Genomic DNA, 134873 nt, shown 5'->3' with positions numbered 1-134873 from the left:
ACTCTACCTCCTAACCTTCAGCTAGAATACTAACTCTGCCTCCTAACCTTCAGCTAGTATACTAACTCTACCTCCTAACCTTCAGCTAGTATACTAACTCTACCTCCTAACCTTCAGCTAGTATACTAACTCTACCTCCTAACCTTCAGCTAGTATACTAACTCTACCTAACCCTAACCTTCAGCTACAATACTAACTCTACCTCCTAACCTTCAGCTAGTATACTAGCTCTACTGCTCTACCTCTACCTCACATTCAGCTGGTATACTAACCTCCTAACCTTCAGCTAGAATACCTAACCTTCAGCTAGTATACTAACTCTACCTCCTAACCTTCAGCTAGTATACTAACTCTACCTCCTAACCTTCAGATAGTATACTAACTCTACCTCCTAACCTTCAGCTAGTATACTAACTCTACCTCCTAACCTTCAGCTAGTATACTAACTCTACCTCCTAACCTTCAGCTAGTATACTAACTCTACCTCCTAACCTTCAGCTAGTATACTAACTCTACCTCCTAACCTTCAGCTAGAATACTAACTCTACTAACCTTCAGCTAGTATACTAACCTCCTAACCTTCAGCTAGTATACTACTAACTCTACCTTCAGCCTAACTCTACCTCCTCAAGAATACTAACTCTACCTCCTAACCTTCAGCTAGTATACTAACTCTACCTCCTAACCTTCAGCTAGTATACTAACTCTACCTCCTAACCTTCAGCTAGTATACTAACTCTACCTCCTAACCTTCAGCTAGTATACTAACTCTACCTCTACTAACCTTCAGCTAGTATACTAACTCTACCTTCTAGTACAATACTAACTCTACCTCCTAACCTTCAGCTAGTATACTAACTCTACTGCTCCTAACCTTCAGCTAGTATACTAACTCTACCTCCTAACCTTCAGCTACAATACTAACTCTACCTCCTAACCTTCAGCTAGTTTACTAGCTCTACTGCTCTACTTCCTAACCTTCAGCTAGTATACTAACTCTACCTCCTAACCTTCCGCTACAATACTAACTCTACCTCCTAACTTCAGCTAGTATACTAACTCTACTGCTCTACTTCCTAACCTTCAGATAGTATACTAACTCTACCTCCTATTCTTCAGCTAGTAATACTAACTCTACCTCCTAACCTTCAGCTAGTATACTAGCTCTACTGCTCTACTTCCTAACCTTCAGCTAGTATACTAACTCTACCTCCTAACCTTCCGCTACAATACTAACTCTACCTCCTAACATTCAGCTAGAATACTAGCTCTACTGCTCTACTTCCTAACCTTCAGCTAGTATACTAACTCTACTTCCTAACCTTCAGCTAGAATACTAACTCTACCTCCTAACCTTCAGCTAGTATACTAACTCTACCTCCTAACCTTCAGCTAGTATACTAACTCTACCTACTAACCTTCAGCTAGTATACTAACTCTACCTCCTAACCTTCAGCTAGTATACTAACTCTACCTCCTAACCTTCAGCTGGTATACTAACTCTACCTCCTAACCTTCAGCTAACTCTACCTCCTAAATACTAACTCTACCTCCTAACCTTCAGCTAGTATACTAGCTCTACTGCTCTACCTCCTAACCTTCAACTAGTATACTAACTCTACCTCCTAACATTCAGCTAGAATACTAGCTCTACTGCTCTACTTCCTAACCTTCAGCTAGTATACTAACTCTACCTCCTAACCTTCAGCTAGTATACTAACTCTACCTCCTAACCTTCAGCTGAATACTAACTAACTCTGCCTCCTAACCTTCAGCTAGAATACTAACTCTACCTCCTAACCTTCAGCTAGAATACTAACTATACCTCCTAACCTTCAGCTAGAATACTCTAACTAGTATACTAACTCTACCTCCTAACCTTCAGCTAGAATACTAACTCTACCTCCTAACCTTCAGCTAGAATACTAACTCTACCTCCTAACCTTCAGCTAGAATACTAACTCTACCTCCTAACCTTCAGCTAGAATACTAACTCTGCCTCCTAACCTTCAGCTAGTATACTAACTCTACCTCCTAACCTTCAGCTAGTACCTTAGCTAACTCTACCTCCTAACCTTCAGCTAGTATACTAACTCTACCTCCTAACCTTCAGCTAGAATACTAACTCTACCTCCTAACCTTCAGCTAGAATACTAACTCTACTGCTCTACCTCCTAACCTTCAGCTAGTATACTAACTCTACCTCCTAACCTTCAGCTAGTATACTAACTCTACCTCCTAACCTTCAGCTAGTATACTAACTCTACCTCCTAACCTTCAGCTAGTATACTAACTCTACCTCCTAACCTTCAGCTAGTATACTAGCTCTACCTCCTAACCTACAGTTAGTATACTAACTCTACCTCCTAACCTTCAGCTAGTATACTAACTCTACCTCCTAACCTTCAGCTAGTATACTAACTCTACCTCCTAACCTTCAGCTAGTATACTAGCTCTACTGCTCTACTTCCTAACCTTCAGCTAGAATACTAACTCTGCCCTTACTACTGCTCTACTCCGTTAATTTATTCATGAGAAATGACGGTTCTCTCCAATAGTATATGATCCTCACGACACGGCAGGCCAACACACAATATGAGTGCAGAATGAATTAAGCTAGGAAACCACAGCCCCATAGTTGTATTGATCTTTCACACAGGCCTGTGGTCTTTTTAGGGAATTGATGAGAATCATTTCAAGAGAGAAGTTTGATGATTATGATCGGGAGGTATTAGTATTGATCGTCTCTCTCCGGAACCTTCCATTGTGTGCTAAATAAAGGATCATTTCATGTAATAGTAGGAACGGTACAGTGGCCCTCTCTCTCTCTCTCTGTCTCTCTGAGACAGAGAGAGACTGTCGTTCTCTATCTCTCTCTCCCTATCTCTCATTCTCTATTACAATGTCGTTCTCTATTTCTCTCCATCTCTCACATTCTCTCTCGTTCTCTATCTCTCTCTAACACTGTCGTTCTCTCTATCTCTCTCTCTCCCTCCCTCGTGTTCTCTCTAACACTGTCTCTCTCTCTCTCTCTCCCTCCCTCGTGTTCTCTCTAACACTATCGTTCTCTCTCTCTCTCTCTCTCTCTCTCTCCCTCCCTCGTGTTCTCTCTAACACTGTCGTTCTCTCTCTCTCTCTCCCTCCCTCGTGTTCTCTCTAACACTGTCGTTCTCTCTCTCTCTCTCCCTCCCTCGTGTTCTCTCTAACACTATCGTTCTCTCTCTCTCTCTCTCTCTCTCTCTCTCTCATTCTCTCTAACAATCTGTCGTTCTCTCTCTCTTCCACCTCTCGTTCTCTCTCTTTCTCTCTCGCAGACTTTAATTCACTTTTACTCATTACAGAGTTCATGCTGCTAAGGCATTTCCTCAGAGAGCTATGTTGTTGACGACAGTGTGTGTGTATGCGTCCGTGTGTGCGTCTGCGTGTGTGCGTCTGTATGTCTGTGTGTGTCTGTTTGTGTGTGTGTGTATGCGTCCGTGTGTGCGTCTGTATGTCTGTGTGTGTCTGTTTGTGTGTGTGTGTATGCGTCCGTGTGTGCGTCTGTATGTCTGTGTGCGTCTGCGTGTCTGTGTGTGTCTGTTTGTGTGTGTGTGTATGCGTCCGTGTGTGCGTCTGTATGTCTGTGTGTGTCTGTTTGTGTGTCTGTGTATGCGTCCGTGTGTGCGTCTGTATGTCTGTGTGTGTCTGTTTGTGTGTCTGTGTATGCGTCCGTGTGTGCGTCTGTATGTCTGTGTGTGTCTGTTTGTGTGTGTGTGTATGCGTCCGTGTGTGCGTCTGTATGTCTGTGTGTGTCTGTTTGTGTGTCTGTGTATGCGTCCGTGTGTGCGTCTGTATGTCTGTGTGTGTCTGTTTGTGTGTCTGTGTATACGTCCGTGTGTGCGTCTGTATGTCTGTGTGTGTCTGTTTGTGTGTGTGTGTGTATGCGTCTGTGTGTGCGTCTGCGTGTGTGCGTCTGTATGTCTGTGTGTGTCTGTTTGTGTGTGTGTGTATGCGTCCGTGTGTGCGTCTGTATGTCTGTGTGTGTCTGTTTGTGTGTCTGTGTATGCGTCCGTGTGTGCGTCTGTATGTCTGTGTGTGTCTGTTTGTGTGTCTGTGTATGCGTCCGTGTGTGCGTCTGTATGTCTGTGTGTGTCTGTTTGTGTGTGTGTGTATGCGTCTGTGTGTGCATTTGTATTTGTATTTATTATGGGGTCCAGCAAAATTAAGGCAGTTTATACCATTTTAAAAACATTACAATTCATTCATAATAGATTTCACAACACACTGTGTGCCCTCAGACCCCTACTCCACCACTACCACATATCTACAGTACAAAATCCATGTGTACGTGTGTGTATAGTGTGTGCGTATGTTATCGTGTGTGTGTGTGTGTGATGGCGCCAGAGGGTAGGGCCGTCTTAGCGGGTGTTAACCAACCATGATATCTTGTTTGTCTTTTCGAGTTGCTCGTAACTTGTTTTGTACATAATGTTGCTGCTACCGTCTCTTATGACCGAAAATAGCTTCAGACATCAGAACTGCGATTACTCACCTCAGATTAGACGGATGGGAGGGATATACTACTACAGACACCTGACCAGGACCAGATCCCCATCATTCGCGGAAAAAGATCAGGGTGTCTTGTGAGGATCAGGCGACGAATGGTTAATCTGCCTTTGTCTTCCCTCCTGCTTGCTAACATTCAATCTAACATTCATTCTAACATTCAATCTAACATTCATTCTAACATTCAATCTAACATTCAATCGCTGGAAAGTAAATGGGACGAACTGAAAGCACGTATATCCTATCAACGGGACATTAAAGACTGTAATATCTTATGTTTCACCGAGTTGTGGCTGAACAACGACATTAAGAACATACAGCTGGCGGGTTATACACTATCGACAGGATATAACAGCAGCCTCTGGTAAGACACGGGGGGGTGGGGGCCCATGCATTTATGTAAACAACAGCTGGTGCACAATATCTTAGGATCTTTTGCTCGCCTGAGGTAAAGTATCTCATGATAATCTATAGACCACAATATCTACCTAGAGAGTTTTCATCTGTATTTTTCATGGCTGTCTACATACCACCACAGACCGATGCTGGCACGAAAACCACACTCAATAAGCTGTCTACCGCCATAAGCAAACAGGAAAACGCTCATCCAGAGGCGGCGCTCCTAGTGGCTGGGAACTTCAATGCAGGGAAACTTAAATCAGTTTTACCTCATTTCTATCAGCATGTTAAATGTGCAATCAGAGGGAAAAAAATTATAGACCACCTTTACTACACACACAAAGATCAAATCAAATCAAATGTATTTATATAACCCTTCTTACATCAGCTGATATCTCAAAGTGCTGTACAGAAACCCAGCCTAAAACCCCAAACAGCAAGCAATGCAGGTGTAGAAGCACGGTGGCTAGGAAAAACTTCCTAGAAAGGCCAGAACCTAAGACGAAACCTAGAGAGGAACCAGGCTATGAGGGGTGGCCAGTCCTCTTCTGGCTGTGCCAGGTGGAGACTATAACAGAACATAGCCAAGATGTTAAAATGTTCATAAATGACCAGCAGGGTCAAATAATAATAATCACAGTAGCTGTCGAGGGTGCAAGATGCGTACAACGCTCTCCCTAGCCCTCCATTTGGCAAATCTGACCAAAATTCTATCCTCCTGATTCCTGCTTACAACCAAAAATTAAAGCAGAAAGCACCAGTGACTCAGTCAATAAAAAAAGTGGTCAGATGAAGCAGATGCTAAACTACAGGACTGTTGTGCTATCACAGACTGGAATATGTTTTGGGATTCTTCCGATGGCTTTGAGGAGTACATCACATCAGTCACTGGCTTTATCAAGAAGTGCATCGATGATGTCACCCCCACAGTAACTGTACGTACACAGGCAACATTCACACTGAGCTAAAGGCTGCAGCTTTCAAGGAGCGGGACTCTGTGTACAAATCATTTAAACAGACAGCTCGGGGCATTCAACATGTCAATACCTCCGTGTAGTCATGACTCTATGTAGTCTGTTCTGGACTTGGGGACTGTGAAGAGACCCCTGGTGGCATGTCTTGTGGGGTTTAAACAGACAGCTCGGTGCATTCAACATGTCAATACCTCCATGTAGTCATGACTCTATGTAGTCTGTTCTGGACTTGGGGACTGTGAAGAGACCCCTGGTGGCATGTCTTGTGGGGTTTAAACAGACAGCTCGGTGCATTCAACATGTCAATACCTCCATGTAGTCATGACTCTATGTAGTCTGTTCTGGACTTGGGGACTGTGAAGAGACCCCTGGTGGCATGTCTTGTGGGGTTTGTATGGGTGTCTGAGCTGTGTGCCAGTAGTTTAAACAGACAGCTCGGTGCATTCAACATGTCAATACCTCCATGTAGTCATGACTCTATGTAGTCTGTTCTGGACTTGGGGACTGTGAAGAGACCCCTGGTGGCATGTCTTGTGGCGTTTAAACAGACATCTTGGTGCATTCAACATGTCAATACCTCTCATAAATACAAGCAGTGATGAAGTCAATCTCTCCTCCACTTTGAGCCAGGAGAGATTGACATACATATTACTAATATTAGCTCTTTGTGTACATCTAAGGGCCAGCCATGCTGCCCTGTGCTGAGCCAATTGCAAATGTTTTTATTTTTGTGGCACCTGACCACACGACTGAACAGTAGTCAAGGTGCGACAAAACTAGGGCCTGTTGGACCTGCCTTGTTGATAGTGTTGTTAAGAAGGTAGAAACTAGGGCCTGTAGGACCAGCCTTGTTGATAGTGCTGTTAAGAAGGTAGAAACTAGGACCTGTAGGACCTGCCTTGTTGATAGTGCTGTTAAGAAGGTAGAAACTAGGGCCTGAAGGACCTGCCTTGTTGATAGTGCTGTTAAGAAGGTAGAAACTAGGGCCTGAAGGACCTGCCTTGTTGATAGTGTTGTTAAGAAGGTAGAAACTAGGGCCTGTAGGACTTGCCTTGTTGATAGTGTTGTTAAGAAGGTAGAAACTAGGGCATGTAGGACCTGCCTTGTTGATAGTGTTGTTAAGAAGGTAGAAACTAGGGCCTGTGGGACCTGCCTTGTTGATAGTGTTGTTAAGAAGATGGAAACTAGGGCCTGTAGGACCTGCCTTGTTGATAGTGCTGTTAAGAAGGTAGAAACTAGGGCCTGAAGGACCTGCCTTGTTGATAGTGTTGTTAAGAAGGCAGAGCAATGCTTTATTATGGACAGACTTCTCCCCATCTTAGCAACTGTTGTATCAATATGTTTTGACCATGACAGTTTACAATCCAGGGTTACTCCAAGCAGTTTAGTCACCTCAATTTGCTCAATTTCCACATGATTTACTATAAGATTTAGTTGAGATTTAGGGTTTAGTGAATTATTTGTGCCAAATACAATGCTTTTAGTTTTAGAAATATTTAGGGCTAACTTATTCCTTGCCACCCATTCTGAAACTAACTGCAGCTCTTTGTTGAGTGTTGCAGTCATTTCAGTCGCTGTAGTAGCTGATGTGTGTAGTGTTGAGTCATCCGCATACATAGACACTCTGGCTTTACTCAAAGTCAGTGGCATGTCGTTAGTCAAATTTAAAAAGAAGTGAGGTGCATAGACAGCTGCCCTGGGGAATCCCTGATTCTACCTGGATTATGTTGGAGAGGCTTCCATTAAAGAACACCCTCTGTGTTCTGTTAGACAGCTAACTCTTTATCCACATTATAGCAGGGGGTGTAAAGCCATGACACACGTTTTTCCAGCAGCAGACTATGATCAATAATATCAAAAGCAGCACTGAAGTCTAACAAAACAGCCCCCACAACCGTTTTATCATGAATGTCCTTCCCTATAAGCGTGCTGAAAGTCTTGTGTAAATTTGTTTACTCTAAAATAGTATTGTACCTGGTCAAACACATTTTTTTCCTAAAAGTTTACTAAGGGTTGGTAAAGGGCTGATTGGTCGTCTATTTGAGTCAGTAAAGGGGCCTTTAAAATTCTTAGGTAGCGAAATGACTTCAGCTTCCCTCCAAGCCTGGGGACACACACTTTCTATTAGGCTTAAATTGAAGATATGGCAAATAGGAGTGGTAATATCGTCCGCTATTATCCTCAGTAATTTTCCATCCACGTTGTCAGACCCCGATGGCTTGTCATTGTTGATAGATAACAATAATTTGTTCACCTCTTCCACACTCACTTTACGGAATTAAAAATGACAATGCTTGTCTTTCATAATTTGGTCAGATATACTTGGATGTGTAGTGCCAGCGTTTGTTGCTGGCATGTCATGCCTAAGTTTGCCAATGAAAAAAAATATTTTAAGTATTTGGCAATATCAATTAGTTTTGTGATGAATGAACCATCCGATTCAATGAATGTTGGAGCTGAGTTTGCCTTTTTTTCCTACAATGTCATGCTCCTAAGCTTTATACTATCATTCTTTATGTCATTTATCTTTGTTTCATTGTGTAGTTTCTTCTTCAATCTGTTGTGTAGCCAGACTTATTTGCCATTCCTTTTGCCTCATCCATCTCAACCACACAATTTTTCAATTCCTCATCAACCCTTAGGGATTTAATAGTTTTTACAGTCATTTTGTTAATAGGTGCATGCTTATTAGTAACTGGAATAAGTAATTTAATAAATGTGTCAAGTGCAGCGTCTGGTTGCTCCTCATTACACACCACGGACCAACAAATATTATTTACATCAACAACATAGGAATCACAACAAAACTTCTGCAATGACCTCTTCTACACTATATTAGGTCCAGCCTTTGGAACTTTGGTTTTCCTAGATATGGCTACGATATTGTGATCACTACATCCTAATGATCTGCATACTGCTTTAGAGCACATTTCTGCAGCATTAGTAACGATGTGATCAATACATGTTGATGATTTTCATTCCTGTGCTGTTTGTAACTACCCTGGTAGGTTGACTGATAACCTGAACCAGGTTGAAGGCACTGGTTACAGTTTGAAGCTATTTCTTGAGTGGGCAGCTTGATGAAAGCCAGTCAATATTTAAATCACTCAGAAAATATACCTCTCTGTTGATATCACATACATTATCAAGCATTTCACACATATTATCCAGATACTGACTGTTAGCACTTGGTGGTCTATAACAGCTTCCCACCAGAATGGGCTTTAGGAGAGGCAGATGAACCTGTAGCCATATTACTTCAACAGTATTTAACATGAGATCGTCTCTACTCTTTACAGGAATGTGGTTCTGAATATAAACAGCAACACCTCCACCTTTGGCATTTCTGTATTTTCTGTAACATTTATAACCCTATATTGCTACCATCAAATGTATTGTCTAAGTGAGTTTCAGAGATAGTCAGAATATGAATGTAATTTATATTGCTACCACTGTATCATCAAATCTATTGTCTAAGTGAGTTTCAGAGATAGTCAGAATATGAATGTCATTTGTTACTAGTAAATTATTGATTTCATGAACCTTGTTTCTTAAGCTTCAAATGTTAACTTGGGCTATTTTGAGCACTTTTCTTCTGGGATGCTTTCTTGTTCTCATTGCTTTACTGGGAAGCATAGCAGCAGTAGATATTGTCATGTTATTCATGTTAGTGCAGGGTGAGCTGCACACAGTGGTCTTCCTCCTAGGGCGCGACGCCTCAGTGCTAACAGTGTAAATCTAATTCATGATTAGAGCGTATAATAGCTGTAGGGTCAGCAGAGGCATTCAGGGCAGTTAGAGGGGACATACATTAGGTTTCTTACATTGTGTCTTCCAACTCCCCTGGTGTGATGTACATTTGCTGAAGCATTATGACAACTCTGCGTCACAGCGGTAGGGATTAGCTGAGCTGTGTTTGGGTCATTGATACGTTATTGTCTCAACATAGCCTTATAGTGCTGTGAAAGGATCCAGGATCCCACATGATTTGGGTGGATCCCATCCTCCTTTTTAAACCGGTTTTTGTTTCCAAAAGGTATCGAAATTGTCAATAAATGTTACACTCACAGAGCTAGGAAGAGAAAAAAAAAGTTACAACCATTGAGCTGCAATAATCACGTAGCCAGTTGTGAAGAGAAAGAATCCTGCTAAAGCGTTGTCAATGGCACGATTCAGAGAGGGCACAGGACCAGATATGATGGGTCTTTAGTTAGTGTCCGGCAGAGAGTCAATCAGCTCTTTAAAAATCCAGTTTCAACTGTTCAGAGTTGCCCTTAATAATGTCATTTAAAACCTCACATGGACTTCGATGGATATCGATTCTATGTCCTGCCTGACGTAGTCCATTCGGGAGCAGCTTAGTAATGTCATAGGACATACGGGATAGTTTTTGCACTAGGAAAGGTCACTTTTCTTACCACGAAAAGCTGGCCAAAATCACGACTGGCGAGAAGGATGAGGAAATCTGCTACCACTGCCACGCTTCACAGGATTTGGTTTGATTTCCCTTTATGGATGGGCGAGAGAGCAGGTTAACTTGAGCCCATTGCGTCTGTGTGTGTTTGACTTCATCCTCTTCTGATTTCTACCATCCTGAGATAATCAAATCTATATTTCTTATCATCTTTTCTGAATTGATGCATTTCCAGATGCCATTATGTCCGTAAAGTAATACCCAGCATAATAACCTCCTGCCCCAATACTAGAATAAACTTCCTTTAATTTCATTGTGATCACTCTCATATAAGATTAGTCCAGGCCTAACATTGTCTTGCATCCTGACTGTTTTGTATTAGTTCTCATATATTTCCTCTACAGTGGCCCCAAAGCACACTTACTGTCAATTAGGTCCCGTAGGAAGGAGATGGATGGCAGACACAGTTGTCTTGATGTCCCTGCCGGGTCACAACACTAAAACGACATCCTCGTTTGCCATCTTTTGGTTCATAGTCATGTGTTTTCAAACACTGGTTCTCATTCTGAGATATTCAGATTTTATTTTTCTTGTTTTGTGTTTTTTTTGTAAAGGAAAACTTTTGGTAACACATTGTAGGTTACGTCAGTGTAGAAAACAAATATCTTGCCTGCCTTGTCTTTGTATAAAGTCGTACATTTTCTCTCTTGGTTCCCTGGTGCTTGCCTGATTTGTTTTTTTTTCCCCTTTTCTTGTTTGTGTAAAAGAAATGTGTTTTCAAGAACATCTCGCTAACAAAGTCAACTGAAATGCAGTAGTCTGGTTGATGGGCTAAGTAATACATTTTCCCTTGGAAATGTGTTAAGACATTGGGGAGTTTAAAATAACCCACATTGGGCAGTGGGTTTCCTATTTCGTAAGATATATTATTAATCATTTAAGAATGAGTTGTGTGAAAGTTAAACATTCTAGACTTGAGCACTTACATTTTTTTATTTATAAATACACACATCAGGAAAACCTTATCTGTGGTCACTCATAGGACAGCATGTCCAAGCAAACAAAGACTGAAAATAAATCTGGAATGCAATATGGATGGATATGAATGTATTCATTCTAAAATCACAGAAGGCTTGGAGCCTAGCTTCTACTTCTTCAATCCAATATGTCCTTACATTGAGAGTGAACTGAAATTTAAATGAGTAGGCTAAATAGTGTAGGATGAATTTACACGAGTAGGCTAAATACAGTGTAAGCTAAATGTAAATGAGTAGGCTAAATACAGTGTTGGCTAAATGTAAATGAGTAGGCTAAATATTGTAGGCTAAATTTAAATGAGTAGGCTAATGACAGTGTAGGCTAAATACAGTGTAAGCTAAATGTAAATGAGTAGGCTAAATACAGTGTAGGCTAAATTTAAATGAGTATGCTAAATACAGTGTAGGCTAAATTTAAATGAGTAGGCTAATGACAGTGTAGGCTAAATTTAAAGAGTAGGCTAAATATAGGCCATATCCACATCAGGTAGAAATTGACTTGTTGATATTAAAGCTGTAGGTGCAGAGGTAATTGTTTCGCTCCAGCCACAGACCCCATGCTCCGTAATGGAAATATCTCCATCTAGTGAGCACTTGCAGATGACATCACAGTAATCTACGGTCCGACAGCACCATCTAGTCGTGGCCTAGAAGCCTTTTACTCAGGGTTTTGTTGGTTGACCTTGACATTTGCATATATGCGAATGTCAGAGATCCTGTGTGTCAGCCAGTAGAATTACATTCAGTCCCAGTTGAGGTCACCAGAGACGACCAGATCACAGCAACAGTAACCATGACATCTTACACACCATTATATTCTTTGTAGATCCTGCGAGATGACTTTAATTCTTTGAACGTTCACCTATTTTACACTGTGCTTTTTATTCTATTGTACCTCGAGTCTTCACGCGTGATGGAAAAACACACAAAAAGGTCACCAATACAATACATGCTTATTACAAAGTCTACACGCTTCATGGAAATGATTAGTGGCTAGTTTCCCTTGAATCATGAGTCAGGTGGTATGACATCTAGCCTACCATCAGCCCCAGGAGGGAAGGGTAGAATAGAAGGCAGCTGATCAGGATGAATTCTCTCTACGACATCCATCCCTTCAAGGTACTGTACCTTGCACCCCTAAAACAACTCACCAGGACAGGGACCTGACACTCTGAATCAGTCTCCAGAGGGGTGGAGGAAGGGAGAGAGAGAGAGAGAGAGAGAGGGGGGGGGGTGGAGGAAGGGGAAAAAAAAAAAAAGTAGGATGAATCAGTCTCAGAGGTAGAAAAGCAGGGATGTAGGGTGAGCCAGTGCCTCCAGAGAGCAACAGATCAGTGTCACCTTCAACACCTGCGTCAGTTCCAACACATCTCAGATTGAAAACAGAAAAACACCACGCCTCCGGACTCACCTGCATGACCTTCCAACAGACTTTAGAACCAAAACAAGTGGAAGCTTTACACGCATATCATGGCTTCACCCCCAAATGGTACCCTACTCCCAACGAAGTCCACTACTTTTGACCAGAGCCCTATAGATCCTGGTCAAAATGAGTGCACTAAAACAGGGAATACTGTGCCATTTGGGACTCAGACACTATGTTGTAAAAAAGAAGGTGTTGTAATAACTTCAGTTGCTGTGAATTTGTAGTTCAGATGAAGTCTAAGGAACCTAGTGGGTTGGAAGGAAATGAGCAATAGCCACCAGCTGGTGTCTACAATATGAAGCAATCTTTTCTTTAAACTGGTCCGACTGGAATACGAACTAGAACATGACATGAGCGTTTACAGACCGACACGCAAACCTGGGAGAACAGTCAGACGGTAAACAAAACAAAGTCAGAAGTCTTCAAGGTAAAACTAAAATGACAAAGTAAAAACAGTCATCATTCAGGACTATGAAAACTCCGGCTGGATGGGGAAGAGAATAGGGAGGAAGAAGGAGGGAGGGACAATAGGAAGAGAAGAGGGGAAGGAGGAGGGAGGAAGATGGAGGAATAGAAGGAAGGACGAAGAGATGATCAAATGGATGCACCATTTATTTAAAAACAGTAAGTGTCAGCTGAGATACAGTAGAAAAAAGTCAACAGCTCATTGTAAATAGCTAGACAAAATAAAACCAGACTTAAACAAAAAAAACAAAAAAAATAAAGTGTAATAAAAATTCTGAAAAGTATGAGCCTTTCATAATTAACATTCTCTAGTGAACCACTCAGCAGAACCACACAAAAAGAGAACCAGACAATCTCGCTCCCATTTCAACATCATGGTGTAAGACGCTGACGTACAACCTTGACCTCTAATAGGCAAAGCAGCTCTTTACTTCAGATACTGTACTGTAAAATATCCCCCAAATGGAACCATATAAACCTAAAAAAAAATCATTTAAAAAAGTACACTAATTTTGACCAGACCACTATGGGCCCTTGTCAAAAGCAGTGCACTGCATAGGGAATAGGGTGCCATTTGGTACAAACACAAGTATTCATTATGTGTGATTAATTTCATTTCAAAATCAGACCAATAAAAAAATATTTACTTTGTTTAGGTCTGTGTTGCTGGTCAATTTAGCAACGTGACTTTGGCACAAAAATAAAATAAAAACACTTCAAAGCTAACATAAAATATCTGGTTGATTTAAAATCCCGTCCACCACATAAAGTGCATAGAAGTCACAGGGTTTAAGTATATCAGTTACACACTGGATGTATCCCAAATAGCACCCTAATCCCTAGGGCCCTGGTAAAACGTAATGCAGTACGTAGCGAATAGAGTGCTATTAGGGATACAGGCAACTGACTCCGTAATGACAGAAGGCTGCGATTGGTCATTCCGTCTTGAGTTCTAAATAGGAAGCGTTCAGCCATTGGAGGAGACCATCTCACCAGCCAAACATGTACTCCATCGCTTTGGAAACCAAACTGTCATCTTTCCTTGGAGTCTGTCTGTCAGCTACCACCTGAAATCAAAACGCGTAACATGGTCGGTGAATTACAAAAACAGTCCCTAGAAACACAAAGCGTTACTTCATATCACATTTTTAAGACCGAAATGTATTGTTAATTTTTTTTTAAAGGGTAATCGATCCATGCAGTCACATATTTCCTTCACCACGTTACAAACTACACGATTGAAAACAATGTACGACTACTGTACTGATTGAGGTTTCTATACATTTGTATCCTGAGCTGTCCCGTCGCTGCCCTCTAGTGGACATAGTGCTGGCTGTAGTCCTCTACAGTCCATCTACTGTAAGTCCTCTATGGTACTACATGACCAAAAATATGTGGACACCTGCTCGACGAACATCACATTCCCAAATCATGGGCATTAATATGGAGTTGCTGCTATAACAGCTTCCACTCTTCTGGGAAGGCTTTCCACTAGATGTTGGAACATTGCTGCTATAACAGCCTCCACTCTTCTGGGAAGTATTTCCACTAGATGTTGGAACATTGCTGCTATAACAGCCTCCACTCTTCTGGGAATGCTTTCCACTAGATGTTGGAACATTGCTGCTATAACAGCCTCCACTCTTCTGGGAATGCTTTCCACTAGATGGAACATTGGAACATTGCTGCTATAGATGTTGGAACATTGCTGCAGCCTCCACTCTTCTGGGAAGGGTTTCCACTAGATGTTGGAACATTGCTGCTATAACAGCCTCCACTCTTCTGGGAAGGCTTTCCACTAGATGTTGGAACATTGCTGCTATAACAGCCTCCACTCTTCTGGGAAGGCTTTCCACTAGATGTTGGAACATTGCTGCTATAACAGCCTCTGCGAGTGACCAATTGAAGCTCACCATAGCTCAACGTTAACACGTGTCCTCTTTCCCAGGGGAAAGTAAAAATTAAGTCGGACAAGAATAGATTTAAGTTGTCAGAATGGACAAGTAAAAAAAATAATAATAATTGGGCAATCAAAGCCTCTGGATACGATTGAAAGACTAAACTGCTAGAATTAAAGATTGTAAACTGTCATGGGCAAAACATATTGACGCAGTAGTTGCTAAGATGGGGAGAAGTATGTCCATAATAAAGCACTGCTCTACCTTCTTACCAACACTATCAACAAGGCAGGTCCTACAGGCCCTAGTTTCTACCTTCTTAACAGCACTATCAACAAGGCAGGTCCTACAGGCCCTAGTTTCTACCTTCTTAACAGCACCATCAATAAGGCAGGTCCTACAGGCCCTAGTTTTGTCACACCTTGACTACACCTGGACTACTGTTCAGTCATGTGGTCAGGTGACACTAAGAGGGACTGAGGAAAATTGCAATTGTCTCAGAACAAGGCAGCACGGCTGGCCCTTAGATGTACACAGAGAGCTAACAATAATATGCATGTCAATCTCTCCTGTCTCCAAGTGGAGGTGAGATTGACTTCATCACATTTACATTTAAGTCATTTAGCAGACGCTCTTATCCAGAGCGACTTACATCACTACTAGTATTTGTGAGAGATGTTGAACGCACAGAGCTGTCTGTCTAAACTACTGGAACACAGTTCGGACACCCATGCATACCCCATAAGACATGCCACCAGAGGTCTCTTCACAGTCCCCAAGTCCAGAACAGACTGTTGGAGGCACACAGTCCTACATAGAGCCATGACTACATGGAACTCTATTCCACAGTCCTACATAGAGCCATGACTACATGGAACTCTATTCCACAGTCCTACATAGAGCCATGACTACATGGAACTCTATTCCACAGTCCTACATAGAGCCATGACTACATGGAACTCTATTCCACAGTCCTACATAGAGCCATGACTACATGGATCTCTATTCCACAGTCCTACATAGAGCCATGACTACATGGATCTCTATTCCACAGTCCTACATAGAGCCATGACTACATGGATCTCTATTCCACAGTCCTACATAGAGCCATGACTACATGGAACTCTATTCCACATTCCTACATAGAGCCATGACTACATGGAACTCTATTCCACATCAGGTAACTGATGCAGCAGTAAAATTAGATTTAAAATAAAGATAACAATACACCTTATGGAACAGCGGGGACTGTACACCTTATGGAACAGCGGGGACTGTACACCTTATGGAACAGCGGGGACTGTACACCTTATGGAACAGCGGGGACTGTACACCTTATGGAACAGCGGGGACTGTAACATACGCACACTTGGATTTTGTGTTATAGATGTGTGGTAGTAGAGTAGAGGCCCGAGGGCACACAGTGTTGTGAAATCTGTTATGAATGTATTGTAAATGTTTTTTTGACAGACCCCAGGAAGAGTCTGCTACTGCCAGGGATCCATAACAAACACAAAATGTGCACATTTGTTGACATTCATTGCTAGTTAGTGAGTTATTGGCCCAGTTATAGCTCACTTTTGGACAGCAATGAAAATCCTGGAACAGTAATGGTGTGCATCACCCGTGTGTGTGTCAGTGGGCCGACAGACATTACGCAGCAGGTAAAATAATGATATAGAGGAAACAGATAACCAGCCAAACTACACTGTTTTGAATTGGTTATCCACTAGGCTACCTGCCCCCCCTACACTCTAACCACTAGACTACCTGCCTCCCCTACACTCTAACCACTAGGCTGCCTGCCCCCTACACTCTAACCACTAGGCTACCTGCCCCCCTACACTCTAACCATAGGCACGCAGTCCCTACATCTAACCACAGTTGAACACTCTAACCACTAGGTTACCTGTAAAATCCCTACACTCTAACCATTCAATACTGACAATGTAATTCTGACAGTTCAAATAACCACTAGATACCTTGACACTCTAACCACTAGGTCAAGAACTCCCCCTGACATATTTTAACCACAAAGGCAACATCTTGCCTCCCTACACTCTAACCACTTAGGCAATTTGATTAAAAACACTTCAAACCAGATAATTATTTTATACATGACAGAAGCACAGGCTACCTGCCTCCCTACACTCTAACCACTAGGCTACCTGCCTCAACACTCTAACCACTAGGCTACCTGCCTCCCCTACACTCTAACCACTAGGCTACCTGCCTCCCTACATCTAACCACTAGGCTACCTGCCTCCCTACACTCTAACCACTAGGCTACCTGCCCCTCACACTCTAACCACTAGGCTACCTGCCTCCTCCAGGACACTCTAACCACTAGGCTACCCTACCTCCCCTACACTCTAACCACGGGAGGCTACCTGCCTCCCACACTCTAACCACTAGGCTACCTGAGGCCCCCACACTCTAACCACTAGGCTACCTGCCCCCTACACTCTAACCACTCCAGGAGAGGCTGGGGCCGCCCAACACTCTAACCACTAGACTACCTACCGCCTCAACCATCCTCCAACCAGAGACTACCTGCCTCTACACTCTAACCACCAGACTACCTCCTCCCCAGGAGACTCTAACCACTAGACGGGAGGCCAACCATCTAACCAGGAGACTACCTGCCGGGACACCTAACCATAGACTACCAGGACACTCTAACCACTAGGTTACCCCTACCGGGAGGCCCCATACACTCTAACCACTAGACTACCTACCGCCTCTACCTCTAACCACTAGACTACCTGCCTCCAGGAGACACTCTAACGGGGAGACTACCTGCCTCCAGGAGACACTCTAACCACTAGGCTACCATCCTCCAGGAGACTCTACCACTAGGCTACCATCCTCCAGGACACTCTAACTGGGTAGACTACCTACCTCCTCCACACTCTAACCACTAGACTACCTACCTCCTCCACTCTAACCACTAGGCTACGGGAGGTCCCACACTCTAACCAGGAGGTTACCTGCCTCGGGACACTCTAACCACTAGGCTACCTGCCTCCCTACACTCTAACCACTAGGCTACCTACGGGTCCCTACACTCTAACCACGCTAGTTAACTATCAGCATGTATTAAAAAAGATGTTGTCAGTCGACTCATGTTTTATTTATTTAACTAGTTTAACTATTAGCATGTATTAAATGGCACTCGTGTCCTAATATACTTTATTTATTTAATATTTATTGAACAAGGCAAGTCAGTTAAGGGGAACAAGGGGTTAACTGCCTTGTTCGGTGGCAAAACAACATTTAGTTTTTTTTACCTTGTCAGCCAGGGGATACAATCCAGCAACCAGGAGAGTTACTGGCCCTGACGCTCAACCACTCCAGGCCGTTACTGGGTGACGCTCAACCACTCCAGGCCGCCTGCCGCCCCTACACTCTAACCACTAGGCCGCCTGCCGAGAGACACTGGGTAACGGGGAGGCCGCCATCCTCCAGGACACTCTAACCACTAGGCCCATCCCTACACTAACCACTAGGTTACCTGCCGCCCAACCATCCTCCAGGAGGATACTGGGTGAGGTCCCCCTCCACTCTAACCACTAGGCTACCTGCCGCCCCTACACTCTAACCACTAGGCTACCTGCCTCCCCTACACTCTAACCACTAGGCTGCCTGCCGCCCCACTTTCCACCGGCACTTGTGTATAACCGCAAATGGCGGGCACGCAGTTGATAAGCGAGCACAGTTGAAACCCAATGCCGCATACTCCGGTTGTAAAATAGTCTGAAGAACTCAAATCTGGCTAGGAATCTTCTCTATTCAATACTGACAATGTAATTCTGACAGTTCAAATAGATTCAGAGAATAGCCTAATTGACAAGTAACTCCTATGCTGTCAAGAACTCCCCTGAAAACTGAATATTTTAACCTTACAAATAGATCAACATCTTAGGTCGCTAACTCACCCACCTTAGCAATTTGATTAAAAAGATTCAATTGAACGAGATAATTATTTTATAAAAATGACAGAAGCATTTGGTTGTAATTGTAGTGTTGCAGGGTGGATAACCATCTTCCAGGAGAGACACTGGGTGAACGGGGAGGTCAACCATCCTCCAGGAGAGATACTGGGGGAGCGGGGAGGCCAACCATCCTCCAGGAGAGATACTGGGGGAGCGGGGAGGCCAACCATCCTCCAGGAGAGTTACTGGGTGAGCGGGGAGGCCAACCATCCTCCAGGAGAGTTACTGGGTGAGCGGGGAGGCCAACCATCCTCCAGGAGAGTTACTGGGTGAGCGGGGAGACCAACCATCCTCCAGGAGAGTTACTGGGTGAGCGGGGAGGCCAACCATCCTCCAGGAGAGTTACTGGGTGAGCGGGGAGGCCAACCATCCTCCAGGAGAGTGACTGGGTGAGCGGGGAGGCCAACCATCCTCCAGGAGAGTTACTGGGTGAGCGGGGAGGCCAACCATCCTCCAGGAGAGTTACTGGGTGAGCGGGGAGGCCAACCATCCTCCAGGAGAGTTACTGGGTGAGCGGGGAGGTCAACCATCCTCCAGGAGAGTTACTGGGTGAGCGGGGAGGCCAACCATCCTCCAGGAGAGTTACTGGGGAGCGGGAGATCAACCATCCTCCAGGAGAGATACTGGGTGAGCGGGGAGGTCAACCATCCTCCAGGAGAGATACTGGGTGAGGTCAACCATCCTCCAGGAGAGATACTGGGTGAGCGAGGAGGTCAACCATCCTCTACGAGAGCAGGGAGGCCAACCATCCTCTAGGAGAGATACTGGGTGAGCGGGGAGGTCAACCATCCTCTAGGAGAGCTACTGGGTGAGCGGGGAGATCAACCATCCTCCAGGAGAGATACTGGGTGAGCGGGGAGGTCAGTCATCCTCTAGGAGAGCGGGGAGGCCAACCATCCTCCAGGAGAGCTACTGGGTGAGCGGGGAGATCAACCATCCTCCAGGAGAGCTACTGGGTGAGCGGGGAGATCAACCATCCTCTAGGAGAGCTACTGGGTGAGCGGGGAGGCCAACCATCCTCTAGGAGAGCTACTGGGTGAGGTCAACCATCCTCCAGGAGAGATACTGGGTGAGCGGGGAGGTCAACCATCCTCTAGGAGAGATACTGGGTGAGCGGGGAGGTCAACCATCCTCCAGGAGAGATACTGGGTGAACAGGCTTTTATTCCAGCCCTGCTCTCACAACCCACAATGTAAAAAGCAACTTCTCAACAGGACCTTGATAAGCGGACTCCGGTGTGTTTAAGCAGGGTTGGACCAAAAGCCTGCACACCCAGTAACTCTCCAGGTGGAGGGTTGACGGGCCACATGTGTTTTGCACAGCAGCCTATCAGTGCAGTGTTTTACTTTGTGGGGTGTTAAGTGCCTTGCTCAAGGCTACAACGGCAGGAGATTGTGTCTTATACATGGGATCAGAGACCAGCAGCCTTCCTGTGTCAATACCAGTGATATATAAAAAATATTCCAACCCCTACTGGATTGGCCCGACAATAGCTGCTTGATATGTAGAACTACCTAGCTTGCGAGGCTAGCACCACATGAGGGCAAGGCTAGCACTACCTAGCTTGTGAGGCTAGCACCACATGAGGGCAAGGCTAGCACTACCTAGCTTGTGAGGCTAGCACCACATGAGGGCAAGGCTAGCACTACCTAGCACCACATGAGGGCAAGGCTAGCACTACCTAGCTTGCGAGGCTAGCACCACATGAGGGCAAGGCTAGCACTACCTAGCTTGCGAGGCTAGCACCACATGAGGGCAAGGCTAGCACTACCTAGCTTGCGAGGCTAGCACCACATGAGGGCAAGGCTAGCACTACTTGAGGCTAGCACCACATGAGGGCTAGCTTAGCATGAGGAGGCTAGCACCACATGAGGGCAAGGCTAGCACTACCTAGCTTAGCTTGTGAGGCTAGCACCACATGAGGGCAAGGCTAGCACTACCTAGCTTGCGAGGCTAGCACCACATGAGGGCAAGGCTAGCACTACCTAGCTTGTGAGGCTAGCACCACATGAGGGCAAGGCTAGCACTACCTAGCTTGCGAGGCTAGCACCACATGAGGGCAAGGCTAGCACTACCTAGCTTGTGAGGCTAGCACCACATGAGGGCAAGGCTAGCACTACTTAGCTTGTGAGGCTAGCACCACATGAGGGTAAGGCTAGCACTACCTAGCTTGTGAGGCTAGCACCACATGAGGGCAAGGCTAGCACTACTTAGCTTGTGAGGCTAGCACCACATGAGGGTAAGGCTAGCACTACCTAGCTTGTGAGGCTAGCACCACATGAGGGCAAGGCTAGCACTACCTAGGTTGCGAGGCTAGCACCACATGAGGGCAAGGCTAGCACTACCTAGCTTGTGAGGCTAGCACCACATGAGGGTAAGGCTAGCACTACCTAGCTTGTGAGGCTAGCACCACATGAGGGCAAGGCTAGCACTACCTAGCTTGTGAGGCTAGCACCACATGAGGGCAAGGCTAGCACTACCTAGCTTGTGAGGCTAGCACCACATGAGGGCAAGGCTAGCACTACCTAGCTTGTGAGGCTAGCACCACATGAGGGCAAGGCTAGCACTTCCTAGCTTGTGAGGCTAGAACCACATGAGGGCAATGCTAGCACTACCTACCATTCCAGTGTTTAATTGCTATATTGTAATTACTTTGCCACCATGGACTATTTATTGCCTTTACCTCTCTAATCCTACCTCATTTGCACATGCTGTATATAGATTTTCCTACTGTATTATTGATTGTATGATTGTTTATTCCATGTGTAACTCTGTTGTTGTTGTTGAATTGCTTTGCTTTATCTTGGCCAGGTCGCGGTTGCAAATGAGAACTTGTTCTCACCTAGCCTACCTGGTTAAATAAAGGTGAAATAAATATAAATACATGCACCGCGCGAGGGCGGGGCTGGCACCACGCGAGGGCGGGGCTGGCACCGCGCGAGGGCGGGGCTGGCACCGCGCGAGGGCGGGGCTGGCACCGCGCGAGGGCGGGGCTGGCACCGCGCGAGGGCGAGGCTGGCACCGCGCGAGGGCGGGGCTGGCACCGCGCGAGGGCGGGGCGGGGCTGGCACCGCGCGAGGCTGGCGTGGTTAGGTCAGTGACGCTTGTATAGTGTATATTACCAGTAAAGCAATGCTGCCAAAACAGTTCCTTTGAACATACCTTGACAATAAAAAAAAACATTAAATTATATGAAGAGTGCCATGGTCCTCGTCTTTTTTCATGTGCCAAACAAACTTCTATTGGTTTGGCAATTAAGTATTGAATGGTTAAACTCCCTGATCCTACCTGGTAGTCACTGCTGCAGGCCTTATAGGCTGCACTGAGGGGCCTCATAGAGGAGCGAGGTGTAGTGACATGGTGGCTGGGGGTTCCATTTCTGACTGGAGGAGTAAACACTGAGCCAGAGGAGGTAGAGCCTCGGTCTGAGCTCTCCATCACATTCTGAGAGAGAGAGAGACCCGAGACAAAAAAAAAAAAAAGTCTTTATTTAAATGTTGACTTTTCAGTTGAATTATTCTTACAGGGTAAATTCCAATTATCACAAAATGAAAGTTTTCCTAATTTAAAATGTACCCAGAGTGATTTACCTTATCGATGCATGGTTTAACACCAATCATTATGGCCTCGCCAAAAATCTTCCCGTCTTTACTAAGAGCTTTTCTTGCTTGTAGTTTCGACTGATATTGAAAGTGCATCCAGTTACCAGTGTTGGACATCTAGTAGAACAAGAGAACAGAACGGTGTGACAGGACAGAACACATGCGCGCGCAGACACAAATATAAGCGAACACAACAACAAAAAATAACACACTTGAACATTGTTTTCAAAAGGATGCAAATATCGTTACCACGTGTTTCGTTATGTTTCCATACTGGGCGAACTGCAACAGAATATAAGACGCGGAGGCCGGAGGGAACCTGTTTTAATGAAAAGCATTAGTCATTCAGGAAGCGGTTTATTTTTCACCTCGATAATCCCATTCTATGGGTGCTGCATTGTGGGCCACAGATCAAAACACACTCGGTGCATCTGTTTATGGTCTCGCATAAAAGTGAACGGAGATGATTTGATTGGTCCTACAGTGAAAACTCTGTCCACCTGGTTAACCAGGTGATCTATAAAAGAATGTACCCAATCATTTCAACAGTTAAAAGTTAGATATTAGGAAGGGGGGGTGCAATACCAGGAACATACCCAAATACAGTGATCCAAGTATCATCTAGATGGTCTTCAGAAGACAGTGCGTCTCCCTGAGTGAAGAAAGGGTCTACTTGGGCTGGAGACATTGTTGACTTGGCCTGCTGACTGGTACTAGCAGGACTAAATAGACTGGACGCTGTCAGAGAAAATTAGGACACACCTGAGAAATCACTCTCCTAGTAAAAAAAAATTGGTAAAAATAAGTTAGAATGTTTTTATTTTTTATTCATTCTCGCTCACCTGTTCCTGGTGTGACAGCCATATAACCAGACAGTGGGGTTTGCATCATTGAGAAGGGCTAAGAGAAGATAACATCTAAAATTATTACATTATTACATGTCGTCTTAACTCAAAATCAAAAGCTTCCGGTGAGATGCTAATATAGCAGGTGTAGAATCACTAGCGTTTGGTTAGAACACTTCCTGGCTACAGCAACAGACCCCAGAGTGACTAAAGAGTCTGGGGGCTCTGATGTGATCTGCATGATGCATCCATAACGAAAGGAGCTGTGCTTTTACATTGTTCTTTGTGCTGTCGCTCTCGCTCAAACACCAACAACACCTGCGCACCAAACCCTTGCTTTTCAAATCCAAACAACGAGAGATCTCAATCGCTTCAAAGCCAAAAGCAGCGTTACCTGGCCAGTGGGCCCACAGCATTCCTGCTCACTGGCCAAACCAGTGGTCAGCCAGGCTATTAGAACACTGTCTGTGAGTGTAAAGTGTCCAGGCTATTAGAACACTGTCTGTGAGTGTAAAGTGTCCAGGCCAGTGACCAGGCTATTAGAACACTGTCTGTGTGTAAAGTGTCCAGACCAGTGACCAGGCTATTAGAACACTGTCTGTGTGTAAAGTGTCCAGACCAGTGAGCAGGCTATTAGAACACTGTCTGTGAGTGTAAAGTGTCCAGACCAGTGACCAGGCTATTAGAACACTGTCTGTGAGTGTAAAGTGTACAGACTAGTAACCAGGCTATTAGAACACTGTCTGAGTGTAAAGTGTCCAGACCAGTGACCAGGCTATTAGAACACTGACCAGGCTATTAGAACATACCAGGCTATTAGAACACTTACCAGGCTATTAGAACACTTACCAGGCTATTAGAACACTGACCAGGCTATTAGAACACTGACCAGGCTATTAGAACACTGTCTGTGAATGTAAAGTGTCCAGACCAGTGACCAGGCTATTAGAACACTGCTCTGTGAGTGTAAAGTGTCCAGACCAGTGACCAGGCTATTAGAACACTTACCAGGCTATTAGAACACTGACCAGGCTATTAGAACACTGACCAGGCTATTAGAACACTGTCTGTGAGTGTAAAGTGTCCAGACCAGTGACCAGGCTATTAGAACACTGACCAGGCTATTAGAACACTTACCAGGCTATTAGAACACTTACCAGGCTATTAGAACACTTACCAGGCTATTAGAACACTTACCAGGCTATTAGAACACTGACCAGGCTATTAGAACACTTACCAGGCTATTAGAACACTGTCTGTGAGTGTAAAGTGTCCAGACCAGTGACCAGGCTATTAGAACACTTACCAGGCTATTAGAACACTGACCAGGCTATTAGAACACTGTCTGTGAGTGTAAAGTGTCCAGACCAGTGACCAGGCTATTAGAACACTGCTCTGTGAGTGTAAAGTGTCCAGACCAGTGACCAGGCTATTAGAACACTGACCAGGCTATTAGAACACTTACCAGGCTATTAGAACACTGACCAGGCTATTAGAACACTGTCTGTGAATGTAAAGTGTCCAGACCAGTGACCAGGCTATTAGAACACTGCTCTGTGAGTGTAAAGTGTCCAGACCAGTGACCAGGCTATTAGAACACTTACCAGGCTATTAGAACACTGACCAGGCTATTAGAACACTGTCTGTGAGTGTAGTGTCCAGACCAGTGACCAGGCTATTAGAACACTGTCTGTCTGTGAGTGTAAAGTGTTGTTACACATAAGGAGAGGGATGGAACCTACTGTGTTAAAACGTACCTGTTTATGTGCACCCATAGGGGACATCCCGATGGCAGGACTGGAGAGATCATCATAGATACTCCTGACTGGAGGGGCCCCACTCTTGTCTTTAGGTGTAGGAACTACAGGTTGGGGGGGAGAGCCACCTAACAGAGCGAGGGTTAGAGAAACAGTCAGGGATCAATCGGAAATAGCGCAGAGAAGACCGACTGCCTTAGAACACTGTCTGTGAGTGTAAAGCGTTGTTACACATATGCTCTCTCTAATTCTCTCTTTCTTTCTCTCTCTCGGAGGACCTGAGCCCTAGGACCGTGCCCCAGGACTACCTGACATGATGACTCCTTGCTGTCCCCAGTCCACCTGACTGTGCTGCTGCTCCAGTTTCAACTGTTCTGCCTGTGATTATTATTATTTGACCATGCTTGTAATTTATGAACATTTGAACATCTTGGCCATGTTCTGTTATAATCTCTACCCGGCACAGCCAGAAGAGGACTGGCCACCCCACATAGCCTGGTTCCTCTCTAGGTTTCTTCCTAGGTTTTGGCCTTTCTAGGGAGTTTTTCCTAGCCACCATGCTTTTACACCTGCATTGCTTGCTGTTTGGGGTTTTAGGCTGGGTTTCTGTACAGCACTTTGAGAGATCAGCTGATGTACGAAGGGCTTTATAAATAAATTTGACTTGATTTGTCAGAACACGACACAAAGTGAAAGTAACAGATCTGATAGAAACAAATAAGGTGTTTTAAAGCAAGTTAGGCCGATCAAGCTGGAGGAGTTAGCTAGCCTAATTTGTCTATGAATGGGATGACAGATAATGACATATGACAGATTGGAAAGTCAGCTAGCTAGCTATTTGTTTTAACTAGTAAATTACAAAATGACCCCCCCGAAAGCAAACTCTCCCTCACCTGCTTGAAATGGTGACCTCATTTCCATGACCCCAAATGACCGAGGCTGGGGTGTGACAGGTGCTGGCAGATCCCCCATCAAAAAACCAGGAAGGAACTGGGCACCCAGGCCGGGTTTATGCGATGTTGGGGAACCCAGAGTCATTGGTTCTGTGCCTAGGGGGACACATGGCAGGTAACATTAGTTAGCAAAGCTATTACGTTAACTACACTCAATTAAAATATAAAAACGCAACAATTGAGTTCATATAAGGAAATCAGTCCATTTTAAATTCATTAGGCCCTAAAATCTATGGCTTATATGACAGATATGCATCTGTTGGTCAGATACCTTAAAAAAAAAAAAAAAAGAAGTAGGGGCGTGGATCAGAAAACCAGTCAGTATCTGGTGAGACCATAATTTTCCTCATGCAGCGTAACATCTCCTGTGTGGCAGATGTGAAATGGCTAGTTAGTTAGCGGTGGTAGCTAATAGTGTTTCAGTCGGTGACGTCACTCGCTCTGAGTACTAAAAGTAGTTGTTCCCCTTGCTCTGCAAGGGCCGCGGCTTCTGTGGAGCGATGGGTAACAATGCTTCGTGAGTGACTGGTTGATGTGTGCAGAGGGTCCCTGGTTCGGGGCGAGGACAGGGACGGAGTTGATCAGGCTGTTGATTGTGGCCTGTGGAATGTTGTCCCGCTCCTCTTCAATGTCGGTGCGAAGTTATCAGTGGGAACTGGAACATGCGGTCATACACATCTATCCAGAGCATACCAAATGTGGATAATGGGTGAAATGTCTGGCACATTATGGTGCCCCCCGAAAAAAACTATGCAACAAAGTGCATAAATTAAAGGTGAAACCGTGTTTTTCATTCATGCACTCTGATTATTATTTTTTTGGGGTACCATGATCTTTCAAGCCTCTGTTTTGGATTAATGACAGTGTGCGGCTCTCCATCGGTCAGTATTCTGATTTTGACTCCTACGCATCTGGAACAGGTGCATCAATTCTTCAGTTCTGCAAACCCAGTTTCATCAGTTGTCTAGTCTCAGACGATCCCGCAGGTGAAGAGGTGGCTTATGGTAGAAAAATTCATATTAAATGATCTGGCAACAGCTCTGGTGGACATTCCTGCAGTCATTATGCCAATTGTACGCTCCCTCAAAACTTGAGACATCTGTGGCATTATATTGTAAAAAAAAAATAAAAAAAAATAATAAAAACATTTTAGAGTGGTTTTATTGTCCCCACAAGATGCACGTGTGTAAAACACCTGCTGTTTAATCAGCTTCTTGATATGCCACAATTTTTGGGATCTATTATTTCAGCTCATTAAACATATTGCATTTAGATTTTTGTTCAGTATAGTTGTTAGCATAATGGTACCTAGCTTTGGATCTTTGTTATTAGCTAACTAAAGTTAGTCTATTGCCTCTTCCACATTGTTAGCCAATTAACTTACCTAAGTTAGTTGGCTAGTAACTAGGTAACTAACATTAGCTATAATATTTATTTAATCAGGCAAGTTGTTTAAGAACAAATTATTATTTACAATAACGGCCTACACGGGCCAAACTCAGACGACGTTGGGCCAATTATGCGCCGCCCTATGGGACTCCCAAACACGTTCGGTTGTGATACAGCCTGGAATCGAACCAGGGTCTGTAGTTACGCCTCTAGCACTGAGATGCAGTGCCTTAGACCGCTGCACCACTCGGGAGCCCCTATACACATTCCAACGTATTACCATAGTTTGATAACTACAGTAACTAGCTACTATAGTTTGTTGGTTGGCAAGCCAACTGTGCCCACTAGGGATGTATTTTGTTGACATTCTCTGAATGTTACTTTAGTAGCTTGTAAGAACCTCAAAACGTAGTTTAAAAAAATAAACACGGGTCAATTTAGTTTTATAGTCTAGTTTCCTAGCAAGCCACTAACATTACATACAACTGTCTAAAGAAGCCAACTCATGTGTTGGCTTAGCTAGCTAACGTTAGCTAGTTTATTTGTTAGCTAGCACTAGCAGTACGGTCTCTTGTTTAGTTACCTAGCTAGACAAGAGGAAAAAAGGGTTAAGCTACCCACCTTGGAAATCCATCCTAGGGGACCACCGATTGTACCAAACCTTGGAACCAAATTATATAATAATATATATTTAAAATAATATATATATATATAGAATAACAAATTCACGCGAATGAAGCAACAAAACGGATATGTATCTTTAAACACACCACCGGACACGCAGCTTAAATTTTCAAATTGTCGGAAATCTCGCGTTATTTCGGCACCGGTATTCACGCAGCTAGCACGCTGGGCTGCGTAATGGTTCTGTGTTCAGGCAAATGTGATGATGGAATGTTTCATTGAAGCCAGTGAAAACAACATTTATGTATTAGTTAGAAGCTAGACATTATTGGGGAAAAAAACTGTAAAGTTATATCTTACTGCAAAGAGGAAAAACGTAGCGCATCTAAATCAACACGGGGAAGAAAAGAAAAATGGCGAGGCTGTCGGAAGTTGCAAAATTATTGCGGAAGTTATCATAAATAAGCAAGTTTGTTGTGATTTACCACACACGTTCACGACATTGAATGATAGATACTGTAAATGCAAAATGTATAGAAATGAGCACACACTAAGGAAATTACCAGTTATGTGATATTCAGCATTCTTACGTATGTACACGCAGTTCTGCAGAACATGCTGAATTTATTGGCTTTAATACAACATTTCTGCATCAATTAGGCTACATCCGCTGCAGTTCATTGCATAACACCCAACACAGCGTTAGCAAATTATGATAATCAAACACATGTATACCTTTATGTGAAGGAGGGGATCACCTGTACCGTAGGACTATAGAGTTTACATCGAACGCAGGCTTTTGCCTCTCTGTTACGCTATTGAGCATTGCCATAGCATGGTTTGGCATGTAAATGATTACCATCAGGACGTTTGATAGTAACTCCATACAGTTTAAATAGGCCAGTCTTCTCTGGCACTCTCCCCTGACTCTAGTGACTGCCGTCAGCTGACTACTTGACTGGCATGCCGGTATACTCTTAACCCAAGTTGGGACATCTTTAAAAGGAGTCTGATACTGTAATATTTATAGGCAGGTCTACATGAATAGCAGTACATATGCCATCAACAGCATAAATGTGCACTGTGCTGTGCCTTGGATCCATCAGTCCCTCTGGCAAAAAAAATATTATCTTTGGTCTGCTTTGTATGTTGAAGTACAGTCATAATTCTGACAATTACAAATAAGGTAAATCATGTGATTCATGTCTAGTGAACGAGAATAACTGCAGACCTTATTGTGACTCAAACAAACCATAAAGTAGGGCTACGGCTTTAATCGAGGAATTCTTTGCTTGATGCGCTTCAGGCCTACATATATTAGGCGTATATTTGTTTATATCTGTGTTTTGTCGGTTGCTGTGTAGCCTTCCTTGTAATCGGGAGAATAACCGTGACTATAGCTAATACTATTGAGAACAACACGCAGATTACTTGTATTGATTAGTTCTAAATCAGACAGTTATCAATGCTGCCAGATGCCATCATGAACATGCCTTTTCTTTTGTGTGTACTGTAGGCCTAGTGTAGTGTGGGCCTGTACACTGCAGTGCATAATACTCTAAATAAAGCCTATGTTCAGTGTTCTCTAGTCGAAATGTTTTTGAAAGGTATACAAATTGAGAACTAACGCAAATGCACATGGTAGAAATAAAATTATTCGATAATGCGAGGATATTTTTCTTCGTCTCTCGGCCGTCGAACTCGACATTGTTCTCCTTGAATAAATACATCCTCCACCCCCTTTTGCTTCAAAAAACCAACGCTACAACCAATGTTAAAATCTTAGAATAAAAAAGACGGTGCCAAACCTCAATTACATTTATTTTGAGTACCGTAATATATATATGTTGTAATATGCTTCTCAGTGAGATCCGCATGCGCTTCCCGACTTGCTTTTTCTTTGCATTCCTTTCTTGTCACGCATGCGCAGACGGCTCTTATTGCCATTACCTTATTTGGATATGGTAATTTTCAACTTCAAACAGCCTATCAGTGACCGAATGCGTTATCACGTGACGCTCAAAGATCGCTTGGGAGGCGGTGTCAAGTGTGGAGCTGACTTTAAAAGCAGTGGGCAAGACACAGAGCTCTCAGTGTAGGGAGAAACAGGGAAGAGATGTAATAGGAAACTTGGTTTCTATGAAATTTAGTCATATTTACAAGAAAATAATAATAATAACATAAAGAATCATCAAAAATCCCTCTTTAAGTTAATAGCCTGCCCATAGGATTTTTAGATTTAGTTCAGGTTATTGAAGGGCATTTACACTCACTATTCTGACACTTTTGTAAAGATGTGTGAGGCAGTTAGTTAGCAAGCTAGCTAGCTAAGGCGGCAGGAGGAGAACAAAAGATTTTTTTTTTCAGTTTTGACCGGTTGCACTGACACCAAGTCCATGCAGAACGTGTCATCACCAACACAATGCCCGTGTTACTTTTTCTGATAGACACGTCCGCGTCAATGAACCAGCGCACCCATCTGGGCACTACCTATCTGGACATTGCAAAAGGCGCTGTTGAGACTTTCATGAAGGTACTGTAACAACGAGACAACAGCCCTGGAAGACCCCCACGCGGGATCGCCGTTTTGACCATCTTTGTGTTAAAGTTACTAACTAACCCTGACAACAAATAATAATCGCTCGATAACCGTTTTTTCGTTTATTCTTTCCACAGCTTAGAGGCAGAGATCCGGCGAGCCGAGGGGACCGGTATATGTTGATAAATTTTGAGGACGTTCCCCTCGGAATCAAGGTAGAGTTTTTATTTTCGGTCATGTCCTACTTTACATTACGCAAACTAGACAGATTTTTTTTTTGTCTTTTCACATTTCGATCACCATATCAATTGTGTGAGAAAAAAATCTTCAGACGGAGCGTTCATAACCCCCTCTTTTTAAAACATGGCCGACATTTTGTTTCAATGTTGAGCACGGAGCAGCGTCAGAGAGGGTAAGAGGCGAAGCGAGAGGTTTCACTCTCACCAAAATCTGTCCAAAATGAACCCAATGCGTTTCTATGGCGTTTATTTTGGACTTAAATTTGTCACCTACCCTTTCCCGCATTTTTGGGACAACAACTTTGATTTGTGAGGGGACAGACACGACCATCTCGTCGTTTATATAGATCTCTGGCAGCATGGAACTCTGGGTGATTTTTTTTTTTTTAAGGCTATAGGACTAGATAGTGGGGAGGGTGGTGTCAGGGTTGTTAACTTATACCACTTTTGAACAACTGTCACAACTTTACAACGTTATTTAGTTTACACTTTTTTTTTTCTCAGGATTTTTTTTTTGTGGTTCAGTTGATACAATAGCATAGAATAAGCAGTCTATTTGTTAACAATATTTCTTAAGGCAAGTAAAGAAAAAAAAGTAAATTTACATACATTGTTTATCAAGTTAATTACACTGTAAAAAGTTTCATTAATTCACCTGATCTTAGAAATCATCAATGTTGTCAGACCAAATATATATATATATATGGCCCACTTTGTTCTGTGTATGTTGTTGACGACTTGTATACCTCTTACCCTATTTTCAAAAGGCTGGATGGAAAGAGAGCCATGCCACATTCATGACAGAGCTGAGGAACCTTCAAGCAGCAGGACTCACAACTATTGGCCAGTCTTTGAGGACCGCTTTTGATTTGCTCAATCTCAATAGATTAGTGTCTGGGATAGACAACTATGGACAGGTATGTTGTACTCTGAGATAGAGGAGAGAATTTGGTCAACTTTTTTTTTCTCGCCCCCCCTCCCCCCTCCCTCTAGGGACCCCATCTTTTGTCCCTACCCTGCCAATCTCACAGTCTTACAAGCATCATACTCCTGCACATTGTCCCCACACACTCTCCTTGAGTGACAAGTAATGACATGAGCCAACAGTGTGGTAGGAGTTCCAACAACATTTTTTTTTTTTATGTTTTTTTTTTTAGCTAGTATTCATGTACTGGTTTTGACTTTATTTTATTTTTTTAAAGACATTTTTGACGTGACTGCTGGTTTTCTCCTGTACCCAATGGTAAGGCATTTCATCCAGAGCAACACTTCACAATGAACTTCCTTTATCTCTCCTATTTGTATAGAAGAGAAATGGATAGGCAATAGTTTTAACGTTAGTATGTTATTTAGAACTGGGTTCTCTCTAAACTGAAACATGAAGGTGGAGGAGAGAGAATCTAGAACGTTCAAATTTGACCCTATGAGGTCTGGACTAATGCTGGTTTTCTGCTCTACCTGATGATTAATTACACACACACGGTATCCCAGGTTTACATCAGTCCCTGATTAGAATGGGAGAGAGAAAAAGCAGTGGAACTTGCTTTGAAGTCCAGATTTGAATTTGATGGATCTACAGTCCATCAATACATCAGGTGCAGTATACGGACAAAGGAGACGGCGTATATCCTGGCCTTAGACTAGTATCAGTGCTCAGGGGATAGTCCGATAGGCCTCTCCTGATCTAGCCTCTAAGGATTGGTTTCTGCTATGTTAGCCACTCGTCTTTTTGTTCCTCCCTCTGATAAACCTTGTTAGTGATGGAGATGGGAATGTCCACCCACTGGCTGGGACTCTATTGGTTTCCTCCTCTGGTTTCCTCTGGCTGTCTACCTGCTATATGCATAGTAAACAGTGGTCAAGTCTCTGCTTTCACGTTCATTCCAATGTAGCGCAATGTTGACTATTGCATCATACTGTATCTATGGGAACAAACGGGTACATTTAAAAATAATCATAATATCCCTATTATTACAATACTATAGTGTACACCGGGTCAGGATCATTATTTGCTAGTTAAGAGATAATGGTATTGAGGTAAGTTGCTAGTTAAGAGATAATGGTATTGAGGTAAGTTGCTAGTTAAGAGATAATGGTATTGAGGTAAGTTGCTAGTTAAGAGATAATGGTATTGAGGTAAGTTGCTAGTTAAGAGATAATGGTATTGAGGTAAGTTGCTAGTTAAGAGATAATGGTATTGAGGTAAGTTGCTAGTTAAGAGATAATGGTATTGAGGTAAGTTGCTAGTTAAGAGATAATGGTATTGAGGTAAGTTGCTAGTTAAGAGATAATGGTATTGAGGTAAGTTGTCAGGAGGCTGATTTAATGCATAAATGTTTAACCAGCGTCTCCTGAGACAGGAAAGATGTCCGCCCGTACCTTCAAGGGTAATGCATACTTACTACATACATAATGCATGTAGATGTCTGTCTCTCTCGCTTTCTCTGTCTCTCTGTCTCGCTGTCTCTGTCTCTCTCTCGCTCTCTCTGTCTCTCTCTCGCTTTCTCTGTCTCGCTGTCTCTGTCTCGCTGTCTCTGTCTCGCTGTCTCTGTCTCTCTCTCGCTGTCTCTGTCTCTCTCTCGCTGTCTCTGTCTCGCTGTCTCTGTCTCTGTCCCTCTCTCTCTCTATGTTCAAAGGCCTCTGTCACCCCAGCAGAAAGGCACATGTAGGTACAGCATGCACACAATCATCCACACACATCATGCACACACAAACACATGAGTACAATCTTATTTTGGCGATCCAGTCTTTCCTCTTGGTCAGTTGAGGTAGGATTCCATTTGAGAATTGCCTCACAGCCACACCTTAGGTCTCGTCTGGCCACACCCTGCTTCGTCTCCGTCCTCTCACCATGCCTTTTGTTAGAATCATCAGACGTTGGTTCTCATTCGCATCTCCTTTCCCTCATAGTAGAGCTGGTGAAAGCATCGTCCCCGGCTGGGATCCATTGCTTTCACCTATCCTGTCAATTCAAATGAGGTAGAGGAGAGGATGTCCGTTCTAGACTATCGAGATGCATCCCCTTGTATCTGGTCTGAGCACATGGGCTGCTGTAACAAAGACCTCAATGTTGTTGGTTTTTTTGCCTGGAGGAAGAACACTATGACAGGACCCCTTTTTTTTTCTTCCTGGGATCCAACCCTTTTTCCTGGAGAGCTACCCAGTAGTTTTTTTGTTGCTCCAATCTCAATTGTAACTTATGCTGTGTTCATAACCATTTGGGAAGGTGTTATTTAACACATACAACTTATGCTGTGTTCATAACCATTTGGGAAGGTGTTATTTAACACATACAACTAGGGGGGGAATAAACATTGTAATTACTAGTGGATAACTCCTCTTATCATCCCTGAGCTCCTACTTCTCCCACACGCTGACCTCCTAAGAACAAATTCTGATTTACAATGATGTCCTACCACGGCCAATGTCACCTAAGGAAATGACCTGCGTAACAGTATTTTCCGCAGTTGAATGTAACAACAATATTATTCCTAAAAATAAAATAAAAAATAACTCATTTGTTCACAAGCATGATAGTTGTACTTTTAGTTTCTGGTTGACGCAACTTGTTGGCCAATAGTCAACTGGCATTTCTCAACCAGTTCAACGCATCCAACTGGTAGTCACGCCTTCACAACTAGTAATTACTACCTTCCCACAAACAGAATTACCTGACACAGCTTATCTACCAGCAAAGTTTTGGAATCGGGTGTTCTATTTTTTAAAATATTTTTTTAATTTAACTAGGTAAGTCAGTTAAGAACAAATTCTTATTTATAATGACGGCCTAGGAACAGTGGGTTAACTGCCTTGTTCAGGGGCAGAACGACAAATGTTTACCTTGTCAGCTCGGGGATTCGATCGAGCAACCTATCGGTTCCTGGCCCACCGCTCTAACCACTAGGCTCTACCTGCTACCTGTAGGTTTGGAGCAAAAACCTAAACCTACAGGACAGTAGCTCTCCAGGAGCAGGGTTGGAGCCAAAACCTACAGGACAGTAGCTCTCCGGGAACAGGGTTGGAGCCAAAACCTACAGGACAGTAGCTCTCCGGGAACAGGGTTGGAGCCAAAACCTACAGGACAGTAGCTCTCCGGGAACAGGGTTGGAGCCAAAACCTACAGGACAGTAGCTCTCCGGGAACAGGGTTGGAGCCAAAACCTACAGGACAGTAGCTCTCCGGCAGCAGGGTTGGAGAGCCCTGCTGCAGGGAGAATAACATATCTGCTAGTTTACCTACATGTCTACAGCTTGAAGTCTTTTATTTTAATTTTTTTAAGCTCTTTAGCCAGTGAGGTTTTTAATGTAATGTCTCATAATGCCCTATAATACAGCCGGGTGAAATGCCAGTTAGTCACTAGTAGTTAACGATGTATCCTAAATGGTGACCTATGCACTATATAGTGCCCTACCTTTTGACCAGAGCCCATAGGGCTGATTTGACTGACTGGTTTGATGGACCGCACAACATGGCAACCCGGCTAATAGAGATCTAATTACCCGTCCATCTGAATTTAACAGACCTGGCAACGTGCCACAGACTCACTCCCAGCCTACTGATCCTAGACCAACGGATCCACGGGATACACTATACCACCCACACCTGACTCTTGTCAGGCCAGTGGATCAGATCAGTCACACTGACGTGGCACGTCGATAACCGTTTCTATGTTGTGTGAAGCAATAATGAAACTTAGCGACTCAAATGAGGATCTGAGTAAATATTGTAGCTTCGTTCTGTTTTTAATGTTTTTGTGTTTTCTAATGTTTATAATCGATATAAGCCGACGTCGTCGTCCCCCCCGCAGGGGTTTTCTCTGGCTAGGAGTTCATTTTGAGAAACATTAGCATGCTAAGTGGGTGTTGAATAGGATGTCATTAGTACCGTTCTGAAAGGGAACTCCAGGTTGTCATGGATACCATAGTCGGTCTGTAAATGGTGGTACGTTTCCTTTTACTCCCGTTTTATGGAAGTCGCGATTTATTACTCGGCACAAACAACAACAACAAAAACACACTCTGGTGTCACGATGAACATTTGGAAGGGAAAAAGATCTTTGTCCATTTTGATTAGGAACAGTCACCAGTGGGGAAATTACTGTAAACCTCAAGAGGAGACTAAATTCCTGAACATATCTAGCTCCTTTTGAGAGAGGGGAGAGAGAGAGAGTGTGTATCAGGATAGCAGTGAGTTGTTGTTATGGCTTGGTAGAGACCATCTTGACCATAGGGCATCATAGCCATGTTGGCTGTGTTGTCCTCAGGCTAGTGTTTACCTTAGTGTACACTAAGAGGAGGATAGAACTGCTAGGATGTCCCCCCCCACTGGTCTCTGGAGCCAGCAGGATGATACAGGACATATGCTGAAGGCTATAGGCCTATGCAGTTTGCTATGAGGAAGAAGAGGGTTTTTCTAAGTGCATCAACTTAATGTGCAAACTCAGTGTTACGAGTGTGCAAGGTAGAGTGGTTTATATATATAATGTGCAGGTTTGACTGGAGAGTATAGACACACACAGATGAGTCTTTGTTTTTGTCAAGTGTTGGTGCTGTCTCCGCTGCACTGTCCCTACAGACTGTCTATTCATACTGTTACTCTTTCTCCTCCCCTGACGCTCATTAACCCCCACCCACCCCTATCAAACCATCCCCTGTTAGATGTTGTTGTCGCTCCCTGTTTTCTTCGTTCTTTCCCTTGACCCTCCTAACACACATCTCCTGTAGGTTCACTATAATGATGGACTGTGTCTTGACCCTCCTAACACACATCTCCTGTAGGGTCACTATAATGATGGACTGTGTTTTGACCCTCCTAACGCACATCTCCTGTAGGTTCACTATAATGATGGACTGTGTCTTGACCCTCCTAACGCACATCTCCTGTAGGTTCACTATAATGATGGACTGTATCTTGACCCTCCTAACGCACATCTCCTGTAGGTTCACTATAATGATGGACTGTATCTTGACCCTCCTAACGCACATCTCCTGTAGGTTCACTATAATGATGGACTGTATCTTGACCCTCCTAACGCACATCTCCTGTAGGTTCACTATAATGATGGACTGTGTCTTGACCCTCCTAACGCACATCTCCTGTAGGTTCACTATAATGATGGACTGTGTCTTGACCCTCCTAACGCACATCTCCTGTAGGTTCACTATAATGATGGACTGTATCTTGACCCTCCTAACGCACATCTCCTGTAGGTTCACTATAATGATGGACTGTATCTTGACCCTCCTAACGCACATCTCCTGTAGGTTCACTATAATGATGGACTGTGTCTTGACCCTCCTAACACACATCTCCTGTAGGGTGCAGCCATGCTCTATGTACTCCTGTTACTGCTCCAGACCTCAAGTACCCTTCCTCGCCACTCCAGAAGCTCATTACAACCTTACATTTTGGCTCAGCTCCTCTTTCTTTCACATGTCCTTTTGAGTTGGATGTATTTATTTATTTGTGCACCTTTTTAACCTCTTTCTTTTTACTCTCCTCCTCTCTTCTCCTCCTCCTCTCTTCTCCTCTTCTCTTCTTCTCCTCCTCTTCTCTTCTTCTCCTCCTCTTCTCTTCTTCTCCTCCTCTTCTTCTCCTCCTCTTCTTCTCCTCCTCTTCTCTTCTTCTCCTCTCTTCTCCTCCTCTTCTCTTCTTCTCCTCTCTTCTCCTCCTCTTCTTCTCCTCCTCTTCTCTTCTTCTCCTCTTCTCTTCTTCTCCTCCTCTTCTCTTCTTCTCCTCTCTTCTCCTCCTCTTCTCCTCCTCTTCTTCTCCTCCTCTTCTCTTCTTCTCCTCTCTTCTCCTCCTCTCTTCTTCTCCTCTCTTCTCCTCTCTTCTCTTCTCCTCCTCTTCTCCTCTCTTCTCCTCTTCTCTCTCCTCTCTTCTCCTCCTCTTCTCTTCTCCTCCTCTTCTCTTCTTCTCCTCCTCTTCTTCTCCTCTCTTCTCCTCTCTTCTCCTCTCTTCTCCTCCTCCTCTCTTCTCCTCCTCTTCTCTTCTCCTCTCTTCTTCTCCTCCTCTTCTTCTCCTCCTCTTCTTCTCCTCTCTTCTCCTCCTCTTCTCTTCTCCCTCTTCTCCTTCTCTTCTCCTCCTCCTCTCTTCTCCTCTCTTCTCCTCCTCTTCTCTTCTCCTTCTCTTCTCCTCCTCTTCTCTTCTTCTCCTCTCTTCTCCTCCTCTCTTCTTCTCCTCTCTCTCTTCACAGGGCAGGAATCCCTTTTTCCTGGAGCCGTCCATCATAGTGGCCATCACCGACGGCAACAAGCTGACCAGCAGTGGCGGAGTCCAGGATGAGGTCAGTCATCATGGTTTCCGTGGAGACCAGGGTCACAGCCAATCAGGAGTACTTCCTGTTGGTCAGCTGAACAGACAACTCTCTGTCTCTGTTTGTATGTGAAGAGCCACCGCAAGGCGTTATAATTTTTACAGCGGATGCTGCAGAAGTTAACTCTTTCATAAACGACTCGATTGTCCGCACACACACACGCTGGCTGGTGCACCCGCACACACACACGCTGGCTGGTGCACACACACACGCTGGCTGGTGCACCCGCACACACATGGCTGGCTGGTTAAACCTGTCTGAGAACAGCTTATACTATATCTTTGTCTATAATTTTTTTATTTATCTGAGCTGCAGGACATTGAACAAGTCACAGGAGGCTTCTGTTGCCTTCCTAGTAGACAGAATGAAAAACGGGGCGACATGTCCTAGCCTGATCCATAAGCCTACTAATGCATTTAGTAATACATCTAGAAAAAAACATTTATTTAAATTCCTTTTTTTAGTTGAACCAGTTAATAATTGTATTATCAAGAATTACAACTAAGCCTGGTCTATTTCCTTTTAAATTAGACCCGAACAGTATTTGTTGAATAGGAATAGCCTTTATTAGAGATTCTGCACAGCCCCTTATTCTGGCCAATCATCTCCAACTTGTAAGCAGCACATCACATTTCAGCATCGATTGGAGGAGCATTGGACTACTAAAGATTGGCACCAATATGTGATGCCTGACTGTAGCCTATTAATAGGTAACCAGTAGCATTTTGTCCATTATGAAAAGAACACTGAATGTGACTGACCTGCACAGAAAGGAGAGTGTTGATTGGCCAGTAGGCTAGGTGGGAATATTCAGTATCGTTATAACCAATCAATCTGAATACTGAGAGCCTCCATCGACGCCTGATAGGCCATGCAGCAGGACAATTTGTCTTGCTGACTACACCGGCAAAGTGAGTGTTGATTTTTGTCCATCTACACCAGACGATCATGACACACATGTTGAAATATCCCAACCAACTATATTGATTTTGGGGCAGGTTGAAACACACATGAAAGATTCATGGTCATTTAGCCAGCTAGCTGTTGCTAGCTAGTTTGTCCTGGGAGTTGAACAGTGGGTTGTTAGTGTACCTGACATGCATATAGTGCTCTTTTCAGCTGGTTCCTTGAAAATCTTTTCTCCAACTATTAATACACGGATAAAACAGAAAACCTAAGTTAGTTTTTATGTTCGTTATCTTCAATGAATCTCTCCTCATTTGACCTTTTAAGCATCCACGTGGGCTTGTATCTTCCTGGTATCCAATAAGGAGGGGACATGCCGGAGCATCTCAAATAGAGATGCAAGTTATATTTTAGTGCTGGGATACACAGGTGCTCGGTCATTTATTTTGCGGTGGCCCGGTGAGGTTTGCATAAAGCCCATTTCTATGTTTGATCTGCCAATGCAGTCCGGATGCTCTGTATGAAGGAGGCGACGATGTGCATCACCCAATATTTGTAACAGTTCTGAGGGTTCTGTATTGCTTCGCGTTGACGGTAGGTGGGGGGGGGGGTGGTACATCCTGTATTAACGCACTCACTTCCTTGACAACTTCCTTCATAACAGCTTTTGCTCAGCTAGAACTAGAAGTATAAATTCCCTGAATTCCGCATCGGCTGTTAATGCTGTACGGCCAATGCAGGAACCAGATTGACTATAAATAGTCTACGCATCCATCATGCTTTGTTTGCCTAACGAAACTCCCTACATACACTTAAAAAGTATGTGGACACCTGCTCAAACATCTCATTCCAAAATCATGGGCATTCATGTGGTTGGTCCCCCCCACCCCCACTTTCTGCTATAACAGCCTCCACTCTTCTAGGAAGGCTTTCCACTAGATGTTGGAACATTGCTGCTATAACAGCCTCCACTCTTCTGGGAAGACTTTCCACTAGATGTTGGAACATTGCTGTTATAACAGCCACCACTCTTCTGGGAAGGCTTTCCACTAGATGTTGGAACATTGCTGCTATAATAGCCTCCGCTCTTCTGGGAAGGCTTTCCACTAGATGTTGGAACATTGCTGCTATAACAGCCTCCACTCTTCTGGGAAGGCTTTCCAATAGATGTTGGAACATTGCTGTGGGGATTTGCTTCCATTCAACAAAAAGAGTATTGGTGAGGTCGGGCACTGATGGTGTTACTTCATCCCTACCTTCATACACGACCAACAGTTTGTGGACACTTGCTCGTCGAACATCTCATTCCAGAATCATGGGCATTAATATGGAGTTGGTTTCCCCCCTTTGCTGCTATAACGGCCTCCTCCCTGCTGGGAAGGCTTTTCACTAGATGTTGGAACATCTGCAGGGGACTTGCTTCCATTCAGCCATGAGCATTAGTAAGGTTGAGTACTGCTGTTGGACGATAAGGCCTGGCTTGCAGTCGGTGTTCCAATTCATCCTAATGGTTCTCGATGGAGTTGAGGTGCAGGCCAGTCAAGTTCTTCCGTACCGATCTCCACAAACCATATCTATATGGACCTCGCTTTGTGCACGGGGGAATTGTCATGCTAAAACAGGGCAAGGCCTTTTCCAAACTGTTGCCACAAAGTTGGAAGCGCAGAATCGTCTGAATGCTGTAGCGTTAAGATTTCCCTTCCCTACCCCGAACCATGAAACACAGCCCCAGGCCATTATTCCTCCTCCACCAAACTTTACAGTTGGCACTATGCATTGGGGCAGGTAGCGTTCTCCTGGCATCCGCCAAAAAACAGATTAGTCCGTCGGACTGCCAGACGGTGAAGCGTGATTCATCCCTCCAGAAGATGTGTTTCCACTGCTCCAGAGTCCAGTGACGGTGAGCTTTACGCCACTCCAGCTGAGGCTTGGCATTGCGCATGGTGATCTTAGGCTCGTGTGCGTCTGCTCGACCATGGAAACATATTTCATGAAGCTCCCGACAAACAGTTGGAACTCTGGAGTGAGGACAGATGGCTTTTACGCGCTAGGCTCTGCAGTACTCTGCGTTCTCGTTCTGTGCGCTTGTGTGGCCTACCACTTCGCGGCTGAGCGTTGTTTGCCAAAAAACTGTAGGTTATTCTGGCTGGAATTGTTTCAGTCCCGCCATGTAAAAATGACATGGCAGCAGTGGTGTCAATGAATAAACAGAGAAATAATTGTCTTGGTGATGGATAGATCCCGGTCCATTTTAATCCGTCTATTGTTACTTTGTCTCTAAATTTCAATACAATGTTTTACTTTACTTTAAGTATTTTCTTTTTACCGACGTCTGCCTTTTACCAGATCTGAACAGTATAACGGATCAAATTTATAATCAAATTACAGGGCATTCAGAAAGTATTGTTACAGCCTGATATGTTTTTCATCAATTAAAATGTTTTTTTTGTCACTGGTCTACACACTACCCCATAATGTCAGTGCAATTAAGACAAACTATATTTTTATAAGCCCTTTTGTTATGGCTTAAATAAATTCATGAGTAAACATGTGCTTAACAAGTCACATTAAGTTAGCATGGACTCGCTCTGTGTGCAATAATAGTGTTTTAACTTGATTTTTGAATGACTACCTTCTCTCTGTGCCCCACACACAAACAACTATCTGTAAGGTCATTCAGTCGAGCAGTGAATTTCAAACACAGATTCAACCACAAAGACCAGGGAGGTTTTCAAAAGTCTCGCAAAGACGGGCACATATTGGTAGATTGTGGTGGGGGGGGTGACATTGAATATCCCTTTGAGCATGGTGAAGTTATTAATTACACTTGGATGGTTTATCAATACACCCAGTCACTATAAAGATACAGGCGTCCTTCCTAACTCAGTTGCTGGAGAGGAAGGAAACTGCTCCAGGACTTCACCGTGAGGCCAATGGTGACTTTGAAACTGTTACGGATTTTAATGGGTGTGACAGGAGAAGACTGAGGATGGATCAACGACACTGTAGTTTCTCCACAAAACTAATCTAAATGACATATTGAAAAGAAGGAAGTCTGTAGAGAATACAAATATTCCAAAACATGCATCCTGTTTGCAACAAGTCCCTAAAAAATACTGCAAAATAATGTGGCAAAGCACAATTACAATGTTGTGTTTAGGACAAAAAGTTATGTTTGGGACAAATCCAATAAAACACATTACTAAGTACCGCTCTCCATATCTTCAAGCATAGTGATGGCTGCATCATGTTATGGGTATGCTTGTAATCATTAAGGACTGGGGAGTTTTTCAGGATAAAATAAAATGACGTAATGGAGCTAAGAACATGCAAAATCCTAGCGGGAAACCTGGTTCAATTTGCTTTCCACCAGACGCTGGGAGATGGATTCACCTTTCTGCCGGACAATAACCTAAAACACAAGGCGAAATCTACACGAGTTCCTTACCAAGAATACTGAATGTTCCTGACTGGCTGAGTTACATTTTTGTCTTATGTGCTTGAAAAAAGTATCGCAAGACTTAAATGGTTATCTAGTAACCAAATTGACAGCTTGAATAGTTTTTTTTAACAATCACGCGCAAACATTGTACAATCCAGGTGTGATAAAGACTCATCACTTTAATCGCTGAGGGGTGTGAATACTTGTGTAAATTCAACATTTCTTAAAACGTTTTCACTTTTCCATTATGGGATATTGTGTGTAGATGCTGAGAAAATAAATAAATGTTATCAATTTTGAATTCCGGCTATAACACAATGTGTAATAAGATGAGGGGTATGAATACTTTCTGAAGGCACTGTATCAATATGTCCTTATGAATGCATTTATTTTAGGCAAAAAAAAAAAAAAACTGTCATACTTGATTTAATGAAAAGCAGCAAATATACATAATTTCACGTTTCTATAACAGACTCATTAACATGAACACGCAATAGAGCCCCACAGTAGACATAATACCCATAAAACCTAGCTGTCAAACACTGAAATGGTTCCAATAATTGTTTTTCCCATAGTGGATTTTATAACCACTTCAAGGTGTGTTTCATGTTGTCTTTCCCTGGCGTTCTCTGGCGTGACGTTGTTGGTAACCATCTAAATCTTTCTCGGACAAGGTGACTTTTATCAATATATTTGGCTCTATTTACAATTGATTGTAAAATGCTAATTAGCATGAAAGTAGACATCATGCAAGACTACGAATCCCTGCGAGGTCTTGTCTGGCTGACACGTTTGCGGTCAGCTAGCTAGCTAGCTACTAGCGACCTTGATTCAAAGGGAAAGATTTTATTAAACATTTTTCATTTACTGTTCTATATTTTTAGCTAATATTTGTCTTGTGTATTTGGTCTTGTACATAATTCTATCCTAGTAGCAGTTTCAGACTCGCATATCAGACTGTGCCATGAATACTAGGGTAGTTTTTAGTAAAGAGGCTGTATACAATGGGGGGGGGGAGTATTTGATCCCCTGCTGATTTTGTACGTTTGCCCACTGACAAAGAAATGATCCGTCTATAATTTTAATGGTGGTTTATTTGAACAGTGAGAGACAATAACAAAAAAAAGAATCCGGAAAAAAACGCATGTAAAAAATGTTAACTTGATTTGCATTTTAATGACTCCTCTGCAAAACTTGACTTAGTACTTGTTGGTAAAACCCTTGTTGGCAATCAGAGGTCAGACGTTTCTTGTAGTTGGCCACCAGGTTTGCACACATCTCAGGAGGGATTTTGTCCCACTCTTTGCAGATCTTCTCCAAGTCATTAAGGTTTCGTGGCTGACGTTTGGCAACTCTAACCTTCAGCTCCCTCCACAGATTGTCTATGGGATTAAGGTCTGGAGACTGGCTAGGCCACTCCAGGACCTTAATGTGCTTCTTCTTGATCCACTCCTTTGTTGCCTTGGCCATGTGTTTTGGGTCATTGTCATGCTGGAATACCCATCCACTACCCATTTTCAATGCCCTGGCTGAGGGAAGGAGGTTCTCACCCAAGATTTGACGGTACATGGCCCCTTCCATCGTCCCTTTGATGCGGTGAAGTTGTCCTGTCCCCTTAGCAGAAAAACACCCCCAAAGCATAATGTTACCACCTCCATTTTTGACGGTGGGGATGGTGTTCTTGGTCATAGGCAGCATTCCTCCTCCAAACACGGCGAGTTGAGTTGATGCCAAAGAGCTCCATTTTGGTCTCATCTGACCACAACACTTTCACCCAGTTGTCATCTGAATCATTGATGTTCATTGGCAAACTTCAGACGGGCATGTGTATGTGCTTTCTTGAGCAGGGGGACCTTGCGGGCGCTGCAGGATTTCAGTCCCTCACGGCTTAGTGTGTTACCAAATGTTTTCTTGGTGACTATGGTCCCAGCTGCCTTGAGATCATTGACAAGATCCTCCTGTGTAGTTCTGGGCTGATTCCTCACCGTTCTCATGATCATTGCAACTCCACGAGGTGAGATCTTGCATGGAGCCCCAGTCCGAGGGAGATTGACAGTTCTTTTGTGTTTCTTCCATTTGCGAATAATCGCACCAACTGTTGTCACCTTCTCACCAAGCTGCTTGGCGATGGTCTTGTAGCCCATTCCAGCCTTGTGTAGGTCTACAATCTTGTCCCTGACATCCTTGGAGAGCTCTTTGGTCTTGGCCATGGTGGAGAGTTTGGAATCGGATTGATTGCTTCTGTGGACAGGTGTCTTTTAAATGTAACAAGCTGAGATTAGGAGCCCTCCCTTTAAGAGTGTGCTTCTAATCTCAGCTCGTTACCTGTATAAAAGACACCTGGGAGCCAGAAATCTTTCTGATTGAGAGGGGGTCAAATACTTATTTCCCTCAAAATGCAAATCAATTTCTAACATTTTTGACCAGCGTTTTAATGGATTTTTTTGTTATTTTGTCTCTCACTGTTCAAATAAACCTACCATTAAAATTTATAGACTGAACATTTCTGTATCAGTGGGCAAACGTACAAAATCAGCAGGGGATCAAATACTTTTTTTTCCCCCTCACTGAGCTAGCCAGGTGATATTAGTACCAGACCTGTATTATATCAGCTCTTCTCCTTCAGCTGGTGGATGTCCTTTATTTAATCCCTTATTTCTGCCCACTTCGTGAGCGAGGTGAAATCTCATTCAGAAAGCACTGCTGTATTAGTTCTGTATTGCTTTAACTAACTTGACATGTTCTGTTGCAGATTGTGCCAGATTAACTCGTTGCAGAATGTATCCATAAGCATGAGTGAATAAGCATATTCATTTGACGAATGCACCTAGTAACCCATCAAACGCCTGAACCCCCAACAATGACATTTGTTTTAAAGAAATGTAAATAGTAAACGATGCACACATAATGTATAAACATCTGACTTGAAGTAAAGATTTGGAAAAATGTATTAATCATAAACCTGGGACATCAAAGAGCATCATATGAAATATGATTACTATCTGAGAGTGCACAGATTCTTCTGCTTGTCCATTGTAGGAATTAGACCAGCACAAATAAAACAATGTAAAACCAAGTTCACGTCGGCACTAAGAAACTGAAATACCCAACTTTCTAATTGGTTGAACGGGACACCTGTATAACGACAACCAGTTAGCAAGTCGGACATTTCAGAGTTCCGACGAGCATGTGAACTTGGCATGATTTACAAATGGAGAAATTGGATTTATAAGTTAAATTTAAGTTTAATTTAAAATACTAGGTCAACTCCTGGAGAATGAGAGACACTTAACAGACTTAAAACAAGGATACCATGTCTATACACCCTATATCAACACGGGTCCATGGAGCCGTGTCTAATCCCAGCCACCTCCACACGGGTCCATGTAGCCGTGTCTAACCCCAGCCACGTCCACACGGGTCCATCTAGCCGTGTCTAACCCCAGCCACGTCCACACGGGTCCATGTAGCCGTGTCTAACCCCAGCCACGTCCACACGGGTCCGAGGAGCCGTGTCTAACCCCAGCCACGTCCACACGGGTCCACGTAGCCGTGTCTAACCCCAGCCACGTCCACACGGGTCCATGTAGCCGTGTCTAACCCCAGCCACGTCCACACGGGTCCGAGGAGCCGTGTCTAACCCCAGCCACGTCCACACGGGTCCGAGGAGCCGTGTCTAACCCCAGCCACATCGACACGGGTCCATGTAGCCGTGTCTAACCCCAGCCACGTCCACACGGGTCCGAGGAGCCGTGTCTAACCCCAGCCACGTCCACACGGGTCCACGTAGCTGTGTCTAACCCCAGCCACGTCCACACGGGTCCACGTAGCCGTGTCTAACCCCAGCCACGTCCACACGGGTCCACGTAGCCGTGTCTAACCCCAGCCACGTCCACACGGGTCCACGTAGCCGTGTCTAACCCCAGCCACGTCCACACGGGTCCACGTAGCCGTGTCTAACCCCAGCCACGTCCACACGGGTCCATGTAGCCGTGTCTAACCCCAGCCACGTCCACACGGGTCCGAGGAGCCGTGTCTAACCCCAGCCACATCGACACGGGTCCATGTAGCCGTGTCTAACCCCAGCCACGTCCACATGGGTCCATCTAGCCGTGTCTAACCCCAGCCACGTCCACACGGGTCCACGTAGCCGTGTCTAACCCCAGCCACGTCCACACGGGTCCGAGGAGCCGTGTCTAACCCCAGCCACGTCGACACGGGTCCACGTAGCCGTGTCTAACCCCAGCCACGTCCACACGGTCCATGTAGCCGTGTTATGAGAAGCACATGTACCACTACATCCAGTCTGAACCCCAGAATAAGCAGCAACAGGAGGAGGACAGACACCATTACACGGGTGGAAATAGATTTAAAATGAAGAAACGGTACACCACAACCCTTTTAAAGGTATTACTGAGTCTAGATGTTATCACGTCAGGAGAAGAACAAGTGAAGGAAGCAGCATAGGGAAAATGGAGGTAGGCTGGGTTTATAGAGATAAGATGGAGAGTTATGAAGTTGAGAGGCCACAGGGTAATAAAAGGCAGTGTGTAATAAGGGGGCACTAGACTCTGCTACAGGGATGGTTGGCCGTGGAATAAACACAATGGGTTGCTGGTGTGCTTCTGCACCCGTTTTAGGTTGTTGTCGGGGTGTGTCCCTCGACGTCATTCCATCTGTTGCAGTTTTCAAATCGTGGTCATCGTGTGTCTGTGAATCACAACCATTAAAGACGATGAGTGATCACAGTGTTGAGCCATACTCAATACAATGTCAGCATTTTGTTGCCAGGGTGGTGGTTTCCCCTCTCTACTGTTTGTGAAAGGCTGAAGAAATCTCACCCCAGCTGTTGGTCCATTTTGAGTGTGTGTGGTTACTTAGGCCAGCATATCAACCAGTACGGGGACCATTTTAGACTGTGTGGTCACTTAGGCCAGCATATCAACCAGTACGGGGACCATTTTAGACTGTGTGGTCACTTAGGCCAGCATATCAACCAGTACGGGGACCATTTTAGACTGTGTGGTCACTTAGGCCACAATATCAACCAGTACTGGGACCATTGGAGACTGTGGTCACTTAGGCCAGCACATCCATCAACCAGTACTGGGACCATTTTAGACTGTGTGGTCACTTAGGCCAGCACATCCATCAACCAGTACTGGGACCATTTTAGACTGTGTGGTCACTTAGGCCAGCACATCCATCAACCAGTACTGGGACCATTTTAGACTGTGTGGTCACTTAGGCCACAATATCAACCAGTACGGGGACCATTGGAGACTGTGGTCACTTAGGCCAGCACATCCATCAACCAGTACTGGGACCATTTTAGACTGTGTGGTCACTTAGGCCTGTACATCGACCAGTACTGGGACCATTGGAGACTGTGTGGTCACTTAGGCCAGCACATCCATCAACCAGTACTGGGACCATTTTAGACTGTGTGGTCACTTAGGCCAGCACATCCATCAACCAGTACTGGGACCATTTTAGACTGTGTGGTCACTTAGGCCACAATATCAACCATCGGGGACCATTTTACTGGGACCAATATCAACCAGTACGGGGACCATTGGAGACTGTGGTCACTTAGGCCAGCACATCCATCAACCAGTACTGGGACCATTTTAGACTGTGTGGTCACTTAGGCCAGCACATCCATCAACCAGTACTGGGACCATTTTAGACTCTGTGGTCACTTAGGCTTGTACATCAACCTGTACTGGGATCATTGGAGACTTGGGAAACTAGCTCTTAAAAACCCGAATGTCTTCGGGTTTGCGTAATATAAAGGTTTAAATCGAAATGGAGGAAGTTAACAGTCTGTGGCTTAGATTGAATTCAAATTTGACACCACTGATAAACTAAAGAATGCAACAAACTACTACACATATGAAAAACTGTACCACACAGGCCGGAATAATAGCCTACACATTGCGCCCTCGGTGGGGCTGGCAGCGTTGCGCCCTCGGTGGGGCTGGCAGCGTTGCGCCCTCCCTGACGCTGGCAGCGTTGCGCCCTCCCTGACGCTGGCAGCGTTGCGCCCTCGGTGGGGCTGGCAGCGTTGCGCCCTCGGTGGGGCTGGCAGCGTTGCGCCTCGGTGGGGCTGGCAGCGTTGCGCCCTCGGTGGGGCTGGCAGCGTTGCGCCCTCGGTGGGGCTGGCAGCCCGTGGGGCTGGCAGCGTTGCGCCTCGGTGGGGCTGGCAGCGTTGCGCCCTCGGTGGGGCTGGCAGCGTTGCGCCCTCGGTGGGGCTGGCAGCGTTGCGCCCTCGGTGGGGCTGGCAGCGTTGCGCCCTAGGTGGGGCTGGCAGCGTTGCGCCCTAGGTGGGGCTGGCAGCGTTGCGCCCTCGGTGGGGCTGGCAGCGTTGCGCCCTCGGTGGGGCTGGCAGCGTTGCGCCCTCGGTGGGGCTGGCAGCGTTGCGCCCTCGGTGACGCGCGTTGTTGCGCGACATAAAGTAGTGCGACATGCTGACGACACTTGCCACGCGTGCGTCCACCATCACGCACATGTTGATTTTTTTTTATTTAATTTTTCTTCCATACACACGGGATCATGACATTACAGGATCAAATATTAAAAGCAACTATTACGGGGCATGTTAAACACACAAACATTCATGGCCATTTCTCTAGCTTGCTATTGCTAGATCATTTGACCTGGGAGATGAACATTGGGTTATTTTATTGTACCTAAAAATCATTTTTGTTTGCAGAATTTGGACCCAGATTCATACCTGGATTGTTGTGTTTTCTACTCTGACTATAAACACCTGCTTGGGGTGTGACACGTCGTCCTCCTCTCTGTTTGCGATATCGAAATTCTAACAACGATAGTGTGTTGTATAGACTTATTTAGGAAAGGTCAAGGATGGGTGAACATGACTTTGAAAATGGTAATTAAAATGTTAAATTCTTATGACTTCAAATTATGTTCTCTGAGTTAGTTAGTTATATATATATATATCTCCCCTCGTTCATCTGTCAAATACCCACGTGGGGTTGTATGCTCCTGAAAACAGTAGATGGGGAAAGGTGTGTCAAGTAGGACCAAGTTCTATTTTAGAGCTTGGCTTTGCTGACGTGAGTCAGCGCTGTGAGTAAAATAATTTTAATAACATGTACAGGTATGTGTAAAATGTATTTGTCATTCCAAGTGTCCGGTGAGGTTTGCATGTTTATAAACGTCTCTCGCTCTCAAAAACTCTTCTTGTGTAATTCGAATGGTTTCTCCCTCCTCCTCCAGCTCCACCTTCCCCTGACCACTCCTCTGCCGGGCAGTGAGCTGACCAAGGAGCCGTTCCGTTGGGACCAGCGTTTGTTCTCCCTGGTGCTGAGGATCCCTGGACACGCCACTGTAGAGCCTGAACCACTGGGAGGGGTCCCCCCCGACGACTCGGCCATCACCCCCATGTGCGAGGTCACCGGAGGTGAGGCGCTGTTCGTGTGTAGTATGTCACTGCCGCAGTGTCAAATCAAAGTTTATTTCTCACATGCACACGATACAGCGGGTGTAAACGGCACATTGAAATGATTACTTGCAAGCTCTTTCCTCAATAATGCCTTATCAATATACAACAATAAGTAGCTAAGGAGCTGAGCACGTCAGGTGTAGCTGTCTAGAGACCGCCTGGGTGTAGCTTCCTAGAGAACGCCGGGTGTAGCTTCCTAGAGAACGCTGGGTGTAGCTGTCTAGAGAACGCCGGGTGTAGCTGTCTAGAGAACGCCGGGCGTAGCTGTCTAGAGAACGCCGGGCGTAGCTGCCTAGAGAACGCCGGGTGTAGCTGTCTTAGAGAACGCCGGTGTGTAGCTGCCTAGAGAACGCCGGTGTGTAGCTGCCTAGAGAACGCCGGGGTGTAGCTGCCTAGAGAATGCCGGGGTGTAGCTGCCTAGAGAACGCGGGGTGTAGCTGCCTAGAGAACGCCGGGTGTAGCTGTCTTAGAGAACGCCGGGGTGTAGCTTCCTAGAGAACGCCGGGTGTAGCTTCCTAGAGAACGCCGGGTGTAGCTTCCTAGAGAACGCCGGGTGTAGCTTCCTAGAGAACGCCGGGGTGTAGCTTCCTAGAGAACGCCGGGGTGTAGCTTCCTAGAGAACGCCGGGGTGTAGCTTCCTAGAGAACGCCGGGGTGTAGCTTCCTAGAGAACGCCGGGGTGTAGCTGCCTAGAGAACGCCGGGGTGTAGCTTCCTAGAGAACTCCAGCATGTGTCCAACACAACACACAAGTACAGTATGAGCATACAGTGTGTAAGCCTGAACCTAAAAGCATAATGCTAGAATTAAGCCAGCTGCCTTCATTGTCTAGAATGAGCCAGCACCGCCTAACCTGAGCCTACTGTGACCTACAGTGGAGCGGTGATGGGCCAATAGCCAGGGGTGGTGTGGGCATGTGAGTCCTAATCATAGTGCAGCTTGGTGAATAGGACACAGTGAGTGAAAAGTGCCGATGGAGGTCAAGATTATGAAGTCAGGCTTTCTGCTCGATGCCACATGGGTCAGATGGACAATGGCTTCAACTGCTGCTACTGGGACTACCACTGGGACTCTACATACTGCTACCACTGGGACTCTACATACTGCTACTACTGGGACTCTACATACTGCTACTACTGGGACTCTACATACCGCTACCACTGGGACTCTACATACCGCTACCACTGGGACTCTACATACCGCTACCACTGGGACTCTACATACTGCTACCACTGGGACTCTACATACTGCTACCACTGGGACTCTACATACTGCTACCACTGGGACTCTACATACTGCTACCACTGGGACTCTACATACTCATACCACTGGGACTCTACATACTGCTACCACTGGGATTCTACATGCTACTGCTACCACTGGGACTCTACATGCTACTGCTACCACTGGGACTCTACATGCTACTGCTACCACTGGGACTCTACATGCTACTGCTACCACTGGGACTCTACATGCTACTGCTACCACTGGGACTCTACACACTGCTACCACTGGGACTCTACATACTACTACTGCTGCTACTGGGACTCTACATACTGCTACCACTGGGACTCTACATACTGCTACCACTGGGATTCTACATGCTACTGCTACCACTGGGACTCTACATGCTACTGCTACCACTGGGACTCTACATGCTACTGCTACCACTGGGACTCTACACACTGCTACCACTGGGACTCTACATACTGCTACCACTGGGACTCTACATACTACTACTGCTGCTACTGGGACTCTACATACTGCTACCACTGGGACTCTACATACTACTACTACTGCTGCTACTGGGACTCTACATACTGCTACTACTTCTGCTACCCCTGGGACTCTACATACTACTGCTGCTACTGGGACTCTACATGCTACTGCTGCTACTGGGACTCTACATGCTACTGCTGCTACTGGGACTCTACATACTGATGCTACTACAGGGACTCTACATACTGCTTCTACTGGGACTCTACATACTGCTTCTACTGGGACTCTACATACTGCTGCTACTGGGACTCTACATACTGCTACTACTGCTGCTACTGGGCCTCTACATACTGCTGCTACTGGGACTCTACATACTGCTGCTACTGGGACTCTACATACTGCTACCACTGGGACTCTACATACTGCTACCACTGGGACTCTACATGCTACTGCTACCACTGGGACTCTACATGCTACTGCTACCACTGGGACTCTACACACTGCTACCACTGGGACTCTACATGCTGCTACCACTGGGACTCTACATACTACTACTGCTGCTACTAGGACTCTACATACTGCTACCACTGGGACTCTACATACTGCTTCTACTGGGACTCTACATACTGCTTCTACTGGGACTCTACATACTGCTACTACTGCTGCTACTGGGACTCTACATACTGCTGCTACTGGGACTCTACATACTGCTACTACTGCTGCTACTGGGCCTCTACATACTGCTGCTACTGGGACTCTACATACTGCTGCTACTGGGACTCTACATACTGCTGCTACTGGGACTCTACATACTGCTGCTACTGGGACTCTACATACTGCTACCACTGGGACTCTACATACTGCTACCACTGGGACTCTACATACTGCGACTCTACATGCTACTACTGCTGCTACTGGGACTCTACATACTACTACTGCTGCTACTGGGACTCTACATACTGCTACTACTTCTGCTACCCCTGGGACTCTACATACTACTGCTGCTACTGGGACTCTACATGCTACTGCTGCTACTGGGACTCTACATACTGCTACTACTGGGACTCTACATACTGCTACCACTGGGACTCTACATACTGCTACCACTGGGACTCTACGTACTGCTACTACTGGGACTCTACATACCACTACTACTGGGACTCTACATACCACTACCACTGGGACTCTACATACTGCTACCACTGGGACTCTACGTACTGCTACTACTGGGACTCTACGTACTGCTACTACTGGGACTCTACATACCACTACCACTGGGACTCTACATACCGCTACCACTGGGACTCTACATACCGCTACCACTGGGACTCTACATACTGCTACCACTGGGACTCTACATACTGCTACCACTGGGACTCTACATACTGCTACCACTGGGACTCTACATACTGCTACCACTGGACCACTGGGACTCTACATACTGCTACCACTGGGACTCTACATACTGCTACCACTGGGACTCTACATACTGCTACCACTGGGACTCTACATGCTACTGCTACCACTGGGACTCTACATGCTACTGCTACCACTGGGACTCTACATGCTACTGCTACCACTGGGACTCTACATGCTACTGCTACCACTGGGACTCTACACACTGCTACCACTGGGACTCTACATACTACTACTGCTGCTACTGGGACTCTACATACTGCTACTACTGGGACTCTACATACTGCTACCACTGGGACTCTACATACTGCTACCACTGGGACTCTACATACTGCTACCACTGGGATTCTACATGCTACTGCTACCACTGGGACTCTACATGCTACTGCTACCACTGGGACTCTACATGCTACTGCTACCACAGGGACTCTACATACTGCTTCTACTGGGACTCTACATACTGCTTCTACTGGGACTCTACATACTGCTGCTACTGGGACTCTACATACTGCTACTACTGCTGCTACTGGGCCTCTACATACTGCTGCTACTGGGCCTCTACATACTGCTGCTACTGGGACTCTACATACTGCTGCTACTGGGACTCTACATACTGCTACCACTGGGACTCTACATACTGCTACCACTGGGACTCTACATGCTACTGCTACCACTGGGACTCTACACACTGCTGGGACTACTGCTACCACTGGGACTCTACATACTACTACTGCTGCTACTGGGACTCTACATACTGCTACCACTGGGACTCTACATACTGCTTCTACTGGGACTCTACATACTGCTGCTACTGGGACTCTACATACTGCTGCTACTGGGACTCTACATACTGCTGCTACTGGGACTCTACATACCGCTACCACTGGGACTCTACATACTGCTACCACTGGGACTCTACATACTGCTACCACTGGGACTCTACATACTCATACCACTGGGACTCTACATACTGCTACCACTGGGATTCTACATGCTACTGCTACCACTGGGACTCTACATGCTACTGCTACCACTGGGACTCTACATGCTACTGCTACCACTGGGACTCTACATGCTACTGCTACCACTGGGACTCTACATGCTACTGCTACCACTGGGACTCTACACACTGCTACCACTGGGACTCTACATACTACTACTGCTGCTACTGGGACTCTACATACTGCTACCACTGGGACTCTACATACTGCTACCACTGGGATTCTACATGCTACTGCTACCACTGGGACTCTACATGCTACTGCTACCACTGGGACTCTACATGCTACTGCTACCACTGGGACTCTACACACTGCTACCACTGGGACTCTACATACTGCTACCACTGGGACTCTACATACTACTACCTACTGGGACTCTACATACTGCTACCACTGGGACTCTACATACTGCTACTACTGCTGCTACTGGGACTCTACATACTACTACTTCTGCTACTGGGACTCTACATATACTGCTACTGGGACTACTGCTACTGCTGCTACTGGGACTCTACCTACTGCTGCTGACTCTACATACTGATGGGACTCTACATACTACTACTGGGACTCTACATACTGCTGCTACTGGGACTCTACATACTGCTACTACTGGGCCTCTACTACTGCTGGGACTCTACATACTGTTGCTACCACTGCTGGGACTCTACATACTGCTACCACTGGGACTCTACATGCTACTGCTACCACTGGGACTCTACTACTGCTACCACTGGGACTCTACACTACTACTGCCACTACCACTGGGACTCTACATACTACTACTGCTGCTACTGGGACTCTACATACTGCTACCACTGGGACTCTACATACTGCTTCTACTGGGACTCTACATACTGCTTCTACTGGGACTCTACATACTGCTACTGGGACTACTACTACATACTGCTGCTACTGGGACTCTACATACCTGGGCCTCTACATACTGCTGCTACTGGGACTCTACATACTGCTGCTACTGGGACTCTACATACTGCTGCTACTGGGACTCTACACTGGGACTCTACATACTGCTACATGCTACTGGGACTCTACATACTGATGCTACTACAGGGCTACCACTGGGACTCTACATACTGCTACTACTGGGACTCTACATACTGCTACCACTGGGACTCTACATACTGCTACCACTGGGACTCTACACTGCTACCACTGGGCTACACCACTGGGACTCTACATGCTACTGCTACCACTGGGACTCTACACACTGCTACCACTGGGACTCTACATACTGCTACTACTGGGACTCTACATACTGCTACCACTGGGACTCTACATACTGCTACTACTGGGACTCTACATACTGCTACTGGGACTCTACATACTGCTACTACTGCTACTGGGACTCTACATACTACTGCTACTACTGGGACTCTACATACTGCTACTGCTGCTACTGGGCCTCTACATACTGCTACCTACTGGGACTCTACATACTGCTGCTACTGGGACTCTACATACTGCTACCACTGGGACTCTACATACTGCTACCACTGGGACTCTACATACTACTACCACTGGGACTCTACATACTACTACTGCTACTGCTACCACTGGGACTCTACATACTGCTGCTACTGGGACTCTACATACTGCACTGGGACTCTACATACTGCTGCTACTGGGACTCTACATACTGCTGCTACTGGGACTCTACATACTGCTACCACACTCTACATACTGCTACCACTGGACTCTACATACTGCTACTACTGGGACTCTACTCTACCACTGGGACTCTACATACTGCTACCACTGGGACTCTACATGCTACTGCTACTGGGACTCTACATGCTACTGCTACCACTGGGACTCTACATGCTACTGCTACCACTGGGACTCTACATACTGCTACCACTGGGACTCTACTACTACTGCTGCCACTGGGACTCTACATACTGCTACCACTGGGACTCTACATACTGCTACCACTGGGACTCTGGGACATGCTACTGCTACCACTGGGACTCTACATGCTACTGCTACCACTGGGACTCTACACACTGCTACCACTGGGACTCTACATACTGCTACCACTGGGACTCTACATACTACTGCTGCTACTGGGACTCTACATACTGCTACCACTGGGACTCTCATACTACTACTACTGCTGCTACTGGGACTCTACATACTGCTACTACTTCTGCTACCCTGGGACTCTACATACTACTGCTGCTACTGGGACTCTACATGCTACTGCTGCTACTGGGACTCTACATGCTACTGCTGCTACTGGGACTCTACATACTGATGCTACTACAGGGACTCTACATACTGCTTCTACTGGGACTCTACATATGCTTCTACTGGGACTCTACATACTGCTGCTACTGGGACTCTCTACATACTGCTACTACTGCTGCTACTGGGCCTCTACATACTGCTGCTACTGGGACTCTACATACTGCTACCACTGGGACTCTACATACTGCTACCACTGGGACTCTACATACTGCTACCACTGGGACTCTACATGCTACTGCTACCACTGGGACTCTACATGCTACTGCTACCACTGGGACTCTACACACTGCTACCACTGGGACTCTACATGCTGCTACCACTGGGACTCTACATACTGCTACTGCTGCTACTAGGACTCACACTGCTACCACTGGGACTCTCATACTGCTTCTACTGGGACTCTACATACTGCTTCTACTGGGACTCTACATACTGCTACTACTGCTACACTGGGACTCTACATACTGCTGCTACTGGGACTCTACATACTGCTACTACCCTACTGGGCCCTACACTGCTGCTACTGGGACTCTACATACTGCTGCTACTGGGACTCTACATACTGCTGCTACTGGGACTCTACATACTGCTGCTACTGGGACTCTACATACTGCTACCACTGGGACTCTACATACTGCTACCACTGGGACTCTACATACTGCGACTCTACATGCTACTACTGCTGCTACTGGGACTCTACATACTACTACTGCTGCTACTGGGACTCTACATACTGCTACTGGGACTCTACATACTACCACTGGGACTCTACATACTGCTACCACTGGGACTCTACGTACTGCTACTACTGGGACTCTACACACCGCTACTACTGGGACTCTACATACCACTACCACTGGGACTCTACATACTGCTACCACTGGGACTCTCTACTGCTACTACTGGGACTACACTGCTACTGGGACTCTACTGCTACTACTGGGACTCTACATACCACTACCACTGGGACTCTACATACCGCTACCACTGGGACTCTACATACCGCTACCACTGGGACTCTACATACTGCTACCACTGGGACTCTACATACTGCTACCACTGGGACTCTACATACTGCTACCACTGGGACTCTACATACTGCTACCACTGGACCACTGGGACTCTACATACTGCTACCACTGGGACTCTACATACTGCTACCACTGGGACTCTACATGCTACTGCTACCACTGGGACTCTACATGCTACTGCTACCACTGGGACTCTACATGCTACTGCTCCACTGGGACTCTACATGCCTGCTACCACTGGGACTCTACACACTGCTACCACTGGGACTCTACATACTACTACTGCTGCTACCTCTACATACTGCTCCCCTGGGACTCTACATACTGCTACCACTGGGACTCTACATACTGCTACCACTGGGACTCTACATACTGCTACCACTGGGATTCTACATGCTACTGGTCCACTGGGACTCTACATGCTACTGCTACCACTGGGACTCTACATTCTACTGCTACCCAGGGACTCTACATACTGCTTCTACTGGGACCTACATACTGCTTCTACTGGGACTCTACATACCTGCTACTGGGACTCTACATACTGCTACTACTGCTGCTACTGGGCCCTCTACTGCTGCTACTGGGCCTCTACATACTGCTCCCTGGGCTCTACATACTGCTACTACTGGGACTCTACATACTGCTACCACTGGGACTCTACTACTGCTACCACTGGGACTCTACATACTGCTACCACTGGGACTCTACATGCTACTGCTACCACTGGGACTCTACACACTGCTACCACTGGGACTCTACACACTGCTACCACTGGGACTCCATGCTGCTACCACTGGGACTCTACATACTACTACTGCCTACTGGGACTCTACATACTGCTACCACTGGGACTCTACATACTGGTCCCTGGACTCTACATACTGCTTCTACTGGGACTCTACATACTGCTACTACTGCCTACTGGACTCTCTACTGCTGCTACTGGGACTCTACATACTGCTCCACTGGGACTCTACATACTGCTACCACTGGGACTCTACATACTGCTACCACTGGGACTCTACATACTGCGACTCTACATGCTACTACTGGCTACTGGGACTCTACATACTACTACTGCTGCTACTGGGACTCTACATACTACTACTACTGCTGCTACTGGGACTCTACATACTGCTACTACTTCTGCTACCCCTGGGACTCTACATACTACTGCTGCTACTGGGACTCTACATGCTACTGCTGCTACTGGGACACATACTGCTACTACTGGACTCTACATACTCTACCACTGGGACTCACTGCTACTACTGGGACTCTACATGGCTACTACTGGGACTCTACATACCCTGGACTCTACATACTGCTACCACTGGGACTCTACGTACTGCTACTACTGGGACTCTCGTACTGCTACACTGGGTCCCTACTGGGACTCTACATAGCCTACCACTGGGACTCTACACGCTACCACTGGGACTCTACTGCGCTACCACTGGGACACACTGCTCCACTGGGACTCTACATACTGCTACCACTGGGACACACTGCTACCACTGGGACTCTACATGCTACTGCTACCACTGGGACTCTACACACTGCTCCACTGGGACCTCTACTGGGCCTCCCTACACGGTCCCCACTGCTACCACTGGGACTCTACATACCTACTACTGCTACTGGGACTCTACATACTGCTACTACTTCTGCTACCCCTGGGACTCTACATACTACTGCTGCTACTGGGACTCTACATGCTACTGCTGCTACTGGGACTCTACATACTGCTACTACTGGGACTCTACGTACTGCTACTACTGGGACTCTACATACCGCTACTACTGGGACTCTACATACCACTACCACTGGGACTCTACATACCACTACCACTGGGTACCACTGGGCCCTGGCTACTACTGGGACTCTACATACCGCTACTACTGGGACTCTACATACCACTACCACTGGGACTCTACATACCGCTACTACTGGGACTCTACATACTGCTACTACTGGGACTCTACATACTGCTACCACTGGGACTCTACATACTGCTACTACTGGGACTCTACATACTGCTACCACTGGGACTCTACATACTATGCAGCATTACTGCTGATTAGAGACTACACAAAATGGCTCTGGCTATTGAGGGGTTTGTGTGTCTTGGTGAACAGTGGATGAGTGTGGTGTAATGCCAGAGTGTGTGTCTCCTAGGTCGCTCCTACAGTGTGTTCTCCCAGCGCATGTTGAATCAGTGTCTGGAGTCTCTACTGCAGAAGATCCAGAGTGGAGTGGTCATCAACTTTGAGAAGACGGGCCCGGACCCCCCTCCTGGAGAGGGTGAGAGACTGTCCTTTAATGTTCCCCTGGTCTCTACTGCCTCCCTACACACGGCCCCCTGGCCTCTACTGCCTCCCTACACACGGCCCCCTGGCCTCTACTGCCTCCCTACACATAGTCCCTTAGCCTCTACTGCCTCCCTACACACGGTCCCCTATCCTCTACTGCCTCCCTACACACGGTCCCCTGGCCTCTACTGCCTCCCTACACACGGTCGCCTGGCCTCTACTTCCTCCCTACACAGGGTCCCCTGGCCTCTACTGCCTCCCTACACACGGTCCCCTGGCCTCTACAGCCTCCCTACACACGGTCCCCTGGCCTCTACTGCCTCCCTACACACGGTCCCCTGGCATCTACTGCCTCCCTATACACGGTCCCCTGGCCTCTACTGCCTCCCTACACATAGTCCCCTGGCCTCTACTGCCTCCTTACACACGGCCCCCTGGCCTCTACTGCCTCCCTACACATAGTCCCCTGGCCTCTACTGCCTCCCTACACACGGTCCCCTGGCCTCTACATCCTCCCTATACACGGTCCCCTGGCCTCTACTGCCTCCCTACACATAGTCCCCTGGCCTCTACTGCCTCCCTACACACGGTCCCCTGGCCTCTACTGCCTCCCTACACACGGTCCCCTGGCCTCTACTGCCTCCCTACACACGGTCCCCTGGCCTCTACTGCCTCCCTACACACGGTCCCCTGGCCTCTACTGCCTCCCTACACATAGTCCCCTGGCCTCTACTGCCTCCCTACACACTGTCCCCTATCCTCTACTGCCTCCCTACACACGGTCCCCTGGCCTCTACTGCCTCCCTACACATAGTCCCCTGGCCTCTACTGCCTCCCTACACACTGTCCCCTGGCCTCTACTGCCTCCCTACACATAGTCCCCTGGCCTCTACTGCCTCCCTACACATGGTCCCCTGGCCTCTACTGCCTCCCTACACATGGTCCCCTGGCCTCTACTGCCTCCCTACACACGGTCCCCTGGCCTCTACTGCCTCCCTACACACGGTCCCCTGGCCTCTACTGCCTCCCTACACACGGTCCCCTGTCCTCTACTGCCTCCCTACACACGGTCCCTGGCCTCTACTGCCTCCCTACACACGGTCCCCTGGCCTCTACTGCCTCCCTACACACGGTCCCCTGGCCTCTACTGCCTCCCTACACACGGTCCCCTGGCCTCTACTGCCTCCCTACACATGGTCCCTGGCCTCTACTGCCTCCCTACACACGGTCCCCTGGCCTCTACTGCCTCCCTACACATGGTCCCCTGGCCTCTACTGCCTCCCTACACATGGTCCCCTGGCCTCTACTGCCTCCCTACACACGGTCCCCTGGCCTCTACTGCCTCCCTACACACGGTCCCCTGGCCTCTACTGCCTCCCTACACACGGTCCCCTGGCCTCTACTGCCTCCCTACACACGGTCCCCTGGCCTCTACTGCCTCCCTACACACGGTCCCCTGGCCTCTACTGCCTCCTACACACGGTCCCCTGGCCTCTACTGCCTCCCTACACACGGTCCCCTGGCCTCTACTGCCTCCCTACACACGGTCCCCTGGCCTCTACTGCCTCCCTACACACGGTCCCCTGGCCTCTACTGCCTCCCTACACACGGTCCCCTGGCCTCTACTGCCTCCCTACACACGGTCCCCTGGCCTCTACTGCCTCCCTACACACGGTCCCCTGGCCTCTACTGCCTCCCTACACACGGTCCCCTGGCCTCTACTGCCTCCCCTACACACGGTCCCCTGGCCTCTACTGCCTCCCTACACACGGTCCCCTGGCCTCTACTGCCTCCCTACACACGGTCCCCTGGCCTCTACTGCCTCCCTACACACGGTCCCCTGGCCTCTACTGCCTCCCCTACACACGGTCCCCTGGCCTCTACTGCCTCCCTACACACGGTCCCTGGCCTCTACTGCCTCCCTACACACGGTCCCCTGGCCTCTACTGCCTCCCCTACACACGGTCCCTGGCCTCTACTGCCTCCCCTACACGGTCCCTGGCCTCTACTGCCTCCTACACACGGTCCCTGGCCTCTACTGCCTCCCTACACACGGTCCCCTGGCCTCTACTGCCTCCCTACACACGGTCCCCTGGCCTCTACTGCCTCCCTACACACGGTCCCCTGGCCTCTACTGCCTCCCTACACACGGTCCCCTGGCCTCTACTGCCTCCCTACACACGGTCCCCTGGCCTCTACTGCCTCCTACACACGGTCCCCTGGCCTCTACTGCCTCCTACACACGGTCCCTGGCCTCTACTGCCTCCCTACACACGGTCCCTGGCCTCTACTGCCTCCCTACACACGGTCCACTGGTCTCTACTGCCTCCCTACACACGGTCCCCTGGCCTCTACAGCCTCCCTACACACGGTCCCCTGGCCTCTACTGCCTCCCTACACACGGTCCCCTAGCCTCTATACGGTCCCCTGGCCTCTACTGTCTCCCTACATACTGTCCCCTATCCTCTACTGCCTCCTTACACACGGTCCCCTGGCCTCTACTGCCTCCTTACACACGGTCCCCTGGCCTCTACTGCCTCCCTACACATGGTCCCCTAGCCTCTACTGTCTCCCTACACATGGTCCCCTGGCCTCTACTGCCTCCCTATACACGGTCCCCTGGCCTCTACTGCCTCCCTATACACGGTCCCCTGGCCTCTACTGCCTCCTACACACGGTCCCTGGCCTCTACTGCCTCCCTACACACGGTCCCCTGGCCTCTACTGCCTCCTACACATGGTCCCTGGCCTCTACTGCCTCCCTACACAAGGTCCCTGGCCTCTACTGCCTCCCTACACATAGTCCTCTGGCCTCTACTGCCTCCCTACACACTGTCCCCTATCCTCTACTGCCTCCCTACACACTGTCCCCTCCTGCCTCCTACACACGGTCCCCTGGCCTCTACTGCCTCCCTACACACGGTCCCCTGGCCTCTACTGCCTCCCTACACACGGTCCCCTGGCCTCTACTGCCTCCCTACACACGGTCCCCTGGCCTCTACTGCCTCCCTACATGGTCCCCTGGCCTCTACTGCCTCCCTACACACGGTCCCCTGGCCTCTACTGCCTCCCTACACACGGTCCCCTGGCCTCTACTGCCTCCCTACACACGGTCCCCTGGCCTCTACTGCCTCCCTACACACGGTCCCCTGGCCTCTACTGCCTCCCTACACATAGTCCCCTGGCCTCTACAGCCTCCCTACACAAGGTCCCTGGCCTCTACTGCCTCCCTACACACGGTCCCTGGCCTCTACTGCCTCCTACACATAGTCCCCTGGCCTCTACTGCCTCCCTACACACGGTCCCCTGGCTCTACTGCCTCCCTACACATAGTCCCCTGGCCTCTACTGCCTCCCTACACACTGTCCCCTATCCTCTACTGCCTCCCTACACAAGGTCCCCTGGCCTCTACTGCCTCCCTACACACTGTCCCCTAGCCTCTACTGCCTCCCTACACACGGTCCCCTGGCCTCTACTGCCTCCCTACACACGGTCCCCTGGCTCTACTGCCTCCCTACACACGGTCCCTGGCCTCTACTGCCTCCCTACACACGGTCCCTGGCCTCTACTGCCTCCCTACACACTGTCCCCTGGCCTCTACTGCCTCCCTACACATAGTCCCCTGGCCTCTACTGCCTCCCTACACATGGTCCCCTGGCCTCTACTGCCTCCCTACACATGGTCCCCTGGCCTCTACTGCCTCCCTACACACGGTCCCCTCTCTACTGCCTCCCTACACACGGTCCCCTGGCCTCTACTGCCTCCCTACACACGGTCCCCTGGCCTCTACTGCCTCCCTACACACGGTCCCCTGGCCTCTACTGCCTCCCTACACACGGTCCCCTGGCCTCTACTGCCTCCCTACACACGGTCCCCTGGCCTCTACTGCCTCCCTACACACGGTCCCCTGGCCTCTACTGCCTCCCTACACACGGTCCCTGGCCTCTACTGCCTCCCTACACACGGTCCCCTGGCCTCTACTGCCTCCCTACACACGGTCCCCTGTCCTCTACTGCCTCCCTACACACGGTCCCCTGTCCTCTACTGCCTCCCCTACACACGGTCCCCTGGCCTCTACTGCCTCCCTACACACGGTCCCTGGCCTCTACTGCCTCCTACACACGGTCCCTGGCCTCTACTGCCTCCCTCACACGGTCCCTGGCCTCTACTGCCTCCCTACACGGTCCCTGGCCTCTACTGCCTCCCTACACACGGTCCCCTATCCTCTACTGCCTCCCTACACACGGTCCCCTGGCCCTCTGCCTCCTACACACGGTCCCCTGGCCTCTACAGCCTCCTACACACGGTCCCCTGGCCTCTACTGCCTCCCTACACACGGTCCCCTGGTCTCTACTGCCTCCCTACACACGGTCCCCTGGCCTCTACAGCCTCCCTACACACGGTCCCCTGGCCTCTACTGCCTCCCTACACACGGTCCCCTAGCCTCTATACGGTCCCCTGGCCTCTACTGTCTCCCTACATACTGTCCCCTGTCCTCTACTGCCTCCTACACACGGTCCCCTGGCCTCTACTGCCTCCCTACACACGGTCCCTGGCCTCTTCTGCCTCCCTACACATGGTCCCCTAGCCTCTACTGCCTCCCTACACACGGTCCCCTGGCCTCTACTGCCTCCCTACACACGGTCCCCTGGCCTCTACTGCCTCCCCTACACACGGTCCCTGGCCTCTACTGCCTCCCTACACACGGTCCCTGGCCTCTACTGCCTCCCTACACATAGTCCCCTGGCCTCTACTGCCTCCTACACATGGTCCCCTGGCCTCTACTGCCTCCCTACACAGGTCCCTGGCCTCTACTGCCTCCCTACACATAGTCCTCTGGCCTCTACTGCCTCCCTACACACTGTCCCCTATCCTCTACTGCCTCCCTACACACGGTCCCCTGGCCTCTACTGCCTCCCTACACACGGTCCCCTGGCCTCTACTGCCTCCCTACACACGGTCCCCTGGCCTCTACTGCCTCCCTACACACGGTCCCCTGGCCTCTACTGCCTCCCTACACACGGTCCCTGGCCTCTACTGCCTCCCCTACACGGTCCCTGGCCTCTACTGCCTCCCTACACACGGTCCCCTGGCCTCTACTGCCTCCCTACACACGGTCCCCTATCCTCTACTGCCTCCCTACACACGGTCCCCTGGCCTCTACTGCCTCCCTACACACGGTCCCCTGGCCTCTACTGCCTCCCTACACACGGTCCCCTGGCCTCTACTGCCTCCCTACACATAGTCCCCTGGCCTCTACTGCCTCCCTACACACGGTCCCCTGGCCTCTACTGCCTCCCTACACACGGTCCCCTGGCCTCTACTGCCTCCCTACACACGGTCCCCTGGCCTCTACTGCCTCCCTACACATAGTCCCCTGGCCTCTACTGCCTCCCTACACATGGTCCCCTGGCCTCTACTGCCTCCCCTACACACGGTCCCCTGGTCTCTACTGCCTCCCTACACATGGTCCCTGGCCTCTACTGCCTCCCTACACACGGTCCCCTGGCCTCTACTGCCTCCCTACACACTGTCCCCTGGCCTCTACTGCCTCCCTACACACGGTCCCCTGGCCTCTACTGCCTCCCTACACACGGTCCCCTGGCCTCTACTGCCTCCCTACACACGGTCCCCTGGCCTCTACTGCCTCCCTACACACGGTCCCCTGGCCTCTACCGCCTCCCTACACACGGTCCCCTGGCCTCTACTGCCTCCCTACACACGGTCCCTGGCCTCTACTGCCTCCCTACACACGGTCCCCTGGCCTCTGCCTCCCTACACACGGTCCCCTGGCCTCTACTGCCTCCCTACACACGGTCCCCTATCCTCTACTGCCTCCCTACACACGGTCCCTGGCCTCTACTGCCTCCCTACACACGGTCCCCTGGCCTCTACTGCCTCCTACACATGGTCCCCTGGCCTCTACTGCCTCCCTACACACGGTCCCCTGGCCTCTACTGCCTCCCTACACACGGTCCCCTGGCCTCTACTGCCTCCCTACACACGGTCCCCTGGCCTCTACTGCCTCCCTACACACGGTCCCCTGGCCTCTACTGCCTCCCTACACACGGTCCCTGGTCTCTACTGCCTCCCTACACATGGTCCCCTGGCCTCTACAGCCTCCCTACACACGGTCCCCTGGCCTCTACAGCCTCCCTACACACGGTCCCCTGGCCTACTGCCTCCCTACACACGGTCCCTGGCCTCTACTGCCTCCCTACACACGGTCCCCTGGCCTCTACTGCCTCCCTACACACGGTCCCCTAGCCTCTACTGCCTCCCTACACACGGTCCCTGGCCTCTACTGCCTCCCTACACACGGTCCCCTGGCCTCTACTGCCTCCCTACACACGGTCCCTGGCCTCTACTGCCTCCTACACACGGTCCCCTGGCCTCTACTGCCTCCCCTACACACGGTCCCCTGGCCTCTACTGCCTCCCTACACACGGTCCCCTGGCCTCTACTGCCTCCTACACACGGTCCCCTGGCCTCTACTGCCTCCTACACACGGTCCCTGGTCCTCTGGCCTCTACTGCCTCCTACACACGGTCCCCTATCCTCTACTGCCTCCTACACACGGTCCCCTGGCCTCTACTGCCTCCCTACACATAGTCCCCTGGCCTCTACTGCCTCCCTACATACGGTCCCCTGGCCTCTACTGCCTCCCTACACACGGTCCCCTGGCCTCTACTGCCTCCCTACACACGGTCCCTGGCCTCTACTGCCTCCCTACACACGGTCCCCTGGCCTCTACTGCCTCCCTACACACGGTCCCTGGCCTCTACTGCCTCCCTACACACGGTCCCCTCTGCCTCCTACTGCCTCCCTACACACGGTCCCTGGCCTCTACTGCCTCCCTACACACGGTCCCCTGGCCTCTACTGCCTCCCTACACACGGTCCCCTGGCCTCTACTGCCTCCTACACACGGTCCCCTGGCCTCTACTGCCTCCCTACACACGGTCCCTGGCCTCTACTGCCTCCTACACACGGTCCCCTGGCCTCTACTGCCTCCCTACACGGTCCCTGGCCACGGTCCCCTGGCCTCTACTGCCTCCCTACACACGGTCCCCTGGCCTCTACTGCCTCCCTACACACGGTCCCTGGCCTCTACTGCCTCCCTACACACGGTCCCCTGGCCTCTACTGCCTCCCACACACGGTCCCCTGGCCTCTACTGCCTCCCTACACACGGTCCCCTGGCCTCTCTGCCTCCCTACACACGGTCCCCTGGCCTCTACTGCCTCCCTACACACGGTCCCCTGGCCTCTACTGCCTCCTACACACGGTCCCTGGCCTCTACTGCCTCCCTACACACGGTCCCCTGGCCTCTACTGCCTCCCTACACACGGTCCCCTATCCTCTACTGCCTCCCTACACACGGTCCCCTGGCCTCTACTGCCTCCCCTACACACGGTCCCCTGGCCTCTACTGCCTCCCTACACACGGTCCCCTGGCCTCTACAGCCTCCCTACACACGGTCCCCTGGCCTCTACCGCCTCCCTACACACGGTCCCCTAGCCTCTACCGCCTCCCTACACACGGTCCCCTATCCTCTACCGCCTCCCTACACGGTCCCCTGGCCTCTACAGCCTCCCTATACACGGTCCCCTGGCCTCTACTGCCTCCCTACACACGGTCCCCTGGCCTCTACTGCCTCCCTACACACGGTCCCCTGGCCTCTACTGCCTCCCTACACACGGTCCCCTGGCCTCTACTGCCTCCCTACACACGGTCCCCTGGCCTCTACTGCCTCCCTACACACGGTCCCCTGGCCTCTACTGCCTCCCTACACATGGTCCCCTGGCCTCTACTGCCTCCCTACACACGGTCCCCTGGCCTCTACTGCCTCCCTACACACGGTCCCCTGGCCTCTACTGCCTCCCTACACACGGTCCCCTGGCCTCTACTGCCTCCCTACACACGGTCCCCTGGCCTCTACTGCCTCCCTACACACGGTCCCCTGGCCTCCCTACACACGGTCCCCTGGCCTCTACCCTACACACGGTCCCCTGGCCTCTACTGCCTCCCCTACACGGTCCCCTGGCCTCTACAGCCTCCCTACACACGGTCCCCTGGCCTCTACTGCCTCCCTACACACGGTCCCCTGGCCTCTACTGCCTCCCTACACACGGTCCCCTGGCCTCTACAGCCTCCTACACACGGTCCCCTGGCTCTACTGCCTCCCTACACACGGTCCCCTGGCCTCTACTGCCTCCCTACACACGGTCCCCTGGCCTCTACTGCCTCCCTACACACGGTCCCCTGGCCTCTACAGCCTCCCTACACACGGTCCCCTGGCCTCTACTGCCTCCCTACACACGGTCCCCTGGCCTCTACTGCCTCCTACACACGGCCTCCCCTGGCCTGGCCTCTACAGCCTCCCTATACACGGTCCCCTGGCCTCTACTGCCTCCCTACACACGGTCCCCTGGCCTCTACTGCCTCCCTACACACGGTCCCCTGTCCTCTACTGCCTCCCTACACACGGTCCCCTGGCCTCTACTGCCTCCCTACACACGGTCCCCTGGCCTCTACTGCCTCCCTACACACGGTCCCCTGGCCTCTACTGCCTCCCTACACACGGTCCCCTGGCCTCTACTGCCTCCCTACACACGGTCCCCTGGCCTCTACTGCCTCCCTACACACGGTCCCCTGGCCTCTACTGCCTCCCTACACACGGTCCCCTGGCCTCTACTGCCTCCCTACACACGGTCCCCTGGCCTCTACTGCCTCCCTACACACGGTCCCTGGCCTCTACTGCCTCCCTACACACGGTCCCCTGGCCTCTACTGCCTCCCTACACACGGTCCCCTGGCCTCTACTGCCTCCCTACACACGGTCCCCTGGCCTCTACTGCCTCCCTACACACGGTCCCTGGCCTCTACTGCCTCCCTACACACGGTCCCCTGGCCTCTACTGCCTCCCTACACACGGTCCCCTGGCCTCTACTGCCTCCCTACACACGGTCCCCTGGCCTCTACTGCCTCCCTACACACGGTCCCCTGGCCTCTACTGCCTCCCTACACACGGTCCCCTGGCCTCTACTGCCTCCTCCCTCCCCACTCGCCTCCCTGGCCACGGTCCCCTGGCCTCTACTGCCTCCCTCCCTACACACGGTCCCCTGGCCTCTACTGCCTCCCTACACACGGTCCCCTGGCCTCTGCCTCCTACACACGGTCCCCTGGCCTCTACTGCCTCCCTACACACGGTCCCCTGGCCTCTACTGCCTCCCTACACACGGTCCCCTGGCCTCTACAGCCTCCCTACACACGGTCCCCTGGCCTCTACCGCCTCCCTACACACGGTCCCCTGGCCTCTACTGCCTCCCTACACACGGTCCCCTGGCCTCTACTGCCTCCCTACACACGGTCCCCTGGCCTCTACTGCCTCCCTACACACGGTCCCCTGGCCTCTACTGCCTCCCTACACACGGTCCCCTGGCCTCTACTGCCTCCCTACACACGGTCCCCTGGCCTCTACTGCCTCCCTACACACGGTCCCCTGGCCTCTACAGCCTCCCTACACACGGTCCCCTGGCCTCTACTGCCTCCCTACACACGGTCCCCTATCCTCTACTGCCTCCCTACACACGGTCCCCTGGCCTCTACTGCCTCCCTACACACGGTCCCCTGGCCTCTACTGCCTCCCTACACACGGTCCCCTGGCCTCTACTGCCTCCCTACACACGGTCCCCTGGCCTCTACTGCCTCCCTACACACGGTCCCCTGGCCTCTACTGCCTCCCTACACACGGTCCCCTGGCCTCTACTGCCTCCCTACACATGGCTGAAGTGCCCGGTGGGCCGGATGTGCCCCCCACCCCCCCTTCCTCTAGCCCCTCCCTCTATTTCACACTTTATTTTGTTGTTCCAGATGAGACCCTGAAGCCCGGCCCCCAGTCGTGGCACTGCTGCCACAAGCTGATCTACGTACGACCCAACCCCAAGACTGGTGTGCCCATCGGACACTGGCCCATTCCTGAAGGCTTCTGGCCCGACACGAACTCCCCCACCCTGGTAAGAGAGTGTCTCTGTCTGACACGCGTGGCTCGTGTCTGTGCATGCTGGTGTGTTTTATCTCTGATGTTCCTGTCCTCCCTCTCTCTCTCTCCCAGCCCCCTCGCTCGGCCCACCCCCACGTGCGTTTCTCCTGTCTGGACTCAGAGCCCATGGTGATTGACAAGGTTCCCTTTGACAAGTACGAGCTGGAGGCTTCACCTCTCACACAGTACATCCTGGAGAGGAAGTCCCCTCATACCTGCTGGCAGGTACGCAACATGATACACTACACACCTGGTACTACACACAGGACTACACTACACACCTGGTACTACACACAGTACTACACACAGTACTACACACAGTACTACACTACACACCCAGTACTACACACAGGACTACACCCAGTACTACACTACACACAGGACTACACTACACACCCAGGACTACACACAGTACTACACTACACACCCAGGACTACACCCAGGACTACACACAGTACTACACTACACACCCAGTACTACACCCAGTACTACACTACACACCCGGTACTACACCCAGGTCTACACGCAGTACTACACTACACACCCAGTACTACACGCAGTACTACACTACACACCCGGTACTACACCCAGGTCTACACACAGTACTACACTACACACCCAGTACTGCACTACACTACACTACACCCAGTACTACACAACATAACACAGTACTACACACAACACCAATGCAACACAAGGTGGGCTTGTTTGTTTGTGCTCTCACTCAGTTCCCCTCTCCCTCCCTCGTCCTCTAGGTGTTTGTAAGTAACAGTGCCAAGTACAGTGACCTGGGCCAGCCCTTTGGCTACCTGAAGGCCAGCACGGCTCTCAACTGTGTCAACCTCTTCGTCATGCCCTACAACTACCCTGTTGTACTGCCTCTACTGGGTAAGCCCTGGGCCCTGTCCTAATGCTCTAACTACCCTGTTGTACTGCCTCTACTGGGTAAGCCCTGGGTCCTGTCCTAATGCTCTAACTACCCTGTTGTACTGCCTCTACTGGGTAAGCCCTGGGTCCTGTCCTAATGCTCTAACTACCCTGTTGTACTGCCTCTACTGGGTAAGCCCTGGGCCTCGTCCTAATGCTCTAACTACCCTGTTGTACTGCCTCTACTGGGTAAGCCCTGGGCCCTGTCCTAATTATCTAACTACCCTGTTGTACTGCCTCTACTGGGTAAGCCCTGGGCCCTGTCCTAATGCTCTAACTATGCGGTTCTGCTGCCTCTGATCTACTGGGTATGACCCATCCAAATTCTTTAGAGAGCAGTTCTCCCAATGCTCTTCCCGGGGAGATGCTGTCCTGTAGGTTTTTCACTCCAACCCTAATCTACAGCGCCTGATTCTAATAAATATCTAGTTGATAAAGACGGATCAGGTTAATTACAACTTTGGGTTGGAGTGAAAACCTACAGGGGGGGGGTGTATCTCCAAGAACAGGGTTGGAGAGCCCAGGGCCCAGTTTCGCCATTAGCGATGGATCTTAGGCCTACGACGGTTTTAACGATGCATCGTTCCTTCAACAGCCGAAGATGGTAACGTGCATTTTCCCAAAACGTAACGTACAGAGTGCGGTCGCTAAGTGCATCGTTGAGGCGTGTGTCGATGCTGATAGGATTGAAATGAAGGCAGCGTTGCTCGTTGGGATCCATTTCCTCCGCTCAAATCTGACCTTAACATCAGTCCACAATACGGACGATGGATCAGCTCCCAGAGAGAGATTGTCACCTATGGCTTGTTCTAATGCTCTATAATAATGCATTGACTCAAGATTTGGCACATCATTACGCATGTTTTTACACGTTAAATATATTGAGGCAAACGTTTCTGACAGTAGCCTAACAATTGGCAAAATAAAACTCCATTTAAATGAACATGACATTGATTTCAATGCGATTTTAAATATATAGTTCTATGTAGAAGTACTGTAGTACCGTTTCATATGATACTACCCCCTAAAACTCAATTTAAATGAACATGACATTGATTTCAATGCGATTTTAAATATATAGTTCTATGTAGAAGTACTGTGTTTGTTTTTAATGCAGTCCTCTGTTTTTTTTTCTCCATTTTAATCATTCACTTGTTTGTAACAATTTGCCAAAAAACTTTAACTTTTGTATTTTTATTGAACTTCGTTCTGAAGTTATCGATGGTCACAGAGAGACCGATAAACATCTTTAGTTTTAGAGAAGATCTCATTCATATAAAGTGACGCGGAAGGGCAAAAAAAGAAACATCTAACAACGCTGTTGTGGTCGGAGGCAAGCAGTAAAACATTTAAATTTTACCTTTATTTAACTAGGCAAGTCAGTTAAGAACAAATTCTTATTTTCAATGACGGCCTAGGAACAGTGGGCTAACTGCCTGTTCAGGGGCAGAACGATAGATTTGTACCTTGTCAGCTCGGGGGATTTGAACTTGCAACCTTTCGGTTACTAGTCCAACGCTCTAACCACTAGGCTACCCTGCCGCCCGAGTGTTTTCAAGTGCAGCTTTATTAACGATGGTTTTGGGGTAACAGTTCAGAGATTCAACAACGCTACTTCGAAGGTTCTCACAATGAACTTAGCCTTTTACATGGTTCAGGGAAACTGGGCCCTGCCCTTGTGTCTAGAAAAGGCATCCCTGTCCTCATGAGCCCTAATGTAGTGCACAACGTTGCCTCACCAAGCCAGCAGAGGGCAGTAGTGCTTATGATACAATATACTTTATTGTCCATTTTTACATGGAAATTCATTTTGTGAAGACAGCATACACACCAGTTGAGAACACCTTTTATTTAACCAGGTATGCCAGGTGAGAACACCTTTTATTTAACCAGGTATGCCAGGTGAGAACACCTTTTATTTAACCAGGTATGCCAGGTGAGAACACCTTTTATTTAACCAGGTAGGCCAGGTGAGAACACCTTTTATTTAACCAGGTAGGCCAACTGCAACCTGGCCAAGATAAAGCAAAGCAAATACTCTGTAATACATTCTATATGGAAAACATCTGGTAATATGATAATTAATGTCTCTGGCCATAGTGGTCACACTCTACCTCTCCTAAAGCCTGCTCTGTATGTGTTGCAGATGACTTGATCCGGGTGCACAAGTTCAAGCCCACCATTAAATGGCGTCAGTCATTTGAGAACTACCTGAAGACCATGCCTCTTTATTACATTGGGGTAAGTCAACGGCTGAATGTCATCATCACGTTCAACCTACGCCATAGGCACAAGTCTCCCAGAGCTGAGGGAGTGAAAATGATAGATGGTGTAGGGGCTAATTCAGAGGTTCCCAAAAAAGGTAACGAGAGAATTTCGAAAATCCAGAGAAAAATGTAAATATTTACATTCATACACTAACGTTCAAAAGTTTGGGGTCACTTAGAAATGTACTTGTTTTTTAAAGAAAAGCCAAAAAAAATGTTGTCTATTAAAAGAACATAAAATTGATCAGAAATGATCCAAGATGGCGTAGCAGTGAAGACGTGTTTTGTTCGTCCTCTCGTGTACTTTTGTATTTTCCGTGTTTCAATCTTTTTTCGATTTTTAATTTGATTATACCTTCTGGTAACCTGCCTCACCCAATGTGATACGGTATCGCTATTATTTCTCACTTTAGAACACATTCAAGAACCTCTAGAAGCTAACCAGCTAACTAGCTACAAGCTATTTAGTTATTGTTAGCCACTGCTAGCGGCTTTTACCTTCTACACAGATACCAGCCCTGTTCTTAGCCTGGATATTACTCGCCAATCTACCAGTATCGGACTGTCTCTCCACAACAACGCCGGATTCCTGCCGTAATCCCTGGGGCCACTACTTCTGATCTTCACAGCTAGCTTGCACCCACCGTGGCACCCAGTACCGAAGCTATCCCTGAGGCCCACCTCCCGGCCTACTCAGCTGTTCACCCGAACCCCACTCATACACGGCTAGAGCCCGATACTCCACCGGATCCTTGCTGTAAACTCTGGACCTTGACACCGGTTCACCGCTGCTACCGATTGGATATAGTGGCTAACGCCACTGCCACGAAGCTAGCACCAGTTAGCCGTGAGCCAGGCGCATCTCCCGGCTATTAAACAAAATTCTTCAATACCTCTTTCGCCATCTGGCTTGGATTCTCTGTCGACACGGCGCCCCGCCGCACCACCACGCCTGATCTGCCGACGAATACTCCATCCGCTGTGCCTTCAACAGGCCTCCATCTGAGCAGACCCCCCCCTACCACCCCCAGGCTACTAACTTTAAACGCCGTGTCGCCCGCGTAGTGGCGGCTTCCCTGTTCCATCTACTGCTGCCCCCTGGACACTATGATCACTTGGCTACATAGCTGATGCCTGCTGGACTGTCCATTAATCACAGTACTCCATTCTGTTTATTTATGTTTTATCTGTCGGCCCCAGAGCGAACTCAGTCTCTGTGTGTAGTTAATCCGACCCTCTGCCTAGTCATCACCATTTTACCTGCTGTTGTTGTGTTAGCTGACTAGCTGCTGTTGTCTCACCTGTTGTTTTAGCAAGCTCTCCCAATCAAGACCTGCGATTACTTTATGCCTTGCTGTATGTCTCTCTCAAATATCAATATGCCTTGTATACTGTTGTTCAGGTTAGTTATCATTGTTTTAGTTCACAATGGAGCCCCTAGTTCCACTCTTCATACCCCTGTTACCTCCTTTGTCCCACCTCCCACACATGCTGTGACCTCACCCATTAGAACCAGCATGTCCAGAGATACAACCTCTCTTATCATCACCCAGTGCCTGGGCTTACCTCCGCTGTACCCGCACCCCACCATACCCCTGTCTGCACATTATGCCCTGAATATATTCTACCACGCCCAGAAATCTGCTCCTTTTATTCCTTGTCCCCAACGCTCTAGTTTTGATAGCCTTTAGCCGCATCCTCATCCTACTACTCCTCTGTTCCTCGGGTGATGTGGAGGTAAACCCAGGCCCTGCATGTACCCAGGCACCCTCATTTGTTGTCTTCTGTGATCGAAAAAGCCTGGTTTCATGCATGTTAACATCAGAAGCCTCCTCCCTAAGTTTGCTTTACTCACTGCTTTAGCACACTCTGCGAACCCTGATGTCCTTGCCGTGTCTGAATCCTGGCTTGGGAAGGCCACCAAAAATTCTGAGATTGTCATACCCAACTATAACACTTTCCGTCAAGATAGAACTGCCAAAGGGGGAGGAGTTGCAGTCTACTGCAGAGATAGCCTGCAAAGTTCTGTCATACTTTCCAGGTCTATGCCCAAACAGGTCGAACTTCTTAAAATAATTAATCTCTCCAGAAATAAGTCTCTCTGTTGCTGCCTGCTACCGACCCCCCTCAGCTCCCAGCTGTGCCCTGGACACCATCTGTGATTTGATCGCCCCCCCATCTAGCTTCAGAGTTTGTTCTGTTAGGTGACCTAAACTGGGATATGCTTAACACCCCGGCAGTCCTACAATCTAAGCTAGATGCCCCCAATCTCACACAAATCATCAAGGAACCCACCAGGTACAACCCTAAATCCGTAAACATGGGCACCCTAATAGACATTAGCCTGACCAACTTGCCCTCCAAATACACCTCTGCTGTCTTCAATCGGGATCTCAGCGATCACTGCCTCATTGCCTGTATCCGCTATGGGTCCGCCCCTCATCACTGTCAAACGCTCCCTAAAACACTTCTGCGAGCAGGCCTTTCTAATCGACCTGGCCCTAGTATCCTGGAAGGATATTGACCTCATCCCGTCAGTTGAGGATGCCTGGTCATTCTTTAAAAGTAACTTCCTCACCAATTTAGACACGCATGCTCCGTTCCAGAAATGTAGAACTAAGAACAGATACAGCCCTTGGTTCACTCCAGACCTGACTGCCCTTGGTTCACTCCAGACCTGACTGCCCTTGGTTCACTCCAGACCTGACTGCCCTTGACCAGCACAAAAACATCCTGTGGCGGACTGCAATAGCATCGTATAGTCCCCGCGATATGCAACTGTTCAGGGAAGTCAGGAACCAATACACGCAGTCAGTCAGGAAAGCAAAGGCCAGCTTTTTCAAGCAGAAATTTGCATCCTGTAGCTCTAACTCCAAAAAGTTCTGGGACTGTAAAGTCCATGGAGAACAAGAGCACCTCCTCCCAGCAGCCCACTGCACTGAGGCTAGGTAACACAGTCACCACCGATAAATCCCGTGGTAATCGAAAACTTCAACAAGCATTTCTCAACGGCTGGCCATGCCTTCCTCCTGGCTACTCTAACCTCGGCCAACAGCTCCGCAGCTACTCGCCCAAGCCTCCCCAGCTTCTCCTTTTACCCAAATCCAGATAGCAGATGTTCTGAAAGAGCTGCAAAACCTAGACCCATACAAATCAGCTGGGCTTGACAATCTGGACCCTCTATTTCTGAAACTGTCTGCCGCCATTGTCGCAACCCCTATTACCCCTGTTCAACCTCTCCTTCGTATCATCTGAGATCCACAAGGATTGGAAAGCTGCCGCGGTCATCCCCCTCTTCAAAGGGGGAGACACCCTGGACCCAAACTGTTACTGACCTATATCCATCCTGCCCTGCCTCTCCAAGGTCTTCGAAAGCCAAGTCAAAAAACTGATCACTGACCATCTCGAATTCCACCATACCTTCTCCGCTGTGCAATCCGGTTTCCGAGCCGGTCACGGGTGCACCTCAGCCACGCTCAAGGTACTAAACGATGTCATAACCGCCATCGATAAAAGACAGTACTGTGCAGCCGTCTTCATCGACCTGGCCAAGGCTTTCGAGTCTGTCAATCACCATATTCTTATCGGCAGACTCAGTAACCTCGCCTTTTCTAATGACTGCCTTGCCTGGTTCACCAATTACTTTGCAGACAGAGTTCAGTGTGTCAAATCGGAGGGCATGTTGTCCGGTCCTCTGGCAGTCTATATGGAGGTACCACAGGGTTCAATTCTCAGGCCGACTCTTTTCTCTGTATATATCAATGATGTTGCTCTTGCTGCGGGCGATTCCCTGATCCACCTCTACGCAGACGACACCATTCTGTATACTTCTGGCCCTTCCTTGGACACTGTGCTATCTAACCTCCAAACGAGCTTCAATGCCATACAACACTCCTTCCGTGGCCTCCAACTGCTCTTAAATGCTAGTAAAACCAAATGCATGCTTTTCAACTGTTCGCTACCTGCACCCGCACGCCCGACTAGCATGACCACCCTGGATGGTTCCGACCTAGAATATGTGGACATCTATAAGTACCTAGGTGTCTGGCTAGACTGTAAACTCTCCTTCCAGTCTCCTATCAAACATCTTCAATCTAAAATCAAATCTAGAGTCGGCTTTCTATTTCGCAACAAAGCCTCCTTCACTCACGCCGCCAAACTTACCCTAGTAAAACTGACTATCCTACCGATCCTCGACTTCGGCGATGTCATCTACAAGATAGCTTCCAATACTCTACTCAGCAAACTGGATGCAGTTTATCACAGTGCCATCCGTTTTGTTACTAAAGCACCTTATACCACCCACCACTGCGACCTGTATGCTCTAGTCGGCTGGCCCTCGCTACATATTCGTCGCCAGACCCACTGGCTCCAGGTCATCTACAAGTCTATGCTAGGTAAAGCTCCGCCTTATCTCAGTTCACTGGTCACGATGGCAACACCCACCTGTAGCACGCGCTCCAGCAAGTGTATCTCACTGATCATCCCTAAAGCCAAAACCTCATTTGGCCGCCTTTCCTTCCAGTTCTCTGCTGCCTGTAACTGGAACGAATTGCAAAAATCTCTGAAGTTGGAGACTTCTCTCCCTCACCAACTTCAAACATCAGCTATCTGAGCAGCTAACCGATCGCTGCAGCTGTACATAGTCTATCGGCAAATAGCCCACCCAATTTACCTACCTCATCCCCATACTGTTTTTATTTAATGTACTTTTCTGCTCTTTTGCACACCAATATCTCTACCTGTACATGACCATCTGATCATTTATCACTCCAGTGTTAATCTGCTAAATTGTAATTATTCGCCTACCTCCTCATGCCTTTTGCACACAATGTATAGATTTTTTTTTTCTACTGTGTTATTGACTTGTTAATTGTTTACTCCATGTGTAACTCTGTGTTGTCTGTTCACACTGCTATGCTTTATCTTGGCCAGGTCGCAGTTGCAAATGAGAACTTGTTCTCAACTAGCCTACCTGGTTAAATAAAGGTTAAATAAAATGTTGTTTTTTTTTAAATACAGTATAGTCGTTGTAAATTACTAATGTAGCTGGAAATGGCTGATTTTTTTTGGAGCATGGAGCATCTACATAGCCGTACAGAGGCCCATTATCAGCAACCATCACTCCTGTGTTCCAATAGCACGTTGTGTTAGCTAATCCAAGTTTAGCATTTTAAAAGGCTAGTTGACCATTAGAAAACCCTTTTGCAATTATATTAGCACAGCTGAAAACTGTGGTTCTGATTAAAGAAGCAATAAAACTGGCCTTTAGACTAGTTGAGTATCTGGAGCATCAGCATTTGTGGGTTCGATTACAGGCTCAAAATGGCCAGAAACAAAGACCAATGCTGATGCTCCAGATACTCAACTAGTCTAAGGCCAGTTTTATTGCTTATTTAATCAGAACTACAGTGTTCAGCTGTGCTAACATAATTGCAAACATTAACAATGTCTACACTGTGTTTTCTGATCAATTTTATGTTTTAATGGACATAAATATGCTTTTTCAAAAACAAGGACATTTCTAAGTGACCCCAAACTTAAACGGTAGTGTTATCCACCGCTAAGGGCTAACGTGGCTGCCGCGGTGGAGTTATATCCTCCTCTAGGGGCTAACGTGGCTGCCGCGGTGGAGTTATATCCACCGCTAGGGGCTAACGTGGCTGCCGCGGTGGAGTTATATCCACCGCTAGGGGCTAACGTGGCTGCCGCGGTGGAGTTATATCCTCCTCTAGGGGCTAACGTGGCTGCCGCGGTGGAGTTATATCCTCCTCTAGGGGCTAACGTGGCTGCCGCGGTGGAGTTATATCCTCCTCTAGGGGCTAACGTGGCTGCCGCGGTGGAGTTATATCCTCCTCTAGGGGCTAACGTGGCTGCCGCGGAGGAGTTATATCCTCCTCTAGGGGCTAACGTGGCTGCCGCGGTGGAGTTATATCCTCCTCTAGGGGCTAACGTGGCTGCCGCGGTGGAGTTATATCCTCCTCTAGGGGCTAACGTGGCTGCCGCGGTGGAGTTATAACCTCCTCTAGGGGCTAACGTGGCTGCCGCGGTGGAGTTATATCCTCCTCTAGGGGCTAACGTGGCTGCCGCGGTGGAATTATATCCTCCTCTAGGGGCTAACGTGGCTGCCGCGGTGGAGTTATATCCTCCTCTAGGGGCTAACGTGGCTGCCGCGATGGAATTAGGTGACATCGTGACATGTATTTTGTATTTTGGTTGTAATGTGTGGTCTTGATGATGCCTTCTCTACTCTTCTGCAGTCCCTCCGGAAGGCGCTAAGGATCATGGGAGCTCCTAACCTCCTGGCCGACAACATGGAGTATGGTCTGAGTTACAGTGTGGTGTCCTACCTCAAGAAGCTCAGCCAGCAGGTAGTCTGTCTGTGCGTCTCTGTCCCGTCTGTCTGTCCGTGTGTGTGTTGGTGAGTGCAAACTGTCTTGGTTTCTATTCACTCTTCCTTCCATAACCATCCATGCATCTTCTCCCCAGACCAAGATAGAGTACGAGCGGCTGATAGCATCTGTAGCTAAGAAGGTGGTAGCGGAGGGTGGCATCAAGGTGCGGGACCGCGGTGGGGACATCTCTCTGGCCCAGCGCAGAGACTTCACTCAGCTTCTGGCCAGCATCACGGGAGAGACGGCCGCCCTGCCCCTGGAGCTAAACTCTAAAGAGTTCTCTGGCTTTCAGCTGGCTCCTCTCAACAAGGTCAGCAGCACCGAACGGCCCTTAGCTGTGATGCTTGAGGATGAAGACGTCATGTTATCTCTAGAGATGCTCACGTAGAGATACTGTGTAGATCAGCCATGATTCTCTGTATGGTATAAAGTATACATTTCTTTAACATATTTGTACGTGTGTAATCATGTTGCGCTGTACACCGGTACCACGGTAGTACGACAGCACCAAATCGTTATGATACCAACATTTTAGAAAACCGTAGTACCGTTTCATATGATACTACTCCCCCCCCCTGACTTACTGTAGTACCGTTTCATATGATACTGCCCCCCCCCCCTGACTTACTGTAGTACCGTTTCATATGATACTACCCCTGACTTACTGTAGTACCGTTTCATATGATACTACCCCCTGACTTACTGTAGTACCGTTTCATATGATACTACCCCCCGACTTACTGTAGTACAGTTTCATATGATACTACCCCCTGACTTACTATAGTACCGTTTCATATGATACTACCCCCCTGACTTACTGTAGTACCGTTTCATATGATACTACCCCCTGACTTACTGTAGTACCGTTTCATATGATACTACCCCCTGTCTTACTGTAGTACCGTTTCATATGATACTACCCCCTGACTTACTGTAGTACCGTTTCATATACTACCCCCCTGACTTACTGTAGTACCGTTTCATATGATACTACCCCCTGACTTACTGTAGTACCGTTTCATATGATACTACCCCCTGACTTACTGTAGTACCGTTTCATATGATACTACCCCCTGACTTACTGTAGTACCGTTTCATATGATACTCCCCCCCCTGACTTACTGTAGTACCGTTTCATATGATACCCCCACCTGACTTACTGTAGTACCGTTTCATATGATACTACCCCCCCCTGACTTACTGTAGTACCGTTTCATATGATACTACCCCCCTGACTTACTGTAGTACCGTTTCATATGATACTACCCCCCTGACTTACTGTAGTACCGTTTCATATGATACTACCCCTGACTTACTGTAGTACCGTTTCATATGATACTACCCCCTGACTTACTGTAGTACCGTTTCATATGATACTACCCCCCTGACTTACTGTAGTACCGTTTCATATGATACTACCCCCTGACTTACTGTAGTACCGTTTCATATGATACTACCCCCTGACTTACTGTAGTACCGTTTCATATGATACTCCCCCTGACTTACTGTAGTACCGTTTCATATGATACTACCCCCTGACTTACTGTAGTACCGTTTCATATGATACTACCCCCTGACTTACTGTAGTACCGTTTCATATGATACTACCCCCTGACTTACTGTAGTACCGTTTCATATGATACTCCCCCCTGACTTACTGTAGTACCGTTTCATATGATACTACCCCCCTGACTTACTGTAGTACCGTTTCATATGATACTACCCCCTGACTTACTGTAGTACCGTTTCATATGATACTACCCCCTGACTTACTGTAGTACCGTTTCATATGATACTCCCCCTGACTTACTGTAGTACCGTTTCATATGATACTCCCCCCGACTTAAGGTAGTACCGTTTCATATGATACTACCCCCTGACTTACTGTAGTACCGTTTCATATGATACTACCCCCTGACTTACTGTAGTACCGTTTCATATGATACTACCCCCCTGTCTTACTGTAGTACCGTTTCATATGATACTACCCCCTGACTTACTGTAGTACCGTTTCATATACTACCCCCCTGACTTACTGTAGTACCGTTTCATATGATACTACCCCCTGACTTACTGTAGTACCGTTTCATATGATACTACCCCCTGACTTACTGTAGTACCGTTTCATATGATACTACCCCCTGACTTACTGTAGTACCGTTTCATATGATACTACCCCCCTTGACTTACTGTAGTACCGTTTCATATGATACTCCCCCTGACTTACTGTAGTACCGTTTCACATCATACTCCCCCATCGTGTTGCTTTTCTGAGCTACTGTGACAAAACTAGCTCTTCCTCGCTGTCCCCTGTGTAGAGTCTGAAACCTCAGGGTTTCCGGAACGCCTACGACATTCCCAGAATGCACCTCCTGGATCAGCTGAGCCGCATGAGGAGGAACCTGCTCAGCACCACCTGTCTGCTCCGGGGACAGGACACAGGTGTGTGTGTGTGTGTGTGTGTGTGGTGTGTGATTCAGTTCCAGAATTAACTGTAATTCCCGTTGAATGATTCTCGCTACCAGTTTTGTTAAAGACGAAGACTGAACTTTGAGCCCAAGTCTTCCTGTGTCCTCTTGTCTCTCCAGACCAGCTGCACAGTGTGCCCATCGCCCAGATGGGGAACTACCAGGACTTCCTCAAAGCCCTTCCCCAACCCCTCAGAGACGCGGACCCTGAACAGCCCAAACGCCTGCACACCTTCGGAAATCCTTTCAAACTGGACAAGAAGGTAGGATTATGGCTGTCTCCAGAAATCACTCTCACTACCATTCCCTTCCTCTTAGGAGTATCTGAAATCAGCTGGTCAAAACCTCTTATTTGTTTTTTGAAAACATCTCTAATTGATTGCTATTATGAGTCGAACACATTTTTCTGGACAAATGTCAGTTTGCATGTGAAACGGCTAAATAGCGTTTCAATCGGTGACGTCACTTGCGCTGAGACCTTGAAGTAGTGGTTCCTCTTGCTCTGCAAGAGGAGCGATGGGTAACGATGCTTCGAGGGTGACTGTTGTTGATGTGTGCAGAGGGTCCCTGGTTCGCGCCCGGGTATGGGTGAGGGGACGGTCTAAAGTTATACTGTTACACTTTAACAATTATAACAGTGAAGTTGTAATAGTACGTTTTGTTTATCCTGTCTTTTCTGTTGCTGTTTCTCTAGGGGATGATGATTGACGAGGCCGATGAGTTTGTGACGGGTCCCCAGAACAAGGGAAAGCGTCCGGGGAGTGACTCCAACATGCACGGGGTCGGGGGTGGGGGTCCTAAGAGACGACGGTGCATGTCCCCTCTACTGCGCCCCGGCAGAGCCTATTCGCCCCCCGTCAGCCCTGCAGCCAGCCCCTTCAGACCCCCCCTCGCCGGTGAGACACTCACTCACACAAGCTCTGCGCCATTGTGGTCAGTGCACCTGTGTGTTAAAACACAAATATTTGAAGTGCTGAGTCTGTAAAAGGAAGTGACAGTTTTTTAGTTCCGTACATGTTAGTTATGAACGACTGTCCCTGACCCCCTCCTCTCTCACAGAGTGCGACCAGAGTGAGTCAGACTCGGAGGCCGTGTTCGGAAACCTCTACAACCCAGAGACGTGTGAGACCGGGACAACGGTCCAACCAGGAGAGATCCTCTCTGGACCCCTTCTAGACGGCCCCGACACAGGGAACCGCATGGAGGCTGATGGGGACACTGAGGAGGAGAACGGGCTTCCCAGGGAGGTGGAGCTCTCAGAGGGCAGTGAGGATGGAGGAGAGACTGGGGGTGTGGTGGAGGAGCAGTGCCCGGCCCGGTACCCCTCCCCCGCTGAGCTGAAGAAGGTGATGAACAGCGAGAGTCTGGAGGTCAACACCGAACTACGAGCCCTCATCACCAAGGAGATACGGAAACCCGGGAGACGTACGTAACCAGGGGCCGCCACGCCCACACTCTGCCACGGCAACCAGAGAAAGTTGCCTCACTTTTCCCCAACGACTTAATTTAGATGTAATTGTTATTTTATGGTGAAGCTGTTGGTCCAGATGTTTCCAAAGACTGGCTGTGTAATCTGGAGACTGGCTGTGTAATCTGTACACATGTTTATTGTAACCCTGGACAAGCACGTCTGATTCAACTTGTCAACTAATCATCAAGCCCTCAATGAGCTGAATGAGGTGTTTGTGCAGGGCTACAACGAAACATTGTACTGTTGAGGGGACTGGAGGACCAGGGTTGGTGAGGGGACTGGAGGACCAGGGTTGGTGAGGGGACTGGATGACCAGGGTTGGTGAGGGAACTGGAGGACCAGGGTTGGTTTGGGGACTGGAGGACCAGGGTTGGTGAGGGGACTGGAGGACCAGGGTTGGTGAGGGGACTGGAGGACCAGGGTTGGTGAGGGGACTGGAGGACCAGGGTTGGTGAGGGGACTGGAGGACCAGGGTTGGTGAGGGGACTGGAGGACCAGGGTTGGTGAGGGGACTGGAGGACCAGGGTTGGTGAGGGGACTGGAGGACCAGGGTTGGTGAGGGGACTGGAGGACCAGGGTTGGTGAGGGGACTGGAGGACCAGGGTTGGTGAGGGAACTGGAGGACCAGGGTTGGTGAGGGGACTGGAGGACCAGGGTTGGTGAGGGGACTGGAGGACCAGGGTTGGTGAGGGGACTGGAGGACCAGGGTTGGTGAGGGGACTGGAGGACCAGGGTTGGTGAGGGGACTGGAGGACCAGGGTTGGTGAGGGGACTGGAGGACCAGGGTTGGTTTGGGAACTGGAGGACCAGGGTTGGTTTGGGAACTGGAGGACCAGGGTTGGTGAGGGGACTGGAGGACCAGGGTTGGTTTGGGGACTGGAGGACCAGGGTTGGTGAGGGAACTGGAGGACCAGGGTTGGAAAACACTGGTCTTGAGGACTGTGTGATAGTCATTAATCGGTGGCCTGTATGTATGTAGACTGGCTGTGTGATGGTAGTCATTAATCTGTGGCCTGTATGTCTATAGACTGGCTGTGTGATGGTAGTCATTAATCTGTGGCCTGTATATCTATAGACTGGCTGTGTGATGGTAGTCATTAATCTGTGGCCTGTATATCTATAGACTGGCTGTGTGATGGTAGTCATTAATCTGTGGCCTGTATATCTATAGACTGGCTGTGTGATGGTAGTCATTAATCGGTGGCCTGTATGTATGTAGACTGGCTGTGTGATGGTAGTCATTAATCTGTGGCCTGTATGTCTATAGACTGGCTGTGTGATGGTAGTCATTAATCTGTGGCCTGTATGTATGTAGACTGGCTGTGTGATGGTAGTCATTAATCTGTGGCCTGTATGTCTATAGACTGGCTGTGTGATGGTAGTCATTAATCTGTGGCCTGTATGTCTATAGACTGGCTGTGTGATGGTAGTCATTAATCTGTGGCCTGTATGTCTATAGACTGGCTGTGTGATGGTAGTCATTAATCTGTGGCCTGTATATCTATAGACTGGCTGTGTGATGGTAGTCATTAATCTGTGGCCTGTATGTCTATAGACTGGCTGTGTGATGGTAGTCATTAATCTGTGGCCTGTATGTATGTAGACTGGCTGTGTGATGGTAGTCATTCACTTCACTGACTCTGTGTCCAATCATTACCCCTTAGACCTTGTCTCATAGCCTACAGTTGATGTCTGGTCTGAAATCCCTGAATGGAAAGTTCTCTAGTTTCATCAGCAGGTCTCACTGTGCTTGACTCTTCCCTTCTCTCTCTCTTGTTTTTTTTAATTGTTTTTATAGACTATGAAAAAATCTTCTACTTCCTGAAGCAGATCCAAGGAAGCTTTGACACACGGTTGATATTTCTCCAGAACATTATAAAAGAAGCTGCAAGGTGAGGAACACAAGCTTCTAAACAGACCTGAGTCAAACTAGAACATGATCAGCTCTTTTTATTCCTGTGTTTAACCTGTTAGTGTCCAAGGTGGGGGTGGTCTACTAAACTATATGGAATTGTTTTAAGAAGGTCCTACCAATGATCATTTAGCTATTTGATTTTGACATTTTTAAAGACCCCTTGAAGTATCAAATCAAATGTATTTATAAAGCCCTTCGTACATCAGCTGATATCTCAAAGTGCTGTACAGAAACCCAGCCTAAAACCCCCAAACAGCAAGCAATGCAGGTGTAGAAGCACGGTGGCTAGGAAAAACTCCCTAGAAAGGACAAAACCTAGGAAGAAACCTAGAGAGGAACCAGGCTATGTGGGGTGGCCAGTCCTCTTCTGGCTGTGCCGGGTGGAGATTATAACAGAACATGGCCAAGATGTTAAAATGTTCATAAATGACCAGCATGGTCGAATAATAGTAAGGCAGAACAGTTGAAACTGGAAGTATCAAAAAAAAAAAAATATATATATATATATATACTGCTCAAAAAAATAAAGGGAACACTTAAACAACACAATGTAACTACCAAGTCAATCACACTTCTGTGAAATCAAACTGTCCACTTAGGAAGCAACACTGATTGACAATAAATGTCACATGCTGTTGTGCAAATGGAATAGACAACAGGTGGAAATTATAGGCAATTAGCAAGACATCCCCAATAAAGGAGTGGTTCTGCAGGTGATAACCACAGACCACTTCTCAGTTCCTATGCTTTTGAATGCTGGCGGTGCTTTCACTCTAGTGGTAGCATGAGACGGAGTCTACAACCCACACAAGTGGCTCAGGTAGTGCAGCTCATCCAGGATGGCACATCAATGCGAGCTGTGGCAAGAAGGTTTGCTGTGTCTGTCAGCGTAGTGTCCAGAGCATGGAGGCGCTACCAGGAGACAGGCCAGTACATCAGGAGATGTGGAGTAGGCCGTAGGAGTGCAACAACCCAGCAGCAGGACCGCTACCTCCGCCTTTGTGCAAGAGGAGGACTGCCAGAGCCCTGCAAAGACCCGAATCCAATTGAGCACATCTGGGACATCATGTCTTGCTCCATCCACCAACGCCACGTTGCACCACAGACTGTCCAGGACTTGGCGGATGCTTTAGTCCAGGTCTGGGAGGAGATCCCTCAAGAGACCATCCGCCACCTCATCAGGAGCATGCCCAGGCGTTGTAGGGAGGTCATACAGGCACGTGGAGGCCACACACACTACTGAGCCTCATTTTGACTTGTTTTAAGGACATTACATCAAAGTTGGATCAGCCTGTAGTGTGGTTTTCCACTTTAATTTTGAGTGTGACTCCAAATCCAGATAGTCCTTACTACTATTAGCCCATAGAAACACATGGAATAACAGATAGTCCTTACTACTATTAGCCCATAGAAACACATTGAATAACAGATAGTCCTTACTACTATTAGCCCATAGAAACACATGGAATAACAGATAATTCTTACTACTATTAGCCCATAGAAACACATTGAATAACAGATAGTCCTTACTACTATTAGCCCATAGAAACACATGGAATAACAGATAATTCTTACTACTATTAGCCCATAGAAACACATTGAATAACAGATAGTCCTTACTACTATTAGCCCATAGAAACACATTGAATAACAGATAGTCCTTACTACTATTAGCCCATAGAAACACATTGAATAACAGATAGTCCTTACTACTATTAGCCCATAGAAACACATTGAATAACAGATAGTCCTTACTACTATTAGCCCATAGAAACACATTGAATAACAGATAGTCCTTACTACTATTAGCCCATAGAAACACATTGAATAACAGATAGTCCTTACTACTATTAGCCCATAGAAACACATTGAATAACAGATTCACTACATGGAACAGCAGATAGTCCCAGAACAATCTAAAGGGAGTTTGTTCTGAACGGTCTGTCCTGTACCTGAGAGTTATATAAGAAAGATCAGGAATGATGTTCAACTAGATTACTCTAGAAACGGCCTGTGAATCCCAGACAATCTAACCAGGAGTTTGTTATAACGGTGTTCTATTTCCTGTACCTGAGACCATGTTCTGTTCTACTTCTCTATAAGACCATGTTCTGTTCTACTTCTCTACCAGGACCATGTTCTGTTCTACTAGACTCTACCAGCGACCATGTTCTGTTCTATTTCTCTACCAGCGACCATGTTCTGTTCTACTTCTCTACCGGCGACCATGTTCTGTTCTACTTCTCTACCTGCGACCATGTTCTGTTCTACTTCTCTACCGGCGACCATGTTCTGTTCTACTTCTCTACCAGCGACCATGTTCTGTTCTACTTCTCTACCGGCGACCATGTTCTGTTCTACCATGTTCTGTTCTACTTCTGCGCGACCATGTTCTGTTCTACTTCTCTACGGGCGACCATGTTCTGTTCTACTTCTCTACCTGACCATGTTCTGTTCATGTTCATGTTCTCTACTTCTCTACCAGCGACCATGTTCTGTTCTACTTCTCTACCGGCGACCATGTTCTGTTCTACTTCTCTACCAGCGACCATGTTCTGTTCTACTTCTCTACGGGCGACCATGTTCTGTTCTACTTCTCTACGGGCGACCATGTTCTGTTCTACTTCTCTACCGGCGACCATGTTCTGTTCTACTTCTCTACGGGCGACCATGTTCTGTTCTACTTCTCTACCGGCGACCATGTTCTGTTCTACTTCTCTACCGGCGACCATGTTCTGTTCTACTTCTCTACCGGCGACCATGTTCTGTTCTACTTCTCTACCGGCGACCATGTTCTATTTTACCGTGTTCTGTATCAGTGACCATGTTCTATTTTACAGTATTCTGTACCAGCGACCATGTTCTGTTTTACCGTGTTCTGTATCAGCGACCATATTCTATTTTACCGTATTCTGTTCTGTATCAGCGACCATATTCTATTTTACCGTATTCTGTTCTGTATCAGCGACCATGTTCTATTTTACCGTGTTCTGTATCAGCGACCATGTTCTATTTTACCGTATTCTGTTCTCTACCGGCGACCATATTCTATTTTACCGTGTTCTGTTCTGTATCAGTGACCATGTTCTATTTTACCGTGTTCTGTTCTGTATCAGTTACCATGTTCTATTTTACCGTATTCTGTTCTGTATCAGCGACCATGTTCTATTCTCTTCTATTCAGGTTCAAGAAGCGGGTGCTGATAGAACAGCTGGAGAACTTTCTAGAAGAGATCCATAACAGAGCCAACAATATGAACCACCTGGACGGGTTCTAATGGACAACTCTTCACTCCCCGGACCCTCAGACCTAACCCCTCCTCCCCACCCTCAGCTCTCAACCTGCAACCCTTACCCAGGCTGAAATATTCCTATAGAGAAGGGGCATATACAGTGTATGAACTAACCCAAGCAATGAAATGAGTGCTGTTGGCCTGTCTGTCTCTGTCCGTGTATACTGTGTGACGCGTGTCTCATCAGTGATGGTATGGGGAACTGATATTGCTAAGGGAGGGGTTTCAAATTCGGTTGTAAAAAGTTTCCAACAACCTCAGGGCCAAAAGAGGAACACTGATGTTTTAGGTTTCAAATGAATCTTTAGGTGGCTTCATGTTTTTTTTTTTTTTTCTCTTTCTAGTCATCTCCCTCTCTCTCTCTAGTCATCTCCCTCTCTCTCTCTAGTCATCTCCCTCTCTCTCTCTAGTCATCTCCCTCTCCCTCTCTCTCTCTCTCTCTCTCTCTAGTCATCTCCCTCTCTCTCTCTCTAGTCATCTCCCTCTCTCTCTCTCTAGTCATCTCCCTCTCTCTCTCTAGTCATCCCCTCTCTCTCTAGTCATCCCTCTCTCTTTCTAGTCATCTCCCTCTCTCTTTCTAGTCATCTCCCTCTCTCTTTCTAGTCATCTCCCTCTCTCTTTCTAGTCATCTCCCTCTCTCTTTCTAGTCATCTCCCTCTCTCTCTCTAGTCATCTCCCCTCTCTATAGTCTCTCTCTCTAGTCATCTCCCTCTCTCTCTCTAGTCATCTCCCTCTCTCTCTCTCTAGTCATCTCCCTCTCTCTCTCTAGTCATCTCCCTCCCTCTCTCTAGTCATATCCCTCTCTCTCTCTAGTCATCTCCCTCTCTCTCTCTAGTCATCTCATCTCTCCTCTCTAGTCATCTCCCTCTCTTTCTAGTCATCTCCCTCTCTCTTTCTAGTCATCTCCCTCTCTCTTTCTAGTCATCTCCCTCACTCTCTCTCTAGTCATCTCCCTCTCTCTCTCTAGTCATCTCCCTCTCTCTCTCTAGTCATCTCCCTCTCTCTCTCTAGTCATCTCCCTCTCTCTCTCTAGTCATCTCCCTCTCTCTCTCTAGTCATCTCCCTCTCTCTCTCTAGTCATCTCCCTCTCTCTCTCTAGTCATCTCCCCCTCTCTCTCTCTAGTCATCTCCCTCTCTCTCTCTCTAGTCATCTCCCTCTCTCTAGTCATCTCCCTCTCTCTAGTCATCTCCCTCTCTCTAGTCATCTCTCTCTCTAGTCATCTCCTCTCTCTCTAGTCATCTCCCTCTCTCTAGTCATCTCCCTCTCTCTCTCTCTAGTCATCTCTCTCTCTCTAGTCATCTCTCTCTCTCTAGTCATCTCCCTCTCCCTCTCTCTTTCTAGTCATCTCCCTCTCTCTTTCTAGTCATCTCTCTCTCTCTTTCTAGTCATCTCTCTCTCTTTCTAGTCATCTCTCTCTCTTTCTAGTCATCTCTCTTTCTAGTCATCTCTCTTTCTAGTCCTCACCCTCTCTCTCTCTAGTCATCTCCCTCTCTCTCTCTAGTCATCTCCCTCTCTCTCTCTAGTCATCTCCCTCTCTCTTTCTAGTCATCTCCCTCTCTCTTTCTAGTCATCTCCCTCTCTCTTTCTAGTCTCTCTCTTTCTAGTCCTCTCACTCGAGTCCTCTCTCACTCGAGTCATCTGCCCTCTCTCTCTAGTCCTCTCCCTCTCTTTCTAGTCCTCTCTCTTTCTAGTCCTCTCTCTTTCTAGTCATCTCTCACTCGAGTCATCGCCCTCTCTCTCTCTAGTCCTCTCCCTCTCTCTTTCTAGTCCTCTCTCTTTCTAGTCATCTCCCTCTCTCACTCGAGTCATCGCCCTCTCTCTTTCTGTGGTATTTTTGTTGTGGGTTTGTCCCCTTTTGGTTATTCACTTAATCCTGATAGGCACTCCACTCCACCAATAGAAACACTCCTTTTACTCTATTCACCAACAGAAAGGGTTGGCCACTCCCCTCCCTCATGACTTCCTAATCTTGCCATGCAAAGGTTCATCTAAAATCGGCTGCACCTACACAACCTACACCGAAGCCCACATTTCACTCTCATGGAACTCCATATTTGTAGGCAAGAGGAACGTCACGAGTCAGTCATCTTAGCAGTTCTGGATTTTAGCTAGAAGGATAAACCAAACCAAACTTCCAACAATAATAATAATAATAGCGTACCATCTGAATGCTGTTATCAAAGTGCCACAGACAAGAACCCTCTGTGATGGGTAGTAGACGAGCCTCAGGAAATAGACAATAATTGAATGGTTAGCAATAGCATCTGTGCCACTAGCAATTACCCCGTACAACCACTTAGTTACCCTTTACTGCAATCCTAAACTAAATCTCTTTGTAGTGTAACAGTTAAGTGTCGTTGGACATTCAATTGTGTAGAATTGAGGCCCTAGATGTCTGGCTGGCAGTTTACACCACAACATTTGCAATCCTCCCTGCCCCTATTCCCCTTTTATCTCTCCCATCTCCTTTCCAATCCCCCCCCTACCCTCCTATACAGGGACCAAATAGTTGCCAAACTTGTCTTTGTTTATAAAGAGGACGCTACCAAAAGAGAGTATTTTGAATACGCTGTATAGATGTAAATACCTTTAGAGAATTATTTAAAGAGAATGTTCAGAGGAAGGCCTTTTTTTTTTTTTTTTTTTTTTGTATTTCCATGAATAAAGTTTCTATTTTAACCTGTGACTTGGCCATGTAAATAAAGTCAAAACACAATCAGCATAATTGTTTTATGTCACTACTTTAATGAAAAGTTTGAGACTTTTGATGTTAGTGTCATGATGCATTGGCTTTAGAAGCTTCTGTGATAGGCTAATTGACATCACTTGAGTCAATTGGAGGTGCACCTGTGGATGTATTTCAAGGTCGACCTTCAAACTCAGTGCCCCTTTGCTTGACATCGTGGGAAAATCAAAAGAAATCAACCAAGACCTCAGGAAAAAAAATTGTAGACCTCCACAAGTCTGGTTCATCCTTGGGAGCAATTTCCAAACACCTGAAGGTACCACATTCATCTGTACAAACAATAGTACGCAAGTATAAACACCATGGGACCACGCAGCCGTCATACCGCTCAGGAAGGAGACGCGTTCTGTCTCCTAGAGATGAACGTACTTTGGTGCGAAAAGTGCAAATCAATCCCAGAACAACAGCAAAGGACCTTGTGAAGATGCTGGAGGAAACAGGTACAAAAGTATTTATATCCACAGTAAAACAAGTCCTATATCGACATAACCGCTCAGCAAGGAAGAAGCCACTGCTCCAAAACCACCGTAAAAAAAGCCAGACTACGATTCACAACTGCACATGAGGACAGGTCCTGGACTTTCTGACGGGCCGTCCTCAGGTGGTGAGGATAGGAAACATCTCCACCCCGCTGATCCTCAACACTGGGGATGTGTTCTCAGCCCTCTCCTGTACTCCCTGTTCACCCATGACTGCGTGGCCATGCACGCCTCCAACTCAATCAAGTTTGCAGACGACACTACAGTTTTAGGCTTGATTACCAACAACAATGAGACGTCCTACAGGGAGGAGGTGAGGGCCCTCGGAGTGTGGTGTCAGGAAAATAACCTCACACTCGACGTCAACAAAACAATGGAGACGATCGTGGACTTCAGGAAACAGAGTGAGCACCCCCCTATCCACATCGACGGGACAGTAGTGGAGAGGGTAGTAAGTTTTAAGTTCCTCGGCGTACACATCACAGACAAACTGAATTGGTCCACCCACACAGACAGCATCGTGAAGAAGGCGCAACAGCGCCTCTTCAACCTCAGAAGGCTGAAGAAATTAGGCTAGTCACCAAAAATACAATCTTTTACTGATGCACAATCGAGAGCATCCTGTCGGGCTGTATCACCACCTGGTACGGCAACTGCTCCGCCCACAACCGTAAGGCTCTCCAGAGGGTAGTGAGGTCTGCACAACGCATCACCGGGGGCAAACTACCTGCCCTCCAGGACACCTACACCACCCGATGTCACAGGAAGGCCAAAAAGATCAAGGACAACAACCACCCAAGCCACTGCCTGTTCACCCCGCTATCATCCAGAAGGTGAGGTCAGTACAGGTGCATCAAAGCTGAGACCGAAAAACAGCTTCAATCTCAAGGCCATCAGACTGTTAAACAGACACTAACATTGAGTGGCTACTGCCAACATACTGACTCAAATCTAGCCACTTTAATAATGGAAAAATTCAATGTAATAAATGTATCACTGGCCACCCTTTAAACAATGGCACTTTATACAATGTTTTCATTCCCTACATTACTCATCTCATATGTATATACTGTACTCTATACCATCTACTGCATCTTGCCTATGCCGTTCAGCCATCGCTCACTCATATATCTTTATGTACATATTCTTTATCCCCTTACACTTGTGTCTATAAGGTAGTAGTTTTGTTAGCTAGATTACATATATATTTCTTTACATGTACATATTCTTATTTGTTCCTTTACACTTGTGTGTATTAGTTTTTTATTATTATTGTTGTGAAATTGTTAGATTACTTGTTAGATATTACTGCACGGTTGTAACTAGAAGCATTTCGATACACTCGCATTAACGCTAACCATGTGTATGTGACCAATTTGATTCGATTTGAAGATCGTACTTTTTTGGAGAAATATCCTCTGGTCTGAGGAAACAAAAATAGAACTGTATGTCCATCGTTATGTTTGGAGGATAAAAAGGGGGAGGCTTGCAAGCCGAAGAACACCCTCCCAACCGTGAAGCACGGGGGTGGCAGCATCATGTTGTGGGGGTGCGTTGCTGCAGGAGGGACTGGTGCACTTCACAAAATAGATGGCATCATGAGGATGGAAAAGTATGTGGATATATTGAAGCAACATCTCAAGACATCAGTCAGGAAGTTAAAGCTTGGTCGCAAATGCGTCTTCCAAATGGACAATAACCCCAAGCATGCGTCCAACGTTGTGACCAAATGGCTTAAGGACAACAAAGTCATGGTATTGGAGTGGCCATCACAAAGCCCTGACATCAATCCTATCGAACATTTGTGGGCAGAACTGAAAAAGCGTATACGAGCAAGGAGGTCTACAAACCTGACTCAGTTACACCAGCTCTGTCAGGAGGATTGGGCCAAAATTCACCCAACTTATTGTGGGAAGCTTGTGGAAGGCTACTCGAAACGTTTGACCCAAGTTAAACAATTTAAAGGCAATGCTACCAAATACTCATTGAGTGTTTGTAAACTTCTGACCCACTGGGAATGTGATGAAAGAAATAAAAGCTTAAATAAATAATTCTCTCTACTATTATTCTGACATTTCACATTCTTAAGATAAAGTGGTGATCCTAACAGACCTACGACAGGGAATTATTACAAGGATTAAACTGTGTCAGGAATTGTGAAAACTGAGTTTAAATGTTTTTGGCTAAGGTGTATGTAAACTTCCGACTTCAACTGCATGACGATCAACTGTATTAACGGAAATATTTTTCCACAAGTCAACTATGAGAAAAAAAGTGTTGACGTGAGTTTTATTAATTTGGTGGATGTGAGAGTTTCTGAATCCTCTCCGTGACCATGGATCAGGAAATAGCCAGTAGTCCTACAGAAGTAAATGACCAAGACACTTTGGGTGCAAAACACAGATGTATTTACATTTTATTTACAGATATGTACAAAAAATATTGTCCCTCTTCCGGATGTCTGGAAACCTCTGGTCCCCAATAAATATGGGCAGTGTGTTGGGGTTGAATATGAGTGGGGGTAGGGTATGTTGGTGGGGGTCCTAGGGTGGAGGTCCTAGGTTGGAGGTAAGAGGGTCCTAGGGTGGAGATAAGGGGGTCCTAGGGTGGAGGTAAGAGGGTCCTAGGGTGGAGGTAAGAGGGTCCTAGGGTGGAGGTAAGAGGGTCCTAGGGTGGAGGTAAGGGGTCCTAGGGTGGAGGTAAGGGGGTCCTATGGTGGAGGTAAGGGGGTCCTAGGGTGGAAGTAAGGGGGTCCTTGGGTGGAGGTAAGGGGGTCCTTGGGTAGAGGTAAGGGGGTCCTTGGGTAGAGGTGAGGGGGTCCTTGGGTAGAGGTGAGGGGTCCTTGGGTAGAAGTGAGGGGGTCCTTGGGTAGAGGTGAGGGGGTCCTTGGGTAGAGGTGAGGGGTCCTTGGGTAGAGGTGAGGGGGTCCTTGGGTAGAGGTGAGGGGGTCCTTGGGTAGAGATGAGGGGGTCCTTGGGTAGAGGTGAGGGGGTCCTTGGGTAGAGGTGAGGGGTTTCTAGAGTGGAGGTGAGGGGTTCTAGAGTGGAGGTGAGGGGTCCTTGGGTAGAGGTGAGGGGGTCCTTGGGTAGAGGTGAGGGGTCCTAGAGTGGAGGTGAGGGGGTTCTAGAGTGGAGGTAAGGGGGTCCTAGAGTGCCTGATCAGCTGGATTCATCACACGCCCCATAAATAGAACAGATCCTGGAGAGATGGAGAGAGAGAGGGAGAGATGGAGAGAGAGAGATGGAGAGAGGGAGAGATGGAAAGATGGAGAGAGAGGGAGAGAGATGGAGAGAGGGAGAGATGGAGAGAGGGAGAGATGGAAAGATGGAGAGAGGGAGAGAGATGGATGGAGAGAGGGTTGACAAATGGAGCGATTAATAGAAGGCCAAACTAACAAGGTGATGCTGTAAAGGCAGTACAACACTCCGACTAAGGCTGCGTTTACACAGGCATCCCAAATCTGATCTGCCACTGATCTGATTGATCAAGAATACTATCGGTGGCAAAAGATCAGAATTGGGCTGCCTGTGTAAACGCAGCTATAGCATGCTTCTTTTACTGTGTTGAATATTAGTGGATGGTTTGAGTCCTGAATACTGATTGGCTGAAAGCCCGTGGTATATCAGACCGTATACCATAGGTATGACAAAAAAATACATTTTACTGCTCTAATTACGTTGGTAACCTGTTTATAATAGCAATAAGGCACCTCAGGGGGTTTGTGGTATAAGGCCAATATACCACGGCTAATGGCTGTATCCAGGCACTCTGCGTTGCGTCGTACATAAGAACAGCCCTTAGCCGTGGTATATTGGCCATATACCACACCCCCCCTCGGGCCTTATTGCATATGTAAGCCATCTGTTAATTATTTTGTATTGTAGGCCTCCTACCTGTGCTGACTTGTCGCAGGAGGAAGAAGAAAGGTCTGTCTGCTTTGAAGACGGGAGCTCGGGATCGTTTGAGTAGCACCATAGCGGTTACTGCCACTGCCTTGGTCCCGTCCTCTGTTACCTCTATCCTGGCCTCATGAAAGGCATCTGACACATACAGGCCTTCCTCTGCTGTGGAGAGATAACAAACACAATGCTGTACGTCCTGGACAGTCATCTGTAGGATACTGAGGATGACATGGAGTCTCATACAGGCTTTTACAGCTCAACTCAGAAAGTAAACCAAATTTTGAAAATGTTCCTCGTTGAAAAGCGAATTGGAATTTCAGTTTACTTCTTGAATTGACACAAATTGAAATGGAATTTGACCCCAAACCTAATCTCCCATTAAAGCAGGAAAAGGCAGTTTAAGTGTTCTGTACCTGAGAGTCCGGTGAAGTCTGCTGCCATTGGGTCGAAGGCGTCACTGACCCCCATTGACGGCAGAATCAACCTCAGGTTGAACCTGTTCTGCATTTTAAACCTGTTCAATGACAGTGCATCACACTACTGTTATCCTGTTTCGCCACGCTAGATCAGTCATCATGGAGGTTAGGACATGGTAAATGCTATGGGATACTTGTGGGATGACCATACCCCACAAGACATGCCACCAGAGGTCTCTTCACAGTCCCCAAGTCCAGAACAGACTATGGGAGGCACACAGTCCTACATAGAGCCATGACTACATATAACTCTATTCCACAGTACTACATAGAGCCATGACTACATGGAACTCTATTCCACAGTCCTACATAGAGCCATGACTACATGGAACTCTATTCCACAGTCCTACATAGAGCCATGACTACATGGAACTCTATTCCACAGTCCTACATAGAGCCATGACTACATGGAACTCTATTCCACAGTCCTACATAGAGCCATGACTACATGGAACTCTATTCCACAGTCCTACATAGAGCCATGACTACATGGAACTCTATTCCACATTACTACATAGAGCCATGACTACATGGAACTCTATTCCACAGTCCTACATAGAGCCATGACTACATGGAACTCTATTCCACATTACTACATAGAGCCATGACTACATGGAACTCTATTCCACAGTCCTACATAGAGCCATGACTACATGGAACTCTATTCCACAGTCCTACATAGAGCCATGACTACATGGAACTCTATTCCACAGTCCTACATAGAGCCATGACTACATGGAACTCTATTCCACATTACTACATAGAGCCATGACTACATGGAACTCTATTCCACAGTCCTACATAGAGCCATGACTACATGGAACTCTATTCCACAGTCCTACATAGAGCCATGACTACATGGAACTCTATTCCACAGTCCTACATAGAGCCATGACTACATGGAACTCTATTCCACAGTCCTACATAGAGCCATGACTACATGGAACTCTATTCCACAGTCCTACATAGAGCCATGACTACATGGAACTCTATTCCACAGTCCTACATAGAGCCATGACTACATGGAACTCTATTCCACATTACTACATAGAGCCATGACTACATGGAACTCTATTCCACAGTCCTACATAGAGCCATGACTACATGGAACTCTATTCCACAGTCCTACATAGAGCCATGACTACATGGAACTCTATTCCACAGTCCTACATAGAGCCATGACTACATGGAACTCTATTCCACAGTCCTACATAGAGCCATGACTACATGGAACTCTATTCCACAGTCCTACATAGAGCCATGACTACATAGAACTCTATTCCACATTACTACATAGAGCCATGACTACATGGAACTCTATTCCACATTACTACATAGAGCCATGACTACATGGAACTCTATTCCACAGTCCTACATAGAGCCATGACTACATGGAACTCTATTCCACATTACTACATAGAGCCATGACTACATGGAACTCTATTCCACAGTCCTACATAGAGCCATGACTACATGGAACTCTATTCCACATTCCTACATAGAGCCATGACTACATGGAACTCTATTCCACAGTCCTACATAGAGCCATGACTACATGGAACTCTATTCCACAGTCCTACATAGAGCCATGACTACATGGAACTCTATTCTACAGTCCTACATAGAGCCATGACTACATGGAACTCTATTCTACAGTCCTACATAGAGCCATGACTACATGGAACTCTATTCCACAGTCCTACATAGAGCCATGACTACATAGAACTCTATTCCACATTACTACATAGAGCCATGACTACATGGAACTCTATTCCACATTACTACATAGAGCCATGACTACATGGAACTCTATTCCACAGTCCTACATAGAGCCATGACTACATGGAACTCTATTCCACAGTCCTACATAGAGCCATGACTACATGGAACTCTATTCCACAGTCCTACATAGAGCCATGACTACATGGAACTCTATTCCACATTACTACATAGAGCCATGACTACATGGAACTCTATTCCACATTACTACATAGAGCCATGACTACATGGAACTCTATTCCACAGTCCTACATAGAGCCATGACTACATGGAACTCTATTCCACATTACTACATAGAGCCATGACTACATGGAACTCTATTCCACATTACTACATAGAGCCATGACTACATGGAACTCTATTCCACATTACTACATAGAGCCATGACTACATGGAACTCTATTCCACATTACTACATAGAGCCATGACTACATGGAACTCTATTCCACAGTCCTACATAGAGCCATGACTACATGGAACTCTATTCCACATTACTACATAGAGCCATGACTACATGGAACTCTATTCCACATTACTACATAGAGCCATGACTACATGGAACTCTATTCCACATCAGGTAACTGATGCAGCAGGAAAATTAGATTTAAAATACAGATAACAATACACCTTATGGAACAGCGGGGACTGTACACCTTATGGAACAGCCATGACTACATGGACACGGGGACTACACCTTATGGAACATCAGGTAACTGATTAGGAAAATTAGATTTAAAATACAGGACTGTACACCTTATGGAACAGCGGGGACTGTACACCTTATGGAACAGCGGGGACTGTACACCTTATGGAACAGCGGGGACTGTACACCTTATGGAACAGCGGGGACTGTACACCTTATGGAACAGCGGGGACTGTACACCTTATGGAACAGCGGGGACTGTACACCTTATGGAACAGCGGGGACTGTACACCTTATGGAACAGCGGGGACTGTACACCTTATGGAACAGCGGGGACTGTACACCTTATGGAACAGCGGGGACTGTACACCTTATGGAACAGCGGGGACTGTACACCTTATGGAACAGCGGGGACTGTACACCTTATGGAACAGCGGGGACTGTACACCTTATGGAACAGCGGGGACTGTACACCTTATGGAACAGCGGGGACTGTACACCTTATGGAACAGCGGGGACTGTGAAGCAACACAAACATTGGCACAGACACACAAACACGATAACATACTCACTATACATACACATGGATTTAGTACTGTAGAAATGTGGTAATGGTGGAGTAGGGGCCAGAGGGCACACAGTGTGTTGTGAATGTATTGTAATGTTTTTAAAATTGTATAAACTGCCTTCATTTTGCTGGACCCCAGGAAGAGTAACTGATGCTTTGGCAGCAGCTAATGGGTATCCAGAATAAATACAAAATACCCTAAACTATAATCCTTACCTAACCCTAAACCGTTTTAAATGTCAACTTCAATGACGTGATGTTGGGTTGTCCTAGGTATCCCTCTTAGCAAACGTCCGTTAGGGAACGGAAGCCACTTTGGGCCAGGAAATGTTTTACATCAGTGATCCTAACCTGGTATAAGACATTTTTTCAAATGAAAACATATTGATGTGTGTAGGCTACCTGGGGAGAAAGACATCCATCTTGGTTCTACGGAGGCCAGTGTTCCAGGTGGCCACAGCGCTGGGAGTTAGCTGGGATTCCAGAGAGGACAGTGGCATCTTCCTGTCGCTGGGCAGAGCTACCAGCAGACTGAGGGAGCGGCCCAGGTACGGCAGCTCCAGGACTGTGTAACGCTGGTCTGACAAGGTGCGGAACTGACCTACACATAGAAGGGAAACAAAAGGAGGGACCACTTAAATAAGGACACAGGATAATCAATCATATGGATTTTAGAAGCCCTTTGTGACATTAGCAGTTGTCAGTGTTTTACAGATACCCAGAATCCCCAAAGACCAAGCGATGCACAAACACCAAACACTTAGCCTTTACAATTGTAGAATGTCAAATGATCTAGATTACTGTAGTACGAACCAAAACTCCAACTCTACTAAATGTGGTGTGGTGTGCTTGATGGATTGACTGTAAGCCACAGCCAAAGGGAGAGACGGAGAGAAAGATATTGCCGTTGTCTCTTCTCACTTACCAAAGTTGACCTCTGTGGCCTGGTGCATCATGGTCACCTTGATGGTGCTGCCGTCCAACAGGGTGAAGGGAAGGTTCTGGGTGTCTGTGAAGAGGAACTGTTTCTGCCACACGCCCCGGAAGTTTACAGTGTTGACCAGGGCCATCTGCAGCCGCTGGCCCCACCACAAGGCTTCTTCCTGGGCCTCGCCAGACCCAAACAGCTCCCCGCTGCCACCGGACTGGAGCGGCTCACCGGTGCCGTGGTTACGTCCCCACTGTTGCAGCTGGCTTCGGCTGTGGTTGGGCTGGCTGAAGTTGGCTCGCACCAGACTGCTGTTGCCCAAGGCTGCTGCATGCTGGGTAAAAACAGGAAGTAGCTGGACGCCGCTCTGGATGAATAGGACGCAGGCCTGCCGGAGCCGCACCCCGTGACTGGAGTTACCCACATCCCCCTGCGACCGCAACAGGAAGTCCTGCACCTGCATATCTGGAGAGACCGGAAATGGAATCAGTGGCTTGGTTCCCACTAAATTAGCTTTTTGGTTTTCATTTAAGGTTAGGCGTAAGGTTAGCAGTGTAGTTAGGGTTAGGTATAAGGTTAGCAGTGTGGTTAGGGTTAGGCATAAGGTTAGCAGTGTGGTTATAGCTAGGTGTAAAATCAGATTTTAAGAAGATAAATAGAACTGGTCTTCCCCACTAATGGTTACGGGCTAGGGTAAGCTGACCCTAGATACGATTTTGCAACTTGTCCAGATAATGACGACCCAAATGGAAACCTTGTGTGTTCAAGAATGTGATGAGGAAACGATGTATTCCAAAACAAGAGTGAAGAAGACACCAGGATCCGGCCAACCCATTTAATCCGGCTCTGCAATGGCAAGTGCATATATGTATAATATATGAAGTGTGTATGTATGTATGTATGTATGTACTGTATGTACAGTGGGGCAAAAAAGTATTTAGTCAGCCACCAATTGTGCAAGTTCTCCCACTTAAAAAGACGAGAGAGGCCTGTAATTTTCATCATAGGTACACTTCAACTGTGACAGACAAAATGAGAAACAAAAATCCAAAAAATCACATTGTAGGATTTTTGGAAGTGGAGGGTCCATCATGGTCTGGGGCGCTATGTCACAGCATCATCAGACTGAGCTTGTTGTCATTGCAGGCAATCTCAACGCTATGTGTTACAGGGAAGACATCCTTCTCCCTCGTGTGGTTCCCTTCCTGCAGGCTCATCCTGACGTGACCCTCCAGCATGACAATGTCACCAGCCATACTTTTTATTTTACCAGGTAAGTTGACTGAGAAAACATTCTCAATAACAGCAACAAACAGGGGAATAGTTACAGGGGAGAGGAGGGTGATGAATGAGCCAATTGTAATTTGGGGATGATTAGGTGACCCTGATGGTATGAGGGCCAGATTGGGAATTTAACCAGGACACCAGGGTTAACACCTCTACTCTTATGATAAGTGCCATAGGATCTTTTATGACCTCAGAGAGTCAGGACACCTGTTTAAAGTCCCATCCCAAAGACGGTACCCTACACAGGGCAGTGTCCCCAATCACTGCCCTGGAGTATTGGGATATTTTTTATTTATTTTTTTAGACCAGAGGAAAGAGTGCCTCCTATTGGCCCTCCAACACCACGTCCAGCAGCATCTGGTCTCCCAGCCAGGGACTGACCAGGACCAACCCTGCTTAGCTTCAGAAGCAAGCCCGCAGTGGGATGCAGGGTGGTATGCTGCTGGTTCTGTGCATGATTTCCTGCAAGACAGGAATGTCACCGTTCTGCCATGGCCAGCGAAGAGCCCAGATCTCAATCCAATTGAGCACGTCTGGGACCTGTTGGATCGGAGGGTGAGGACTAGGGCCATTCCCCCCAGAAATGTCTGGGAACTTGCAGGTGCCGTGGTGGAAGAGTGGGTAACATCTCACAGCAAAAACTGGAAAATCTGGTGCAGTCCATGAAGAGGAGATGCCCTGCAGTACTTAATGCAGCTGGTGGCCACACCAGATACTGACTGTTACTTTTGATTTTGACCCCCCCCCCTTGTTCAGGGACACATTATTCCATTTCTGTTAGTCACATGTCTGTGGAACTTGTTCAGTTTATGTCTCACTTGTTGAATCTTGTTATGTTCATACAAAAATGTACACATGTTAAGTTTGCTGAAAATAAACGCAGTTGACAGTGAGAGGACATTTTCTTTTTTTTTTGCTGAGTTTATTTGAATCATATTCAAATCAAATGTAAAGTGAGAAGCTCGATTGAGTTCTATTTTGCTAATTGTTGGCTACCGTCTGTGATTTTTGCCTACAATATTTCATGATGTGTAACAAGATGTGCACAATAACGTGCCAAAGAATAAGCCTCAATATTTGCAGAGGATATCGCTCTAGGATGCTGATTCGTCGTCTGTATTGTGGACTAATGTTAAGGTCAGATTTGAACGGAAAAAGCTCATCAGAGCAGCGCTGCCTTCATGTCCATCCTGTCAATAACGTATCGACACATTCTCCAATGACGGTTAAATCTATGTTTTGTGAAACGCATGTGACATCGAGCCCAGGTCCATACCACATACACAGCCACCCGTGGCTTAGAGCCGAAACCTTTTCTTCACTTTGGCACCTTTTTTTTAATCAATCAAGTATGCTGATAAATCAATAAAATATCCTCCTTCTCTCTCTGCCTGAAGTACGCCCTTCTCTACATTACCTTTTAAACTTCACTGGTTCAGTGACTTCTGTGTAACACCGTGACCTTTCGACCCCAGTGTCTCGGTATTACCCTCTGAATAATCTGATTACAAAGTAGAGGCAGGTATTAAGTCTCCAGACACCACTCTACCGGCCGACAGGACCCCCATGCCAATTGTCCCACAGGACCACGTACCAGCGGTACAGCCCGGCACCCGTTTAAGGGAACGGTATTCTCAGGTGACTGATTTAAACAAACCGTAATGGAGAGCAAAATAAACCCACACTGGTAAAGATGCTAGTTAAAGTGCTCAGCCATCCTCTGGATGCCCTTTCACCTTTTAGCCAACGGGGCTCTGCTTGGTGGGTGGGATTTCTTACCGTTGATGTCATATCCCAGTGCGGCCACCAGTTGCGCCAGCGTGTTGCCGCGGGCGCCCAGCTGCAGAAGACCCAAGGACAGCGAGACGCTCGCCGGCGACACTATCAAGTTGGAGTTGTTCTCTGTCTCGGTGAGCGTTTGGTAAAGGTTGACGGCGAACTCTGTGTGCAGCTCTCCCATGGTGTCTTGAAGGCTGAAGGCGTCACACTGACCCCTCTCCACCAACCAGAAGTAGACGAACAGCGAGGTCATCGACAGGCGACACATGACCTTGGAAGTGAATGGTCAAAGGACAAATGTAGATGTTGATGGCAGATGGGGTCCACAGCGATGGGGTCCACAGAGATAGAGTCCACAGAGATGGGGTCCACAGAGATGGGGTCCACAGAGATGGGGTCCACAGAGATGGAGTCCACAGAGATGGGGTCCACAGAGATGGGGTCCACAGAGATGGGGTCCACAGAGATGGAGTCCACAGAGATGGGGTCCACAGAGATGGGGTCCACAGAGATGGGGTCCACAGAGATGGAGTCCACAGAGATGGGGTCCACAGAGATGGGGTCCACAGAGATGGGGTCCACAGAGATGGGGTCCAGAGAGATGGGGTCCACAGAGATGGAGTCCACAGAGATGGGGTCCAGAGAGATGGAGTCCACAGAGATGGGGTCCACAGAGATGGGGTCCAGAGAGATGGAGTCACTGCAAAGACAAGGAGGGTAGGTCATGTTATAACGTCTTTATAGGCATATTTTTAATGTTCCGTGTCACTACATATATTGATTTTATTTGGCTGTTAAAAAAAATATATAGACATGTGTAAAACTTCACAAAGTCAATGACTTGTGATCCCTACAGTGAAATGATTACTTACAAACCCTTAACCAACAATGCTTTAAGAAGTTAAGAAAAATAAGTGTTAAGAAAAAAATTGAAAATAAAAGTAACTAAACATATAATTAAACATCAGCAATAAAATAACAGTAGCGAGGCTTTATACAGGGAGTACAGGTACTGAGTCAATGTGGAGGCTATATACAGGGAGTACAGGTACTGAGTCAATGTGGAGGCTATATACAGGGAGTACAGGTACTGAGTCAATGTGGAGGCTATATACAGGGAGTACAGGTACTGAGTCAATGTGGAGGCTATATACAGGGAGTACAGGTACTGAGTCAATGTGGAGGCTATATATAGGTACTGAGTCAATGTGGAGGCTATATACAGGGGTACAGGTACTGAGTCAATGTGGAGGCTATATACAGGGAGTACAGGTACTGAGTCAATGTGGAGGCTATATACATGTGGGAGTACAGGTACTGAGTCAATGTGGAGGCTATATACATGGGAGTACAGGTACTGAGTCAATGTGGAGGCTATATACAGGGAGTACAGGTACTGAGTCAATGTGGAGGCTATATAGTCAGGCTATATACAGGAGTACAGGTACTGAGTCAATGTGGAGGCTATATACAGGGAGTACAGGTACTGAGTCAATGTGGAGGCTATATACAGGAGTACAGGTACTGAGTCAATGTGGAGGCTATATACATGGGAGCTATATACAGGGGTACTGAGTCAATGTGGAGGCTACATATAGTCAATGTGGAGGGAGTACAGGTACTGAGTCAATGTGGAGGCTATATACAGGGAGTACAGGTACTGAGTCAATGTGGAGGCTATATAGGCAGGGAGTACAGGTACTGAGTCAATGTGGAGGCTATATACAGGGAGTACAGGTACTGAGTCAATGTGGAGGCTATATACAGGGAGTACAGGTACTGAGTCAATGTGGAGGCTATATACACTGAGGAGTACAGGTACTGAGTCAATGTGGAGGCTATATACTACAGGTACTGAGTCAATGTGGAGGCTATATACAGGGAGTACAGGTGAGTCAATGTGGAGGCTATATACAGGAGTACAGGTACTGAGTCATGTGGAGTACAGGTACTGAGTCAATGTGGAGGCTATATACAGGAGTACAGGTACTGAGTCAATGTGGAGGCTATATACAGGAGTACAGGTACTGAGTCAATGTGGAGGCTATATACAGGGAGTACAGGTACTGAGTCAATGTGGAGGCTATATACAGGAGTACAGGTACTGAGTCAATGTGGAGGCTATATACAGGGTACAGGTACTGAGTCAATGTGGAGGTACTGAGTCAATGTGGAGGCTATATACAGGGAGTACAGGTACTGAGTCAATGTGGAGGCTATATACAGGGAGTACAGGTACTGAGTCAATGTGGAGGCTATATACAGGGAGTACAGGTACTGAGTCAATGTGGAGGCTATATACAGGGAGTACAGGTACTGAGTCAATGTGGAGGCTATATGAGTCAATGTGGAGGCTATATACAGGGAGTACAGGTACTGAGTCAATGTGGAGGCTATATACAGGAGTACAGGTACTGAGTCAATGTGGAGGCTATATACAGGGAGTACAGGTACTGAGTCAATGTGGAGGCTATATACAGGGAGTACAGGTACTGAGTCAATGTGGAGGCTATATACAGGGAGTACAGGTACTGAGTCAATGTGGAGGCTATATACAGGGAGTACAGGTACTGAGTCAATGTGGAGGCTATATACAGGGAGTACAGGTACTGAGTCAATGTGGAGGCTATATACAGGGAGTACAGGTACTGAGTCAATGTGGAGGCTATATACAGGGAGTACAGGTACTGAGTCAATGTGGAGGCTATATACAGGGAGTACAGGTACTGAGAGTCAATGTGGACTGAGTCAATGTAGGCTATACAGGGAGTACAGGTACTGAGTCAATGTGGAGGCTATATACAGGGAGTACAGGTACTGAGTCAATGTGGAGGCTATATACAGGGAGTACAGGTACTGAGTCAATGTGGAGGCTATATGGACAGGGAGTACAGGTACTGAGTCAATGTGGAGGCTATATACAGGGAGTACAGGTACTGAGTCAATGTGGAGGCTATATACAGGGAGTACAGGTACTGAGTCAATGTGGAGGCTATATACAGGAGTACAGGTACTGAGTCAATGTGGAGGCTATATACAGGGAGTACAGGTACTGAGTCAATGTGGAGGCTATATACAGGGAGTACAGGTACTGAGTCAATGTGGAGGCAGGAGTAGGTACTGAGTCAATGTGGAGGCTATATACAGTACAGGTACTGAGTCAATGGAGGTGGAGGCTATATACAGGGAGTACAGGTACTGAGTCAATGTGGAGGCTATATACAGGGAGTACAGGTACTGAGTCAATGTGGAGGCTAGGTACTGAGTCAATGTGGAGGCTATATACAGGGAGTACAGGTACTGAGTCAATGTGGAGGCTATATACAGGGAGTACAGGTACTGAGTCAATGTGGAGGCTATATACAGGGAGTACAGGTACTGAGTCAATGTGGAGGCTATATACAGGGAGTACAGGTACTGAGTCAATGTGGAGGCAGGTACTGAGTATATACAGGGAGTACAGGTACTGAGTCAATGTGGAGGCTATATACAGGGAGTACAGGTACTGAGTCAATGTGGAGGCTATATACAGGGAGTACAGGTACTGAGTCAATGTGGAGGCTATATACAGGGAGTACAGGTACTGAGTCAATGTGGAGGCTATATACAGGAGTACAGGTACTGAGTCAATGTGGAGGCTATATACAGGGAGTACAGGTACTGAGTCAATGTGGAGGCTATATACAGGGAGTACAGGTACTGAGTCAATGTGGAGGCTATATACAGGGAGTACAGGTACTGAGTCAATGTGGAGCTACTGAGTCAATGGAGGCTATAGGGTACTGAGTCAGTACAGGTACTGAGTCAATGTGGAGGCTATATACAGGGAGTACAGGTACTGAGTCAATGTGGAGGCTATATACAGGGAGTACAGGTACTGAGTCAATGTGGAGGCTATATACAGGGAGTACAGGTACTGAGTCAATGTGGAGGCTATATACAGGGAGTACAGGTACTGAGTCAATGTGGAGGCTATATACAGGGAGTACAGGTACTGAGTCAATGTGGAGGCTATATACAGGGTACAGGTACAGGTACTGAGTCAGGGAGTACAGGTATGTGGAGGCTATATACAGGGAGTACAGGTACTGAGTCAATGTGGAGGCTATATACAGGGAGTACAGGTACTGAGTCAATGTGGAGGCTATATACAGGGAGTACAGGTACTGAGTCAATGTGGAGGCTATATACAGGGAGTACAGGTACTGAGTCAATGTGGAGGCTATATACAGGGAGTACAGGTACTGAGTCAATGTGGAGGCTATATACAGGGAGTACAGGTACTGAGTCAATGTGGAGGCTATATACAGGAGTACAGGTACTGAGTCAATGTGGAGGCTATATACAGGGAGTACAGGTACTGAGTCAATGTGGAGGCTATATACAGGGAGTACAGGTACTGAGTCAATGTGGAGGCTATATACAGGGTATTACGGTACAGAGTCAATGTGGAGGCTATATACAGGGAGTACAGGTACTGAGTCAATGTGGAGGCTTTATACAGGGAGTACAGGTACTGAGTCAATGTGGAGGCTATATACAGGGAGTACAGGTACTGAGTCAATGTGGAGGCTATATACAGGAGTACAGGTACTGAGTCAATGTGGAGGCTATATACAGGGAGTACAGGTACTGAGTCAATGTGGAGGCTATATACAGGAGTACAGGTACTGAGTCAATGTGGAGGCTATATACAGGGAGTACAGGTACTGAGTCAATGTGGAGGCTATAGGAGTACAGGTACTGGAGTACTATATACAGGGAGTACAGGTACTGGTACTGAGTCAATGTGGAGGCTATATACAGGAGTACAGGTACTGAGTCAATGTGGAGGCTATATACAGGGAGTACAGGTACTGAGTCAATGTGGAGGCTATATACAGGGAGTACAGGTACTGAGTCAATGTGGAGGCTATATACAGGGAGTACAGGTACTGAGTCAATGTGGAGGCTATATACAGGGAGTACATGTGGAGGTACTGAGTCAATGTGGAGGCTATATACAGGGAGTACAGGTACTGAGTCAATGTGGAGGCTATATACAGGGAGTACAGGTACTGAGTCAATGTGGAGGCTATATACAGGGAGTACAGGTACTGAGTCAATGTGGAGGCTATATACAGGGAGTACAGGTACTGAGTCAATGTGGAGGCTATATACAGGGAGTACAGGTACTGAGTCAATGTGGAGGCTATATACAGGTACTGAGTCAATGGGAGTACAGGTACTGAGTCAATGTGGAGGCTATATACAGGGAGTACAGGTAGGTACTGAGTCAATGTCAATGTGGCTATATACAGGAGGCTAGGTATGAGTCATGTGGAGGTACAGGTACACTGAGTCAATGTGGAGGCTATATATATGAGTCAAGGGAGGCTATATACAGGAGTACAGGTACTGAGTCAATGTGGAGGCTATATACAGGGAGTACAGGTACTGAGTCAATGTGTACAGGTACTGAGTCAATGTGGAGGAGGAGTACAGGTACTGAGTCAATGTAGGCTATATACAGGAGTACAGGTACTGAGTCAATGTGGAGGCTATATACAGGGAGTACAGGTACTGAGTCAATGTGGAGGCTATATACAGGGAGTACAGGTACTGAGTCAATGTGGAGGCTATAGGTACTGAGTCAATGTGGAGGCTAGGCTATATACAGGGAGTACAGGTACTGAGTCAATGTGGAGGCTATATACAGGGAGTACAGGTACTGAGTCAATGTGGAGGCTATATACAGGGAGTACAGGTACTGAGTCAATGTGGAGGAGGCTATAGGTACTGAGTCAATGTGGAGGCTATATACAGGAGTACAGGTACTGAGTCAATGTGGAGGCTATATACAGGAGTACAGGTACTGAGTCAATGTGGAGGCTATATACAGGGAGTACAGGTACTGAGTCAATGTGGAGGCTATATACAGGGAGTACAGGTACTGAGTCAATGTGGAGGCTATATACAGGGAGTACAGGTACTGAGTCAATGTGGAGGCTATATACAGGGTACAGGTACTGAGTCAATACAGGTACTGAGTCAATGTGGAGGCTATATACAGGGAGTACAGGTACTGAGTCAATGTGGAGGCTATATACAGGAGTACAGGTACTGAGTCAATGTGGAGGCTATATACAGGGAGTACAGGTACTGAGTCAATGTGGAGCTATATACAGGGCTAGGTACTGAGTCAATGTGGAGGCTATATACAGGGAGTACAGGTACTGAGTCAATGTGGAGGCTATATACAGGGAGTACAGGTACTGAGTCAATGTGGAGGCTATATACAGGGAGTACAGGTACTGAGTCAATGTGGAGGCTATATACAGGGAGTACAGGTGGACTGAGTCAATGTGGAGGCTATATACAGGGAGTACAGGTACTGAGTCAATGTGGAGGCTATATACAGGGAGTACAGGTACTGAGTCAATGTGGAGGCTATATACAGGGAGTACAGGTACTGAGTCAATGTGGAGGCTATATACAGGGAGTACAGGTACTGAGTCAATGTGGAGGAGGTACAGGTACTGAGTCAATGTGGAGGCTATATACAGGGAGTACAGGTACTGAGTCAATGTGGAGGCTATATACAGGGAGTACAGGTAGTCAATGTGGGTACTGAGTCAACTGAGTCAATGTGGAGGCTATATACAGGGAGTACAGGTACTGAGTCAATGTGGAGGCTATATACAGGAGTACAGGTACTGAGTCAATGTGGAGGCTATATACAGGAGTACAGGTACTGAGTCAATGTGGAGGCTATATACAGGGAGTACAGGTACTGAGTCAATGTGGAGGCTATATACAGGGAGTACAGGTACTGAGTCAATGTGGAGGCTATATACAGGGAGTACAGGTACTGAGTCAATGTGGAGGCTATATACAGGGAGTACAGGTACTGAGTCAATGTGGAGGCTATATACAGGGAGTACAGGTACTGAGTCAATGTGGAGGCTATATACAGGGAGTACAGGTACTGAGTCAATGTGGAGGCTATATACAGGGAGTACAGGTACTGAGTCAATGTGGAGGGCTATAGGGAGTACAGGTACTGAGTACAGGTACAGGTACTGAGTCAATGTGGAGGCTATATACAGTACAGGGAGTACAGGTACTGAGTCAATGTGGAGGCTATATACAGGAGTACAGGTACTGAGTCAATGTGGAGGCTATATACAGGAGTACAGGTACTGAGTCAATGTGGAGGAGTACAGGTACTGAGTCAATGTGGAGGCTATATACAGGGAGTACACAGGAGTACAGGTACTGAGTCAATGTGGAGGCTATATACAGGAGTACAGGTACTGAGTCAATGTGGAGGCTATATACAGGGAGTACAGGTACTGAGTCAATGTGGAGGCTATATACAGGGAGTACAGGTACTGAGTCAATGTGGAGGCTATATACAGGGAGTACAGGTACTGAGTCAATGTGGAGGCTATATAGGAGTACAGGTACTGGTCAATGTGGTACAGGAGTACAGGTACTGAGTCAATGAGGAGGCTAGGTACTGAGTCAATGTGGGAGTACAGGTACTGAGTCAATGTGGAGGCTATATACAGGGAGTACAGGTACTGAGTCAATGTGGAGGCTATATACAGGGAGTACAGGTACTGAGTCAATGTGGAGGCTATATACAGGAGTACAGGTACTGAGTCAATGTGGAGGCTATATACAGGAGTACAGGTACTGAGTCAATGTGGAGGCTATATACAGGAGTACAGGTACTGAGTCAATGTGGAGGCTATATACAGGGAGTACAGGTACTGAGTCAATGTGGAGGCTATATACAGGGAGTACAGGTACTGAGTCAATGTGGAGGCTATATACAGGAGTACAGGTACTGAGTCAATGTGGAGGCTATATACAGGGAGTACAGGTACTGAGTCAATGTGGATGTGGAGGCTATATACAGGGAGTACAGGTACTGAGTCAATGTGGAGGCTATATACAGGGAGTACAGGTACTGAGTCAATGTGGAGGCTATATACAGGGAGTACAGGTACTGAGTCAATGTGGAGGCTATATACAGGGAGTACAGGTACTGAGTCAATGTGGAGGCTATATACAGGGAGTACAGGTACTGAGTCAATGTGGAGGCTATATACAGGGAGTACAGGTACTGAGTCAATGTGGAGGCTATATACAGGGAGTACAGGTACTGAGTCAATGTGGAGGCTATATACAGGGAGTACAGGTACTGAGTCAATGTGGAGGCTATATACAGGGAGTACAGGTACTGAGTCAATGTGGAGGCTATATACAGGGAGTACAGGTACTGAGTCAATGTGGAGGCTATATACAGGGAGTACAGGTACTGAGTCAATGTGGAGGCAGGGAGTACAGGTACTGAGTCAATGTGGAGGCTATATACAGGGAGTACAGGTACTGAGTCAATGTGGAGGTACTAGTCAATGTGGAGGCTATACAGGGAGTACAGGTACTGAGTCAATGTGGAGGTACTGAGTCTATATACAGGGAGTACAGGTACTGAGTCAATGTGGAGGCTATATACAGGGAGTACAGGTACTGAGTCAATGTGGAGGCTATATACAGGAGTACAGGTACTGAGTCAATGTGGAGGCTATATACAGGGAGTACAGGTACTGAGTCAATGTGGAGGCTATATACAGGGAGTACAGGTACTGAGTCAATGTGGAGGCTATATACAGGGAGTACAGGTACTGAGTCAATGTGGAGGCTATATACAGGAGTACAGGTACTGAGTCAATGTGGAGGCTATATACAGGGAGTACAGGTACTGAGTCAATGTGGAGGCTATATACAGGAGTACAGGTACTGAGTCAATGTGGAGGCTATATACAGGAGTACAGGTACTGAGTCAATGTGGAGGCTATATACAGGGAGTACAGGTACTACTGAGAGTCAAGGTACTGGAGGCTATATACAGGGAGTACAGGTACTGAGTCAATGTGGAGGCTATATACAGGGAGTACAGGTACTGAGTCAATGTGGAGGCTATATACAGGGAGTACAGGTACTGAGTCAATGTGGAGGCTATATACAGGAGTACAGGTACTGAGTCAATGTGGAGGCTATATACAGGGAGTACAGTACAGGTACTGAGTCAATGTGGAGGCTATATACAGGGAGTACAGGTACTGAGTCAATGTGGAGGCTATATACAGGGAGTACAGGTACTGAGTCAATGTGGGAGGCTATACTGAGTCAACAGGGAGTACAGGTAGGGAGTACAGGTACTGAGTCAATGTGGAGGCTATATACAGGAGTACAGGTACTGAGTCAATGTGGAGGCTATATACAGGCTATATACAGGAGTACAGGTACTGAGTCAATGTGGAGGTACAGGGAGTCAGGTACTGAGTCAATGTGGAGGCTATATACAGGAGTACAGGTACTGAGTACTATATGAGTCTGAGTGTGGAGGCTATATACATGTGGAGTACAGGTACTGAGTCAATGTGGAGGCTATATACAGGGAGTACAGGTACTGAGTCAATGTGGAGGCTATATACAGGAGTACAGGTACTGAGTCAATGTGGAGGCTATATACAGGGAGTACAGGTACTGAGTCAATGTGGAGGCTATATACAGGGAGTACAGGTACTGAGTCAATGTGGAGGCTATATACAGGGAGTACAGGTACTGAGTCAATGTGGAGGCTATATACAGGGAGTACAGGTACTGAGTCAATGTGGAGGCTATATACAGGGAGTACAGGTACTGAGTCAATGTGGAGGCTATATACAGGGAGTACAGGTACTGAGTCAATGTGGAGGCTATATACAGGAGTACAGGTACTGAGTCAATGTGGAGGCTATATACAGGGGAGTACAGGTACTGAGTCAATGTGGAGGCAGGAGTACAGGTACTGAGTCAATGTGGAGCTATATACAGGTACAGGTACTGAGTCAATGTGGAGGCAGGGAGTACAGGTACTGAGTCAAGGAGCTATATACAGTACAGGTACTGAGTCAATGTGGAGGTCAATACAGGGAGTACAGGTACTGAGTCAATGTGGAGGCTATATACAGGAGTACAGGTACTGAGTCAATGTGGAGGCTATATACAGGAGTACAGGTACTGAGTCAATGTGGAGGCTATATACAGGGAGTACAGGTACTGAGTCAATGTGGAGGCTATATACAGGGAGTACAGGTACTGAGTCAATGTGGAGGCTATATACAGGAGTACAGGTACTGAGTCAATGTGGAGGCTATATACAGGAGTACAGGTACTGAGTCAATGTGGAGGCTATATACAGGGAGTACAGGTACTGAGTCAATGTGGAGGCTATATACATGTGGAGGCTATATACAGGGAGTAGTCAATGTGGAGGCTATATACAGGTACTGAGTCAATGTGGAGGCTATATACAGGGGAGTACAGGTACTGAGTCAATGTGGAGGCTATATACAGGGGTACCGGTACAGAGTCAATGTGGAGGCTATATACAGAGGGTACAGGTACTGAGTCAATGTGGAGGCTATATACAGGGGGTACAGGTACAGAGTCAATGTGGAGGCTATATACAGGGGGTACAGGTACAGAGTCAATGTGGAGGCTATATACAGGGGGTACAGGTACAGAGACAATGTGGAGGCTATATACAGGGGGTACAGGTACAGAGTCAATGTGTATACAGGGAGTACAGGTGCTGAGTCAATGTGGAGGCTATATACAGGGAGTACAGGTACTGAGTCAATGTGGAGGCTATATACAGGGAGTACAGGTACTGAGTCAATGTGGAGGCTATATACAGGGAGTACAGGTACTGAGTCAATGTGGAGGCTATATACAGGGAGTACAGGTACTGAGTCAATGTGGAGGCTATATACAGAGGGTACCGGTACTGAGTCAATGTGGAGGCTATGTACAGGGGGGTGCCGGTACTGAGTCAATGTCGGGGGCACCGGTTAGTGGAGGTAATTTAGGTAACATGTACATGTAGGTAGAGTTAAAGTGACTATGCATAGATCATAACCAGAGAGTAGCAGCAGCGTAAAAGAGAGGTCTGGGAAGCCCTTTGATTAGCTGTTTAGGAATCTTATGGCTTGGGGGTAGAAGCTGTTAAGAAGCCTTTTGGACCTAGACTTGCCATGCGGTAGCAGAAAGAACAGTCTATGACTAGGTTGGCTGGAGTCTTTGACAATAATTTGGGCCTTCCTCTGACACAACCTGGTATAGAGGTCCTGGATGGCAGGAAGCTTGGCCCCAGTGATGTACTGGGCCGTATGGACTACCCTCTGTAGTGCCTTGCGGTCGGAGGGCGAGCAGTGTGCCGTACCAGGCAGTGATGCAACCATCCTCTCGATGGTACAGCTGTAGAACCTTTTGAGGATCTGAGGACCCATGCCAAATCTTTTCAGTCTCCTGATGGGGAATGTGCTTTGTCGTGCCTCTCTTCACAACTGTCTTGGTGTGTTTGGACCATGATAGTTTGTTGGTGATGTGGACACCAAGAAACCTGAAGCTCTCAACCTGCTCCACTACAGCCCCGTCGATGAGAATGGGGGCATGCTCGGTTCTCCCTTTCCAGTAGTTAACAATCATCTCCTTTGTCTTGATCATTTTGAGGGAGAGGTTGTTGTCCTGGCACCACACGGCCAGGTCTATGACCTCCTCCCTATAGGCTGTCTCATCGTTGTCGGTGATCAGGCCTACCACTGTTGTGATTGATAATTTGGATCCACTAACACCAGAGACTAGCATAGCATAGAGTAGCACAGTAAATGTGAATCTGACACTAAAATTATATAGTATGATATGTTATGTTTGGTATGGTTACATAAGACAGAAGGTTACTTAAAGGGATAGTTTGGGATGCTAACAGTTACTGTAGACTGCCAGTCATTGTGCTATCGCTAGTTATCAATTACGCTAACATTAGTTAGCAACTTCCTTCAAACTGCATGCAGAGACATAAAAATTGTATTCATGATTTCATCTGACTCTGGGGAAGTAGATAAACGGCTTCATTGACAAAATCTTGAAGTATCCCTTTAAGGCCAAAACAATAGAAGGGTGCTTGGCCATGGTGGATTGGTAGGCTTATAACGCTGACAGCTTTAGCATTTTAGCTGATTTTCATATTTTCAACTACTTACCACTTTTTATCTACTTTGCATCTACTTAGCATGTTAGCTAACCCTTTCCCCTATCCTTAACCTCTTTAGGGTAGGGGGCAGCATTTGGAATTTTGGATGAAAAGCATGCCCAAATGAAACGGCCTGCTACTCGGGACCAGAAGATATGATATGTATACTATACAACTGGTAGATTTGCATAGGAAACACTCTAAAGTTTCCAAAACTGTTAAAATAGTGTCTGTGAGTATAACAGAAATGATTTAGCAGGTGAAAACCTGAGAAAGATCCATTCAGGAAGTAGTTTTCTATGCAATGCCATTACAGTATCCATTGACTTAGGACTCCATTTGCAGTTCCTATGCCTTCCTCTAGATGTCAACAGTCTTTAGAAATAGCTTCAGGCTTGTAATTCTTATAAATGACGGAGTAAGACCAGTCTGAACGAGTGGATCCTACCATGTCGCAGAGCTTTTTCATGCGCATGTGCATTTCTTGTTTACCTTTGATATTGACGACGTTATTGTCCGGTTGAAATATTATAGATCATTTAGGCTAAAAAACAACCTGAGGATTGAATATAAACATCGTTTGACATGTTTCTATGAACTTTACGGATACAATTTAGATTTTTTTATCTGATTGTTTTGACTGCGTTTGAGCTTGTGGATTACTGATGAAAACGCGCTAACAAAACAGAAGTTTTTGGATATAAAGAGACTTCATCGAACAAAAGGAACATTTATTGAGTAAATGAATGTCTTCTGATTGCCACCATATGAAGATCATCAAAGGTAAGGGATTCATTTTATCTCTATTTCTGAGTTTTGTAACGCTTCTGCTTGGCTGGTTACTGTTTGTAATAATTTGTCAACTGGGCTATGTTCTGGGCTAGGTATGTTCTGGGCTAGGTATGTTCTGGGCTAGGTATGCTTTCACCGAAAAGCATTTTATAAAAATGACACTGTGGTTGGTTTAACAAGAAATTAATCTTTAAACCTATGTAAAATATGTTTTGTTTTCTGAATTTTTATAATGAGCATTTTTGTAATTGAATTTGGCGCCCTGCAATCTCACTGGATGTTGGCCAGATGGGCGTACCTTAGAGAGGTTAATCCAACCTTAACCACTAGCCTAGATAATGTTAGCCACCTTGCTAACGTTAGCGTTAGCCACCTTGCTAACGTTAGCGTTAGCCACCTTGCTAACGTTAGCCAAAAGTAATTATAATTCATAACATATCATACGAAATTGATGATGGACATCCACAAATTAATACATACCATACGAAACATAACAAGTCTTTGGACTGTCCCGTATTGACATTTACTACACATGTTAAGTCTACCCCTGATTCCAGGTTGCAAATACATGTAGCCTATGCCTATAATGATCATGACTGATATACTGTCTAAGCAAATTTTCCTTACCCAGTAGACATTATAAATGTTATACATGCCATACAAACAGTACCAGTCAAAAGTTTGGACACACCTACTCATTCAAGGATTCTTCTTTATTTGTACTATTTTCTACACTGTAGAATAATAGTGAAGACATCAAAACTATGATATAACACATTGAAATAACAGTTGATGTTGAGATATGTCTGTTACTTGAACTCTGTCAAGCATTTATTTGGGCTGCAGTTTCTGAGGCTAATGAACTTATCCTCTGCAGCAGACTCTGAGTCTTCCTTTCCTGTGGTGGTCCTCATGAGAGACAGTTTCATCATAGTGCTTGATGGGTTTTGTAACTGACCTTCATGTCTTCATAAAGTAATGATGGACTCATGATGATGATGTCATTTCTCTTATTTGAGCTGTTCTTGCCATAATATGGACTTGGTCTTTTACCTAATAGGGCTATCTTCTGTATACCCCCCCCCCCCCCACCCCCCCACCCCTACCGTGTCACAACACAACTGATTGACTCAAATGCATTAAGAAGGAAAGAAATTCCACAAATGAACTTTTAAGAAGGTACACCTGTTAATTGAAATGCATTCCAGATGACTACCTCATGAAGCTGGTTGAGCGAATGTCAAGAGTGTGCAGCGCTGTCATCAAGGCAAAAAAAGGTGGCTACTTTGAAGAATCTCAAATATAAAATATATGTTGATTTGTTTAACACTTTTTTGGTTACTACATGATTCCATATGTGTTATTTAATAGTTGTAATGTCTTTACTATTATTATACAATGTAGAACTTTTGACTGGTACCGCATTTTAAAGAGCCAAAGCTAATGGCAACCATATAAGCCAACAAATAGGGAACTTAAATGATCTGCAATAATTTAAAGTTAAAACTCATCACAGTTGTAAGTCTGTCACAATTGCGCTTGGCCTTAAACAAGGCACATACACGTGCCAGAAACTTACCTGTAAGTCAGGTACATAGGAAGGTTACAATTATGTCGCCTATCTGTCCCAATTCCTGACAGTTATCTCCAAAGATCTGGTGTCCACTAAAGTCCTCAATCACTGTCACTGGAGAGCTTGTGTGCGCGTATGTCCCTCTCACCGTTCATGTCCCGGTGTTTGTTGTGTCTGCGCCTTGCGTAGCCAGCTGCTTGAGTGGTGAGCGGGTTCTCAGTCATAAGACCGTGTTTAAAGGGAGTGCTCGGTGTTTGCGGTCTCTGTCGGCGATGTCCGTACCACTCGGCTAGAATTCCCACTTCCCCGAACCGGCACTAGAAGGAGCCAGGCGCAGGGGAGGCATGTCACCGACCAGCAAATCCCAAAACGAACTGAGAGAAAAAAGACATACACACACACACTTACCAGAAGACAGTCGGTCCCCTAATTATTTGTTGTGGTGATCAAATGGCATCCCTAAAAAGAGGATAACAACACACTGACCATCCCAGTGCTGCATTAGGAATGACGCTATGGAATGTATCATTACAGTCCTGGCCAAAAATATTGGCAACCTTGCACTTTTTTTCAAGTAACTCACAATTTTCTATCAAAATAAGTTGAAATTAAACAAAGTATTTGGTCTCCACAATTCGTTATTTAACTGTTAATATTACAGAACCTTTGTTTTTGATTCAGAACTTAATATATCAATTTAAATCAGAATATAAACAAAAATGCCATTGACAAAATTATTGACACCTTAGACTTCAAATTTGGTAGCACAGGTCTAAATAACTGCAATCAAGCGCTTCCTGTAGCCAACGATGAGCTTCCTACACCTCTGTACTGACAGTTTAGCCTACTCCTCTTGGTCAAACTGCTCCTGTTCTTCCAGATTAGAAGGGTGCCTTCTCCCAACTGCTGTTTTCAGATCTCTCCACAAGTTTTAAATGCTGTTTTCAGATCTCTCCACAAGTTTTAAATGCTGTTTTCAGATCTCTCCACAAGTTTTAAATGCTGTTTTCAGATCTCTCCACAAGTTTTAAATGGGATTTAGATCTGGCCTCATTGCTGGCCACTTCAGAACAATCCATCGTTTTGTCTTGAACCGTTTCCTGGGTGCTTTTTTGAAATGTGTTTGAGGTTAGTGTCCTGATGGAAGACCCCATGACCTTCGACGGTGACCCAGCTTTCTGACACTGGGTTCGACATGGCGCTCCAAAATACCTTGTTATTCTCCTGATGTCATGATGCCACACGTTCAAGGCACTCAGAGCCAGAGGCAGCAAAGCAACCTCAAAACATCACTGAACCCCATCCATGTTGGACTGTAGGGAAGGTCTTCTTTTCTTTGAAAGATTAATTTTGTTTTCCGTAAACATAGAGATGGTGTACTTTATCAACAAAAAAAAATCTAATTTGGTCTCATTCTGTCCACAGGACATTTTCCCAGAAGGATTTTTGTCATGTTCAGGTGTCTTTTGGAGAATTGCAGTCAGGCTTTTTTTAATGTATTTTTCTCGGCAGTGGGGTCCTCCTGGGTCTCCTACCATATAACCCCCTATCATTGAGTTGGCGGCGGATGGTACGAGTTGAACCTGTCGTACCTTGTGTGTCTGAAGGTCAGCTTGAATCTGTGTGGCAGGTGACCGAAGGGCTTTCTCCCCTATTCGAACAATCCTTCGCTGTAATCTTCCATCAAGTGTTCTCTCTCGCGGCCACGTCCAGTGAGGTTGGATACAGGGGCATGGGCCTTAAAGGGGGCATGGGCCTCTTGATAACATTACGTACGGTGGAAACAGGAACACCAAGGTAGAGATACCATGACGAGGCCCATTGTCGTGCCATTCATCCACCGCCATGACCTCATATTTCAGCATGATAATGCACGGACCCATGACGCAAGGATCTGTACAACATTCCTGGACGCTGAAAATGGCCTGCATACTCACCAGACATGTCACCTAATTGAGCATGTTTGGGATGCTCCGGTACGACAGCATTTTTTCCAGTTCTCGCCAAAATCCAGCAACTTTTCAGAGCCATTGAAGAGGAGTGGGGACAATATTCCATAGGCCACAATCAACAGCCTGATCAACTCTATGCGAAGGAGATGTGTCGCGCTGTATGAGACAAAGGATGGTCAAACCACATACTCTGACTGGTGTTCTGATCTGCCTCTACCTTTTTCATGCCTCTGTAACAGTATAACTTTAGACCGTCCCCCTCGCCCATACCCGGGCGCGAACCAGGGACCCTCTGCACACATCAACAACAGTCACCCTCGAAGCATCGTTACCCATCGCTCCACAAAAGCTGAGGCTCTTGCAGAGCAAGAGGAACCACTACTTCAAGGTCTCAGAGCAAGTGACGTCACCGATTGAAACGCTATTTAGCGCGAACCGCTAACTAAGCTAGCCGTTTCACATCCGTTACACCTCTCCCTTTTTTGTAAGGTATCTGTGACCAACAGATGCATATCTGTATTCCCAGGCATGAGAAAATCCATAGATTAAAGCCTAATGAATGTATTTACATTGCCTTGATTTCCTTTCTTTGAAATTGTTGCATTTTTTACATGTATATTTTTGTTCAGTATAATACAGTATAGTCTCATTATTGTTATTTTATTGTGTTACTATTTCATTTTTTTGTTTAGCAAATATTTTCTCTTACTTTTTAACTCTACATTGTTGGTTATGGGGGCTCATAAGTCAGCATTTCACGATGAAGTCTACACCTGTTGTTTGTGGCTCATGTGACCAATAAAATGTGATTTGATATAGACTTAAAGAAGATAGTGGGTATATAGAGAGTCACTCTGACCTCGTCTGGGACATGATGAGGTGAACATCCCTCCTCAGAGCCAACAAAATGTGACTTCTTGTAATATATTGTAAGCTAGGACCCTTTTATTAAATTAAATTGAATGTATATTCTAAATGTAACTGTGTGTAATATTTTCAGTAGCCTGTAGCCTCACGAACATGAATGAATCAAATAAAAGTTTAATTGGTGTCCCTGTGACAACTAAATTAGCCTGGAAACAGAAGACGTGAAGACACATTTTCCCATGGTGAACTGAAGAAAGGAGGGACAGGGACAGGGACAGGGACCGGGACCGGGACGGGGACCGGGACAGGGACAGGGACCGGGACAGGGACAGGGACAGGGACCGAACAGGGACAGGGACCGGGCAAGATTGGTAGGTCTAACCATCAGGTATCTGGCTTCATTGCTGGCTTGGGATTCCTCCCATTTACATTGGCTGTACTAATGAGTCCAGCAAGCTTGGCTGTCGTCAATTGAGACACCGCATTCTTTAATACCAATGTTACAACTCCGCCGATGTTTGGAATTTAGAATTTTAAGGACTCAGGCTTCAGTAATTGCCCAAATACAATCGTTTGAACTGCCACCAAAGTACACAACAGCTTTGATGGCTGGTGTAAAACTGTGAAACCCCAATTTGTGAGGCGGACGGACTCTCTCTCTCTCTCTCTCTCTCTCTCTCTCTCTCTCTCTCTCTCTCTCTCTCTCTCTCTCTCTCTCTCTCTCTCTCTCTCCCTGGTCTGCTGGCCTCGGCTCTGTGTAGTTGGTCATAGTAACACTCCATACAGGACCATGCCAACTAGCAGGCCATAGTAACACTCCATACAGGACCATGCCAACTAGCAGGCCATAGAAACTCTCAATACTTCTTCTAATAACATACCCAGGTTATGGTTGTCAAATTCTCAGACAATCGGACATTGTGTATATTTACAGTAGCATTTTCTGCCCTTTCTCATGTTTCATCATCGAAGCAATTATGATGCAGTTATACCAAAACAATACACAACACGGAGTTTCATATCCAAGTTTTAATGTGGAAAAAAACCACAACAGACAAATTGTCTGTTGTATTATTTACAGCACTTTGAAGTAAATGTCAGCTCTGTTAAAAGTACACACAAGACACACTTTTATTGATCCTGGTGATTCAGGAGTATCATTAAAACAGGTTAAAACATGCTCCATCAACATTATAAAAACTATACAGAAAACCTTTTACATCGCTGAATTTTAAGTAAACAAAAGCCCAGTGATGAATCTGATGAACTGATACCTGACATGAACATGGTCGCTCTAGCTGGAAGATCGGAGTACTGTGAATCTTGGTGAGGACATGTTGAATAATAATGACTGTTTTAATTGAACTTCCACAATGTTATCAGTTGTAAGTTGAAAACTCTTTTTTAAATTTTTTTTAAAAGCACTGTGTGAGTAATCTTGCCAACAGACAAAAGAGCTGTGAATGGATTAGTGGTTGACCAATGAGGTGCCTTGATTTGGCTCGGCAACAGTAACAAGACACGATGTAATGCATTTTTCTTTGGACACATAATTGTTCTTGCTAGTCATTGCGCTAACGCTAGTTAGCATTGTCTCGCGAAACTACCTCTAACTTCCTTCATACTGGACACATAATTGTTCTTGCTAGTCATTGCGCTAACGCTAGTTAGCATTGTCTCGCGAAACTACCTCTAACTTCCTTCATACTGGACACAAGAGACATCAGTGGTGGTTGCTGAGGGGAGAACGGCTCATAATAATGGCAGGAAAGGAGCAAATGAAATGTCACCACACAAAGAGAAACCGTGGAAACCATAGAAACCATGGAAACCATAGAAACCATGTGTTTGATGTATTTGATACCATTCCACTGATTCCCGATCCAGTCATTACCACGAGCCTGTCCTCCCCCAATTAAGGTGCCACCGTCCTCCTCATAAGAAATAGTATCCACGAGTTCAACTGACTCTGGGGAAGTAGATAAATGGTTTCCTTCCTAAAATCTCAAAAGTATCCCTTTAATCCTGTGTATGTTTGGTGGGACGTTGATGGAATATTCTCCTAAAACCACAGAAAACTGGACACATTAACGTTCTTGTAACGTTCCCATGAAACCTATCTAGAACGTTAAACATCTTAGGGTCTGAGAACATGGCAACCAAGTTCTAGGGAAGTTATATTTGACATTAAGGGAATGGTCTCTTGAGAACAATCCTATGCAAAACCGTTAGTTAACGACCAAATGAGACTCTTAAGGGAACGATTTTCTAAAGTTGTGGGAACGTTTTGTTGTTAGGTGGGTAGTAACAGTCCACACGACAACAGAGTGAGAGTACAGCCGGTAACCTTTCACCTCACTCTCTACTCTAAGATCTGTGGTTACGTGTGTGTGTGTGTGTGTTAGGAATGAGGTTTGAGTAATTTAATCCCTACTAGCGGGGTCAGTCCCCACGGTCTCCATTCAGACTTCCGCCCACCACCCTCTGCCCACCCCTCCACCCACCCCTGCCTCTAGCTTCATTGAGCCAATGGGCGACAGGGAAAGAGGAGGAGGAGGAGGAGGAGGAGGAGGAGGAGGAGGAGGAGGAGAAAAGAGGAAGAGGAGAAGGATGGTTCCCACCAGCGAGAAACCACAAGACTACACGTGATTTCCTCTCCTTGGTGTTTCATGCCTGTGTTCCTCTCTCTCTTCCTGAGTGGTTCTCCAGAAAGGACATCTGGTAAAATGATTAATTTGTAATTCCCTGTGAGGTAAGACAGACAGAGAGAGTAGTAACAGCAACACATCTATGGCTGAATGCATTCAACAGTCATGGGCTACCTAGGGGGGGGGGGGGGGGGGGATACCTAGTCAATTGTAAATCCGAATGCATTCAACTGAATTGTGTCTTCTGCATTTAACCCAACCTATCTGAATCAGAGAGTTGCGGGGGGGCTTAATAGACATCCACGCCTTCGGCGCCCGGGGAACAGTAGGTTAACTGCCTTGCTTAGCGGCAGAGGAACACATTTTTTGATCCAGCAACCATTCAGTTACTGGCCCAACACACTAACCACTAGGTTACATGCCGCCTCTACACACTAACCACTAGGTTACAGGCCGCCTCTACACACTAACCACTAGGTTACATGCCGCCTCTACACTCTAACCACTAGGCTACCTGCCTCCTCTACACTCTAACCACTAGGTTACATGCCGCCTCTACACTCTAACCACTAGGCTACCTGCCTCCTCTACACTCTAACCACCAGGCTACCTGCCTCCTCTACACTCTAACCACTAGGTTACCTGCCACCTCTACACTCTAACCACTAGGTTACCTGCCACCTCTACACTCTAACCATTAGGCTACCTGCCGCCCCTACACTCTAACTACTAGGTTACCTGCCTCTACACTCTAACCACTAGGTTACCTGCCGCCCCTACACTCTAACTACTAGGTTACCTGCCTCTACACTCTAACCACTAGGTTACCTGCCGCCTCTACACTCTAACCACTAGGTTACCTGCCGCCTCTACACTCTAACCACTAGGTTACCTGCCTCCTCTACACTCTAACCACTAGGTTACCTGCCGCCTCTACACTCTAACCACTAGGTTACCTGCCGCCCCTACACTCTAACCACTAGGTTACCTGCCGCCTCTACACTCTAACCACTAGGTTACCTGCTATGTGTTTTGGCCATTGCAATGAACATGAATCTACAACGTTTCAAATTAACACACTTTACATAAAAACAAACCAAAGACAAAACACAAAAAGCTACACACGTTACCAAACAAAGCGTACATCATATACACAGCGTGAAGACAAAACCCCGACGGTGGAGAGGTGAGCAGCTCACCGTGCCTCACCTCCTGGGGCTTATTTCCAGGGCTTCAGGGGCCTTTGGGTCGGATTAGCTGCATGGTGGAGCGGTGCGCGGTGGGCCCGGAGTGCGGCAGCGCTGTGAGCCGGTGTCGCCGTAGTGATCTGCCAGGCACGCCGGCGAGATTAGAGACCAGAGGCGCTGGCACTGAGAGAGGGGGGATGCATCCCGCACACCCGGGCAGCCGAGCCCTGACACAGCAAGGGACACAGGCCAGTTAGGTAAGAGGGCATCCCACATCTAGATAAGTCTATGTAATAGATTTTTGACCGGATACAGAATAGCTACACTATATATACAAATGAGTGGATTTGGCTATTTCAGCCAAATCCTGTAGATGACATAACATTTGGCACACAGCCAAGCATTCTCCATAGACAAATATAGGCAGTCAAATGGCTTTACTGATGAGCTCAGTGACGTTCAACGTGGCACCGTCATAGGAATCCACCTTTCCAACAAGTCAGTTTGTCAAATGTCTGCCCTGCTAGAGCTGCCCTGGTCAACTGTAAGTGCTGTTATTGTGAAGTGGAAACATCTAGGAACAACAACGGCTCAGCTGCAAAGTGGTAGGTAGGCTGAAACGTGTAGCACATACAAATTGTCTGTCCTCGGTTGCAACACTCACTACAGAGTTCCAAACTGCCTCTGGAAGCAATGTCAGTACAAGAACTGTTCCTCGTGAGCTTCATGAAATTAGTTTCCATGGCCAAGCAGCCACACACAAGCCTAAGATCACCATGTGCAATGCCAAGTATCGGCTGGAGTGGTATAAAGCTCGCCACCATTGGACTCTGGAGCAGTGAAAACGCATTCTCTGGAGTGATGAATCACGCTTCACCATCTGGCAGTCCGATGGATGAATATGGGTTTGGCGGATGCCAGGAGAACGCTACCTGCCCCAATGCATATTGCCAACTGTAAAGTTTGGTGGAGGAGGAATAATGTTTTGGGGCTGTTTTTCATGGTTCGGGCAAGGCCCCTTAGTTCTAGTGAAGTGTTATCTTAACGCTACAGCATAACAATGACATTCTAGACAATTCTGTGCTTCCAACTGTATGGCAACTGTTTGGGAAAGGCCTTTTCTTGTTTCAGTATGAGAATGCCCCAGTGCACAAAGCGAAGATAATACTGAAATGGTTTGTCGAGATTGGTGACTGGCTTGCACCCTGAAGAACTTGACTGGCCTGCACAGAGCCCTGACCTCAACCCCACTGAACACCTTTTGGATGAATTGGAAGACCGACTGTGAGCCAGGCCTAATCGCCCAACATCAGTGCCCGACCTCACTAATGCTCTTGTGGCTGAATGGAAGCAAGTCCCCCGCAGCAATGTTCCAACATCTAGTGGAAAGCCTTCCCAGAAGAGTGGAGGCTGTTATAGCAGCAATGTTCCAACATCTAGTGGAAAGCCTTCCCAGAAGAGTGGAGGCTGTTATAGCAGCAATGTTCCAACATCTAGTGGAAAGCCTTCCCAGAAGAGTGGAGGTTGTTATAGCAGCAAAGGGGGGACCAACTCCATATTAATGCCCATGATTTTTTGGAATGAAGATGTTCAAATTTTTTTTTGAGGATTTGATGCCAACGCTTTTCAACCTTCTGAAGGGGTAGAGGCACTGTCATCACGGCATCTTCATGACTCTTATTTGGTGGACCAATACATTTCCATCAGATCAGCTCCTTGGCTTCTTATTCCCTTTATAGTGCACTACTTTAGACCAGAGCCCTATGGCACCCTATTCCCTACATAGTGCACTACTTTAGACCAGAGCCCTATGGAACCCTATTCCCTATATAGTGCACTACTTTAGACCAGAGCCCTATGGAACCCTATTCCCTATATAGTGCACTACTTTAAACAAGGCCCATAGAGCTCTGGTCAAAAGTAGTGCACTGTATAGGAAATAGGGAACCATTTGGTATGCATACTATGTAATGTAGCTCGGGGCAAGAGGATGTAGCTGGTTACAGGGCAAGGTTGATGTAGTACTCAGCTGTGTGAAACCCACCCTGTCAGCTAACAGGACAGCTCCTTGGTCTCTGACCTCCTCCCTATAGGCTGCCTCGTCGTCCCGGTGATCAGGCCCTACCACCGCCGTGTCGTCAGCAAACTTGATGTTGGAATCGTGTGTAACCACACAGTCGTGGGGTCTTGTGTTGAGGGTCAGCGTGGTGGAGGTGACATTGCCTACCCTCACCACCTGGGGTCAGCCTGTTAGGAAGTCCAGGATCCAGTTGCAGAGGGAGGTGTTCAGTCTCAGGGTCCTTAGCTTGGAGGAGACTATATGGTGTTGAACGCTGAGCTGTAGTCGATGAACAGCATTCTCACGTAGGTATTCCTCTTATCTAGGTGGGTGAGGGCAGTGTTGCTTGCAATTGAGAGTGCGTCATCTATGAATCTGTTGGGGCGGTATTCAAATTAGAGTGGGTCTCAAGGGTGTCTGGGATGCTGGAGTAATGTGTGCCATAACCAGCCTCTCAAAGCACTTCATGATTACAGATGTGAGTGCTACAGGGTGGTAGTCATTGTGGCATGAAGCCTCAGAGTTCTTAGGAACAGGAATGATGGTGGTCATCTTGAGATGTGGGGATTACAGACTGGGATAAGGAGAGGTTGGAAATGACTGTGTATATATCTGCCAGCTGTTCTGAGCATGCTCTGAAAACACACCCTGAAATACCGTCCGGCCATGAGGCTTTTACGAGTGTTGACCTGATTAAAAACCTTACTCAGGTCGGCCTCGGATAGCGAGATCACCCAGGTTCTCTAGGTCAGCAGGGGCCCTCATGCACGGTTCTGTGTTGTTTCTTTTGTTGAAACATGGATAAAATGCATTGAGTTGGTCTGGTAGAGAGGCATCGTTGGGCAGGTCACGGCTGGGTTTTCCTTTCTAATCCGTAATGGACTGTAGCCCCCTGCCACAGTCCTCTGGGTCAGCGGGTTCCCTCATGCACAACTCTGTGTTGTTTTTGTCGGATGTAAAATGCATTGAGTTGGTCTGGTAGAGAGGCATCGTTGGGCAGGTCACGGCTGGGTTTTCCTTTCTAATCCGTAATGGACTGTAGCCCCCTGCCACAGTCCTCTGGGTCAGCGGGTTCCCTCATGCACAACTCTGTGTTGTTTTTGTCGGATGTAAAATGCATTGAGTTGGTCTGGTAGAGAGGCATCGTTGGGCAGGTCACGGCTGGGTTTTCCTTTCTAATCCGTAATGGACTGTAGCCCCCTGCCACAGTCCTCTGGGTCAGCGGGTTCCCTCATGCACAACTCTGTGTTGTTTTTGTCGGATGTAAAATGCATTGAGTTGGTCTGGTAGAGAGGCATCGTTGGGCAGGTCACGGCTGGGTTTTCCTTTCTAATCCGTAAAGGACTGTAGCCCCCTGCCACTTGTGGCGGGTGTCAGAGCCTGTGTAATACCATTCAACCGTGCTCCTATATTGTCCCTTTGCTTGATTGATGGGTCTTCTTGTACTTTTTCCTGTCCTTAGCCATATATCAAGGAAGAAAGGAAGGAAAGCACTTTTTTTAAGTATCTCTTCGGGGCTAGACAATCTGCAACACTGCAGGTAGAGCAGGACAGGCTTGGAGGAGTTGAAATGTTTGGTGACTGATTGTTTTATTTATCTTAATCAAGTCCCGTGGTCTACGTGAGTTGGGCTGGCGGGCTGAACTCAGTGGCTGGGGGGCTGAACTCAGTGGCTGGGGGGCTGAACTCAGTGGCTGATTGGCTGAACTCAGTGGCTGATTGGCTGAACTCAGTGGCTGGCGGGCTGAACTCAGTGGCTGGGGGGCTGAACTCAGTGGCTGGGGGGCTGAACTCAGTGGCTGGGGGGCTGAACTCAGTGGCTGATTGGCTGAACTCAGTGGCTGATTGGCTGAACTCAGTGGCTGGTGGGCTGAACTCAGTGGCTAGGGGGCTGAACTCAGTGGCTGATTGGCTGAACTCAGTGGCTGATTGGCTGAACTCAGTGGCTGGGGGCTGAACTCAGTGGCTGGTGGGCTGAACTCAGTGGCTGTGGGCTGAACTCAGTGGCTGTAGGCTGAACTCAGTGGCTGTAGGCTGAACTCAGTGGCTGATTGGCTGAACTCAGTGGCTGGTGGGCTGAACTCAGTGGCTGGGGGGCTGAACTCAGTGGCTGGGGGGCTGAATTCAGTGGCTGGTGGGCTGAACTCAGTGGCTGATTGGCTGAACTCAGTGGCTGGGGGGCTGGACTCAGTGGCTGGGGGGCTGAACTCAGTGGCTGGTGGGCTGAACTCAGTGGCTGGCGGGCTGAACTCAGTGGCTGGGGGGCTGAACTCAGTGGCTGATTGGCTGAACTCAGTGGCTTGTGGGCTGTACTCAGTGGCTGATTGGCTGAACTCAGTGGCTGGGGGGCTGAACTCAGTGGCTGGGGGGCTGAACTCAGTGGCTGGTGGGCTGAACTCAGTGGCTGATTGGCTGATTGACGATTGAAGTGTTCATCATCAGAAGCATTTTTTCCCCTACTTGAATCAGTCTTGATTAAAACAGCCAAAGGTGATGAATGTGATTATGATGGCTTGCGGGCACACATGCACACACACACACACACTAAAACGCACCCACACAGAGAGAGAAACAGCTGTCATCATGAAGTGCTTTGAGAGACTAGTCAAGGATCATATCACCTCCACCCTACCTGACACCCTAGACCCAGTCCAATTTTCTTACTGACCCAATAGATCCACAGACGACGCAATCACCATCACACGGCACACTGCCCTATCCCATCTGGACAAGAGGAATACCTATGTAAGAACGCTGTTTATTGACTACAGCTAAGCATTCAACACCATAGTACCCTCCAAACTCCAAGTTCATCACTAAGCTTGAGACCCTGAGTCTCAACCCCGCCCTGTACAACTGGGTCCTGGACTTTCTGACGGGCCGTCCCCAGGTGGTGAGTGTAAGTAACAACATCTCCACTCCGCTGATTCTCAACACTGGGGCCCCACAAGGGTCCGTTCTCAGCCCTCTCCTGTACTCCCTTTTCACCCAATGACTGCATGGCCATGCACACCTCCAACTCAATCATCAAGTTTGCAGACGACACTACAGTGGTAGGCTTGATTACCAACAACGACGAGACGGCCTACAGGGAGGAGGTGAGGGCCCTCGGAGTGTGGTGTCAGAAAAATAACCTCACACTCAACGTCAACAAAACAAAGGAGATGATCGTGGACTTCAGGAAACAGCAGAGGGAGCACCCTCCTATCCACAGTATTTGAGAAGGTGGAAAGTTAAGTCCCCCGGCGTACACATCACCGACAAACTGAAATGGTCCACCCACACAGGCAGTGTGGTGAAGAAGGCGCAACAGCGCCTCTTCAACCTCAGGAGGCTTGTTCCCGAAAACTGGGCTTATCACTGAAAACACTCACAAACTTTTACAGATGCACCATCGAGATCATCCTGTTGGGCTGTATCACCGCCTGGTACGGCAACTGCTCCACCCACAACAGCAAGGCTCTCCAGAGGGTAGTGAGGTCTGCACAACGCATCACCGGGGGCAAACTACCTGCCCTCCAGGACACCTACATGTCTACCACCCGATGTCACAGGAAGGCCATAAAGATCATCAAGGACAACAACCACCCGAGCCACTGTCTGTTCAAACCGCTATCATCCAGAAGGCAAGGTCAGTATAGATGCATCAGAGCTGGGAATGAGAGATTGAAAAACAGCTTCTATCTCAAGTCCATCAGACTGTTAAACAGCCACCAGTAGCACAGAGAGGCGGCTGCTTACCTACAGAATTGATATCATTGGCCACTTTAATAAATGGAACACTGGCCACTTTAATAATGCCACTCTAAGAATGTTTACATGTCTCATATTACATGTACAGTGCCTTGCGAAAGTTTTCGGCCCCCTTGAACTTTGCGACCTTTTGCCACATTTCAGGCTTCAAACATAAAGATATAAAACTGTATTTTGTCATTTACATTACATTTACATTTAAGTCATTTAGCAGACGCTCTTATCCAGAGCGACTTACACATTGGTGCATTCACCTTATGACCTCCAGTGGAACAGTAGTGCATCTAAATATTTTCAGGGGGATGGGGGGTGAGAGGGATTACTTTATCCTATCCTAGGTATTCCTTAAAGAGGTGGGGTTTCAGGTGTCTCCGGAAGGTGGTGATTGACTCCGCTGTCCTGGCGTCGTGAGGGAGTTTGTTCCACCATTGGGGGGCCAGAGCAGCGAACAGTTTTGACTGGGCTGAGCGGGAACTGTACTTCCTCAGTGGTAGGGAGGCGAGCAGGCCAGAGGTGGATGAACGCAGTGCCCTTGTTTGGGTGTAGGGCCTGATCAGAGCCTGGAGGTACTGAGGTGCCGTTCCCCTCACAGCTCCGTAGGCAAGCACCATGGTCTTGTAGCGGATGCGAGCTTCAACTCTCGATGTGCAAAACTGATAGAGACATACCCCAAGCGACTTACAGCTGTAATCGCAGCAAAAGGTGGCGCTACAAAGTATTAACTTAAAGGGGGCTGAATAATTTTACACGCCCAATTTTTCAGTTTGTTAAAAAAGTTTGAAATATCCAATAAATGTCGTTCCGCTTCATGATTGTGTCCCACTTGTTGTTGATTCTTCACAAAAAAATACAGTTTTATATATTTATGTTATGTAATAATGTCACTTTAATAATGTTTACATGTCTCATATTACATGTCTCATATTACATGTCTCATATTACATGTCTCATATTACATGTCTCATATTACATGTATATACTGTACACTGTATCCTTCAATATCTATTCTTTACTATCTATTGCATCTTAGCTGTTCTGTCACTGCTTATCCATATATTTATACTTCTATAGTCTCATCCCATCTCATTTACTAGATTGTGTGTATTAGGTTTTGTTGTGGAATTGGTTAGAAATTAGGTTTTGTTGTGGAATTGGTTAGAAATGAGGTTTTGTTGTGGAGTTGTTAGATATTAGGTTTTGTTGTGGAATTGGTTAGAAATTAGGTTTTGTTGTGGAGTTGTTAGATATTAGGTTTTGTTGTGGAATTGGTTAGAAATTAGGTTTTGTTGTGGAATTGGTTAGAAATTAGGTTTTGTTGTGGAATTGGTTAGAAATGAGGTTTTGTTGTGGAATTGGTTAGAAATGAGGTTTTGTTGTGGAATTGGTTAGAAATGAGGTTTTGTTGTGGAATTGGTTAGAAATTAGGTTTTGTTGTGGAATTGGTTAGAAATTAGGTTTTGTTGTGGAGTTGTTAGATATTACCTGTTCGATAGTGCTGCACTGTCGGATCTTGAAGCACAAGCATTTCGCTACACTCGCAATAACATCTGCTAACCATGTGTATGTGATTTGATTTGACACACACACACAGATACAAACACACAATTTAAAAAATTAAATAACACACACACAGAAAGAAACAAACACACACAGACAAACAGAGACACAGAGAAACACACAACAAAACCTGAGACACTATGGATAACCTGAACCGTGGAACAATGGATTACACAACTGTCTTTTCTGATTGGCCAGCGATGACATCACCTCTGCAGAGCTCACGGAGACCTCGCCATGATGTCCATATGAAGAAAGGCAATGTGGGATTTCCTCTGTTCAGGCTCATCGGCCGCTTAAGGAGAGTCACACCTGGTAAAGTCCTCACAGGGACCAGCCAACACTGAGAGCCAACATGTTGCAGTGTAATTTTAGCTAAAACAAGCCTTTGTCTTTAAGTCATACTGAGTGCGTGTTAAAACCATCCCTTACCTTAATACAGTACAGGCTGTATTGTGTGTTGTTCACACAGCCTCACTGTTATATCACCTTAAAGGGACCCTGTTCACATAAAATCATTCATTTTTGTATTTATTTTTATTAATTCATACATAATCTGATGTTTTAATCAATATTAAAAAGTTTGGTGAACATAGAAATAATCAGTTAAAATCAAAAGCATTCCATATTACCGACTACTACTACTTTAAACTAGATTCTGTTTAGCCGTCAATTACAATATCACCACCAGAGGGACCCACTGCACCAAAAGTGTCAGAATCAGGGGTACTTTTCTCATTTGGTGGTTTCCTCGATTCCTCACATCCTCTCTCCTCAAGTTTCTTTTCGCTAAACGGATTGGAGAAGAACCTTGGCCCTTCTCTTCCAATACCGTTGAGAAGGAGGTGAGGAGAGAGGAATCAAGGATAGTTGAATTGAGATAGAGCCAGAAACTCCACTGTCGTATAGCTGCCGTGTCCTGTTAGAACTATGTCCAATAGTTTCATAACATCTCTGTTTTAAATCTAATTTATGTCCAATAGTTTCATAACATCTCTGTTTTAAATCTAATTTATGTCCAATAGTTTCATAACATCTCTGTTTTAAATCTAATTTATGTCCAATCGGTCTGGTTTCATACCATCTCTGTTTTAAATCTAATTTATGTCCAATAGTTTCATACCATCTCTGTTTTAAATCTAATTTATGTCCAATAGGTCTGGTGTCATAACATCTCTGTTTTAAATCTAATTTATGTCCAATAGTTTCATACCATCTCTGTTTTAAATCTAATTTATGTCCAATAGGTCTGGTTTCATCTCTGTTTTAAATATGAGTAGTCTGCAATGCGTTTTTAAGCCATCTCAGTAAGCGCTACACATTTATACCACAACTTGATTAAATAACAAGTAGCACAAACATCTAGTTAGAAACTATGTAGAAACACAAAGTGAGAAAGATTTCATGAAGAAGTTGAATGAAGCGTCTATCTACAGCCACTGTACTGTCCTCTGCACTGACTTAAACCAGCCCCCAGGTGGCAGAGCAGAAAAGAGCTGTGTTGTCACTCAGTGTCCCTGTCCCTTCCTGCTGGCTGGAGTGTCTCTCTAGCGCCACTAACTGGTCAGATATAGAACTCCTGGTCGTCGTCCTCCACCCCGACCTCCTTGCCAGACCTGTTCTGAGACACCACCCCAATAATGCTGTTAGAGCTGTCCAATTGGCTGCGCGTGATGGGATCCCTCAGGGAAGGCTGGCCACTCAGGGGCAAGAAAGCGCTGTTGGGGCGTGGCCGCTGCAGGGTGGAAGGTATGCTATTGGAGGAGGCCAGGCTGCTGGTTCTCATGGGAACAGGAGGGCGGCCTAGCGTTGACGCCTTGGGCTTGACGTTGGCGTGGGATGGGGAGGAGGTTGGGTCCCGCGGAGGTGCAGAGAGAGGGCGTGGTGGCGTGGGTCTGCGACTCCTAGAGTATGCAGACACTACAGACAGGTCAACAATGCTGCCTGCATCCACTTTAATCCCTGTGTCCACATCCGTCTCCTCCGCACCAATCAGAGCATCCACGTTGAGACGGAAGGGCGGGACCAGGGAGGAGCTAAGGGAGTGGGAGTGGCTTCTGTGGTTGGTAGGGCTGGGTGAGGTACCGGGGGAGGACCCGGCAGAGCGGGAGCGAGAGCCGGTGAACCCTGCCAGGCTGGGCAGGGAGAACAGAGAGCGGGTTCGACCGGTCCTCCAGGATTTAGAGCGAGCCCCCATCTCCATTTCCTCCTCTTCACAGGCCAAGGAAAGGGAGGTTTGTGAGGCCTGGCTGGACCTGCATTGGGTCTGGTTCTGGGTCTGTGGCAGGGGCAGGGTTTGGGTCCGGGAGCGGGACGAGGTACGGTGGTAGCGCCGGTTCCTGTAGGAGGCAGGTCCCCGGCCATATGTGCCCGCTGAGGGCAGAGTCATGGCTGGGTCAGTGGGCAGCGGCGAGGAGGCAGAGTCTCCTGGCTGGTCGATAGTATGTCTACGTTTGTAGCGTGCACACAGGACCTGAGAGAGAGAGAGAGAGAGATGAGAGAGATATGAGAGAGAGAGAGAGAGAGAGAGAGAGAGAGAGAGATGAGAGAGAGAGAGACAGAGAGAGAGAGAGACAGCGAGAGACAGAGAGAGAGAGAAGACAGTAGTGTTACACACTCCACACTATAACACAAGTTGGTCAGATGTTTAAATATGCATTTATTATAATAAATATGAATATATCATTTTAATATTCAAATATCTATTGCAATAATATCCTGATACTTCTGTTAGAACTTTTCTGTGTTTATAAATAAAAAAAAATAAAAAAACAACAGCTAACGAAAACAATTTGTACATTGAAACTTATTTGGAAAAAAAAGAAAAGGTTGTGTTGAGACCTCAGAACGTTGATGTATGTTTGCAGATCCAGTAAAGCACAGAGATACAACCCAAGCTGTAGCCTTGCTACATTCTCAACAGAACAGGAAGAACTGGAGATGCTTCACCATTAACCCTTCACCACTTACCCCTCCCCCCATCCCATCCCATCCCTCCATACCTTCATTTATTCAGAGCCTTTGCTATGAGACTTGAAATTGAGCTCAGGTGCATCCTGTTTCTATTG

General features: G+C 47.1%; 4 protein-coding genes across 6 annotated transcripts in view; 1 reads left to right on the top strand and 3 right to left on the bottom strand.

Moving 5' to 3' along the window:
- Positions 1–13389: 13389 nt before the first annotated feature.
- Positions 13390–30202, bottom strand: LOC115124813 (nucleoporin NUP35-like). 3 transcript variants are annotated; one of them, XM_029654299.2, is made up of 9 exons: positions 30141–30202; positions 26251–26406; positions 25358–25485; positions 23598–23655; positions 23352–23493; positions 23005–23074; positions 22744–22872; positions 22442–22597; positions 13390–14327 (listed from the first exon to the last, which is right to left on the bottom strand). In XM_029654299.2, the coding sequence occupies exons 2-9, from the start codon at positions 26393–26395 to the stop codon at positions 14250–14252; spliced, it is 906 nt and encodes a 301-aa protein (XP_029510159.1). In that variant the 5' UTR covers positions 26396–26406; positions 30141–30202; the 3' UTR covers positions 13390–14249. The 3 variants fall into 3 exon arrangements, with proteins under 3 accessions (XP_029510159.1, XP_029510157.1, XP_029510158.1); XM_029654297.2 differs by lacking the exon at positions 30141–30202 and adding an exon at positions 28684–28773; XM_029654298.2 differs by lacking the exon at positions 30141–30202 and adding an exon at positions 28321–28470.
- Positions 28669–89432, top strand: ints6 (integrator complex subunit 6). The gene is made up of 18 exons (XM_065019597.1): positions 28669–30856; positions 31000–31077; positions 31869–32018; positions 38297–38386; positions 50010–50193; positions 59850–59975; positions 69856–69998; positions 70097–70249; positions 70780–70912; positions 73098–73192; positions 79479–79589; positions 79708–79923; positions 81932–82055; positions 82202–82344; positions 82776–82977; positions 83141–83506; positions 85351–85444; positions 88651–89432. The coding sequence occupies exons 1-18, from the start codon at positions 30746–30748 to the stop codon at positions 88742–88744; spliced, it is 2613 nt and encodes an 870-aa protein (XP_064875669.1). The 5' UTR covers positions 28669–30745; the 3' UTR covers positions 88745–89432.
- Positions 89433–94411: 4979 nt separating this feature from the next.
- LOC115125909 (probable serpin E3) lies at positions 94412–103615 on the bottom strand. Its single transcript, XM_029655492.2, has 6 exons — positions 103348–103615; positions 100279–100746; positions 99756–99954; positions 96301–96401; positions 95879–96049; positions 94412–95183 (listed from the first exon to the last, which is right to left on the bottom strand). The coding sequence occupies exons 1-6, from the start codon at positions 103613–103615 to the stop codon at positions 95131–95133; spliced, it is 1260 nt and encodes a 419-aa protein (XP_029511352.1). The 3' UTR covers positions 94412–95130.
- A 27495-nt stretch (positions 103616–131110) lies between these two features.
- LOC115127792 (protein FAM124A) overlaps positions 131111–134873 on the bottom strand; it is a 103965-nt gene continuing 100202 nt past the window's right edge. The window contains exon 4 of the mRNA XM_065019592.1: positions 131111–134278. Within this exon, the coding sequence (XP_064875664.1) occupies positions 133370–134278 (909 nt within the window). The 3' untranslated portion in view covers positions 131111–133369. The remainder of the gene's footprint in view (positions 134279–134873) is intronic.

The sequence above is a fragment of the Oncorhynchus nerka genome, linkage group LG1, assembly GCF_034236695.1.
Source record: "Oncorhynchus nerka isolate Pitt River linkage group LG1, Oner_Uvic_2.0, whole genome shotgun sequence".
NCBI classification, from domain to species: Eukaryota; Metazoa; Chordata; class Actinopteri; order Salmoniformes; family Salmonidae; genus Oncorhynchus; species Oncorhynchus nerka.
This window is presented reverse-complemented; position numbering and strand designations above follow the sequence as displayed.

Excerpts from the sequence above, each read along its gene's own strand:
- LOC115124813 (XM_029654297.2), bottom strand. The coding sequence starts at position 28,708 with ATGCGCTACGTTTTTCCTCTTTGCA. Across the intron at positions 25,486-26,250 it reads GAGGTCACCATTTCAAGCAG|GTGGCTCTCCCCCCCAACCT; the intron begins GTGAGGGAGAGT and ends TCGCTCTGTTAG. Across the intron at positions 23,494-23,597 it reads GGCTGTCACACCAGGAACAG|CGTCCAGTCTATTTAGTCCT; the intron begins GTGAGCGAGAAT and ends TTTCTCTGACAG.
- LOC115125909 (XM_029655492.2), bottom strand. The coding sequence starts at position 103,615 with ATGTGTCGCCTGTCGATGACCTCGCTGTTCGTCTACTTCTGGTTGGTG. Across the intron at positions 99,955-100,278 it reads GGCCACAGAGGTCAACTTTG|GTCAGTTCCGCACCTTGTCA; the intron begins GTAAGTGAGAAG and ends TTCTATGTGTAG. Across the intron at positions 96,050-96,300 it reads AGACTTCACCGGACTCTCAG|CAGAGGAAGGCCTGTATGTG; the intron begins GTACAGAACACT and ends ATCTCTCCACAG.
- ints6 (XM_065019597.1), top strand. The coding sequence starts at position 30,746 with ATGCCCGTGTTACTTTTTCTGATAGACACGTCCGCGTCAATGAACCAG. Across the intron at positions 70,913-73,097 it reads TGTTGTACTGCCTCTACTGG|ATGACTTGATCCGGGTGCAC; the intron begins GTAAGCCCTGGG and ends TATGTGTTGCAG. Across the intron at positions 85,445-88,650 it reads ATTATAAAAGAAGCTGCAAG|GTTCAAGAAGCGGGTGCTGA; the intron begins GTGAGGAACACA and ends TCTTCTATTCAG.